Source organism: Lotus japonicus, chromosome 1 (assembly GCF_012489685.1).
Source record: "Lotus japonicus ecotype B-129 chromosome 1, LjGifu_v1.2".
NCBI lineage: Eukaryota > Viridiplantae > Streptophyta > Magnoliopsida > Fabales > Fabaceae > Lotus > Lotus japonicus.
Window position 1 is genome coordinate 85,369,098 of NC_080041.1, and position 138,394 is coordinate 85,507,491.

At 37.7% G+C, this 138,394-nt stretch overlaps 13 protein-coding genes and 4 long non-coding RNA genes across 20 annotated transcripts; 10 read left to right on the plus strand and 7 right to left on the minus strand.

Annotated features, from left to right (window-relative positions):
- Positions 1-15,034: 15,034 nt before the first annotated feature.
- LOC130725810 (transcription termination factor MTEF1, chloroplastic) lies at positions 15,035-18,701 on the minus strand. Of its 2 annotated transcripts, none has more exons than XM_057576999.1 (3): positions 17,740-18,701; positions 16,477-16,775; positions 15,035-16,135 (listed from the first exon to the last, which is right to left on the minus strand). In XM_057576999.1, exons 1-2 carry the CDS (start codon positions 18,651-18,653, stop codon positions 16,610-16,612), a joined length of 1,080 nt encoding a protein of 359 aa, XP_057432982.1. In that variant the 5' UTR covers positions 18,654-18,701; the 3' UTR covers positions 15,035-16,135; positions 16,477-16,609. The 2 variants fall into 2 exon arrangements, with proteins under 2 accessions (XP_057432982.1, XP_057432988.1); XM_057577005.1 differs by having other exon boundaries at positions 16,477-16,756; positions 17,740-18,698.
- Positions 18,702-21,086: 2,385 nt separating this feature from the next.
- Positions 21,087-22,337, plus strand: LOC130725834 (protein ENHANCED DISEASE RESISTANCE 2-like). Its single transcript, XM_057577026.1, has one exon. The coding sequence runs from the start codon at positions 21,324-21,326 to the stop codon at positions 22,164-22,166; it is 843 nt and encodes a 280-aa protein (XP_057433009.1). The 5' UTR covers positions 21,087-21,323; the 3' UTR covers positions 22,167-22,337.
- Positions 22,338-24,623: 2,286 nt separating this feature from the next.
- LOC130749700 (lariat debranching enzyme) lies at positions 24,624-33,093 on the minus strand. The gene is made up of 12 exons (XM_057603083.1): positions 32,737-33,093; positions 32,486-32,607; positions 30,857-31,050; positions 30,465-30,647; positions 30,252-30,370; positions 29,964-30,106; positions 29,425-29,544; positions 28,979-29,040; positions 27,309-27,575; positions 26,340-26,519; positions 26,094-26,259; positions 24,624-25,228 (listed from the first exon to the last, which is right to left on the minus strand). The coding sequence occupies exons 1-12, from the start codon at positions 33,015-33,017 to the stop codon at positions 24,813-24,815; spliced, it is 2,253 nt and encodes a 750-aa protein (XP_057459066.1). The 5' UTR covers positions 33,018-33,093; the 3' UTR covers positions 24,624-24,812.
- Positions 33,094-37,566: 4,473 nt separating this feature from the next.
- On the plus strand, positions 37,567-38,811 carry LOC130749708 (uncharacterized). Its single transcript, XM_057603090.1, has one exon. It carries the CDS (start codon positions 37,567-37,569, stop codon positions 38,809-38,811), a length of 1,245 nt encoding a protein of 414 aa, XP_057459073.1.
- Positions 38,812-43,975: 5,164 nt separating this feature from the next.
- On the plus strand, positions 43,976-46,470 carry LOC130749749 (uncharacterized). Its single transcript, XM_057603125.1, has 3 exons — positions 43,976-45,241; positions 45,514-45,708; positions 45,892-46,470. Exons 1-3 carry the CDS (start codon positions 43,976-43,978, stop codon positions 46,468-46,470), a joined length of 2,040 nt encoding a protein of 679 aa, XP_057459108.1.
- Positions 46,471-51,537: 5,067 nt separating this feature from the next.
- LOC130725866 (protein TIC 55, chloroplastic) lies at positions 51,538-54,265 on the plus strand. The gene is made up of 3 exons (XM_057577058.1): positions 51,538-52,040; positions 52,839-52,941; positions 53,030-54,265. Exons 1-3 carry the CDS (start codon positions 51,622-51,624, stop codon positions 54,146-54,148), a joined length of 1,641 nt encoding a protein of 546 aa, XP_057433041.1. The 5' UTR covers positions 51,538-51,621; the 3' UTR covers positions 54,149-54,265.
- Positions 54,266-54,503: 238 nt separating this feature from the next.
- LOC130725876 (uncharacterized) lies at positions 54,504-56,525 on the minus strand. The gene is made up of 3 exons (XM_057577066.1): positions 56,192-56,525; positions 54,925-55,074; positions 54,504-54,814 (listed from the first exon to the last, which is right to left on the minus strand). The coding sequence occupies exons 1-3, from the start codon at positions 56,414-56,416 to the stop codon at positions 54,737-54,739; spliced, it is 453 nt and encodes a 150-aa protein (XP_057433049.1). The 5' UTR covers positions 56,417-56,525; the 3' UTR covers positions 54,504-54,736.
- Positions 56,526-57,163: 638 nt separating this feature from the next.
- LOC130732154 (uncharacterized) lies at positions 57,164-59,229 on the plus strand. 3 transcript variants are annotated; one of them, XR_009016953.1, is made up of 4 exons: positions 57,194-57,680; positions 57,866-57,911; positions 58,616-58,982; positions 59,106-59,229. It is a non-coding gene; the product is annotated as an uncharacterized LOC130732154 (long non-coding RNA). The 3 variants fall into 3 exon arrangements; XR_009016951.1 differs by having other exon boundaries at positions 57,164-57,680; positions 58,616-59,154; XR_009016952.1 differs by having other exon boundaries at positions 57,171-57,653; positions 58,616-59,154.
- A 9,088-nt stretch (positions 59,230-68,317) lies between these two features.
- On the minus strand, positions 68,318-72,440 carry LOC130725898 (uncharacterized). Its single transcript, XM_057577088.1, has 5 exons — positions 72,220-72,440; positions 70,333-72,091; positions 69,564-70,237; positions 69,177-69,465; positions 68,318-69,089 (listed from the first exon to the last, which is right to left on the minus strand). The coding sequence occupies exons 1-5, from the start codon at positions 72,423-72,425 to the stop codon at positions 68,550-68,552; spliced, it is 3,468 nt and encodes a 1,155-aa protein (XP_057433071.1). The 5' UTR covers positions 72,426-72,440; the 3' UTR covers positions 68,318-68,549.
- Positions 72,441-73,683: 1,243 nt separating this feature from the next.
- LOC130725907 (probable steroid-binding protein 3) lies at positions 73,684-74,307 on the plus strand. Its single transcript, XM_057577096.1, has one exon. It carries the CDS (start codon positions 73,766-73,768, stop codon positions 74,066-74,068), a length of 303 nt encoding a protein of 100 aa, XP_057433079.1. The 5' UTR covers positions 73,684-73,765; the 3' UTR covers positions 74,069-74,307.
- Positions 74,308-77,634: 3,327 nt separating this feature from the next.
- LOC130725923 (probable folate-biopterin transporter 2) lies at positions 77,635-81,030 on the plus strand. Its single transcript, XM_057577120.1, has 5 exons — positions 77,635-78,423; positions 79,295-79,554; positions 79,639-79,734; positions 79,824-79,994; positions 80,306-81,030. The coding sequence occupies exons 1-5, from the start codon at positions 78,048-78,050 to the stop codon at positions 80,903-80,905; spliced, it is 1,503 nt and encodes a 500-aa protein (XP_057433103.1). The 5' UTR covers positions 77,635-78,047; the 3' UTR covers positions 80,906-81,030.
- A 4,578-nt stretch (positions 81,031-85,608) lies between these two features.
- LOC130749767 (glutamate receptor 2.1-like) lies at positions 85,609-89,693 on the minus strand. Its single transcript, XM_057603144.1, has 2 exons — positions 89,379-89,693; positions 85,609-86,003 (listed from the first exon to the last, which is right to left on the minus strand). Exons 1-2 carry the CDS (start codon positions 89,653-89,655, stop codon positions 85,609-85,611), a joined length of 672 nt encoding a protein of 223 aa, XP_057459127.1. The 5' UTR covers positions 89,656-89,693.
- A 2,351-nt stretch (positions 89,694-92,044) lies between these two features.
- On the minus strand, positions 92,045-98,663 carry LOC130725933 (uncharacterized). Its single transcript, XM_057577130.1, has 4 exons — positions 97,223-98,663; positions 96,379-96,955; positions 95,238-96,280; positions 92,045-93,380 (listed from the first exon to the last, which is right to left on the minus strand). The coding sequence occupies exons 1-4, from the start codon at positions 98,646-98,648 to the stop codon at positions 92,074-92,076; spliced, it is 4,353 nt and encodes a 1,450-aa protein (XP_057433113.1). The 5' UTR covers positions 98,649-98,663; the 3' UTR covers positions 92,045-92,073.
- A 14,478-nt stretch (positions 98,664-113,141) lies between these two features.
- Positions 113,142-116,081, plus strand: LOC130725941 (uncharacterized). The gene is made up of 3 exons (XR_009014651.1): positions 113,142-113,891; positions 115,502-115,517; positions 115,667-116,081. It is a non-coding gene; the product is annotated as an uncharacterized LOC130725941 (long non-coding RNA).
- A 1,075-nt stretch (positions 116,082-117,156) lies between these two features.
- LOC130732155 (uncharacterized) lies at positions 117,157-119,118 on the minus strand. The gene is made up of 2 exons (XR_009016954.1): positions 118,833-119,118; positions 117,157-117,495 (listed from the first exon to the last, which is right to left on the minus strand). It is a non-coding gene; the product is annotated as an uncharacterized LOC130732155 (long non-coding RNA).
- Positions 119,119-125,229: 6,111 nt separating this feature from the next.
- On the plus strand, positions 125,230-125,824 carry LOC130725976 (uncharacterized). Its single transcript, XR_009014663.1, has 3 exons — positions 125,230-125,339; positions 125,554-125,658; positions 125,776-125,824. It is a non-coding gene; the product is annotated as an uncharacterized LOC130725976 (long non-coding RNA).
- Positions 125,825-127,281: 1,457 nt separating this feature from the next.
- On the plus strand, positions 127,282-132,514 carry LOC130749774 (uncharacterized). Its single transcript, XM_057603149.1, has 3 exons — positions 127,282-127,392; positions 127,482-129,608; positions 132,498-132,514. Exons 2-3 carry the CDS (start codon positions 128,654-128,656, stop codon positions 132,512-132,514), a joined length of 972 nt encoding a protein of 323 aa, XP_057459132.1. The 5' UTR covers positions 127,282-127,392; positions 127,482-128,653.
- The last annotated feature ends 5,880 nt before the right edge of the window (positions 132,515-138,394 follow it).

The following is a 138,394-nucleotide window of genomic DNA, read 5'->3' on the forward strand; positions in this document are numbered from 1 at the left end:
TTATTGAACACGTTGAACCTCATTGATCATCTAAGATGTGAGACTAACTGTTTGGAAGTAATTCATACCTATAGGTAAGCATAAATCTTTGCGTATTATCTTGCAAAACAGGGGTGTAATAGACAAACTAATCTTTGGGTGGTCCGTGGTCGTGAATTCTAAAAGTTATTATTTTGCCCATAAAAGTTATTATTTTAATTGAAATGATGTGAAAAAAGAATTAACAAGTATTTTAATATATATAATCTAATATATATCTCTTTTTTTAAATCTGTCGACGTTGTCCTTGTAGGATAACTCAAGTGGTAGGAGTCGAGGGATATATGTGTTGGGTGGGAGAAGTACATGGATCGATTCATAGCGGATGCAATTTATCTTTCCGATGTAGAAAAAAAAAATTGTCAACGTTAAATTATTTATTATTTTTTAAGGAATTTAGAAGGGCTAGCCGCAAAAAAACTTTCCTTTTTTATGAGGATAATATCAAAGACAGAGAGTGGCAATCTCATAGTTTCCAAGTAGCAATTTCCATTTTCTCTCCTTCCTAAATCCTTCCTCCTAAGCACCAACAATTAAGGGTTCTGTACTACGCAGTACTCTCTCTTCTTTCTCTGTACTCTTGCGTCACCCAACACAAAAAACAACACCACCATTATTGAAATGAAGCAAGCGTGCGTGGAAACGTGAAACAAGCAAACAAACACATCAAACACCAATTTTCCAACCAATTCATGTGCACCACCACCACCAATTCCTGGACCTCCGGATCCGACTAAGGATCCACCGCCCATTGGATCTTCGACACAATCCACGACTGACCCTCTACCTCGTCGACTTAGGAACAGAAACCAACGGCTGGGCCTTTCCTCCTGGCGACGTCTTCCACCAACACTCTTATCAGCATCACCCAACTCGGGGGAACCCCATTTGCACTAACACACTTTGTAGAAATGGCCACCACCATGTTATATGCTTTTGACATATTCGGCTTGAGTTTCATCATATCATTACGGCCAATAATTTTTTTCTTCACATAGTAAAGACATTCAAACGCGATAAGCATGTTATCCGCGACCAAACAACCATGGACAAAGGCATTTTGCATGTTATAAATAATTTCAAGCAAAGATCAACTTTAAATTATTAGCATTTTTTCTTTTCAGATTTTCTAGAGAAGTTTGTTTATAAGTCACACATTCTCTGGCGACCCTTGATTTAAGGGAAATATATTTTTCAAATCTCAAATTTAGAAATAGGTGAGATTGGTAATAGGGAGCTATGACCTAACCTACATCACACAAAGATTAGGCTGGACAAAAATTGTAAGTAGACAAGGTATGATCTTTTTAAAATAGTTAAAAAAGTTAGACTCTTACCATTCAAAAAATATTATAAGTCTAAGAGGCTAACATATTTAAATAAATGCGATTAATACCCTATTTGAGAATCTCCTCCCTTCTTCCACTTCGTCTTGAAGAGTAACTATGACTAATTTAGTCACGTTTATTGCTATTGTTGTTACATTAAAAATTTGTTATAATATTCTGATATTATATACTTATTTATATTTTTGTATATTTAGTTGACTAATATAATTATTCAAAGATTTAAGTTTATTTAGAGTAGATTTATGACATATTTAAATACGTTAATACAAAATATAATTTTAAATAGGATTAAAGACTCGAACATGATTGCCTACGAAGGAGGACACTTGTCTTACACAAAAAAAACCCCTAAAAGCCCAACATAATTTAACTTACTTCTATCTCTACCTAATAGCTTATAATATTGTTAGTCTTTTTTTTTTCATTTGACCACTAGCCTCCACGGGGAAAGAGGCCCCACGTAACTAATCTGACTCGGGATATTGTTAGTCTATTTATAAGAAGATTTCTTATATTAGAGATGTGTTCACTTTTCATCAGATTGTGTGTTCAATTCTCGCCTACTGGTATTAGAGTTGGGTTGGTAGGTAATTTGTAAGTATTTTGATAAGCGACATGTGGTCTCGGAGACATGCTCTGACTCTTAATGGTGATTGAAGTCACCGAAACTTTCATTTATTGAATAAAGGAAGGAATTTAAAATTGAAAAAACTTACAATCAAGTTCGTTAAGTTATTTTTTATCAAGTTCTTCTACATTCAAATTCTTCAAATAATAACATAAGATAGCCTTGATATGGTAACTCATTCATTTGTCTCATTTTTTCCACCTTAGTAAGTTGTTTTATGTGTCGTCTCTAATTCAACATAGTTTTTAACTTCAAATTGTGTCCTTTTATATTTCTAAATTCAATACAAATAATAAATAGTTAAACACTAAATTCATGTATTTTTTCACATTCTCATCTTTATTTTATTTTATTTTTCTTTAGGCTGTAATTGAAGAATTTTATCATTTTTGATTTTATTTTATGTTAACACATTTGAATGCCATCATTATAATATTTTTTCATACAAAAAAGTTATAATATTTCTTTTACTATGACTAACACATAGTCAATGCTTTAACAAACATGAAATTATCATGAAAATACAAATTATATTTTATTGAGCAACCAATATATCATGAGTGCACAAAATATAATGACAAAAATATATTAATAAACATAAAGCATTGCTCTATGTAAAATTTGTAAACTTTGTTCTATGTTTTTTTTTATAAGCAATTTTTGTTCTATGTAAACGGTATAATTTCTGAAATGTTAATTTTGTGGTCATAAATCAATCCAAAATTACTATTTATTTCCTTTATAATATAACATTAAGCATTGCTCTATGTAAAAGGTGTAATTTTTGTTCTATATAAATGTGTAATTTCTGAACTGTTAATTTTTTCTGCTCGTATCTCTTTATATAGATATATTAGCATCCCTTGGTGAAGCGAAATATCTCTTAATAACCCTTATAGTTGTTAACGATCGAAAACTCATCACAACCATTGCGTTGGTTCATTGGTAGTCGGTGCTAGCAACACGTACAGGTTTGGTCAGGGTTGCGTGTTCGAATCCTACGGATGCGACTTTTTGCCATGGCTGAAAAATCTCAGGACCCTTCTATATGGATCATGCCACAAAATGTATATAATTGTAATTTTCTTTGATGATCAATATAGTTTTTCCCTTTCTAATTGATAGTTTTGCCCCTTCTAAGCATCGTAATTTGAACTGATGTATATACACTTTTTTACGAAATTGATAGTCTTGACCCTTCTGCATTTTTCTGATAAGCCTCTGGCCCTTTCTACATTGACATTGTAATTTGAACTCCTGCAAATAGATGAGGTATAGTACGTAGAGTAGAGAGATTGCAATGTGAGAATCTAGAGAGAGGGGGAGCGTAACCGCTTAGAGAGAGAATATAACTGAATTTCACGTTTGTTATTTCACTGCGCCAATTGTTATTTCACTTTTGGGGCTAGGTCTAGCGTCCCTAACCGTCCTTAATGGGCCAGTTGGGCCTCTCGGGGGAGGCCCAACTCCCTAGCTTGTGCGTCTCCCTGAGGCAAGTATCCCTAGGCGAGGGACCCAGGGGTCTCGCCCAATCCACTAATGATGTTCATCTGAATTTTCTCACTGCCAATTCAAAGTTTTTATTTTTATCCTCTATACTTTACATTAACCATTGTTTTATATTAAAGTTGTAATTCTTAATTTGTTAATTTTGTTGTCTTTAATCAATTTTTTGGTTTCACTGCATTAGTATTGTTCTCTTTCAAATTCAAAGGTTCTATTTTTTTCCTTTCTACATTACATTGTTCTATAATTTTTATTCTGTATAAAAGGTTTAATTTTTTAATTTATTTTTGTGGTCTTAATCATATTTTTAATGTGTATTGTGTAATCTGATTGTTTCTGAGTCTCAATTCTTGAATTGTTCTTCATGTTTCTGCATATTTCTTATTTTTAGCTATTTGCAAACTGCAGCCTACTAAAGAGGGTCAAAAGTTCCTTCTTTCTGCACGGGGTTGAAAAATTAAAATGGCTGAAGAAACAAAGAAACTGGGTTGGTCTGATATCTGCAGATATCTTCTTGAGAGTATTTGGAGGAGGTTGAACATGGTGGATAAAGCTATAGCCTCATTAGTTTGCAAGCACTGCATTGGTATTCAACCACCACAAAGAATGTTCATGCTTGAACTCCTCATGATCCCTGCTTAATCACAAGTGAAAAACAGACACGCAAGTATCGACTCTACAATCTTCTAGCTGAGAGGAGGTTTGAAATTGAGGGCTTACCCATAAATTCTCACATTCTTGGTTCCCAAGGGAGTTGGTTGGTTGTTATGTCTCATGAACACCTTTTCGTCTTTAACATTTTCTCCCAAGTCCGTCGCAATCTGCCTCCTCGGAGTTCCAATGAGAAACTCAAAGCTTCCCCTCTACTATTCTCCATCAAACTCTGCCAGAAGAAGCTAAATCCTTTCTACCTTGCTGGAATTACATTTTGCAAGAGCTTGGTCTGGTGCAATATTAAGCATGGAAGATGGAATGGGTTCAAATATGTGGCAATGTGGCAATATAGTGGAAAAGTTAGAACTCAAGAAGCATTATATTCTTCCCCTTTCTACCATTGAGTTGGTTGCTGAAGTAGCAGATTTTAGATCTCAGAAAAAGTACAACCCTATTTAATTGATTCCAACGGAATTTTCTTGGTTGTCAAGAGGTTTGTTCGTCCAAATAGTCATCGAACGGTTGGATTTCAAGTTTTGAAGGTTGAAAATGAGCTTGTACAGCACTGTGAAAAATTAGAGGATCATCAAGCTCTTTTCTTGAGTGAGGTGTGCAGTGAGTTAGTTTGCTCTCCATTTATTCCAGCTGATATGAAGGAGATGACAACAACAACACAGATTATCACCTAGGCTTTTTCAAGGAGGGAAGGATGATAAGAGCAAACATGGCTGAAAAATCTCAAGACCCTCCTATTTGGATCATGCCATGGAATGCATATGATTGTAATTGTCCTTGCTGCGCAATTTAGTTTTCCATTTCTAAGCTTTCAAATTGATTTTTTTGCCCCTTCTAATCATCTGAATTTTTGCTTATTGTCATATGATTCTGCAGTTAGCTTACGAAATAGATAGTCTTGATTCTACTGATTTTTTTGATGGGCCTATTGCTCTTTCTATATTGACTTTGTAAATTGAATTGCTACAAATATATTGATGATTGGTTTCAAGTTTAAATTCACTCGAATCATTTGAATTATTGTTTTATTATATCATATGAAAGCAGCCGTGGGATTTTTGTTGAGTTGTTGGCCTTACTAGGGAGAGGCTATTATTGGAATTACTTGTATGTTTAATTAGTTAAAGGGAGTGGTTAGAGAATGAGTGAGGAGAGTCTGTAAATAACTAAATATGAGAAAAAGGGAATATAGGTAGGGCATCTCTATCCTAATCAAGGTCTTGTGTAGAAGTAGTTTCTCCAATTCCAAATATGCATCCTTAAGTAGCAGTGTGATTTTTGTTGAGTTGTTGGCCTTACTAAGGAGGAGGCTGTTATTGGAATTAACTAGTTCATAGTTGTTATTGGGCTGTGAGATTTTTGTTGAGTTGTTGGCCTTCATGCTTCCAACAATGGGACCTAGTGAGATTTTGTCCTTTAACTATCATAAGTGGAAACCACATTATAAAGTGCTAACTTGACCCATCCGAAGTTATCTCCAGATGCGCATGACGTCTGTGGTGTCTATTGTATGCAATTATGTTTTGTGTACTAGTTTGGATATGTTTCCATTCATAGCTCAACTGTGGAGGCACTAATCAATTAATGAACTGAAAAGTGGGAAATCAACAAAGTACTTTTATAATTTTAATTAAGTCAAAAATTAAGTTAGTTTTTTAAAACTATTTCTGCTTCTTTTGTCGAATGTATGATGAGTTTACCAACAATGTGCTTATCAATATATTGCTTTGCTTATAAAAAAAACCAACAATGTGTTTTATTGGAAAACCAGTCATTTCTGCCTCGTAAGGATGTGAGCAAACATTCGAATTCTAAAAAAGACATCTGTTTGGTGTGATAGCTACCTTGTTGTGAACAGATGCATTTAGGCAAAGACAAAAAATGTACGCCTGATTGTCAAATAGCATGTTTGTATTTGTTTTTCTGTAAGAATTAATTTTCGCATCTAGAAGTAATTTATAACTGCTTCATTTCAGAATTGATTTAATGATCTTTAAACATGAACTAGTAAAGTGGATGGGTAGGAATGTCAAAATTACTCATGATCATTGATACCTACACATAAAAATTGATGGTGGCAAAATTACCCGCACCAACAAATATTCATATAGATTTCTTTAATTGATATTTTCTCCACTCATTTATTAATGGATCTGGTACTTATATGATATATCAGTTTCTATGGATACCTGATATATAATATTTTCATAAATATATATTAATTTCATTTTTAATATGCATGTAAATTAAACAAACATGCATATAAATTAAACAATGAGGAATTTCATTACGTTTTTGTTTCAACTTAATATTTTTTGGTTACATGTTTCAACTTAATATGATAACATTGTTATAATTTAAAATAATTTATATCTTAAATTTACATTTAATTAAGTTTTTTATTTTAATAAATACTCATGAATATTTATTCAATAACTATTCAGGGATATTCTATAATCTGTTAAAAATTTAATTAATAAATGTTCAAATGAGTATGGAATAGGTATGAGTATGAAATTTTATTTACAGACTGATAATAAATAGTACTATTTATGCAAGAGTAGGTATGAGTCTGTGGAAGCCTGGGGGTTCAATGGATGTAATTGATATGGAGAATAATTACTTCGTTGTTCGCTTCTCACAGACATCTAATTTTAACAAGGTGTTTGAAGATAGACCCTGGGTGATTTCAGGCCACTATCTGGTGATCCAAAGGTGGCGACCGAGGTTCTTTCCTTTTGAAGAAGAGATGAAAAGGGTAGCAATGTGGATTATGGTGCCTATGCTCCCCTTTGAATACTATGACCACTGTTTCCTGTGGCGCATAGGAAGGAAGGTGGGTAGGATTCTGAAAGTGGATGAGAACACACTCAAAGGGCTTTCTTGGGAGGGAATCTGGGGCGCTGCGAAGACGGAAAGAGGAAAGTTTGCAAGATTGTGTATTGAAGTGGATCTGCGGAAGGTTCTGGTGGCGCAATTCAAGCTACGCCGGAGAAAGTACCGAGTGGAGTACGAGGGGCTGCATCTTGTATGCTTCTCTTGTGGGCGTTATGGGCATAGGAAGGAGCAGTGTGGCTCGCCAGCGATGGAGGAACACCAGAAGGAGAAAGTGCAGGAGACAAGAGCACCTCAAGGGAAACAGGGGAATTCTGCCGCGCCGGAGGAAACTTTTGGGCCTTGGATGCTGGTGCAACGGGGTACTCGAAGGTGGGCGAACAACTCTGGAACAGGACAAATAAGGGACCCCATTGGACAAAATAAAGGATCCCGATTTGGTGCGCTGGCAGCAGAAATTGAGGAAGGTACGGAAGGTACGAATGTGGCATCTACCTCGACGCACGTGGAGAATATTCTCGAAGGTAATCATGAGCAAATCATTCCTTTGGATAAGAGGTCCCTTGCGGCACGTGACTCATCTTTGAGGAAAGTCAAGAATGCTGCACGTGGGAAGAATGAGAAAGGAGAGGCTAGCCTAGCAAGCAAGGAAAGGCCCAAAGTTTTTGTGGCCCAGACTACTCAGCCTATTAGAGATGGTTACACGGAAAAATCCATAATGGAGACGGGCTTGAAAGTTGTACCTGACCCAAATAATTGGGTTAATGGGGGAGGTCTCTCTCAGTCTTTTAACTCATCCCCAATTTCCCCATCCAAAATCCCTTCCTCTCTTGCTTGGGAAAATGATGGGAGCGGTGGTGATGGGGACAGTGTGGAGGTACACAACCGACGCCCTCCAGAAGGTCGTAGTGCAAGCAGCGGGGCTGATGATGTTCCGACAGGGATCTCTTCTCCGACGCAGGGGGACATGCAGATGCATGATAGCACAAATGATGCTAGGAACCATGCCATGGGATCCCCTTTGGGGGTGGGTGGCATTTTCAATGATCTTTAGGGGTGGTTCTACCCTCAGGTTTCTCTTAACCTCTTTATAAGTTTCTCTATGTGTATAAACCTTCTAGCTTGGAATGCCCGTGGGACAGGAGGCAAAACCTTCCCTGCTCTTATAAAGGATTTGAAAGCGAAGCATAGTTTGGACATTCTTGTCCTTGTGGAAACGAGAATTAGTGGAGTACGAGCATCCAGAGTGCTACAGAATCTGGGCTTCCCTTGTTTTGAATGTGTGCCAGCAGAGGGATTTTCGGGTTGTATATGGGTGCTGTGGTAGGATGCGAACTTCTCTTTAGAGGTCGTAACTAAGAACAAACAATTTATGCATCTTAAGGTTCAGCCCAAGAACGGCTCACAGTATTGGTGGCTAACTTGTGTCTATGGGAGCCCTATGCTGCTGAATCGTATGGAACTTTAGAATTCTCTGGCCCAAATTGCTGGGAGCATGCGTGATCCATGGTTAGCAATTGGGGACTTCAATGCCTATGCATCACCTATGGAGAAAAATGGAGGTGCAACTCCTAATGTAAGATCCATGTATGAATTTGTTGGATGTATCCAGGCCTGTAACCTTATTGACTTAGGTTTCAAGGGGACCCCCTTTACTTGGAAAGCTCGGGGAATCAAAGAAAGGCTTGATAGAGCTCTTTGTAATGAGGATTGGAGGACACTGTTCAATGAGGCTTCTGTCATCCACCTCCCCAATATGAAATCAGACCATAAACCTCTTCTACTGAAGGGAAACCCAGGAGGGCCTCTGGTTCGAACGAATAGACCTTTCATGTTTATGGCAAATTGGCTCACTGATCCTTCCTTCCTGAGTGTGGTAAAGGAGGCATGGGAAGATAATGTTGATTGGGATGAGGTAGTTTCCGAGTTCCAGAACAAAGCGAAAGAATGGAATTACACACACTTTGGTAATATTTTCCACAAGAAACGTAGATTGATGGCAAGATTGGAAGGGGTTAATTCCCAACTCTCAATGAATGCAAATGTTTACCAGAAAAAACTGCAAAAGACCCTCTGGAAAGATTACCAAAACATCCTAGCTCAAGAGGAACTGGTCTGGTTTCAAAAAGCTAGGTGTAAGTGGTTCCAATTTGGAGATAAGAACACTAGATTTTACCATATAGTGACGGTGATTCGAAGGAAAATGAACAAAATTGGGGCTTTACAAGATGAACATGGGAACCTAGTCACTGACCCCTTGGAGCTTAGCATAATGGCTCGAGAGTTCTTCAGAAATTTATATCAAGTTTCGAGCCCAGTAGTGCCTTTCAGTACTTCTAGTACTCCCCCCCCCCCTCTCGGAAGGCCAGAGGAGAAGCTTTCTTAGGCTTTGCTCAAAGGAGGAAATTAAGCATGCTATATTTCAAATGGGTCCTTTCAAATCACCGGGTAAGGATGGGCTGCACCCTGTGTTTTACCAACGTCATTGGGACACTATTGGAGACTCTCTGTGTGCCCGTGTGCAAGATATCTGGATACACCCTTAAAAAGTTCAGTCTTTAAATGAGACTCTTCTTGTGTTAATTCCCAAAATCGACAACCCTGTTTCCATGAAGAACTTCAAACCAACTAGCCTTTGTAACGTGAGTTACAAGGTAACCACGAAGATGATTGCAAACAGGCTCCAAAATCTAATTGAACCTAGTCAATGCAGCTTTATTCCAGGACGTCATAGTTCAGATCACATTGTGATTGCGCAGGAAATCTTTCACACAATGAGAATTATGAAAGGAAGGAAAGGTTTCATGGCAATCAAAGTTGACCTTGAGAAGGCGTATGACCGCTTAAGCTGGGATTTTCTGCTTGAAACTCTGAAGCTCCTAGGGGTACCAGAGGCTATGTGCTCTCTTATCCTTAACTGTGTGTCTCGGTGCTCTTTTCAAGTCCTGTTTAATGGGGAAAAAATAAAGAGTTTCATCCCTTCTAGGGGATTACGACAGGGTGACCCCCTATCCCCGTATTTATTCGTCATTTGCATGGAGCGCCTTTCTCATATGATCCGTGATAAATTGGATAGTTCTGAATGGAAGCCAATTAAACTTACAAAGACAGGACCGCATATCTCCCATTTATTCTTCGCAGATGATCTATTGCATTTTGGAGAAGCTTCCCATGCTCAAATGACGGTGATGCAAGAATGTCTTGATGCCTTCTGTGCTTCTTCTGGGAAAAAAGTCAGCGAGGAAAAAACTAGGTTTCTGGTTTCGAAGAACACCCTAAGACGGCTTTCGCTTGATCTTCAACTTGCCTCAGGGTTCACTCTCACCTCTGACCTAGGGAAATATCTAGGAGTGCCTCTGATACATAAGAGGGTCACTAGAGAAACCTATAGCCACCTCTTGGATCGATGCCAACAAAGGCTAAGCTCTTGGAGAGCTAACTGTCTTTCTCTAGCGGGTAGGACCACCCTTGTAAAAGTTGTAGTTGCAGCATTACCCACCTATACGATGCAAACTACTCTCCTCCGCAAGACCTTGTGCAATGATATGGAAAAGCTACGGCGAAAATTTATCTGGGGAAATGGCGATGGAGGCCAGGGATATCACTCAATAGCCTTGGACAAATTCTGCCAGCCTAAGTTAGAAGGAGGGATGAGGATAAAAAATATGCACGAGTTTAACCAAGCATTCTTGATGAAATTGGGATGGGGTTTAATTGATAAGCCGGATGCATTATGGGTTCAGGTTCTGCGGAATAAGTACAAATGTGGGCTCAAGCTCTCCCCAAGGTTCAAAAATCTGCAAATTGCTCACAAGTGTGGCAGAGTGTGTGTAAAGTCTGGGAGAAATTTCATAGGGGTTGTAAATGGAATATTAGAGATGGTTCGCTAGCGCGGTTTTGGAAGGATTACTGGCTTCCTTCGGGAACGATCCTTAGTGACCATGTTCTCACGGAACCCCCAACTGAGGAAGGGGACCTTTCGGCTATGTTTTTCCTGGACAGCAATGGGCAATGGAATAGAGGTAAACTCCAGAGGTATCTCCCTATAAACCTAGTGGCAGAGGTAATTGGTGTTCTCCCTCCTAATCCCCTCTTGGGTCCTGATGTGATGGCGTGGGCAGCAAATGTTGATGGACAATTCACCACTAAATCGGCCTACCTTATGCAATTGGAAGACCAGGGAACCACCAATGAGCTCTGGAATTACGTGTGGAAATGGAAAGGACCATACCGAGTTCAATGTTTCATGTGGCAGGTGCTGAATAAGGGTCTAAAAACTAATGAGAATAGGATGAACCACCACATAGCCCTTTCGGACACTTGCCCCCTTTGCCTCTTGAACAGTGAAACAGATCTGCATCTTCTTAGAGATTGTCCCCAGGTGCGTTCAACCTGGGAAAGGCTTGTGCCCTCTTCTGCCCAGGGTAGGTTCTTTAGTTGCGACTTGAAACAATGGTCTATATGGAATCTAAGCATGATAGATATGCGAGTGCATGGGACACATTGGCCAGCTTTCTTTGGGCACTTTATCCACTTGATCTAGGGTGAAAGAAACAATTTTGTTTTCAAAAACATGGTATTCTCGAGTGAGAAGGTTGCGTACTTGGCAGGCTCGAGAGCTAGAGAAGGGGATGGTATGAGCATAACGCAGGATATTTCTAGTACTACTACGACTAAACTCATAAGGTGGCTGCCCCCCAGATGGGTGGCTCAAATGCAATGTGGATGGCTCTGTGGTCAATGTAGGAAGGGATGCTGCTTGTGGAGGCGTTTACAGGGACCAGCTAGGAAGATGGAGAGGGGGCTTCATGAAGGACCTAGGATCAATCCCAACCCTGATGGCAGAGCTCTGGGGCATCCTAATCGCGCTCCAAATGGCTTGGGAGAAGAAGTGGCAACCTATATGGATTGAGAGTGATTCCCTAATTGCAGTAGGAGCAGTTAACCAATCGTGCTTGCCACACCACTTGTGCGCAGCTCTGATTCACTTGATCCAGAACCTGATGAACCGCGATTGGACTGTGAAAGTGACTCACGTCAAGAGGGAGGGGAACCAAGTGGCAGATGTGCTTGCGGGTCTAGCACATGGCAAAGGCAATGACACTATGTTCCTTACGGAGCCACCTGGGGAGTGTGCCTCAAGTCTATTTTCGGATTTATGTGGTATTGGGTTCCAAAGGGGTTTTGGTAGGTAGTTTGGGTGTTAAGTCCTCCATATAACCAAAAAGAGTAGTAAGTATACTTACCCGTACACATTAACATGTCTATGGATGAGAGATGCACTAACTTTGCACTCTTGTAGAAGTACACGAGTTAATCTAAACACGACAAAAAACGGCTTAACACCATTGAAGAGGGAAAAAAAAACTATCCTTATCATAAAATTTCTTTTTTTAAGATTTTAAACGAATGAACCCTTGGACAGTCGACGCTCGAAAAATGGACTTGACATATATTTACCACCATGATTATGATACTAATAGCTGTCACATATGTCTTGATTAGTGAAAATGAAGAAACGTCAGAAATCCATAAATAATGCTGAAGAGTGAAGAGGATAATTATCGATTATTTCAAATGCTTTAGGTAAAATAAAATACATAATGACAAACTTTCCAAAATAATATAATTGTTCTCTGATTATTATATATTCTTATGAAAGGTCCTTTGATGTTTAAAAATAATCCAATTCTCTTCGTTTTCTAGTGCTGGTTGATTTGTCTATGACAGTAGGTGGAAGTGGAAGAGTGAGCTGCCACGTGGTATGCTGAGTCAAAAGTTTTGACTTTAATGATCATAATAATTTATTTTTGTCCAATCCTTCTTCAATTATTTAATTTCGTTGCTATCCTTGGACTTTGAAATGAAAGTGGTGCACATGGGTTGAGTTGGATGGATTTTGGTCAAAATAAAATCCGAACTGATCAAAATTGTCTGGGTTGGGTTGGGTTGGATTTCACGAATTTCTTCTTCGGACCCGATCCGAACCAACCCGACGAAGTTTGGATTGGGTTTGATGGATTTATTGGATCACTATATTAAAATAATAATATATATGAAATATTAAAAAATCTTACAAAAATTATTATAAATTCAGAAAAAGTTATAAAAAATACTAAATAGCATGAAAAAGACACAAAAAGTTATAGAAATAATACTACATAAATGACATATAGCCAAATATCATGAAAACATAAAACTTCATTACCAAATGACATGAAACAATCTAATATAAATAGTATCTAAAAAGTGAAAAACAACACTAAATGTCATGTCATGACACTTAGAACTTAGATTTCTCCAACATGTCAAATAACTATATATAAACATGTAACAAATAACTACAAACAAATACTCTAAGTTTAAATATGACAAATAACTACAAATACTTAAGTCTCAAAATTTCAAAAAGTCATCACTCCGACACTAGCACTCCAAGTATGAGTAAAATTATAAAAATTATTTTTATATGTATGGATTATGGGTTGGGTTGGATGGATTTGAACTGAATCCGAAATCCGATCCGAACTTGGTTGAGTTGTAGTAAAATCCATCCGACTAACCCGATTGCCCGATCCAACCCGCATTTTTTCCATTGGATCGGATTGGGTTGGGCGGGTTTATTGGATTTACCCGGCCCATGTTCACCCCTAATGAAACTACGAGAAACCCAAATAAAATTGAAAAAATGAATGAAAACATTTTATTTTGTTTTCAATTGAAGCTTTTCTCATTATCTGAACCGACTACATCAATCATACAATTTCGTACAACTTTGCAATTGTGTGGTTGAATTTCAGTATTTAAAACAAAGTTTGACTTAATATAGATATATTATAGTTATTTATGTTTGAATAATTCTATTTTAAAAACAAATCTGATAAATTAATCTATGTTTGGATTTTGTTGATTATAAACATTTTTAGATGTGTGTAATTACTAAAAAGGTAACAATTGTCAATTACCAATTGAGTTGGATTGAAGTGAACATGTGTGGCGGATAAGAGATAAGACAATGGAGATCATTTGTGTCACGGAGTAATTCAAACTGAGTTTAACCAACGGAAATATGACTCTTGAGTTGAGTTGAGAAGTTTAGGGGTGTATCTGATTTTGATGAATGTACTTTTAGAACTGCCAAACATGATGATACAATGTTTGATGTGAGGCATACTGAGTTTGGTCCACCCTATCAGGGATGAAACATAGCCTTAAATGTTAGTAAATTATTTGCATGAGTTGTCAGGGCCTGATCTATATGAGGTACCACTGCATGATACCATTGAAATTCACAACATTGTTATTCAATTAACCATGTTCTTGAATGGATGAATGATGAATCCACCACTGTACCCAGAACAAACAGCCGACAGCCAAGTCAAGTGTACTAGTTTTTTTTTGAAACTTATTAATACTAGTGTTAAAGATTATCAATGTGAGTTCAGATCAGTTTATATTTGCTCCCTGGTGTTTTTTGGTACAATTTTCTCTCTTGATTTTAAAAGCGGTTTCTTTAAACACAAACCTTACAAAATATAGGTGCCCACTAGGGTGGACAACTTTTATTTCGGTCCACCGGTGGACCACAATTAACTACCATTGAATCTTGGAATATAAGAATATTCTTTAGATCAATGGTCAAGATTAATTTTCACTTAAAAGGGTATAATTGTCCCTCAAAATGCCCAAACACAATCCTTCTTCATCGTTCCTCGTCAACTATGGAGGATTGGAGGTGGTGGTGTTGCGGCTGTTGTGGCCCGCAGCTGGACAAGGGGAGGTGGTCGTGACTCGCGGTGGCGCAGCCATGGGAGAGGAGCTCGTGTGGTTGTTGTGGGTTCGTGGTGGCGCAACCATTAGTTCAGATATAAGGCTAGCTTTTTCTTGCGTTTTTTGTTGGTCTGGTATGAACTGGATTTGGAATGGCTGATGTGTGCAAATTAATTAGGAAGGGCTCTGTTTCAGATTGTGCTTCTTCCTTGAAAGCTTTTCCTCTGTTCTGCTCTAATTTGTTTTATTTTCTTCCCTTATCTTTTGTCTTAGTTTGCTTATCTTTTGTCTAAGTTTGCTGTAATTTTAATTTCTTTGTTACTCTTTTCAGTCTTTTTGTAATTGGGTTCTGGAATCATTCCTTATAAAAAAAACAAGGTGGTTGATGCACAGAAGGCGTTTGAAGAGATTTAATTTCTTTCTTCCTTCTGTTGATTTTTAAGTTATAGAATTAGTAGGGGATGAATTTCAGATTCAGATTGCGGGGGAGGGTCAAGAGATTGGTTGTTGATGGAAAGAGAGAGAGAAATCAGAGAGGTCATTTTGGGATTTTTTAAATATGTTTTAATCCAGTGTAAATTACTAATATAAACCTTAGTCCACCGGTGGACCAATAATGAAAGTGTCCACTGTCCACCCTAGTGGGCACCCAAAATATATTGAAACCAATTGACATACCAGTATCAAGAAAACAAGGGTCCACCAAGTTGCCCTTGAATTATAAGTTATTTCTCACAAAAAACAAGAATATCTTAGGAAGTAATTGAACGCATATGATTAATAACTCCTTTTAAGCCCACTCTATTGTGATGCGTCTATCCCATCATATCACCAAAAGAAAATAAACATCTAAGCAAAACACAACAATATGAAAACATCAAAAACCTTTCATTCATCATGAAACTGATATAAAAATACTTCAAAAAATGACAAAGCCTGTCTATAATGATTCGGCAGCAAATGATGTTTGGCAAAGCATCACCATTATGCTTAACACAAATTATACCAGTATGAATATGAGTAACCAACAGAATGTCAGAATATCTCAAGTTGCACAATAAGATATCCAATTTTCATTATCATCTTCCATCTGACATGCCTATCAAAAAAAAAAAAAAATCTTCCATCTGACATTAATGGGCCATCTCCCCTAGCTTTTGGTAAAAAAACCTAGAAACAACACACACACACACACAAACTGGAAAAGTATTAAAAGGATCAGACCACAGGGGAAGAGTGTTAAACAAAGATTACATGCTTTAAGACTTCAAAATCTACTACGGCGTCTGTAAAAATAGGAGAGGTAGACTCGTAGACTTGAGATTCAGGTGGCAACATCCTAAAAAAAAGTAACACATATCATAAGTACTGCAAGAGAACTATAAATGCTTTGCAAAACTGAAGAAAAATTTCTTTAGATTTCTTTCTATCCTCAAAATCTCAAATGACACAAGGTACATCAAAATTGGACTAAGTGACTAACCAAGTATTAGATAGACGACAAGCTTATGTATGAGAGACTTGGAGGGAAAGAGTGTTCCCCTTAATTCAAGCATTTTAAGCTTTTCTATTTCAAAGGTTCTCAAGTAGTGCATAACCATGCAAACTATATATGCATATTGCCTTCTAAGTACGATTTAATCTTGATTAATGGGAAAACTAGCTTAAGAATGTACTTACTATATGTAGGCACAACGGCACAGCTTTCATGCACAGACCCAGTATAGTTGGAACACGCCATATAAGTCTCTCCCATCATTCACAAGTACAGGAGGATCATGAGGTCTTCATCTACAAACAATTTTTGAATGAATCATTGAGAGCTCTTGCACTTTATAATGTCACAGTCATGGGAGGTGACCTCTGAGGAAGAAATGAAGCAGGTCTGGGGTTGATTATGGCAAGGCGAGGCTCGGGTGGTGACAGTGACAGACTCGCCGGCACAGTTGGAGGACTGTGGCTGCAGGGAAAATGAGAAACTGGCAATTATGGGAAAGGGTTACATAGTGATTAATCTGAGCAAATTAGGATTGTTAGATATATAAATAAGACCAATGATTAATACTGAGGGTAACTGTGTAACATTTAGAGTGGTGAAAGTTACATATTTACCATATGAAGCAACCCCTAAACCGTATTGTGGGCACTTCATTTCTTTCAGCAACATCAGTTTATTACACCACTGAAACTCAAAACAACCTACACACATCTGTCCTAATTATTATCTCAGATTATATTCCATAGAATTAAAATAATCCAGGAAGAAACTAATCTTGCATATTTGCATCAACTTAATTGACTTGGTCTAGTTTCAATAGTGAGCTAAAACTTGAGTCAGTTTCAACATTATTTCACAGCTGCAGCAAAGAAACTCATACTTGATAAAATCAAAATAAAATAAAGTAACTGAGCATAGTCACATGAACAAACCTTGAAGTATAATTCAAGCACACAAAAAGGTAAGGGAAGATTCACAGATATGAAACTTAACTGTATTCTCACTAATAAGTGGACAATGGAGCTGAAATTGCAGATAGTTTTGGCTGAAATTTTCAAACTTAAGAAGACAAAACCAAATTCAGGACAATTGAAGTCTATGCATTAATGCACTTGCTCAATTACTTGTGGGATAGTCATAAATATCACAGACTGTAAACAATCCTGAGGAAAACTACTTAGCAATCTCTCCCTCCTCTCACATGGGAAGGGAGGGATTGCTGCTTGAAAGATCCATTAATCAGTAAATATCAGGGAGTCATGTTCATTTATTTTTTTACAAATGAAACCTAGTTTTATTGTATTTGAACACCTTTCTCTAACACAAACTTATCAGATGTGCACATATGTGTGTTAGCCTTTCCAATCTAGAAAAAAACAATGACATTTCCACCCCCAGCTAACAAAGACAACTCCCAGCTAACAAAAACAACAAACAACCACTACCTTTGTCTTCCCACAAGCCCGCGCAACCGCATTTCAAACAACCTATCTTCCAACCCGCCATCACTGACCTGCAACATTTGCTGCAAAGAGAGAGACACACCATGCCGAACCAACAACGCGTGGCGTGGCTTAATCCTCCCTTCCAAGCTAAAAGAGAAATACTGAGGAAACCTCTTAAGCTCAGCAACATCCCCATTCATCTCCTTCAAGAAAAACTCCACCTTCGGCGCCAAATTATTCACCACACTCAATGTCAACAAAGCAGGCGATCTAACAATCATATTCGAAACCTCCAAACGAGTGAACCCCAAACCTCTCAAGAACTCAACTTTAGGCAAAAGGGTATCCTCAACACTTGAAACCAGAAGCAAAGTCGTCTGGCAAGTAAGCGAATGCGGCCCAACAAACCCTAACTCCCTAAGAAAACAAAGCGAGGGTCTTAAACGCTCCTCCACGCTTGAAACCAGCAATCTGGGGCATCGTAAAATCGATTTCTGAACATCGGGGTAAGGGATTCGAACCTCATGGAGGAGGAAATCGAGGATGGGGTAGAGGTCCCTGTGAGGGTCGCGTGTGAGAAGCTGAGGAAGCATGTCGAGGATGCGACCCATGGCGGTGCGGGGAATACCCATTGAAGAGAGGCATCGTTCCACGGATTTGAGGGTGGTGAGGGGGCAAGTTCGGAGGGTGGGATTCTGTCGGAATGCTTTTTCTGGGTTGATGTTGAGTTTGTGGAGGTAGAGTGATTTTTCCCGGAAAATGAGGCCTCGGTCTGGGAGGGTGTTTGGTTGCTGAGAAAATTGGGCGATTGATGTTAATGGTTTGATTCTGAGATTGAAGGTAGGGTTTTGGAAGGGTTTTGGGATGGGGTTTTGAGAGAAGAGGAATTGGGGGTGAAGTTCTATTATCGACATGTCGTGGAAGAAGTCGACGAGGAAGATGGGGTTTTAGCCAACATATTCGGGAATTAAAACGGCAGTCGTTTAGACTCTAAAATAATAAGGTTAAATATGTTTTTTCATCCATGTAAAATATAGTTGAAATGAAATTGGCGGGGGGGATTGACTTGGAGCGGCCTTGGTGGCAATTTGTTCACGGTGAAGGTGACTGCGTTGCGAGAAGGCCTCTTGCTCGCTTGGAATCAAGGCTATAGAAATGTGGTTTGCGAAGTAGACGACTCCAATATGGTTTTAGTTCTGAAGAGTGCTGGTGCTTGGCGTTTCCATGAACAAACCTTACTGCTCCAGGGAATCTGGGACCTCCTTGATCGGGATTGGATTGTTAGACTGGCCTCGGTGCACTGTGATGGTAATGTTGTTGCAGATTGGATGACAAAGAAAGCGTCTTCAATGACTATCCTTGGAATCCAGCTAGTGGAGCACCCGTCGCCGGAGTTAGAACTTGTTGCTGCAAGACTCATTAGCTTTGCCTTAGTTTCTGTTTTTTATTTTGTTAATTTTTTGAAGCACCAAAAATAATCTCTATGAATAAAATTATCTACAATGTTATCAAAATATATGAAAACAGTGCTCTTCTTCTATACCTCTTTCGTCGTCCTTCTCCATTGGTTAGCGATGTTTAGTTTGTGGTTGTGGGGAGGAGACGTTCTTGTTGATGTTGAATGGTATGAAGAATCTAAGAAGGCCCTTTTGGAGATGCCCAAATTGAAATGTATGTGTTTTTGTATTTCAATTACGAAATAAGGATTTTACATTTTTACTCCATGTGTTGAAGTTTTCTAATTTAATTTGTTTAATTGATAAAAAGAAGGAACATGCATTTTTTTTTTCTCCAAAGGCCATAAGATCAGGGTTTTGATGAAGGAAGTGTTCAGCAGAGTTATTGTAGCACTAAACATGTTTAAGACATGAAGAAGAAGATGTTAAAGCTAATGTAAAGCTCAAAAGGAAAAGAATGAAGTGGATAATGTTAGGTTGTTTGTTTGTGATTTCTTTGATAGTAAATTGTGTGATGGTTGCTGTCAAAAGCCATGGAAGTGGGGATGTCATTTGTAAACTTGAAATCTTGTAGAGTTGTAGTCAAGAATAAGTTGTATGATGTGTTGAAGTGAACTTGTAGCTTGAATTATGCATGATGTATGTTCTTCGAATTGAACCAAGAAGTTTCTTTGCACTTTCTGTCTTTTGTTACATTTGAAGCATGTAGTTTCTTTCCAATTCACTTGAAATTCAAGCTAAAATTTGCAGGAGTAATAAAGAAGAGAAGTAAGGAGAGAGAAAACTTGAAGAAATTACATAAAATCACTAATCGCATGAGAGTAAGAGACAATTTTATCTGATCTTTCCTAGATTTATGCATTACTTCACTATGATATTTTTGAAGTTTCCCATTAAGAGTTGCAAACCTATGCAGGAGTGAGGTTCTGATCCACTTAAACATGGTTATAACAGTTTATGTAGTCCTTTTAATGATAGTTTGGTGTGGGATCTTTAGCCTCTTGGATTAAAGCGGTCCGGAAGGAAAATGTTTATTTTGTGGAACATCTTTTGTTAAATCTTAAATCCACCAAATTTTATATTTATCCATCGAAGAACAGATCAGATAAGTTGACCTATTTGCTCCTCAATTGCTTAAATTCAATGTTGTTAGGGCTTCAAAAGGAAATCCAGGTGATAGTTGGATTGAAGGAGTTTTATGGAATCACGAGTGAAAGACACTAGACATTTTTTTTTTCCCTAAATCCATTGATCATGATTGAGATTTTGAAGAAAAGATTCTAGCCATTCAAAATGCTTCATCTTTTAAGAGTAATACTATAGAGAGTGACTCTACTATTACGGTTGGATGAAGGACTTCCATCGGCCTTCACGTAACTCGCCCACTACAAGGCACTTGCTGCTCGACCCGCCCTCAGGGGCTCTCAACTCACCACAGCCACAACCATTTTGAGGAGGATGCCTCACCCTAAGCTTCTCATGATGTTTTTGCAAATGAAATCACACCCCAGGTAAGACCCAATGATTATGAAGGATCCACCTAGTCCACAAGACATTGTGTCTAGAGCATGAGGGATAAAAGTGTCTTCATCCCTGGCTTTGATCTTCATTTGCCAAGTCCAATACCTATAAGGAAGCAAATTCTTTTGCATATTGTCTTGAAACAAAGTGTGTAACAACTAAAATGATCTTTGAGTGGTTGTGGATTCTGCCTTAATAATGACCTTATATTTTTTTCTACTAAAAATAATGCCCTTATATATGTGTGTATTGCAAATTGGAATGTGTCGACATAAAATTAATGAATTACATTTTTCAGGGAATTAAGAATTTCTAGCTGTAAAAAAGTTTCCTTTTTATGAGGATGATATGAAAGACAAAGAGTGGCATTCTGGTAGTTTCCAGGTAGCAATTTCCATTTACTCTCCTTCCTAAATCCTTCCTCCCTAAACACCAACAATACATAAAAAGGGTTCAGAGTACCACCCACTAGTACTCTCTTCTCTTTCTCTCTGTACTTAATGGTGTGTCACGAAAACCAACACAACCATTATTGAAATGAAACACAAACAAGCGTGCGTCCAAACGTGAAAACAAACAAACACACACCAATTTTCCAACCAACCCATGTGTTCCACCACCGCCAATTCCCGATCCTCCGGATCCACCACCGCCCACTGGCTCTCCGACGCAATCCACGGCGGCCCCCTCCGCCTCGTCGACTTAGAAACCGGCACCAACGGCTGGGCCTCCCCTCCCGGCGACGTCTTCCACCTCCGCTCCGGCAACTACCTAACAAAGAAGCACAAATCCCCCGCCGGCGACTACCTCCTTTCCCCTGCCGGCATGGACTGGCTCAAATCCCCGTCCAAGCTCGACAACGTCCTCGGCCGCGCCGACAACCGCGTCACCCAGGCGCTGCGTCGGGCACAGTCGAGAGGTGAATCAATGAAGAGCTTCGTCTTCGCGGTGAACCTCCAGGTCCCTGGAAAAGAGCATCACAGCGCGGTGTTCTACTTCGCGACGGAGGAACCGGTCCATCCCGGTTCTCTTTTGGGACGGTTCATCGACGGCGACGACGCGTTTCGGAACCAGCGGTTCAAGCTGGTGAACCGGATCGTGAAGGGGCCGTGGATCGTGAAGAAAGCGGTGGGGAACTACGGCGCGTGCTTGCTCGGGAAGGCGCTGACGTGTCACTACCACCGTGGGCCGAACTACTTCGAGATTGATGTCGACATTGGGAGCAGCGCCATCGCGAATGCTATCCTGCGCCTGGCGTTGGGGTATGTCACCACCGTGACTATTGATATGGGGTTTGTTGTGGAGGCGCAGACGGAGGAGGAGCTGCCGGAGAAGTTGATCGGAGCTGTTAGGGTTTGCCAGATGGAGATGAACTCCGCCACTATCGTCGATGCTCCCAAGATTGGATTCGCCAAGGTCAATCATGTTAGTGCCAGCGATGAAAATTAATTAATAAATAAATAATTATTTTAGTTTATTTATTGACAAAAAAATGTTAGGTTCTTAGAATCTGCTTCACTCACACCTTTCTGGGTTTGTGTGTAATTTTAGGATCTTGTTTTTTAGGGTTGGTAAATTGAGAGGAATAAATATTCATCTGAAATTGGGTTCTATTGCAAATATTTTTCTTTCTGTAATGAAAAATCTTTTATAAGATTAGTTTCTTGTAGCCAAGCACGTCTAGATTAACTTACATTATAGTTATTCTAGCTTAATTTGAGGTCTCAGATTCGAGTCTATGTGAATGCTCTCTAGTTACAGGGTCAGGCATCCGTGACATGCCCATAGAACAATAGAGGTTTACTTCTATGTAATGTGAATACCCTCTAGAGTATCATTAGGGTGCTAGCGACATGCTATGAAGATCAGAAGAGACCTACTCCTACATACTAGCTATGAATGTCCTCTAGATTGTCGGGCAAAATGCTAGTGACATGCTTAGGGGACAAGCAACGTATGATTTCTGGATAGGAGCGCTAGAAGATTTTGCTAAGAGTTGTCCACTAACACTGAGATTTTAGGTAGGAGCGCTAGGAGATTTTCATGAAGAAGATTGTCCACGAATTGAGATTTTACTAAACGTAGAGAATTTGAACTCTCGACTTATGAAGATGTGAGAGTTAATCCCAACAATTAGAATCCAAGTTGGCAAACTTGTTTTTTAGTAATACATTGTGCATCTTTGCTTTACTTTACTTTAGAGCTATATTTTATGAGGACGATTGGGTCGGTGAATCTTTGGTTGGTGGGGTGAGGTAAAGGGGAAGTGAATGGAATCGCACTCATTGTTGGAAAGCACTTCTGAAATGAAGACCGCATACCGTGTTGGAAATTCGTGGTTTTATTGAGCGTGTGATATTGACCCTTTCGATATTTGCAGCTTCAAGTTGTTATCATTGAATGCTTTCAGTAGCATTGGCTAATAAAGTTTGTTTTTGTCTTTGAAATTTGTTGCATCAAAGTTTGATTAAAGAAAATGGCTTGTAATTATGAAGACAAATCCTGTGTAGCGGTATGGTTTGATTTTTTTCTGTGCTAAGAGCATGTATGGCATCCTTTATTGCGGTTGCGTGAAGAATCTAGTAATGGACGATGACATTGAGAGGTGTTGGGATTATAATGGGACAGCGACCATTTTTACTATGTAATTCTTCCCCTTTGTCTTTTTGTTCACAAATAGTACAACTTCAAAAGCATTTTTTATTTAAAATTTATGATAATAATGAGTCTGGCATGTTGAGCTCATAGCAGAAGATTATTGATAAAATAATGTATGGTGAGTTCTAGTTATATATCTTTAAATAGTACTTTGATGCGTGTATCATGTGCTCGTGTTTCCAATTGAATGCAAAGCATGATCCTGACTAATAATGGCGGTTTGCCATTTTTAATTGTCCTGAATGTACTTAATCAGATCTTATGAAAAAGTAACGACACCACTTGTGAGAAAGTCACCAAATTGTGTTTGGATAATTATATCTTCACACCTCACTTTTGAGGTGTGGAAAGGTGGAAGAAGAGAGAGATAGGAAAAAATGAGAGAGAAAGTAAAGATGTTATATGATTGATAAAGAAGAGATAAATAAATATAATGGAGGTGGAAAAGAAGTGGAGATGTGTGTATATATCATACTCCCTCCGTTCTCTATTATAAGTCACATTTTTTGAAAAAAATTTGTTACAAAAATATAAGTCACTTTCTAATATCTAGGAAGCATTAAATAATTTTTTCCAAGTTCACCTTCATATTTAATATGAAAGAGATGATAAACTTTATAAGTATTAACTTGGAGAGAGAAAATCATAGGAAAGTAAATAAGGATAATCTATGAAAGTAAATCATTTTTTTTTACAAATTTATTACTAATAACTACTTTTCTTAATCTAAGAGAATTAGTTATTTGTGACTTATATATAGGAACGGAGAGAGTAACTCAATTGTGTTTAGATAAAGGCTAGTTTTTTCTTTTATATACATAAATTTATGTTCACACTTACACAGTTACACTTAGTAGAGAAGTGAAAAATAGATATAACAAAGAGATATATAATAGCTCACTATCACACACCTCACCAACTATGAACACAACTCTTTTTGTTCTTTCAGTTATCGTTCATTATCTCTTTATCATAATCGTGCATTTAGGTTTGTTTTAAATAACTTATTTGAGTTAATCTAATAACACTTATGCAAACACTTTAGAGAACTTATTTTCACAAGCTGTTCGGATTAACTTAAAAATAAACACATAAATCTACATATAACATATTTTAAGCTTGTTTCAACGAGCTTTTCAAATTAAAATACGACCATTAATGCTTAATACCAAAACTAATTATTCCATTCTTTTGTTCCAAGTTAACGAAAAGAAATTATAAATACTATATATTATAGTTTTCTTTATTATGTCATAAAATGTCAATACAATATTAGTCAAGCTAGACCAAAAATAGATTAGAGGACAGTAAAGAATTGAGGAAGAGGTAGAACCGTAGAATTAGAACAAGACACAAAAAATTACATCATGATAAGCTGATTTAGGATATGTTTTACATAGTGCTTGGAGAACCTTGGTTGCTACACCATTTCCTTTCTCATGCATTAGTTGTTCCACAAGATCGTCTTATTTCACCCTCATTATCTGTCTTTACTCCAACACTGGTGAGCTTCAGGAATGACAAGCCCCAATTTTCAAAGAAAAGGTCTTGATCATTTGCAAAATCTTCCACTATTTTCCTTGTGCTATTATTATTCAACAGAACAGAATCAGACTGGAAAAGACCTTTGTGAGCTAGAAGATTTCTGTAGTACTGGTTGTCAAAGGCCATAGATGTTTCAGGATCGTTGTTCACAGTTGCAGAAGGTTGTGCACCTACAGGACACTGTTTCATGAGCTGATTAGCATAGCTACTATCAAGGGTTTGGTCAATGGGTCTAAGCTTTCCCTTTGAGTCTTCTTGGAAACGATCTCTGAATGTGTTGCAATGAGCCGTTCCTATGGTATGAGCTCCTACAGAAAATAACAAATGTTACGATAAGAATGCAAGAAGAGGACCTTATCACTCACTGCCTCCCATGATTTTTGTCAAACAACACAGATAATTTTGTCATATCAGCATTTCTTTCAACTGTTCTTCGTACCATATAGCATTGCTAGAGCTCTGTATAGCTTAACTATCAGCAAGAGTGTAGTTCTAGTATGATATTAAAGCATATAGTGAGTTCACAATCAGCTACAGTTTGAGATATATTTGCTAAATACCTTTCCTTTGGATATCCAAAATCTAGAAAGACAAACTGGCCAACAGTGTTTTATAGCATGTTTGGATTAGATTCTCTTTCCTCAAAACAAATTATGGCACCCAGAAGCTAGTGACAAAAAGTTTCTCTTCATAATTGACAGTGGCTTCAAAATCAATTGTAGAAGGATTTCCAAACATGAACTTAATAACAGTGTGAATCAGATGGGGAAGTTAACAGTGTGAATCGCCCTAGTTTTCAGTATGATCCTTTCTCATAATGTTGTTTGGTTCAACCTTGGCAGAACTATTAGTTTAGCCTCTTGAATCATTCAAAACATGACCTATAATCCAAGTTTGGAAATCCTTCTACAATTGATTCTAAAGTCAAAATCAATTCTGGGGTCAGCAGCTTCTGGATGTCAGAATTGATTTTGAGAAAAGAGAAATTGATTCAAACATGTAACTAATGCAAGTCCTAGTATACTGTAAAATGTAAATGATATATATCTCAACTCAGTGTATTAAGAGGCTTAAAGTTAAAGGAGTTCAGTGTTAAAAAGAAGCAAACCAATAGTTATGATCATTTCCCTTGAAAAGTTGCAACTATTTTTACTTTGGACAAAGAACATGCACCTGAAAGGACTACAAGATCAAGTAAAGATAATCCTTTGTTGGAAAAGAGCTTCATCATCTCATCCATTGTGAAACTGGTGTCAACAATGTTTGGTCTCACATTTGAAGCCACTGAAACCATCCCATCTCTCCTACCTGTTGGAATCTGAATCCTTGGTCCGCCAGCCTGTTCTCAAGTCAAGTGCTTTTCAGTTAATAACCACACCAAAAGAGATGTCAATGTCAGAAATGCAATGGAGAGCTTACAATTTCAACTGCATCTCTAGCAGCTAGAGCAATTATGTCTGCACAAGAAACAACTCCTGGACAGAACATCTCAAGGACTCTTTTTGCTAATTCTATCGCTGAAAATCCTCCAACAGTTCTGTTTCCTGGATCACTTTGTTCTGTGTTATTCCCTTGCAGCATCAAAGACGCATCACATCCCTGCATATTAAATTATTGATCACATCAAGGTGACAAAAAACTATAAGCCATGATCAGTGAAAAAATCGGCTGAGTGATAGCATGTTTGGATCTGCTTTTATCTCCTTAGAATCAATTCAGACAATCAAAACCAACTCACAAAAGCTTCTTCCCATAATTGATTTTGAATTTGGAATTAATTTTTGAAGAATTTCTAAACATGCACTACGCAATGCTGATTCTTTACTACAGCATGCAGCCTCTAAGATCATCTCAATTTGAATTTCCCATCACAATGATTTTGTAACTGTTGAATGTCTAGTTTTGTGCCTCAGCCAAAAACAACTAGATGAGTTCGTCAAGAAAGGATATAAAACAAATTAAGCAAAAAATGCCAAGGAGGAAGAAGAAAAAGCGATGTCAAGATTCATAGCATGTTTGAATCAACTTAGAGTATTTTTTTTCAGAATCAATTTTAGTTCCAAGAAGCTACTCACATAAGCTTCTTCCCATAATTGATTTTGGCTATAGAATCAATTATACAAAGATTTCCAAACATGCTATAAATCCAAAAAAGGATGCAGGATAAAATGTTGGTAGCTGAATTTAGTTCTTAACAAGCAGATTTCTTGAAGCACTATGGTATGTTTGGACCAGCTTTTGTTTCCTCAGAATCAATTCTTAAGCTAAAAAACTACTCACAGAAACTTCTCTTCATAACTGATTATGTCCTCAAAATCATTTGTATAAGGATTTCCAAACATGCATAGTGTGTGTATGGTAAAGAACCATCATCAGTTGATGACTAACCTCCACAAAGCAATCATGGAAAACCAAGCGGAGGAGCTTCCCAGGAATGGAAGGATCAGTAGAGGAGGAAGAGCTAACTGCATTTCTTATGATAAACTCTGCTGTTGGGCATGAAGCTGCATAGAAGTTGAAAGAGAGGCTACTAGCTGCAAAAGAGACAGCAAAAGAAAGGATAAGAAGAGAAGAGACTAGTAAGGAAAGGATCAATGATCTTGTCTCCATTGAAACCAAGGCTGTAATCCTTTTGTGGCTCAACACAACACAGTGTTTTCAGTGCTCAGATCTTTTTCTTGATAAAGAATTAAAGATACATATCATAACAGAGATACAGCACATGTAGCAAGGAAATAGTCCTTATTTAAAACTACATTTATGTGGTTGGGTGAAGTCAGTGCTCAGTTAGGTAGATGCCAGGTTTTTTCTCAAGTCTCCATTACTGCATCATTTGTATCATCAAGCATTTAAAGATGCTTGTTGGTAATTCTGTAGTGTGTTTCGATAATAGAAACAATTACTTCAGTGGGATGGTGTACTGCTACTGAACATTCATTACCCATAGTCAATGATAAAGGCCTTAAATTGGACCAACTACTATGCTAAGTAAAATCCAATTATATTGTGACATTTCAATAAGAGATATACATATCAGTTTTTTAATGGCTTTATTACTGTCATGACATGTTCTAACTGGAAGGCAGAAAAAAGGTTCAAGAACAGAATATTTTATACCCAGATTATTATCTATGGTATAATTTGCAGAACCATGCTATAATCTACTCCTGACTCATAAGCTTTGCTGTTTTTTTTCTCTGGAAAATTCTCTTGTTCTTATGTTTGTTCAGAGTTTATTGTAATGTACTTACACTGTTCAGGTGTGGCCTGCCTGCTGGATCATGTGTATAAAATGGTAGCTGATGCAAAAAACAGGCCAGCCTTTTTAAACACAGGTAGTTAATTCTATATAATTTATTATTAATTTTAAGTCAACACAAAATTCTATCTCTTCATGTTTTTTAAATCCAAGACTCAATTCTTGTTGCATCTAACAATTCTACATCCAAATAGACACGCTTAATGAAACAAAATTTCCTTCGCACCTATTTTCCACATCCAAAAAACTTATACGTTACATAAAAATGAAAGCTTATATCCGTTACATAAGAAATAGTGAAATACAAAACTTAACAGAAGTTAGTTCATCCTTCATATTTTCCCCTAATTTTGTTTCTAGTTTTCAAAATAGTTATTGATCCATGCCATTATTATGCACACACGCATTCTTAAAAGGGACATCAGTGAAGAACTAATGCAAAGCAGAGTGAGTCTGGCATGAACGGTAGTAAAGAATTAATGCAATAAATAGTAGCAAATCCCATAACATGGAAGGCATTTGGTTTGTCAGCAATAATAGATCTTGCTATATTTTTTTTGGTCAATGGTCAATGTCAATTCATAGATCTTGCTGTATAAGTGATGCTTTTGGTGCCTTGAACTGAGATCAGACACAGGTGGTATTCGATGGGGTGCCAGTGTGCCACTATGTAACAACTGGGTAGTCCCAAGAATTTTTTTTTTGAATGGTTAGCTAATAATATTCATGCAACTTAAAACCATATTTTTGCATAAAATGTAGCAGCAGATGGCAATCCAGCAGGTTAATGGCAATCCACATCTTCATCATCATCATCCACATCATCAATGGGAATGTCCTTGTTATCATAAGCAACGGGACCTGGAAATGTATGCAAAATATTTAGTGACAAGGTAAAATATAGAGCCTAAAGTTCCGGTACAAGATAATGTCACAAACACAATTTTAGCAATGCAATAACAGCTGTAAATAGCACCAATGCAGTTTAAAGTGGACTCACCTAAACTTTTTCATATTAAATATAGTGTTTCTTAAGTAGAGTTAATAAACTCTGGGCTGTTCATCCCATAATTTAGAGATATTTGAAGAAACAAGTAATAAACATTGTTGACTATAAGTTCACTCAAGTGCCAAAATGATTTTGATTTATTTATCTTAGGTATCATTCCCCACTCTCCTCTATTACTTGTGATAAAAAATGGATCAGTTTCCTTCAATGACCCAATTAAAACGGTTAAAAGTTACCTCTTTGAATTGAAGGAGAAGGATAAGGTGACAAGTTCTTTTCTTCAGGATTCCTATCAAGAAGATAAGGAAGCTCTAGAAGCTGCAGAAGAGATTCTGTCTGAGGATTCCGAGGACTCGCTGCAAAAAATAAATAAAATAGCCACTTTAACATTTACATTTGAAACCATAGAAAACAAGGCAGAATGGCGCAAGGAAACCATGGCAAACATCATCAAAGGAGAATGACATTTACTTAGAAGAATAAACTTTTTATTACAATTCATTTGAGGGGTGATTGCCTATAGGGTGTATTAACTGTGTCATTGTGACCCATAATATCAAATTGAAATATACGACAGTTGATGCTGATTAACCATCAAACTATCTTAGACATGCATGCATTGGAGCATCACATAAGATATGCATGGATAAGATAAGACAGGTGCAGCTCGCAAATTTTCCCAAACACTTGAATGATCATGATTATGAATATCTTTAACCAAGCACAAACTGAACAATTTAGAATGTAAAATTTGTAATGGGAAATGAAGAAATACCGGTAAAAGCACCATCAGAACTGGATTGAGAAGGATCATCATAGCATGGAGCTGTTTTAACGAATTCAAAAGGTTTGCACCCCCTCTCTCGTAGCCTGCTTCTAACCCATTCACGACAATCTTCCATCTCAAGATTTACAGCTCTGTCAGAAAGTGATACAGCATTATATTTTGCATCAATTTTCTTTTTGTTGGTGAAGGAAAAAAGAAGATTGTAAAACAAAAGAAGATTTTAATTTATATGAGGAATCAAATCCTAAATGCTAGTATCACATGCGCATTACACACCTAAAATCTGCACCTTTGGTGGTCAGAGGAAAAATAGAGTTGAACCTCCGTGTTATCGCTAACCATTCTTCATCATACTGAATCTCATAAGGCCCTGGCTCCGATTCAATTTCCACGATCTAAAGACATAGAACATGTCATTATTGTAGTCACTAACTCAAACAGTGGATTAACACGGGAGATTAACCCCAGACTGAAAAATTGGCATTTTACCTGTAAGAAATCACGCCCTGGAATACATTTATCAAGTGCTAGGAATTTTGTCAGTGGACCTCCTTCCCCGTGTTGAACAAGAGCGGAAAACTTGCAGTGTAAGTGAGCTGAAAACCAATAATGCGGTTTCAATCTTTCTAGAAGTAGGGCAGCAGGTTTGCTCCCAAGTCTTTTTTCTTCTATCTGGTAAATCATCAGCTAAAGAAATGAGACATTCTGTTGTTACAGGAAGTGTACTTAAAAACTAAAAATAGTACATCTTGTCAAATACTCCAGGACTCCATCTCTATGAATACTCCACAAATAATCATGCATAATGAGGCTCTACACTTCCCTCTATTAGTTTCACACCTAATGATTTCATTTACAAACAAAAAAATAATAAATCTTACCTCCTGCTTAAAATAACTCTTCTTCCGAACAAGCTCCTCCCAATCCCCATAATCAGTGATTCTCACCGGCCAATCATGTGAGAGAAAAATGTCAATGGGTTCCTGAACTTGGTTAAGTTTTTGAACGTCATATTCACGAACATGATACACAGACCTGATGGTGCTCTGATCATATGGAGGCCTCTCAAAGTGTCCTGCTCAGAGAAACACCAAACATCATATCGTAAGGGCGTGTTAGGGTAAACAACTTAATTAAGCGCTTATGGCAAACAATAACCGCATAAGCACTTATTCATAAGCTAATTTGAGAAACTAATAGAAATAAGCTGAAAATAGATTCTGGACAAGTATAAGCTCAAAATAGGTACAGTGTTGTTAAATAGCGGTTATAGCGCCGCTATGCCGCTATAACGTAGCGGAAATTTGCCGTGCCGCAATCGCGACGCCGCGACGTAGCGGCAAACGCGATAAACGCAATAGCGCCGCAAAACTGAATAGCGCCGCGACGGGCAAAGCGAAAATAGCGGTGGAAGAGAAGATCACGTGTGATTTTAGGACTTTTTTTCAAAAAGGCACCGCTTGGGAGGTGGGAATCAGCCACCGACTGAATTAATTGTACCCAATTAATGGAAGAAAAGTTTTATAACTTAAAATCTTCACTCTATAAGAGCCTCAAAACCTTTCAAGTTTTCCCTTCTCTCTTCCTCCTTCTACATCAAGCTTCTGGCCCTCATCTCTGGCAACCCCAATAGCTTTTCTGATGACTTTTCCGGTGAGTTTCTGGCTCCCATCTCTTCACTCTGCCATGCTCTGTTTTTTTGTTTTTTATTTTATTTCTTTCTTTTTCTTTTACGTACTCTTCCGTTTTTTGTTTTTAGCCTCTGTTTACTTTTTTCATACCCTGTTTTCTTTACTTTTCTTTTTCCCTTCCTTCTTTCTGCACATTTTCAGACTCCCTTTTTCTTTTTTTTTCACACTCTGTTTTCTGTTTTTTTCCGTCCTGTTTTGTTTCTAATATCTGTTCTTCCTTTTTCTCCTCTCCCATCATGATCTGTTCTGTTTTTCTTCTTCCACTGTGAATGTGAACCTATGTTTCTAATATTTGTTCTTTCTTCACATCATCTTTTGTTTATTTTTGCCATTACATACAATGTTTTTTTATTTTCTGTTTTTTTCCCCCTGTTTTGTTTCTAAAATTTGTTCTATTATGATCATTTTATGCATTTCATTAGATGTCTTAATTTTATTTATTTTTTGCAACTGTTTTTTACTAGCACAAACAGCACAACAAGCTGTTTTTCTATAATTTTTTTTACTTATTTTAACCGCTATGCGGATACCGCTATTTGCCCGCGACGCTATCCGCTAAATGAAATAGCAGATTTTGGCCTCGCCGCGATATTCCGCGATCACGATTTGACAACACTGAATAGGTATAGGTTGGTCATAAGCTATTTGCATAAGCTCTGTCAAACACTTGCATAAACGCATTCTATAAGATAAGCTAAAATAAGGTCTTCCAAATGGGGCATAATTTTAGGTCAAATCACCCCATTCAGATTCATAGTTCATACTTGATGAAGCTACCACTTCAATAACCCCATTATTCATGATAAGCAAATAAACAACCTAAATTATAGTGACGACCATTGAAAATTCCAGACAATCCACCGATTCGGATATTCCCAAACCTAACCACCCCAGCAGCGCCCAAGTAGTAGATATTAGGCGCAACCCATCCTCCATAATACCTACAAATACAATGACCACAAAAATCCAAGCCTAAGTGTATGTATAGTTTCACAATTTGCACATAATTCAAGCAATTCATCATAGAACCAAGCATGCTATGAATCAAAATGCAACAGATAGATACTCACAGTTCCCAGAGGTAATTGGAAGCTTCGTGGTTACCACCGATGAAGATGGTGGGATAAGGTGCAACCTCTAACCCAGAGTAGTACTTCCAGAAGGATTTCATTTCGCGGTATTTGGGAAGCACGTTGAGGGACTTCAAATCATTCTCGTTCCTCACGGCTTGAAAATCGCCGCAACAGAGGAGGAGGTCGATTTTGGTGTTCTGGGTTTTCTCCATGTGTTGGAGGGTTTTGTATACCTTGTCTAGATCGCCATGCATACAACCCTCCACTGCTATCTTCATCGTTTCCTTCTTCTCACTTCGCGAGGTTTATCAAAACCCTAAGCACAAAGAGAAAGAAATACAGAATAGAGAAATTGAGAAGAAAATATATATATATGCATAGAGAAAATAGTGACAAATATATAGTAAATTTTGTAGATTGAGTTTTTTTTTTAAGCTGTAGATTGAGTAAGTGGTTTCTCTCTTGTTTTATGTAAAAAAAAAAATAACTACTATATAAAGCAAGACATAGCACAACAACATAATCACAATGGAAGAGGGAAACTTCCAAATACATAAAACATAACTACTACTAGTGTTTTTTACCCGCGCGTTGCACGGGGAATACATCTATTATATTTGATAGATCAATTAATACCTTGATCATTAAAAATATAATAAACAACTGATGAAATAGAAGAGTATGAAATGATGAGCAAAGTGGACAAAAAGTCTTAAATTAAAACCCTTGTTGCATAGATTGAACTTCGTACAATTGAATAACTAATAAAAAAATTGGTTAACCAAATCTCAAATTATGCAAAACATATTAGGGAATGTGGTTTAATGATGGCTAATAAACAATAGCTGATTTAATCTACAATGAAAAAAAGAGAAAAGATTATTTATGTACGTGATTATGCGAGTTCATTTTTTACACAATAAAATAAACTAAGTTTGACCCATATCAACATGAAGTCGTTTCACATTCTTCATGAGCCTAAAGACAATAACACAAATTATAGATATGAAGAATCACCAATAAAGCATTCAAAACACATTTTAATCTTAGAAAAAAAAAGAATGTACCGCGAAATTTGTTATTGTATTTGATACATTAATTAATACTTAATGAAGATACTTTCTTGTTAAAATATATTTCTTCCCGTAGGAGAATTTAACTCCTATAATAATTTGTACAAAAAAATTAAAGTGGACTATATTATTATGTAGTAAAAAATTAACATCAAACTATATTATATTATGTTTTTCTTGTAACAAAAAAAAATTCCGATGAAATCTTATTAACATTTATTTTTATGTAGAAGTATTTTCATGTAAAATATTCTTCCTATATATAAAAGTTTTTAGGCTCTTTCTAATACATTTAGATCCAGCTTCTCCTTACTCTCAGGATGCCTGAAAGTCTTTTCTCAAGTCTATCTGGTGGGTAATATCGACGAAGATGATGACACCCACCATACCTTGCTTGCTTCAAGATCGATCTCTTGTATCATCCTCCTGCCGAAGACTTTAAGAGTAAACCTTGCCATTCCAACTTTCATCGATCGAGTTTCAGTTGCTTTTTCTGTTGATCCAGGTGAGAAAGCTTACTAAGGCAACCTCTGCTTTTGTCTATCTCCCAATATAAGAAGCATGTTGCTTTGCTCTTATAGTAGTACTAATGGGCGTACTTTAGAACAAATTTCTAGCGAAGGTCTTGACAGTTTGGAACTGAAAGGTTTGGTTCATTAATAATATCTAGTAGTTTCATCATGTTATTCTGCTTTTGAGCTTGTTGTACTTACAGGAGCATTTCTGCGATAAAAAAATTCAGAATAGTAAAGCAGTCGTAGTATGCTCCCTTTACTTGCTCTTGTGCTCAAGTGATAGCTGAGTGCATACTGTTTGCATCTGAATTATATATAAAAGACTCATAAAAACAACTACTTAATTCTCCATTACAAAGAATACACATTACATCAGAACCTAATTATTATTTGTCAGTGACATAAGTGTCGAAAATAATAGTAATGGAAATTTCGAATGGTGTGGATAAGGGTTAAAATTCCAATCTCATAAGAAAGAAAAATCTCCATTTACATCAAAATTTCTCTCTGATTTCTCTACCTCACTATCACCACCGTTTTTCTTATAAATTATCCACAAACACACTCACAAATTCCACATAGTACCTAACATCATATGCAAATTTTGTTTTCACTGCAACCAGAGTCTGTTCTCTGGCATAAAAAAGCACTTCATAAAGTAAGAAGGTATCACATTTTGAATTTAAATCATTAAAATATTTATTTATAATTAAAAAATCAAATGAAACTTGCTTCCAAATCAGCAGCAATCCTAGGTGTGGAAATTTCGAATGGTGTGGATAAGGGTTAAAAGTCCAATCTCATAAGAAAGAAAAATCTCCATTTACATCAAAATCTCTCTCAGATTTCTCTACCTCACTATCACCACCGTTTTTCTTATAAATTATCCACAAACACACTCACAAATTCCACATAGTACCTAACATCATATGCAAATTTTGTTTTCACTGCAACCAGAGTCTGTTCTCTGGCATAAAAAAGCACTTCATAAAGTAAGAAGGTATCACATTTTGAATTTAAATCATTAAAATATTTATTTCTAATTAAAAAATCAAATGAAACTTGCTTCCAAATCAGCAGCAATCCTAGGTGCTATTCCTGATTGTTGTCCAACTTTAACATGAATTAATATGAACTCATGCTAATTCAAATGAAACTTGCTTCCAAATCAGCAGCTTCCAGCTGTATCTGCATTCTAAGTAACAGAAAATCAAGAACTCATGAAGTGAGATTGATAGACATGTTAGAGTAGGATAGACTAAAGACCACCAAACATAATAGCAATATGTGCAACATCAATCTAGCTATGATAGTGCAAAGATAACAATCAAATTTGCAGACAGATATGAAAGTCAAAGAATGAATTGAAGCCACTTTTTGGCTATGGCCTTCCAGTGGTTTCCATAACCAATCAGATCTATTTGTAAGGGGAAACTAATCACATGCTACTAAAGAAGATGAATGGAAGAAAACCCCTCTAGAAATTTTAGACCCATTATATTTGTTGAACGGCTAAAACAACTCTTTGCTTTATGTAGCACTGTTGTTGAAAGTACAATAACCAAATCAAAAACAATTGCTGATACTAAATCGTAATGTGATAATTACACACTCATGCAAGCAAGACTTCCAATCACACTAAAGTTTGATTAATTGAACCATAGTAGAACAATGATTAATTATAAAATCTAATATTGCCTTCGAAAAGTGACTTTTAATATATGTAATGATGATAGATAGATGTAGAATTGATGAACTAAGTCAGTAAAACTATATATGCATCACAGTAGTGCAACACCAAACACACATCTCTATCTCTTATCTGGTGAATATATACATATAATGGACTGAGAAAAACCTCCATGAGTACTGGTCTCACATGTTTCGTGGCTTACTTGAAATGAGAGCAAGATAAGATCTTGAGTCATCAATCATGTTTCATCTTCAACTAGTTGAGAATCAGAGAGTGTAGTCAGAAAGAGGTATGCACCTCATTGTCGTTCTGTACCTACGGATAAATTCATGTCAAATGTTTTCAGGGAAGCCAAGGAAATCAATTTATTGTTAGAACATTGGTTTAGGCGTTTAGCATATTAGAAAGGATAGCACCAGTTTTAAAAGTCTAACCTCAATAGTATAGCTTGAGCGAACAAAGATAAGCAGTAAAATCTCATCCATGATATGTAGTTCTGTAGTTGTAACGGCAAGCACCAACAATAATAATTAATTTCCTCGGTGCAAGAAGCAGGCAAAAAGAAAAAATTACCAAATAAAAAAGTTGCAAGAAAAAAAATCTACAACTTCTCCTTTCTCTCCTCTCAATTCTTTCGCTCCCTCAATCCACTTCACTGACAATGATTAGGTTAATCAAAACATACACAGATCAATGTTTCACCTCCTATAACATAGGACACAAATTTTAGATGCAAATTAAGAAAAACAAATAAAATAGAATCACATACAAAGGAGAATCAGAAAACATAAAAAACAAATCAAAATATTGCGAAATTCCATATAGAATATAAAATGGACTCACCATCCATGGCTTCCAAAGAATCTCTTTTGGTGGAATATCTATAAAAAAACCTGAAGAAAAGAATTTGAAATTAGCATGGCAAGTGATGAACGAAATTGACCTTGAAGTCAAACATGAGTGAATGAAATTAATCTGGGAGCGACACGCCACTAACTTGGCCTGTGAGAGCGACACGTCATGCTAGAAGTTGTTCTTTTCTAATATATATTGATATTGATTATAGAGTTATTGGGCGAGTCAAAGCATCCACTATCATATTAAGCTCTCGAGGAATATGGTTAATCGTAATACTATATCTCAATTAAGCATACTTGGAGGCCATTAACTCATTTAACCTTAATCTATAATTGTGGACATCATTGGTATTAGTTAGGACCACCACAACTTCAATGCAATCTCATACATATTTTACTTCTTTGTGGGGCTAAAAATGAGGGTTTTGAGGTCCGCTAGGGTTTTTGACCAAATAACCTAGTTTTCTGCGCCGCAATTCCTCAGTTTCAGGTTTGGACCTTTCACGGTGACAGCTTTGTTTCTTTGCAAGGGGATCGACGCCATGATCTTTTTAATGCTCCTGTTTTAGAATCTTCTTGAATTACGTAATCTGCTGCTGCGGGTTGTTATTTTTGATAGCTACCCGCTTGGCACTGGTTTATTTTCCATCTCTGCAATTTTTGCACTGGATTTCCTTGCTTCTGCAACTATGGCCGATATGGCACTTGATGATCTGATACCGGAGTTCGAACTAGAGGGTGATGAGACCGTTGCCCTGGATATTGGTGAGGCGGAGGTTGACCCGAATCTGGGGGTTGACGTATGGCTTGTGGGTCGGATCCTGTCACCAAACAAGGTGGAGCCTCGCGTTTTTCGTAGCGTTATGCGACGCTTCTGGGAGTCGCGAAATTGCCTGGACATCTGCCATGTTGGCATGAATCTGTTCTCTATCAAATTTGGCTCAACACGAGATAGGGACCTAGTACTACGGGGAGGTCCGTGGTTCTTCAGTAGACAATTGATTGCGTTGAGCATCTTCGACACCGCTGTTAATCCAGCAGCTATCCCAATCACTCGAGTCCCTTTTTGGGTCCAAGCTCATGGCCTGCCTTACACTCTACGTACCGAGAAGATGGCACGTTCCCTTGGTGAATCTCTTGGTGGTTTTCTGGACTGGGACAAGTATGAGGGCAACAGATATGGTGTCAGCTTGCATATCCGTGCTTGGATCAACATTGGTTCACCCCTGCGTCGGGGTCAGATGGTTACGGCGAAAGGCAAGGCTCCTGTGAAAGTAGCCTTCAAGTACGAGAAACTAACCAATTTTTGTTACCGCTGTGGGAAAATAGATCACGTCCTCAGAGATTGTGAGTTACTTGAGGATGGCGGGGCAACCAAATATGGTAACTGGCTGCGGGCGGAGGGTGAAGGCGAGCATCGTTATGGGGGCCGGCGTGAGGATGCAGGCTATGAAGGTGATGAGTATCAGTTTGATAAGAATGAGGGAGAGGCACAGCATGAGAATTCTGCTAAGAATGATGAGGACAATAATTTGAATTTGAGCCAAGGTGGGATACCAAGTGGCGGTGATGGAAACAAAAAGAATAATTCAAGGGAGATGCGTGCCAGGGAGGAGGTTCACGAGGGACCAAAGTCAGCAAGGATACAAAGCACAAGTGAAGGAAAGCAACCAGAATATGTGTTTGGAAGTACTAATTATGGGACAAAAACAAAAGAGCAAAAAAACAAAAATAGAGGTGTTGTTATCCGTGATGGAACAGGTCAAGATGCAAGAAAGAGCAATAGCTACACTCCAATGAAGAGGGCTAGTGTGTCTTCTTCCACTCTAGGGCCAATGAGCACGGGGTACACACCCCCTTTGAAGAAACAAACTACAGATGATGGATTGGGATTGGCGGAGGCTGCGGATGAGCAGTCCCGCCCACCTCAATGAAGATCCTAGCGTGGAACTGTCGTGGGTTTGGGAACCTACAGACAGAACGGGTTTTAAAAAAACTCATCCACTCAAAAGATCCTGTTGAATCTGATAAAATATTTCTTGTATCTTATTCATTGATAAACTTGTACAATATATATAGATGTTAAAAGATATCAAAACTATATCTATCTAAATCTAAAAGATATAATCTAAAAGATACTAATCTATAATAGAAACTTATATTTGAACCATATCTCTATTTCTAAACTAAATCTTAATAATAATATTCAACACTCCCCCTCAAGCTGGAGCATAAATATCTAATGCATCCAGCTTGTTACATATGTATTGTATCCTAGGACCTCGTAAAGACTTAGTTAACATATCTGCAAGTTGATCCCTAGATTGAACATAGGAAGTCTTGATGACACCTGAGAGGATCTTCTCTCTGATAAAATGGCAGTCAACCTCTATATGTTTGGTCCTCTCATGAAAAATTGGATTCGAGGAAAGATACAAAGCTGATTGGTTATCACAAGCAAGCTCCATAGGACCTAACTCACAAAACTTTAACTCCTGAAGCAAGTGCTTTAACCAGAGCAATTCGCACGTAGCGTTAGCCATAGCATGATACTCTGCTTCTGTACTAGACCTTGCTACTACTGTTTGTTTCTTGCTTTTCCAGGAAATTAGATTTCCTCCAATAAGAACACAATAACCTGTAGTGGATCTTCTATCACTAACATCCCCTGCCCAGTCTGCATCAGCATATGCAAGGACATCAGTATGACCCTTGTCTGTATAGACAAGCCCCTTTCCAGGTGATCCTTTAATGTATTTTAGGATCCGAATGACTGCATTCCAATGACTATCACATGGTGAATTAAGAAACTGACTCACAACTCTAACTGGGAAGGCAATGTCAGGTCTAGTCATTGTAAGATAATTCAACTTCCCAACTAACCTTCTATATCTCCCTGGATCAGGATATGGCTCCCCCTGATTAGGAAGAAGCTTCACATTGGGGTCCATAGGTGTGTCAACAGGTTTACAATCAAGCATTCCAGTTTCCTCTAGAATATCAAGAACATATTTCCTTTGAGAAATAGCAATACCTACCTTTGATTGTGCCACCTCAATCCCAAGAAAGTATCGTAACTGACCAAGATCTTTAGTTTGAAAGTTCTTGAACAAGTGTTGTTTCAGCTCCTTAATACCCTTTTGATCATCACCTGTAATGACAATATCGTCCACATACACCACAAGATAAATTGATTGATTGGATGATGAGCGTTTAAGAAACACAGAATGATCGGCTTCACAACGAATCATGCCAAACTCTTGAATGACTTTGCTAAACTTCCCAAACCAAGCTCGAGGTGACTGCTTCAAACCATATAGAGATTTCTTCAACCGGCAAACCTTACCTAACTCCCCCTGAGCAACAAACCCAGGTGGTTGCTCCATATAAATCTCCTCCTCCAAATCACCATGTAAGAAAGCATTCTTAATATCAAGTTGATACAACGGCCAATGGCGAATGGCAGCAATGGCTATAAATAAACGAACAGATGCCATCTTAGCAACGGGAGAGAAAGTATCACCATAATCCAGACCATAGATCTGAGTGTACCCTTTAGCAACAAGTCGGGCTTTAAGCGGTCCACTTGTCCATCAGGGCCAACCTTAATGGTAAAGACCCATCGACATCCAACTGTAGATTTACCATGAGGAAGTGGAAGAAGTGTCCACGTATGATTGGCCTCCAAGGCAGTCATCTCATCAGTCATAGCTTGTCTCCATCCAGGATGAGAAAGTGCTTCTTGAACAGTTTTAGGTACAGTAACAGAAGATAAGGCAGAAACAAAGGAACAATAGGAAGGTGATATTCTGTGATAACTGAGAAAGTTATAAATAGGATGAGGATTAAGGGTGGAACGATTACCTTTACGAAGAGCAATAGGTTGATCATCAAGAGAATTAGGGAGGACCGCAGCAGGAGGAGATGTTGGAGTTGGAGCTGAATCACAAGTCTCAACTGTAGAAGAAGGCCCTGATGTGTTTGATCGTCGTCGCTCATAGTAATACCAAAACGTCGTGAGTCAATGAGTGGCACAGGTAATACCGGGGAATGAATAACAGGGTCAATAAAGTCCGGCGAAGCCACGTCGGATGCTGAGTCAAAGAATGGTTTATCCTCAAAGAATGTAACATCCGCACTCACATAGAAGCGGTGTGTAGTGGGTGAGTAACACCGGTATCCCTTCTGACAGCGAGAGTACCCAAGAAATATACATTTAATAGCTCGTGCAGTCATCTTGTCACATCCAGGGGAAAGATTATGAACAAAGCAGGTAGAGCCAAACACCCGGGGAGGAACAGCATAAAGAGTGGCTTGAGGATGCAAAATACTGTGAGGGGCCTTATTACCAAGAACAACAGATGGCATGCGATTGATTAAATAACATGCTGTAAGAATAGCATCACTCCAAAACTTCAATGGTACTTTAGCAGTTATTAATAAAGTTTGAGCTGTGTCTACCAAATGACGATGCTTACGTTCAGCCACACCATTTTGTTGTGGTGTATGAGGGCAACTGGACTGATGAATGATGCCATGAGATGCCATGAATGAAGTAAACTGCGCAGAAAAATATTCTTTTGCATTATCGCTGCGTAAAGCTCGAAGAGTCTTGCCAAATTGATTCTTAATCTCAAAACAAAAGGTTTTAAAAACTTCAAATAACTCAGAACGATCTTTCATTAAAAATAACCAAGTACATCTTGAAAAGTCATCAATAAAGGTAACATAATACTTAAATCCTAAAACTGACGTAAAACGACTTGGACCCCATACATCAGAATGAACGAGGTCAAACGGTGATACTGCAGGACGACTAATACTAGATGGAAAGGATGCCCTAACATGTTTTCCAAGTTGACATGACTCACACTCCAATGTCTTCAAATGAGAAAGCTTCGGAACCATTTGCTTCAACCTTTCAAGACTTGGGTGACCCAACCGACGATGTAAAAGATCAGGAGACTCAAAGACTGCGCATAGTGTTGATAGATGAGGTTGCATGTAATAGAGACCACGTGATTCATATCCAACTCCAATCGTCTTCCCTGTACTCCGGTCCTGTATAAGAAAAGAATCAGAAACAAAGGTTATCGAACAATTCAAACTACGAGTAAGTCGACTTATGGAAATTAAATTAAAAGGGGAACCGGGTACAAATAAGACTGAATCTAAGGACAAAGAGGAAAGGGGTGAAGCTTGACCAATGCCCATGAATTGTGCTTTAGATCCATCAGCAAGAGTAACACTATGAGGTGCTTTAGGAGGTGTCAAATTATTGAAAAAGGAAGGATTACCAGCCATATGATCAGAAGCACCGGAATCTAAAATCCACGATCCTGCAGATTGAGAGAAACAAAGGGTAGAATTACCAGCATGCGCTACGGTGGTTGAGGAAGAGGATTGTTGAGTTGCCTTAAGTTGAAGAAATTCCTTGTATTCACTAGGAGAAAGACGATGTTCCTCAGATTCGAGCTTTTGTTCAGTAGCATGTACCGAAGATTGAGCAACAGTGGCAGTTTTGTTAGGAAACTCAACTATGTGGTAGCAACGATCCTGAGTGTGGCCGTCCCTATCGCAATAGGAACAATGAAGATTGCCTCTTCCTCTACCACGACCTCCATCTCTACCTCCATCTCTGCTTCCACGACCTCGACCTCGACCTCGACCAAAGGAGTTAGAGGCCAAAACAGATGACTCAGAAGATGTGTGAGAATCAATCTCTGGTGGCGGAACCCTAATCAAACGACCAATAAGCTCGGCAACAGTAGGGATACTAGGATTTGTCAAAGTTTGATTCCGAATAGATTCATAGTCTTTATGGAGGCCATGGAGAACAAGTACCATGAGCAGATTATCAATTTTCTTTTTCATTTCCTTTACATCATCCTTTTTCCAACATCAGTTTGACTTCATCACAAAGAGATTGAGCCTTCTTCAGATAGGATGGCAGATCAGTATCTGTCATATGAAGAGATGATATACCTCGAGCTGTCTCATAAAGCCTCTGAACATCATTAGCATAAAAGGTTTCAGCTGTCTTCCAGATGTCGTAACAAGTTTTGTAAGTGCGAAAGTGAAGCATCAAACTCGGTTCAATCGACTTCCATAACAAGGATACAAGCTGAGCATCAACTTTCTTCCAATCGTCTCTTTTAGTAGCATCAATGTCAGAAACCTTGGTAGAAAGATGGTCAGATAATCCCTGACCAACAAACCAAATGTCAACAGCATCACGCCAACTCAAATAGTTCTTCCCATCAAGCTTTTCCGAGGTAATTTTAGGAGATCCGGAAAAAGCATAAGACACCAAACTCTTCTTCTCTTCAGCCATGAGGAAAAGAGGAATAAAATACCAAAAAGACAAAGCACCAATAAACAAAATTGGGCAAACGATGAGAGACGTCAAAGAGGACGTCTAAACAAGGTCAAAACAGAGCACCTAAACCAAACCAAACCAAACAGGTGCAAAATAGAGCACCTAAAATAAACCAAACCTGACTAACGATGAGAGACGGCACAAAGAACGTCCAAACAGGGTCAAAACAGAAGACCCACAAACCAAAAGTGGCCAAAACGGAAAGAGGAAGGCCGACCGGTCACAACCGTGGCAGAACGGCGCCGGAAAACTGGCTGTAAGGCCGCGCGTGGATCCCACGCGCCGGTGAACCTGCGGAAGTGTGGCGGCGCGTGAAGGCGCGTGGAGGTCTGTTTGGCGGCGGTACTCCGGCAGATGGTGGATCGGCGGCCTCTGGCTTGATTCCGGGTGGCTGTGTCGTCACTTGACAAGCTTGAAAAATATGGGTCAGCAGCACTTGCGGCTGTAACCCAGAACCAGAAAAAAAAGAACGCTCAAGGGAAAACTAGGGCTCTAGATACCATGTTGAATCTGATAAAATATTTCTTGTATCTTATTCATTGATAAACTTGTACAATATATATAGATGTTAAAAGATATCAAAACTATATCTATCTAAATCTAAAAGATATAATCTAAAAGATACTAATCTATAATAGAAACTTATATTTGAACCATATCTCTATTTCTAAACTAAATCTTAATAATAATATTCAACAGATCCCGATGTGGTTTTTCTTATGGAAACCAAGTTATACGCAGCCGAGGCTCTTCGTCATAGAGGTATTTGTGGGTTACAAAACATCTTTCCAGTTCAGTGTGCAGGGAGAGGGAGATCTAGAGCAGGAGGTCTTTGTTTGTGGTGGCGTAGTGATATTCAACTTGAGGTTCTTAATGCATCTTTGAATCACATTTTGTGCAATATTCTGCATCCAGAGGAGCAAAATCATATGCTCATGGTGGGTTTATATGGCTTCCCGGAGGAGCGTCGTAAGATCGACACATGGAACCTTATAAAAGGTTTAATGCCGAGCAGCTCCATGGCTTGTCTTGTTATTGGTGATTTTAATGACGTCCTTTCCCCCTTTGACAAATTGGGTGGGGACCCGCCTGACCTAAGTCACATTCAGTGGGTTAATCAAGTGTGTAGTGACTGTGGGTTGAGGGAGGTTGATTTCTCCGGGAAACGCTTTACTTGGTCTAATAATAGAACAACTCTAGGGACGATTGAGGAGCGCCTTGATTTGGCTCTTGTTAATGATGAGTGGAACGCTTTATGGCCAGCAACCTCTTTAGTGCACTTTCAGAGGCACCAGTCAGATCATAGTCCGATTCTTCTGACCTGTGGTGCTCGCAGAGGTCGGAAAGAGCTGAAGAGGACTCGACTTTTCAGATTTGAAGAAATGTGGCTTCAGGAAGGGAATGAGTGTGCGGAAGTGGTAGCAGAGACTTGGTGTAACGGAGGTCCTGATCTCCTTTCCAGACTTTCTGAGGTTAGTAGTGCTCTTGACGGTTGGGGGAAAGCTAAATTTGGGGATTTACCGAGGAAAATTTCAGATCAGCAAGCCTGGTTACAAGAGCTTCAGCGGAAAACACAAACTGAACAAGTGATTATGGCGTCTCATGAGGCGGCAAAGGAACTAGACTCTTTGTTAGAACAAGAAGAGATTTGGTGGAGCCAGAGATCGCGGGCAACTTGGCTCAAACACGGGGATAAAAATTCAAAGTTTTTCCATCATAAAGCATCCCAACGGAGGAAGAGGAATATGATCGAGTTGATTAGAGATGATAGAGGCAGAAAATACGAAGAGGACAAAGATATATCGAGTGTCCTAATGGACTATTTTACTAACCTTTTTGCCACTTCAAACCCTTCGGGGGTGGAGGAGGCCACTTCTCTTGTTGCAGGTCGCATCTCACCCTCCCATTTGGAAACTCTTTCAGAGCCTTTTACAAAGGAGGAGGTTGAACAAGCCCTATTTCAGATGCACCCGACAAAGCACCAGGTTTGGATGGCCTCCCAGCGCTTTTCTATCAAAAATTTTGGCATGTTATAGGGGAGGAGGTAGATGATTTTTGCCTGCAAATTCTTAGAGGTGACGTATCACCAGGTATCATTAACCATACTTTATTGGTTCTTATCCCTAAGATTAAAAAGTCTGAGCATGCCACGCATTTTAGGCCAATCAGCTTATGCAATGTTATATTTAAAGTTGTAACCAAGACAATTGCAAATAGACTGAAGTTGATTTTATCAGACTTAATTTGTGAAAACCAGAGTGCCTTTGTTCCAGGGCGTTTGATAACCGATAATGCTTTGATAGCATATGAGTGCTTTCATTTTATGAAGAAGAAAATCACTGGCCGCAATGGCATTATGGCGCTTAAATTGGACATGTCCAAAGCGTATGACCGTATTGAATGGTCCTTTTTGGAGTCGGTTCTTAAGAGTATGGGTTTTCCAGCAGCGTGGGTAAGTTTAATTATGAATTGTGTGACATCATTGTCCTTTTCTATTATGCTGAATGGGAACCCTCAGCCTAGCTTCACCCCGCAGAGGGGGCTAAGGCAAGGGGATCCTCTGTCCCCATACTTGTTTATTTTATGTTGAGAGGTTTTCTCAGCCATGATTGAAAAATCTATTATGTCCTCTCAGCTTAGTGGCATTAAAATTAGTAGGCGTGCTCCTGTTATTTCACACTTGCTCTTTGCAGATGATAGTGTGATGTTTGCACGTGCGAGGGTGGAAGAGGCCCAGTGTTTGAAGCAGATCCTTGCTACCTATGAACGAGTTTCTGGCCAGATGATCAACCTTGATAAGTCTATGCTTTCCGTGAGCCGAAATGTGCATGATAATTGTTTCCATGAGCTTAAGCAGCTGTTGAATGTTAAGGCGGTTGAAGGTTATGACAAGTATTTGGGTTTACCAACTATCATCGGTAAGTCTAAAACCCAAATATTTAATTTTGTCAAGGAAAGAGTTTGGAAAAAGCTTAAAGGGTGGAAGGAAAAGTTTCTTTCAAGAGCTGGGAGGGAAATTTTAACTAAACCTGTGGCACAAGCAATTCCTTCTTATGTTATGTCTTGCTTTGTCTTGCCTGATGGTATTTGTGCATATATTGACCGCATGATTTCCAAGTTTTTCTGGGGCGGCGATCCAGCTCGCCAAAGCTTACATTGGACCAAGTGGGAAAATCTTTGTAAAGGAAAAATGGAAGGTGGCCTTGGCTTTTGAGATTTCAAATCTTTTAATTTGGCCTTAGTGGGCAAGAATTGGTGGCGAATTTATACACATCCGGATTGTTTGATGGCTTGTGTCTTCAAGGCGGTATATTTTAATAGTGGTGACATTCGTGGGGCTAAGAAAGGCTACCGTCCAAGCTTTGCATGGACAAGCATTATGAAGACTAGTTGGATTTTTGAACGGGGAGGTATGTGGCGCATTGGTGATGGAACACAGGTCAATATTTGGACTGATAAATGGGAGCCGAATGGAGCACCCCTCGGTTATAGACAGGATCTTGTTAACGAGATGGCTCTATCAAAAGTTGCATCGTTGATTGATCATGAGAGGCACCGTTGGCGGAGGGACTTGGTAGAGTTTGTCTTTAGTCCAAGCACAGCGGAGCTTATCCTATCCATTCCTTTGAGCTTAAATGGGGGCCGTGATATTTTATTTTGGCCAGAAGCCTCCAATGGACATTACACATCCAAGGCTGGGTATGTTTTTCTGAGAAAGTTAGCAAGCATTGAGGCTCCTTCCTCGTCCACGGCGGTTGGATTTAGTCCCGGGTTCTGGAAAGGTTTTTGGGCTACCTCTGCATTGCCTAGATGCAAGGAGAAATGCTGGAGAGCTGTCTCGGGTTACTTGCCTCTGAGAGATAGGCTGTTCCGGCGACACGTTGATGTTGATCCAGGTTGTTGTTTGTGCTCGGGTGAGAACGAGACCGCGGAGCATCTTTTCATGCTTTGCCCAGCAGCGAAGCAGGTCTGGTACGCGTCATCCTTGTCTCTTCGAGTCGACAGCTTCATTGCTTTTGCAGATTTCTGGACGTGGGTGGTCGAGCAAGGCGATTCCGAATTCATTTCCACTGTCCAGACGATTATTTATGCAATATGGGAGGCCAGAAATCAGGTGCAGTTCCAACAGCGCACTTTCTCTGTCACCGGTGTCCTCCGTCGCGTTGCTGCCATGAATAGTGCGTCTCAAGAGAGCGACGGTGGTCCACGGACGGGTTCCAGACCAGCACGGTGGAAGAGGCCACAACCAGGTACCATAAAGTGCAATTTTGATGCTTCTTTCCGAGGGGGTGGCACCGCGGGCCTTGGCATGGTTGCTCGCAACTCAGAGGGCGAGGCAATGGCTGCAGCATGCTCTTTTCCTGCCCCTATTAGCTCCCCTCTTTTGGCGGAAGCTATGGCTATGCGATGGACGATGCAGTTAGCAATTGACTTGGGTTTTCGTCGGATTGTCTTAGAGATGGATTGCTTGAATCTCTTTAACGCTTGGAGGACGATTGAGGAGGATCGATCTTATTTGAGTATTCTTATTAGAGATTGTCGTTTATTAATTTCAGCTTTTGAGTTTGTTTCTCTCTGTTTTGTCCGTCGCACGGGTAATGTCGTTGCTGACTTTTTGGCTCGGAACGCGGACACTTATGCCAATATGGTTTGGGTGGAAGAGGTTCCTTTAGCCGCCCTCCCGTTGCTTGATGCTGATGTAATAAACCTTGAGCCAGATGGCGTTTAATATATTTCATGTTTACTTTCAAAAAAAAAATACTTCTTTGTGCCCAAGGTTCCAAGCATGATGAAGACATCCAAACATATCCATATCGCAGACACTGGCAGAAGAGGCGGTTAATTTCCTCTAATGTTACCACATCTCTCCTTTTATTTGGCTGAAAAATGAATGAAAAGAGAGAAAGTCACTTTTTTTATAATGAAAAAAAAAACATTTTTATCCCTCCATATATAATATTACTAAAAATGTTTTCCGATGTATCAAAAAATAATATTACTAAAAATAAAAATAAGGGCATAATGTGAAAATAAAAAAGTTAGAGCACATCTATCAAACTTTCTTCGCATGAGAGGAGAGACCACATAAAGTTCTAGAGACAACCCTCTGACATTTTTCTCAACAGTGTCGTTGAACAACCATGCTAGGTGGAAAACCACTCCTCTCACCTATTTCTCTCTTTTACCAAAGTTCACTCTAATAAACAATGTGTAGAAGTTTCATTGGTCTACCGTTAGAAAGTACAAAAACAAAAATGATGTGTTATTGTCTCATTTAATACTTTTAATAGTAAGCACTCTAAAAATGGTTCCTACTAGGGTGGGCTAATTTCATTTTGGTCCACCGGTGGACCAGAGGATAATTTTGACATTTCCTCTTCCCTTTTACCCTTTTCCTCTTCCTGCTCTCTTTCCCTTTCCCTTTTCGGTTTTTCCTCTTCCCCCACCTCTTCCTAACCAGCCACCGGTCCACCGCCAACCCCAGCCATCTCTGTCCACTTCTTCCTAATCGTTCCTTTCTTCATTCAGATAGGAAATGGACTGAAGTGGATGACCAAAACACACCCCTCCAAATCTTCATCCAATCGTTGCACCTCCAACAACTCCGTCACGAATCCGTCACCGGCGATCAAACCCTCGCCGACTTGAAACGCTCTGTTTCCGGAATCACACCACCTATCCTCCTTCTACTTAACCCTCCATGGCAAACCCCTCCCTTAACCCTCCGAATTGCTCCTCTTTCCAACCTCGTCCTCTGACCCCGCCTCCGCGGCGGTGTCGCAAACGACGCCGCAATGGGCGCCGAGTCCCGCGACGGCTACCTGAACATATATGCGGAGAGGGTAGGTTTTGATGGGGTTATGGGGATAGCCGGTGGGGGTGGTTTTATGGGTTTTGGGGGTGGGGGTTTGTTGCTTCCTCTTCTGAGTTGCCATTTTTGGACATGCATCTGTGTTGATTCACTTCTGGTTAATAGTTTGTTATGTAGAACATTTTTCCTACTGGATTTTCTTTGACTGATTCAATGATTTCCTACTGGTGAGGGCTTGTCGTTGAGGTAAGGAAAGGCTGAGGGTTCGTTGTTGTAGTGGTTTATTGGTGGGATTGTGGGAAGAGGGGTGGGAGATGGATCTGGGGAAGAAAGAAGAAAAAGATGAAGTTCTGGGGGTTGATTATGGAAGCCACCGTCATTTTCCAAGGGAGAAGACTTACAGTGTTTGTGTTGTTGGGGCTGGATTCTTGACTTCTGGGGTTGGCTGAGGTTCCTAACTTCTGCTACTCTGCATCTGGTTCTTAACTTCTGCATCAGGGTCGGAGCTCGCGAGGGAGGGGGCGGGGGTATGCTCCGGCGGAAGGTGGTGGTTGTGGCGGAGGAGGTTGCAGAACCAGTAAAAATGGAGAAGAAGAAGGGAGGGGTGTATTTCCACTTTTGCCCTTTTATCATCCATCAAATCCTAGCCATTCAAATAAAGAATATTCCAAGATTCTTAAATCAAACGGTGTGTAGGCCTGGTCCACCGGTGGACTAAAATAAAACTTGCCCACCCTAGTAGGAACCTCTAAAAATTATAAATTATGGTTAGAAAAGGTGTGTAACTAGAACTTTTGTATATGTAGAAAGTTTGGTTTGACTTGGAATAAATATCTAAAGATATGGTTATCTCATAGGATTGTGTTATCAAAATATATTTGATTAAGTGGTGCTATTATAAGATTGTGTTGTGTTGTTTTAATGATTAATTTTCACTATTCTTGTGGTAGTGAAGATTCAATACTCCTTTCCTCACAACACATTCAGGATGTGTTTGAATTGATGGTGGAGAATGAAATGAAACTGTATGTGTTAAAATACTTTTATGTTCTTTTTATTTAGTTTTCTTAAATGATGATGAAATTGAATCGAAGATGATTGAATCCATTTCATTATTTCCCATCAGTTTTTTTATCTCTAATTTAGATGGAAGAGAAAGGAATACATCTACTCATGATTGAATCCATTTAATCTCATTTCATTATTTCCCATCAGTTTTTTTATCTCTAATTTAGATGGAAGAGAAAGGAATACATCTACTCATAACTACTTCATTTTCATACCTCTCGCGTGTGACTAATTTATTTTTTAAAAGTTAACACATATTTTGAAAGTTCATGCAAATATGTTGACTTAAAAAAAACTATCATGTGTTTAGGGAGTATATTGTTAGTACTTCTAACAAATCTTTCATTTTATAGTATTGGCTATCATGATGAAATTTTGTAGAATTTTATTTTTGAAAATATTAAATTATATGGAAAGTAAACTATAAGGAGATTTTTTGTTTTTATTTTTATTTTTAATTGTTTCTATCATTTAACAAAAAAATGTTTTGTTTACACTCTGGTATCTACACTTTGTATAGAGAAATAAGAAGAGAAAAAGGGAATTAAGAGAATAGTAGATGATGTGATAGGTAGAGGTATTCATAACTGATCCAATCCAAACAAAACCACAAAATCGATCCAAATAAACTAAAATCCAATCGAACCGAAAACCGAAAGAAACTGAATTTTTTTATTGGGTCGAATTGGATTTCATATTTGATTTCCTAACCGAACATTTACAAATATATACAATTTTATTTGTACCTTTATTATATTATTCATACTTACATGTTTACATTTTTATATGTTTATATATTTATGATATGACACGTGCATATTTATAAAAATATACTTGATTAATAAGAGTTTCAAGTAATTATTTAAATAAATATGCATCAAAGTGAATAAACATAATTATAATTTTTTAAAAAATATTGACTATATGATAATTTATGAATGTCGAATTTATGCTATAAATTATACATTGTTGTATTGATTATTTTATTATTATACATTCTTAAGATTTATACACTATAATATCAAAGGAAAAAAAAGTAAAAAAAAAATGGAAAATCCAATCCAAACTGCTATACATTAGATCGGATCGGTTCGTATTTGAATTCTAATATAAATTCATTGGATGATAAAATAAAAAATCTATGAAATTGGATCGGATGATTTTTTTCCTTCAAAACTGAACTAATCTAATCCACAAACACCCCTAATAATAGAAAAAGATGAGAGATATACGAAAAAATAAGTGAAAATAAGATAAAAAAGGAATAAAGCGTAACATATGACACCTAATCTCTCATTGTCCAACAACAAATGGCAAAGTTCTTACCTTAAACGTGATCAGCAATGTAACATGTGGCTAAGAATTGCACACGAATCGTGCAAGCTACAACTATAGTAGTAACACACACCTGAAGTTGTCTTTCTTCCATGTGGCTACTACCAACCATTTCCTTCACTTTCCTTCCCAACCAAACCAACACTAGCCATGGCATTGATCAACCAATTCATCTTCCCCACTCAAACATGCTTCCCTTTGCATGTTTCAGCTTCACAATCCAAGCAAGTACTGCTTTGGTCTCTTACCTCAAACCCCTTCAAACCAGTTTTGCCATCATCAAGAAGGAAAAACACCAAGTGGGGTGCCACTGCAGACATCAAAACCGCACCTTTACTTGATGGGGAAGAAGATCACAAGGTTCTTGTTGGTCCTTCTAGCGAGGAGGAGCGAAGAGGTGACAGGGTTGTTGCAGATTATGACTGGACAGAGGAATGGTACCCTCTGTACCTCACTAAGAATGTTCCTGAAGATGCGCCTCTTGGTCTCAAAGTGTTTGATAAGGACCTTGTGTTGTTTAGAGATGGGAATGGCGAGTTTCGTTGTTATGAAGATCGATGCCCCCACAGGTGAGTGACGCACTGCACCTTTTTTCCTTGGTTTCTGCTGCACATGATGATTGTTGTTTTAGCTAGGTTGAATTTGCTTTCAAGTGCCATCTGGGGTCAGTGGATCACATCTCATAAGGAGGAATTCATAATTAATTTTGCTAAAGCTGCATGCAATTTGATTAAGTGGCGTTGAAGAGTTTTTCCTGAGTTGATTTGAACTTATCTTGACATAAGTACTTAGTTAACCTTATAAAGATGACACTTTTTGAGTTTATTTCAATACACTTTTGAATATAAGCTTATGCTGAAATGTGTACTGATATAAGCTCTGCTGTCATAAATACTTATAGAGCAAGCATTTAATTTACCAAAATTTTCACTATAGATAGGTCCACCATCACTCAATTAGTGCAGATTTTTAGCTTCACCTTATATACTTAGTGTTTTTGTAAATCAGGACAAGATATGGTAAAGCGGGATGCACACCCGAGGTTGCTGTTAGTCTTTCTGGTTGATGTAGAAATATGATCCTCTGATCCTGTGTTGGCCTTAAAAACAGCCAAACAGGTTATATGCTTGATAGTTAGGATATGGATGTTAATCCTGAATTTAATTTGAAAGGTGCCAAGTGTGACTAATTATACGGACTTAATTTCACTAATAATGCATTCATGTGAAGTGACCTTGCAATCTGAGTTGGCATGTGAGTTAATATTATATGCCAGATGAGATGAAGAGGCCTACAAACTTGGCAGTCTGTGAAATTCTGATTCCATATTTGTCAAATTGCTGGATCTTAACTTCTGTATGATTCAGGTTAGCAAAACTATCTGAAGGCCAGTTAATTGATGGAAGGATCGAATGCCTATACCATGGATGGCAATTTGAAGGCGAGGGAAAATGTGTGAAGATACCTCAGGTTGGCTATCCATCTGAAGTTATCCACAGCTATATCAAACCCCCATAGTTGCTTCCAAGCATAATAATTGTTTTTCTGTTTTTAACAGCTTCCAGCTGATGCCAAAATTCCTAAGTCAGCCTGTGTTAAAACATATGAGGCGAGGGACTCTCAAGGTGTTATTTGGGTATGGATGTCTCTAAAGACACCTCCAAATGTCAGTAAGATACCCTGGTTTGAGAACTTCGCGAGGCCAGGGTTTCAAGATGTCTCAACAACTCATGAACTCCCATATGATCATTCTATTCTTCTGGAAAACCTGATGGATCCTGCACATGTCCCAATCTCACATGATAGAACGGACTGGACTGCAAAAAGAGAGGATGCACAGCCACTGTCTTTTGAGGTGGCTGAACGAACCGATAGAGGGTTTGCAGGTTGGTGGGGCAGAGAGAAAGATGGCTCCAGGCCTAATTTCTTACGGTTCGGGGCTCCTTGTGTTCTGCAAAACAACAGAGAAATTGTTGATAAAAATGGTGAGACAAACTACTTCAGCGGTCTGTTCCTATGTAGACCAACTGGGCAAGGGAAATCCATGCTGATAGTGAGGTTCGGAACAACGAAAAGAACTCCAGTCGCAAAACTGTTTCCTGAATGGTACTTCCATCAGAATGCAAGCAAGGTGTTTGAGCAAGACATGGGATTTCTATCATCCCAGAATGAAATTCTCTTGAAAGAGAAGCTTCCGACAAAGGAACTATATCTGAATCTAAAATCATCAGACACATGGGTTGCTGAATACAGAAAGTGGATGGACAAAGTGGGACATGGGATGCCTTATCACTTTGGTCACAGCACTATTTCCTTGCCCAAAGAGCCTGCTGTGGTTGAACATGCACCTGCTGGACTGGTTGCAGGACTATCAGCTTCATCTCCTGCCAAAGGGGGTATTGGAACAATGCATGCCCCAAATTTAGCCAACAGATATTTCAGGCATGTAATACATTGCAAAGGATGTAGAACAGTCGTCAAAGCTTTCCAAGCTTGGAAAAATGCCCTTACAGCTGTGGCAGTTGCATCAGCAGCATTGGCAATTCTAGTATCTGGGAGACAATGGAAAGCCCTTCTGTTGGTTTCGGCATCCCTGTGCTCTGTTGGAGTCTATGCTTGTTCAACTGCTATTGCAATGAATACTACAAACTTTATTAGGACACATAGGAGATTGTGAGCAACAACCTGTTAAAAGATTATATAACATTTAGTCTCATCTTATCTGATATATATACCAAGCAAGGAAATGGAGGAAAACACCCTCCAATCTGGATTTGGATTTCCTGCAGTTAAACTTTCCTAAAGTCATTGCGGTCATAGTTTAGTAGTCAATAAATTAAATTCGGATGACTGAGATATAAAATGACACTCATACACATAGAATTGATCTCTATCAACATTGAACAGTTACATAGCCATGATCAACATTGAATGGTTATTCAGTGACTTTAGGGATTTTTGAGAGCATTTAATCCAACGGTCACGTTATAGGTAAATTAGTATACTCTGTTTGTCACTATACCTCAACAGAATGGTCGTTTCAAAACTGCTCCTCCATATTTTATTTGGCAAAAGAATGGAACTTGTACATTTTATACATGTATAAAAAAAGAATACAAATGGATCTGTTCGAGTAACATGTCAGCATTTGTAAGAAAAACGAGTAACTAGACAGTATTGTTCAATATAGAACTAAAATGAGGTATAATACAACTTCAATTCTCACGATTTGAATGCTATGTTCCACCCTTTCAGCAAAGTTTTCCTACTCGGATGTAGGAGGTTCTTCCAACCACTTTGCACGAAAGCCTGTTCCTTGACAATTCGAGCAGCAAGTTGATCCCTGAATAACAACAAATTCACTAGAGAATAAGTATAAGGAAGCACAATGCTTGGTGGGGGGCAACAGTATAAGTGAAGTGAATTCAGATTAATCTTTCAAAATAAATGTACCTTTCCAGTGCAAATAATACAGCTAGTGTTTCTGGATGGGACTTCGCAAAGCATGTTGTCTCCAATAATAAAAAAACCAGTACCCGCGCACCATTTGCATTCAATATGCCCTTTTGAGTTGCAAGATGAACACACGATCGGCGTTGGTTGCTGCAAAAGCATCATAAATATCGAAGAAATCATGAACAAGCACAGTATGTATCGAATTTAGAGTCAAACTACTATGTGAATTACTCAACTACAGACCATCGTGAGGTAAGAGATAAATCTTAAACTTGGTATATGGCTTCATTTGTTTGCCAGTTACCACAATACACAATAGAGTAGTAAAAGCAAATGTTCATTGCTGCTATAGTCCCCAATTCTTCCTATAGCAACTACCTTCCATTAATAGTTTTCTTCTATTTTATACATTAAAAAAAAGTATATTGTGTAATGAAGGCAGTAAACACTAAGCAGCAAGCAGTGTGATGCATCTTCATTAATAATTTTCTTTGACGGTACATGTTTTGAAACTCGTTCGAAAATTAAAGTGAAACCAAAATCATGAACAGATACAACTTCTCTTAACTTTAGCTTCTGCCCGATATATTTTTGTGTTTTTCGAATGAGTTTCCAAACATCCATGTCTGAATACCGTTGGCACCAATATAAACGGGCGTTAGCACTACTTCCTTCATGTTTCACTCAATTGTTATCCAAATACAATATCAGTAATCATGGTGATAAAAACAGTGTCCTGCTATACAAGTGTTGCCCAGCACAAATGATATCAAATATAAGTTGCAATTGTTTTTAAAAAGGATTCAAACTTCAAGGTCATAGAAGATGCAACCTAAACAGTACAGCTATAAATCATAATACAACACTACACTATGATTAATAACCATGACTAGTTAAAACTTCCTATACAAAGTAGTCAAACACATCAAATCCAAAAAGGGACCTTCAGATAATAACTGGTAATGCCTAAACAACCAATATACATCACACTGCTCATTGCCTAATAATGAACTTGCCGTGTATAAATGAACGGATATGAGAGTCAATCAAATTTCTGAAAAAATAACAATATCTATACCAATTCTGAAAATTGAAAACCCTAAAGCCTCATATAATTGGGTTAGCTGAAAATTGGGGGTTAGAGCAATTGGGTTCCAACAAGACAAAAGCTGAAATTCAGAGAATATATAAAAATATGATTTCTATCATCATGAGCTGTGGTGGGGAAGAAAAGGTGAAAGAGGAAGAGAGAGTTCATTGAAACCTGAGAGATTAACCAGGCTCGTTCGATTCGCTTGGCGAAATTGGAGGAGGAATCAACCATTGAAACCCGGATGCGTAAGCGAGAGTTTCTGCTGAAACTGGAACTTGCGGTTCCGTCCACATTCAGCGCAATACGAATTGGTGATAGGAAGACACTTTTGCTCACTATTGCTTTGGAAATGAGCACAGATCCAGAACCTGAACTACAAGGTACACAACTAGCCATGTTCTGTGTTCAAAACTAGAACTTTTCTCCTTGAATGAGGCAACGAAAACGATGAATAATGGTGCTTGGCGTCAAAAGGGAACGCTTTGTTCTTCCATTACAAGATTACACGATACTATAGTTAATAAAACTCAATTACAATAATAAATTAATAATTGTTGTGATATAATGATTCTAAAAAATAAAAAATTGTTGTGATATTATTTTTTAAGAAATCACAATAATTGTGCACTTGGACTTTGAAGAATCCAAAACAAAATTTGATATAGGCTAAAAAGCATTTTTGGCCCCTGATGTTTCAAGTTTGTGCAAATTCTGCCCCTACTCTATTTTTGTCGATGTTTCTACCCCTCATGTTTTCAAACAGTGCATCGTCTACCCCTCATATTTTCAAACAGTGCATCGTCTACCCCTGACGGAGGGGTAGACGGTGCACTGTTTGAAAACATGAGGGGTAGAAACATCGACAAAAATAGATAGGGGCAGAATTTACACAAACTTGAAACATCAGGGGTCAAAAATGCTTTTTAGCCTTTGATATATATTCCAAATCCACCCTGTTATCTAATAATTTTGAGACCTCACTCTGGAAAGTGAGGCACTCAAAATACACACCTTCCTCCACAAATTTCCACGTCATCTTTTCTTTTAAAATACTCATTCTCTCTCTTCAGTTGTTCCTCCGTGTTTCTCACGCGCTGGTTACTGTGCTTCAGGTTTGTTATCCACGTTTTACGTTCTCCACTTGCAAATTGGAACCTCTCTCTCCAAATCCGTTTCTTCCTCACGCAATCCTCTAATCGCAAATCAGATATTATGGATTTGAAGTTGAATCTAAATTTTGCATCTTGGGCGAAAATTTGGGGATTTACTCCTCCTCAAACCAAGAACTCCTCTCACCTCAATAACTCCTCCGTCATCAATTCCTCTTTACGTTTCCTCCAATTTCCGGATGGAACGCAGAAATTTCAATACGTGTTTCAATTTTTTAGTTTTTCTTATTTGATTCTTACTTCTTCTTTCATACTTCTTGATTTCAAATTTTAGGGATGTGAAATCCCTCAATAGCTCCTCCCTCATCAATCCCTCTTTAGGTTTCCGATAAAAAATTTGGAAATTTTGGAATGCTCTCAGATCGGAAATCTACTTTTGCAGCCCGCGAAATTTCGGAGTCCTCTTCTTCAATGCCATGCTAGAGGTCCGGAGTTTGTCAAATTTCAGGGTTTCCTCCTTCAATGTGAGATTTTGAATGCTTAATTTTAAGGTGCATTAAAGATCAAATTATATGTTTTCTCTTGTCTTTATAAATTGTTGTTCTATGAACCCGTAAATTCAAACATGCCATGATATATTTGGTATTTTTCATTTTGATATGATATGTTTGTCTCCGATCTTTATATGATTTCAAAATTTTGTTGTGATTTCCAGTTTTCTGATTATGTTTTACAGGATATTGTCAAGTACGTAAGTTCTCCATAAGGATCGGTTACAACTGGTAAGAAATTTTCTATGTATGTTAAGATATTTTTGTTATTCATCTTCCACAAGTGGTTTAATTTTTTCCAATTCCATTTTACATACAGAGCTTGATTTTGGATTTTATATTTTTGTTCATCCTCTTTTCGAAGAAAAGATATTGTATCTCAAGTCTGCTACTATAGTTCATTTTTAAAATTCTTATCCACTGATAGTTTTTCTTTGGTGGTCTCAGTTCTCAGATGACATTACAAAGGTAGTTTAATGATTATTGACAGTAATGTTAACCAAGAAACTTTGAACAAAAACTAAGGAGCTTCCTAGGCTATGCCTTTGTAAAATATGCTTCATAGGCTATGCCTTTGAAATTTATGAGGTACTGCATTTGGGGTGCTCAATTGGTTTTATTTTTCTATTTATGCCTATGTTGCTTATTGTATGTAGTTAGATTTTGATGCATTTGTGATGTGGAATCCGGATTTTGAATAGTTTCTTTTATTAGTTTTTTGAATAGTGCGTGGTTTTAATAGTTGTATTGGTGGTTATTGAACTTGAATAGAAACTTATGGTTGATTTTAGGTTTGATGATTGCATTTGAAACATTTGTTCGTACTCAAATGTCTTTGTATAAAATCAATTTAGAGGTGTTTAGCTTTAATTTATAGTTTTTGTTGAGTCATTTACAATATGTCATTTGATTTGTTTTCATGTATTGTATATCAGGTGAAGATCGGAGAGTTGGGTTTGACAGCAATTGTGGGGAAGAACCACTCTGCATATTCAGGTCTTGGGATACTAAAATTTATGCCACATGAGTTATATGAAGAGGCCTGCCTACACAGAAATTGTGGAATACTCATTTGGAATGTGTGTTGGAGATGGTGAAACTATAGATTCCCGTGAGTGTGACAGTGTTGTCAATATATACAAGAAGATGTCTTCAGAAGTGAGACCTCAGGCCTTGAACGGGTCCTTCATTGAGAAGTGCCTTGCTCAACCAGGGGCCTAGACCTCTGCCACTGAGTTGCTCGAAGACCCTTACATGTCCTTTACTGTGATGAAAACAATGATTCTGGATAATACTTTATGTGTAATTTTCTTCTCTTTTATAAAGAAAATTGATTGAACTATTTTTTAGTTGATAAGTCAGTTTCATCAAGGCATACTTGACGACATATTAGTGATTTAATTTAATTTTGTTTTTTCTTTGTAGGCGTGAACATGGAGATGAGTTTATATTTGTAAAATCAACATAATTGTAATTCAATTGTATCACTTAGTATTTTGTACATTGTTTTTATAGTTTGGAAATAATATTAAAAGAATACTCATATAAGAGATAATCTACTTAAACAGACATTGCTACATTGCATAAGATATTCTATTAGACTTTAAATCAAGACCGACTAATTAATGTATTTTAGTTTCAATTTTGAGATTCAAATTGTCATCGCATGTTCTCTGTATTGAAACTCGGCTGAATATGAACTCTTGAAAAGAAAATACATAGAGGTATATATTCTGAGCGCAGGCCCGTGAGAGGCACATTGTCCATCTGATCATATGCTTCAATGTTATATTGTTCAAACATACTTCTTCCAATTCATATATTGCTCAAACATACTTTTTTTTTTTGAAAAATAAAGGAGTGTATTAATATCCACAAAATAATTGCTCAAACATACTTCTTCCAATTTATAACTTAATAATTGCCAGCATAATTGTGTTACAAGGTGGTTCAAATTTGTATATTTTTTAGTATCTATCTTTCACGTATGACCATCTTTTTTTTAATAATTATAATTATAATAAATATTTCTTTATTTTTGCATATATGAATTAACTTTCCAAAAAACTTAATATAAAAATTAAATTTATTAATCTAATGTCAATAAACTTATTAGTCTAAAATTTAAAATGTTATCCTACTAAATTTCAATTTGAATATAGAGTTCAATTTTTTTTGAATATATACTAAAATATTTAAAACACTTCTTAAACTCACCCGTGCATTGCACGGGCTACTTACTAGTCTAAATTTAACAGTTAACATGAATAATTGAATTTGCGCGTTCCGTTTGAAATTTCCTTAATCGGGATTGGGACACATACCAAGTCTGATCCTCAATTTTTTGGTCCCCTTTTTATTTTTGTCAATAGTGAAAGTTTCATTCATTGAAAAGGGCCAAGCCCATTACAAGGCTACAGAAGCCAAACAAATTCAGCCTTTTCTACAGAGCCCAAACAATTTTCCAAGCAACACAAGGGCCTGGTAGCTGAAATACACATAGTAAGCCTACAAGAAAGTTCATTACACTTAAGGACATGACTCCTTTATACATCTAAACACAGTTAGCTAAAGGAGATTAAATAAAACAACTTGCAAGCCCACAACCACCAAGCCCATCACCAACGAGCCCAAAACTCAGCCCAATGAAAGAAATCCAGACAAACCCTAAATTCTTGGGAACAGAGGTGTTGGAGGCGACGCCGGAGGTAGAACGACGCTAGCTCCACCGATCAACTCAGAACTTGATCTCCAGCAAACAGAGCGAAGATTTGATATTACAACTTATATGTCGCTTCTTCAAAACCTTGTCGGCTCTGCCGTCAGCATCTCTGCTACAAGGCCATCAACTACAGTGGTGCACCGCACCTCAGAACAAGCAAGAGACCAGATCTGGGAAGAAGGAGCGATGAGACCATGGAAGTACTGACGAAGACAATGGTGGCCACGACTGGTGGTTGATGGTTGGAGGTGGAGGCCGCAGGTGTGAGGGGCCGCAGAGCATAACCATCAAACAGTGAAAGGAAATGGCAGAGGAGAAGACGGTGATAGAGGCAGAGGAGGTTGCGAGATGAGGGTGGTGGCGGCACAGTGGAGATGGCATGGCGGCGACACGGTGGGCGGAAAGAACAGAGTGGCCACAAAAGGGGAAAAGTAAACTGAAAACCAGAGAAAACCCACTAATTGGGTAGCAAATTCACCTACTGTGGAAGACAACCCACCTATTGTGGGAGAAAACAGCCTACCTAGTGCAGGAAAGATCTCCATGACGAAGGAGGAAGAACCCCCAAATGGGGAGGAGTTCCCAATAGGGGTGGCGGCTGGTTGCTGTGGTTTGTCTTCAAACCCTAGCAGAGTGGCTAAAACATACATAAGCTTTAGTATCCGACCATTGTAGAAAAAACACAAGAGCTTAAAAAACAGACTTAAGAGCAAAGATCCAAATATGACACTAGAAGCTTGTATTGAGCAAAAAAACTAAAAATAGACACCAACTAGCTTGAGAAGACAAAGATGATTTGGCCCATTGAGGTTGGAAACCACTTCGGTATATTCGTGGTTCGAGGTGACAGGTGATAGCACTGAGGTCAAAATTTTGGATCTAAGACACCCAACCTGACTATTGTCTGTCTTATTGAATGGACCATTTATTCGAGGTCTTTTGAGTGAAATGCATTGTGTCTCATTAGGTGTGATTGTTTGACACGTTACTTGCCACATGTGTCCTCTTGTAGATTATCTACTCGTTTCGATTATGCTAGGTTCTTAAATGTTCCGCTTGTCCATATGTGTGTTGAGACATAAAGTAAAAATGAGAATTTTGTGTTAGAATGTTGCTAGTACCTCTACTTGATTGGTCATTACCCAAGCGACTTTGATCTTTTTCCTTGTTCGTGTACAATTGGGTTTAAGGTAATATAAGGAATCTCGCGCCCAAGGTATGTGACCTCATAAGGGTTCCACAGAAAGATGAGGAAGCGCGCAACCGATGGATGTGATTTTAGAAGGGTTTCGTATGATAGGATCGAGCACGCAACAGAGGGATGAGACATCATAATTCTATAGAAAGATGCGAAAGCATGCGATAAAGGGAACGAGACCTCAGGAGAGTTATATATAATATGAGAAAACACATGAACGAAGTATTAGACTTCAGAAGGATTCTATAAATGATGAGAAATTGCGCGATCGAGTGATGAAGCCTCAAAAGAGCTCCACAAAAGACAATGAAACACACGATTGAGGGATGAGACCTTGAAAGACGCGCCATAATAGGAGGAAGTGCGTGACCGAGAGATAAAACCTCATAAATTTTAATCAATTCATTTACACGGTAATGTAAAATTATGTCAAAAAAAGATAATGTAAAACAACTTTCTAAATGTGACAAAATAACAATAACTAGTGCTTTTTTACTCGCGCGTTGCACGGGGAATATATTTATTGTATTTGATACATCGATTCATATTTTAAATTATAAATATTTAAGATGCTAAGAATGTAAGAATAATCATAATAAAGATGTAGATATTTAAAGAGCACAAATTTTGAAAAACACAGAAGTTAATAAACCAAAAGCTTTAATTTTTGCATATGTGAGGTATAACTGAATTTTGTTTGTGAAGATGTATACTCGGGTTGCATAAAGGGTAATGCTTTTGTGTTTTAGATATATAACAATACATAAATATATAATTATTTTTTAAATTATTAAAAATACACTTAAGTTATAGAAAATGATTTTTTTTAACTCGTACAAATTTTTATTTTCATGCAAAATGTTTCTCCCCGTGAGATCTCGTAACTCTAATTTGTTAGCACTAATAAATTCATGTCATAATTTTATAGTACATATGTATTAATATTTTGTATTCCTCTTACTTTTCTTATTATCAAATTATTATAGTTATATACTTATATAAATATACACTCTTAAAATTTTGAAAATAATACTAAAGTTAATTATATTAAATTTATTCTATTAAAATAATATCAATTAATTAGTTTAGAATATAATGATTGTATAAAAAAAGTATAATGATACTTTTTATATAAAACAAAATCTCACGTAGATAGCATTATAGTACTTTAAAATTAAAACATACAATTGAAAATTATACGCAAATACAAACAACAACCACTTTTAGGTTTCAGAGCAGACTTAAATGCAAATCATCTTACTCAATGGATTCTCATTTATCAGAGAAACAAAATCTTATAAATTTCATAAATCAATATAGAAGGGGAAATTCTAGTGTTTTTTTACCCGCGCATTGCACGGGGAATATGTCTATCGTATTTGATACATCAATCAATTATTTGATTATTTAAAATATATTAAACAACATATGAAATAGAAGGGTCTCAAATGCTAAGCAAAGTGGACCAAAAGACTTGTCATCTAAGCCTGATTGAGATCAAGATGAAATCGTTTCACATTCTTCATGAACATGAAAGAAATGACACAAATAATAGATATCAGGAATCACCAATAAAGCAAACGATAAACACATATTATGGAAAAAAAAGGATGTGATAGTAACACTAATCAGGATTGTAAAAGATAAATCATAAAGTATGACATCATTTTGTGTTTATACCAAGTCATCCAAGTTTGAGTCAATATTGCAAGGTACCTACAAAATTTATGAAATATATCGGAATTTTTTTTTGGTTTGTTTGCTATGTCCTGTTTTCTTTCCGGCACTTTCTAGGTTTTCCTATCTTTCTGTCTTTGGGTTTCTTCTGTTTGGTTTTTGTCTAGCTCGATCTTTGGGTGTACTTTCGGGTTTTTTCCGCCGGTGTTGGTTGGTTTGTATTTCCTGCTTAAGAGTTTGCTCTCAAGCCTTTTGATATTATATATATATATATATATATATATATATTTATCTTTCAAAAAAAAAGTTTGACTTTTTTATTAGTAGTTTGTCAACACTACTTTAGTTGCATATAATAATAAAATGTGTAAGAAATATATATTGATTCGTCTACTTGAAATTTGTCTTCTAAAGGAGAAGAGCCGAAATATATAGGGAGTTTATGATCTTTTATAGTATATCAAGTAACAATTTTGTGTCTAAGGGTGACGACTGTCCTATTACCACAACGTGATTCCACCCTTAGTACATTCATTAAAAAATTATTCTTTTTTTGAAAATGGAAGAAATAGCACGCGATTCTTTTTCAAAAAATTCAACGTGTCAATACATTAGATAACAACTGTGATTCTGTTACATATTTAATTTTTAAAAAAAAGTGATTATTAAACAATAGATGAAATAGAAGAGTCTGAAATGCTAAGGAAAGTGGACAAAAAAGAATCACCAATAAAGTGGATGATAAATACATATTAATCATGAAAAAAAAAAAGAACGTGATAGTAGCACAAATCTGAATTGTGAAAGATAAATCATAAAGTATGACCTCATTTTTTTTATTTCAAGTCATCCATGTTTGAGCCAATATTGCAGGGTGCCTACAAAATTTAAGATATATATCAGACTTTGTACATACTTGTTTTAATCAATAAATAATTATTTCATTGTAAGGGAAAATAGAACGAACCTTAAACCGACAATAATATTTTTGCATCAGATGTTCATCAACTTATAAGATGTCATAGACATCATGTTAACAATGAAATAAAGTTAGGTCACTTAGAAGTCAGTTTGTATTAAAAAAACTATTAAGATAAAAAATTAAACTAACCACTCATATGTTCTCAAAAACTTCTTGGTAGACAACATTGCGCTTGGAGTTTGAAACTACCCCTTGTTTATCCCCTGGTGTTTTTTACCCGTGCGTTGCACGACAAATTGATTGTTGGAGTTGACATTAATAAAAAATATAACAAAATGTGATGAGTATAGAGAAATACGTGTGGTATAGAGTAAATTATATAAGTTGTTTGTATGAGAGCTGTGATAGTAGAGAAAGAATGACGTAGATTCTCTCCCATCGTTGGGTTAAATAGAGAATAAGAGAGGGAATTAGTTTGCCATGAATCGACATTTAAATAAAAATAAAAATATCAAAATATAAAAACAATGATAGGCTTAATAAATTAATAAGATTACTCCCTCCCAATAACCAAAAAAATTAATAAGATTACAATTGGAAAGCTAAAAAAATTGATCAAACTTTGTTCTATGTCTACTCAAAATGAGAAGATTGAAAAAATACATTGGACCCACAAAATCTGCCCCTTTATCTCTCATCCCTTGCCAATCAAACACACTAACTCTTATCTCTCTCTCCTCTATTTCTCTCTTCTCTTTCACTACCATATCAAACAAAGCATTAGAGAACCTAGTTGAATAGTTTAGCAAGGCTATAACAAAATGGCATAGGAGTTCTTGGAAAATAATTTTAAAATTTCTTTAAATTATTTTTCAAATCTTATCCAATATAGCTTTTGTTTGAAAGTAACATATCCACTTCATTAGCATTCTTTGTGTGCAACTCATCTCTCTCTGTCTCTCTATTCTCCTGCCTACAACTCATTTCCTTCTTCTAGCTTCTCATACCTTATTTCAAGTAGTGCCTTGATTTCTTTAAGGCATTTGATTCAAATTAGCCTAATTGAACCAACCAAAACACATAAAGAATAAAATTAAAAACAGACACATAAGTAGCTTCAAACCAATACATTAATCTTATGAATCAAATGCTAGACATAAAGAACTTTTAACTAAAAGGATTCATTCTCCTACCTCAGAAATTAAAAGCATTAAGCCACATGCTTTTCCTTCCCAAACTCTATCTCGAGCCTTTAATGTACTTCAACAATTCTTCTCTAATTTTTTTTTGAAATCTCCTGCATTCTTCATTCCTTAGCATAGTCTGAGAAAACAAATCATAATATGTCTTAGATCAAGAAAATCATTTCAACCTACAATATTATATCAAGAAACTGATTTTGGAGCAACACGCGTAGGTAGATTGGCGGAACCATCACCTATAACCCGAGTCAAAATAAGATTAGACATAAACAAAACTATGCAAAGAAGGAATTTGAAGAGGAAAAGGGAGAATGCTCACCACTTTTTCCGGCCAGCTCTCCAATTGAGTCATGGAACGTGACAAAGAGGGGAGTCGAAGCCATCATTATAAATTTAGTAAGGAGTAGTAGTAAATCTTCTTTCAAAATATAATTTATTTAAATCTTAGATAATTAGGGAAAATATTTTAAAATTCAGGTTTCAAGATAAAATAGCACAACATAAGAGAGGCTATCTAACAAAATGACAATAAAAACAAAACAAAATCTTTAAAAAATATTTAATAAAAATACGATAAAAATTCGGATTTTTTTTAGAGTATTAATTAATTTAAGATAAAAATAAACAACCTAAATCCTAATTGATTTATACTCTAAAAATAACTCTAAAATAGAATAAAATATTTCCTGTAGAATCACATACAAAGGAGAATCAAAAAACATAAAAAACAAATCAAAATATTGCAAAATTCCATATAGAATATAAAATGGACTCAACATCCATGGCTTCCAAAGAATCTCTTTTGGTGGAATATCTATAAAAAAAACCTGAAGAAAAGAATTTGAAATTAGCATGGCAAGTGATGAACGAAATTGACCTTGAAGTCAGACATGAGTGAATGAAAGTTAAAGGTAAGGTAAAATAAAATTGAAAAAAACCATAACATATTATGCAAGCAAATGAAGAAAATAATTTGAAACCTCCATCTGCAACCTTCCCAATCAGTCCAAGGGCAGCAAATCGGAGGGATGCGATTGCAAGTCGATGGCAAAGTGGTTCCGTTGAGAGATGAGACGATTTTGTGGGGGTGGTTCCGTTCAGTTGAGAGATGAGATGAAAATTGCATGGAGGGGATGAATTCCATGGAGGAGATAGTGGAGGTAGGCAGGGTTTTAAGAGGGTTTTTGCTGATGGGATGTATTATTGATTTAAATCACTTATCACAGATTTTATATTAAGATAAAATCATGAAATAAACAACATAAATCCTAATCAAATCTAAAATTAAAAAATGTACCAAATAAATATAGGTAAAAACTATCAAAATCTAGCAAATCACAATAAAAACTCATAAAATCATGAATTAATTAAAAATCCGAAAATTCAATAAAAATACCATAAAAAAATAAATAATAATATAAATTAAGATAAAATACAGAAATAAACAACATAAATCCTAATCAAATCTAAAATTTAAAAATGTACTAAATAAAAATAGATAAAAACTATCAAAATCTAGCAAATCACAATAAAAACTCATAAAATCCGGAAATAATTAAAAATCCGAAAATTCAATAAAAATACCATAAAAATTAATTAATACTCTAAAAATAAATCAAAAATAAATTAAGATAAAATCAAGAAATAAAAAACCAAAATCCTAATCAAATCTAAAATTTAAAAATGTATTTTTTTATTAAGGAGAAATAAGGTAGGCTTAATTGTAGTTTTCCTCCCTCATGTTTCACCGTTGTGCGAAGTTCCTCCCCCATGTTTAAAAGGAGCAGATTCGCTCCCTCATGTTTCAAAATGTGCAGATTCGATCCTTCCGTTAGTTTGCCGTCTGAAAGCTAACGGCAGATGCTGACCTGGCTTTCATTAATTGACGTGTCTCTGTCACATGTCCACCAGGATGCCACTAAGCTGCCACTAAGCTCATTTATGCTTGAGAAAAAAAAATCACGTGACAAACACGTGACTTCCCTAAATTACATCACCATCTTCTTCTTCCTCTTAACATCTGCCCTAGATTCAGAAGGGAGCAGGAGCACGACGGCAAGGAGAGACAAGAGGAAGACGAACGAAGGCCATAAGAGAGAAGAGGAAGACGAAGGCTAGCAGAGGAACACGAAGGCTAGCAGAGGAACACGAAGGCCAGAAGTGAGAAGAGGAACACGAAGGGAATTCGAAAATCCATAAGAGATTGAAGGAGAACGAAGAAGCATGACAAGAGTTAACGATGGGAGCCAATCTTCGACAAGCACTTACAGTGATGCCACTGTTCGTAGAACTCTCTACTGTGACTGTGGGGTGTTGTCACCGTTAAGGACTTCATGGACAGAGGAAAATTTGGGTCGAAGGTTCTATGGGTGTGGACAATACCAGGTACTTTCTGAAACAAACTTTCAATTAAAATGTAATTTTCTTACATCAAAAAACTAATATTTGTTCTGGGCAAAATTGCAGGGTAGGGTAAGGAGGTGTGGGTTCTTCAAATGGCATGATCCTCCTGTAAATACACGCCAGAACTTGATGATTTCTGGATTGCTGAGTCAGATTGAAGTCTTGAAGAAGAAGGAGATGTTTTTAATTAGGTGTTTAGGGTTGTGTGTTATTGTGATTGTACTGTTGATCATTGTTATTGGTATCATGGTTATCAAAGCATGATTTTTTAGGTAGTATTTGTGGGGGTATGTAGTTTGAGGTTTGGTATGTTATTGTCATCATGTCTGGCAGCCTTGTTTTTTTGTAACTTGAATATGAATGCAATGAAAATTACTCAGTTCTATCCTATTTTCTTTGATTCCTATGTTACATATTGAATGAATTCCTATTAATTTGTAAACATCATATGCAAATAGCCTAACTGACCATCATCATCCATAAACAACATTCAGAATAACTGAATACTAAACATCATCCATAACAGAACATCATCCATAACAGAAAATAGCATAGTCAAGTTACACACAACTTGAAAGCAAGTGACATAGTCAAGTTACACACAACTTGAAAGCATTAACATACTCGAGTAACACAAACTAACACAAAATAACAGTAATAAGGTTCTGCCCAGAACAAGATAACATAACACTTTGGCAGCAGCCTAACAAAAAAATCTTATTATGCATTGTTGCTTTGCTTAACATCATCCTAAAACAACAAGCTTCTGCTTCTTCCCAGGCCTTCCAGTTCCCTGAGAACCACTTGCTACCCCTGGAGCATGAGTTGTTATTGAGCTGGCTGTCTGTGAGCACTGTGTCAGTATATATGGTGCTTGAACTGGCTGCTGAGGTTGAATTGGTTGATGATTTTGAACTGGTTGTGCAGCTTGGGAGGCTTCACCTTGAGGTTGTCTCCTTCTACTTGCCCTTGGAGGTCTCCTTCTAGTTGGAGCAGCTTCATGTGCATTGGTATCAACAGCAACGCCATTTCCTTCACTAGCAGCTCCAATCCCACTTGCTCTTGTAGTTCTCTTTGTAGTAGTCACCCCTGGTTGTTGTGCACCAGTTTCAACAGCAGCATCATTCCCTTGTTGATTAGCTCCACTCCCACTTGCTCTTCTAGTTCTCCTTCTAGTAGTCAACAATTGTTCTTGTTCACCAGTTTCAACAACACCATCATTTCTTGCTTGAGCAGATCCACTCCCACTTGCCCTTTGTTCAGGATGAAGTATCTGGGAATTATCCTGAAAGGGAAACAACCTCAACCTAATCAGTAATGCATATGACAGAATATAATCAATTGTACTAAACAAAATTAATCATTATCTCACCTTGTTCCCTCCCACTGGTATAGCCCTGTCAGCAGCTTGCTTACCAGTACAAGTCCTTTTGTTATGCCCTGGTTCACCACACCTCCTACACTGAATTGTGGTCTGGTACCTCCTCAGCATATTGGGGTCTCTGGGCTCATCATTTGTTTTCCTCCTCTGCTTTTTGGGCCTCCCAGGTGCCCTTCTCATGAAAGGTGGATCAAGTGGAGGATATCGACTAATAGGCCACAACTTGGGCCCATTAGATGGCAGGATAATGTGATCATAAGTAGCCAAGAAGTTTTGTTTGCTACAAATGTGAGTGTAAACATCATTCACATGTGAAAGGTAATAAACATTTTTTTTTAAATCAAATGAAACAAGTGGAGGATAGTGTTGAAATAATACCTATAACAAGGGTGAACATATTCTTCAGGTGCCACATGGTTGTGCCACATACAAGTTATTGCATGGCAGCATGGAATTCCACTTAGGTCCCATCTCCTACAAGAACAAGTCTTTGTAGCTAAATTCACAGAATGCTTGTCTGTTTGACTCCTACTAACCTCAAACAAAGTGTAACCACCATCTCCATTCCACATAGGTATCCAGTTATCAGCCTTCTGCTTGTTCACCTCTAGCTTTTGTTGGATCATAGGGCAAATTGCACCCCTGTACTTTAACATCAGTTCTCTTTGCTTCACTATCCTGTTAGTGATATAATATTTGAGGCCTTCAATTAGAGTAATAATTGGCTTATCTCTCCATTCTAATATTGCCCTATTGAAGGCCTCACACATATTATTCACCTGCAGATCGCACACTGTATTAGTACTAAAAGCTGACCTACTCCACATCTTGGCTAGTACCTCCATCATATCCTTCCATGCTTCCTCATTTAATGTCTTCATATGATCCATAGCCCTTTCAAACTCTGGACCAGTACTTGCTCTAGCCGCTGCCCAAAGTGCCCCTTTCATTTCTTGACCGGGGTATTTTTTCCTCCAATTCCCATATAAATGCTTTACACAAAGTCTATGCTCCACATTTGGATCCAGCTCTTGTAAAGTGGGTACCAATCCCTGTTAATAACATGAATGTGATGGAGATGCCAGTTAGTTGATAAAAAATGAAAGACCATATAAAAGACAAAAAAATGATAATTAGAGTGTGGTACCTTTTGTTGATCAGAAATAAAAGCCCAGGCATTTGGACTCACACTACTCAAGTCATCAACTAGCAGGTGCACAAACCAAGCCCATGAATCCTTTGTCTCTGCCTCTACAACTGCAAATGCTATGGGAATCATTTGATTATTCCCATCCTTCCCAACAGCTGCCAATAACTGCCCACCATATAATCCCTTTAAAAAGCACCCATCCAAGCCTATTAAGGGTCTACAACAGGTTGCAAAGGCTCTCTTACAGGCAGCAAAACAAATGTAAATTCTCTCAAACACTGGATTACCAGCTCCCACAACACTCTTGATCTTGACTGTACTACCTGGATTGCTTCTTAGGAGTTCTTCACCAAAACTCCTAAGATGTCTATACTGCTCAAGCACTGCTCCTTGTATCATCTCTAATGCAGTTACTTTAGCTCTGTAAGCTTGAAATCTAGACAACACAACCCCCCACCTTATCTTTGCCTCCTCTACCAAAGCACCTACCTTCAAGGAAGGTGTGTGTCTTAGCATAGACACAAACTTCTTTGCTATCCACTTGGTCTTAGCTTGCCTATTCTTGCTGGTCCTTACACATGTATGCTCATCATATAATGTGACAATCTGAAAGTATGTGTTCTGCTTGTACTTAGATGCCCTAAGATAGAATACACATTCCTCAGTACATTTAACTACAACCCTTTTTGGATCATTTTTTTCCAAATAAACATTCTTCTTATTCTGCAAGGCATAATCCTTCACTGCATTCTTAAGAAGAGCAGCAGAACTAAATATCTGACCTACCTCAAACCTGACTTCAGAATCATCTTCCTTTTGCTTGAACTTAGGAAACTTGGGTCTCTCCTCAGTATCTGAATCACTTCCAGGTGGAGTATCTAGGTCTGAAGAGTCTCCATACTCATCTTCAAAACTATCATAGTTGGTAGAATTGGGGTTTTGTGAACCAAGCAAACTAGTTACAGCTTCAACATCTCCAGTTGGCAAAACAGTAGTCCACTCCCATCTCTCATCAAAGTCTGAGTCATCAAGGCTCACATCATCAGATTCTTCTTCCCCACTCAGTGCTTCATAATCATCATCCAAGCTATCATCATCTGATATGTGCTCCCCAGTCAGGCTAACAATATTTTGTTGTACCCCCTGTTCACTCACAACCTCAGACACAGTCCTCTGTTCACTCACACCCCCATGCACCACAACCTCCTCTCTCACACCCTCAGGCAGCACTCTCTTTTCACTCACACCCTCGTGCACCACACTCTCTTCACTCACAACTTCAGACACCGCCCTTACCTCACTCACCCCCCTTGCAAGACTGTCAATCTCAGCCTCTGCCTCCCTTGCTACACTCACAAAAGCAGACTCTGTTTCAGAGTCAATGTCCTCCACAAATATCTGTGTCCCTTTCTGCAATTCACCAGTTTGTACTCCAGTTTCCTCCAAGTGCTCAACATAAAACTCAACTTCAGAGAAACCCTTGACATCACTCAGAAATTGATGAACATCTCCATCATCCCTAAGTGGTCTGCGGCCATCAAACAACCCTAAAGTAGGAGCCCTATACCACAAACACTTATATGAAGCATACCCTAAATGTGCTGTCACTATCTTGTCTACTTCTATTGAATTTATTTGATCTGGATCCCAACCTGGCAATATTTCAGACTCCCCTTCAACATACGCACATGTAGGCTCAAACACAAAATGACCTTTATGCCAAATAATCAATGTCAATTTACTCACAACAGTAGGCCTGCAACCAACACAGTTAAGATTTCAACAACCCCCATTAAATTCCATTCAATTTACAATGAATGTACACTACCTAAAAGTAAACATTGAACAAAAAATAAGAGGAAAAAAGGGCAGAAATGTTGGTACCTAAATCGGAAATGGTTTGGAATATCGTCGGCTCCAAACAACTGCCACCCTTCGAGGACGGGCTCCTTTCCTTCTCCCTCGACAGGTTCTTGAACGACAGGCTCTTTTCCCTTCCCCTCACGTGTGCTTTGTTCACCGACAGGCTCCTTTCCCTTGTCGTTGCCTCGTCGTCGCCCTCTACCTCCACGCCTGGGACCACCAGCCATTGAAGGGAATCTCAACGAAGAACCGTGCGATTGAGCAGTTTGGGCGAAGAGATCAATGGACTTTAGAGATTGAGGGGAAAAATGGAGGAGGGAAATCGCACAAAGAGGGTTTCTAATTTTGGTGAAGGCTTATGAAGTCTGATTTGGGGATTTAGGTTTAGCATATTTTCATTTATATTTATTTTTCGTGTTTTTCTTTTAAAAAATAGGGGTGGTATGCAAGGGGGGGTGTGAAAAGGAAGCCAGGTCAGCATCTGCCGTTAGCTTTCAGACGGCAAACTAACGGAAGGATCGAATCTGCACATTTTGAAATATGAGGGAGCGAATCTGCTCCTTTTAAACATGGGGGAGGAACTTCGCACAACGGTGAAACATGAGGGAGGAAAACTGCAATTAAGCCAATAAGGTAAGGAAAAATCAGGGCACATGTGGCAAGTGGGGCCAAGGAGAAATAGCTTACATGTAAAATATTAGGTGAGAATTAATCTGGAAGCGACACGTCATTAACTTGGCATGTGAGAGCGACACGTCATGCTAGAAGTTGTTCTTTTATAATATATATATAAAATTTAAAAATGTTCTAAATAAATATAGATAAAAACTATCAAAATCTAGCAAATCACAATAAAAACTCATAAAATCCGAAATTAATTAAAAATCCGAAAATTCAATAAAAATACCATAAAAAATAATTAATACTCTAAAAATAAATAATAATATAAATTAAGATAAAATACAAAAATAAACAACATAAACCCTAATCAAATCTAAAATTTAAAAATGTACTAAATAAAAATAGATAAAAACTATCAAAATCTAGCAAATCACAATAAAAACTCATAAAATCCGGAATTAATTAAAAATCCGAAAATTCAATAAAAATACCATAAAAATTAATTAATACTCTAAAAATAAATCAAAAAAAAATTAAGATAAAATCAAGAAATAAAAAACCTAAATCCTAATCAAATCTAAAATTTAAAAATGTATTTTTTTATTAAAGAGAAATAAGGTAAGTAAAAATCAGGGCACATGTGGCAAGTGGGGCCAAGGAGAAAGAGCTTACATGTAAAATATTATGTGAGAATTAATCTGGGAGCGACACGTCACTAATTTGGCCTGTGAGAGCGACACGTCATGCTAGAAGTTGTTCTTTTCTAATATATATAGATAATGTAAAAAATAAAGAAGAATGGTAGGTGAGAGAGTGGGAGTGGGAAAGTGAGGTAAATGGCAAAATAAAAGTTGAAGATAAAGCCAATGAGATCGAAAGGTGAAAGAGATCAGAGTGAATATCTTTGTTAGCGATTGTGTGTGGCTGTGGAGAGAAGAAGACAACGATGGAGATGACCGCACAGCAACTGAGCCAATACAACGGCACGGACCCATCGAAGCCAATCTACGTCTCGGTGAAGGGCCGCGTGTTCGATGTCACCACCGGAAAATCCTTCTACGGCCCCGGTGGCGCTTACGCGATGTTCGCCGGAAGAGACGCCAGCAGAGCCCTAGCGAAGATGAGCAAGAACGAGGAAGATATCTCCCCCAACCTCGATGGCCTCTCCGACAAAGAGATCGGCGTTCTCAATGACTGGGAGAACAAGTTCGTAGCTAAGTACCCTGTTGTTGCTCGCCTTGTTTCTTAATCAATTGCAATTCACAACCATCATCATCATGATCATCATGTGTTTCTGTTAATTTCTGTTGCTGAATCACTGAATCATCATCCTCATCCCCATAACCCTAATAAATAAAACTATGTTGTAAAAGGGGATTTATGACCTTAATCTAAGTATTGTGTGTAAAAATTTATAAACATGATCAATTAGCGCAGAAATGTTGTTTCGTGCTGAGTTTGAGAAATTTTAAGGACCTGTTTGTGTCATTAGTTTGATTGTTGCTGCTACCTGATCCTGTTGTCAAATAGCGGTTATAGTGGCGCTATAGCGTAGTGCTCTGAGGGTTTACTGCTACTCTGTTATTTGCCGCTTTCAGGGCTTTTCAGCTATTAACCGCGATCCGCAATTAACAACACTGACCTGATTTATATTATATGATTGGAACTTTAATCTAATCCATAAGAGAGTTTAGTTCACTTTGAAGTGATCCAAACACATAACTAAACACATCAGTGTCCAGCTTTCATTCTGCAATTTATTAATCACGGTTAATTCAGAAATCTTATGTTTAAAATGACTGATTGATCTGCTTGTTGTTACTGATTTTGATTGATGCCATTCTATTGAGTTTGAGTTTGGGAGAATCAACAGAATTGAATCTCATTGATCTGAGTTCTTCACACATTGTGCATGACTATTATGGGATTGGTTTCTGCTTTCTCAAAATCAATTATGAAACTCAGAAGCTATCCACGAGAATTGGTTATGGTTTTAGAATCTCACCGGGATAAGATTTCGAAACACGCCGGGATAAAATTTCGAAACATGCACTAGGTAGATTTTGGTTAGGAAAGTAGCAAGTTGGTAGTGAGACTTAACATGTATGAGTTTTAGAAGAACAAACCATCAACTACCACAGGAAAAGTAATACATTTCATGCTCGGAGCTTGATAACTTCCATAGATACACTACCATTATCTGCTCCATTAAAGAACATGCTTGGGTTGGATTTGGCAAAAGAAGAATTTACTCTACAGATTGTCTTGAAACAATAAAACTGTGAACCATTGCATTATATATGTATGTGTGCGCGCTAGTACATTTGGAAATACAAGCAATCAACATTTTTCTGTCATCTCCTTATTTCCTCAGATCAATAGTTTTGTGGATGATCCTTACCGACGTTCTGATTCAATGCACGGTTTAGGTTGTGCAACCCTCTAAGCGAATTCAGCTTTAGTATTTATACTGGAGTAATTGCTTTAGGGCAATGTTTATGCCACGACACAACTTAACCATTTTTTATGTCAATATGAAGCTCCTTTTTATTTCATAAAGTCAAATACGATCTTGTAGCATCATTTAAAGTGCCACGATGCCACCATGTGCATTGTGGTATTTCAGTAATTAATTACTCCAACAAGTCTTATTTATGAATCATATTCTATAAGATTTTGGTAAAGGAACCTAATATGCATCATTTTTAGGTGGTGTAGTTTTACACCACCTACTATGACTGAGTATAGCAGGTCAACACATTATTTTTTTTAAGAAAAAATATCATTAAAAATTTGTCATATATTAAATTTCTTTAAAAAAAAGATGTGTTGACCTGTTATAGCAGGTTAAAAAAAGTGGTCTAAAATTAGACCACTTTAAAAGTGGTCAACATTAGGGGTCACCTCTATACAAACCACTTCAGAAATTTTGTGAAGCATTAAATTAATTTATTCTCAATCTTTAATTAATTATTTTTAATTATCCAATCCTCCTCAATATTTTTTTTCACTTTTTAATTAATGCTGACAAAGTGACAAACCAATATTTCTAGTAGTTTGTTGAACTACTTACTATTCATAAAAATCAATTACAACTTGAAAATAAATGATCAAGACCAAGATACAAACTAGTGAGATGTAGAAAAATATATTCCGGGGAGAATTTAATCGTATATCAACGAGTTTTAAAATAAGCGCAATTTTGAAATGTTGAGACAACTCTTAAATTTGAGACTACTAACTAGTTTTGTGTGAATTAGGTTATAATGGAATTATAAACAAGTAGGGATGGCAACGGGTAGGATCGGGCACGAGTTTTACAATTACCAAATCCAAACCCAAATTCCTGAACCCAAACCCAAACCCAAACACAAACCCTTATGGGCGATAAAATGAAATACATGCCCAAATCCATTGGGTTTCGGATTTACCCGAAACCCAAACTCAAACTCATTAGTTACGTAGCAACTCAATCCAGAACTTACTTTCATATAAAAAAAAAAGTGAAATTCATATAAAGAAAAGAAAAAAAAACAAATACTATTCATCATCCTCATCCATCACTAAAGTGAGACAACAATAGTTTAAAGTTTATTTTCTCAAACATACAAAAGTACAATTAATCATCAAACACTAAGAACAAAGTTTATAAATATATATATGTATGAGGGTTTTTTGTAATTTTATGTTTCGGGTATCTTTGGGTTCGGGTTTGGGCGGGTATGGGCACGGATTTAACTAATACCAAATCCAAACCCATAAATGGCTACAGTAACGGGCAAAACCCAAACCCAAACCCAAATCCAGTCAACTCGGATTTTGTCCGTCAAATCGGATCGGGTTCGGGCGGGTACCCATGGGTTTGGGCAAAATTGCCATCCCTATAAACAAGGGACCTATAAACAATGAGTGATTGTCATTCCCTCTTGTAAAGTGATTAATGAGTAATTGGTTTGAGAGATGAACTTCTAATTCATTTTAAGTAAAGTTTTGAGTATATACATGTTTAATTCCTCTTAAGTAAAATCTTGAGTATATGGAAAAAATTTCACAGAAAAAGCTAGCCTCATCATTATATAGATGTTCTTAGCTCATATGCAATTTTTGAAAACATGGAAAATTTACCTCTACTAGTGGGTAAAAACATGTTACGGATAAAATATACTGTTAGCGCATATAAATTAAATCTTTTTTAACACTTAATGTTACATTATCGATAAATTCTTTTCACAAACTGAATTTTATCATAATTGATTTTGATCAAACTTTTGTTAACAGCTAAAAGTAATGTAATTTATATTTGAAAATGAGTTGCATGATAGAATCGATTTTGGATGTCAAAGAAGTAAACATCTTGAGATCGCTCAAGATCCACGGTTGCTACTCAAACAAAATTCTAGAAAGAGGAAACAGATAACCAAACATGCTCTATATACTTGGTACGCAGATTTTGATTCACATTGATATCCACGTGATGTTTCCTGATTGGATATATTCGGTTGTTTATTTGACCGGCGGTGTAATTTATCCATAACTCTCCTTCCTACTCCAAAACTTTAGCTGTCAACCTCGTTTCTGGCACAGCCATTAATTTAAGGATAGTGGGAACAAGATCTTGTTCACGGTCCCATCCATATGTGCACCCTATGGCGTAATTATCCTTCTTTAAAACATATAAATATATTGTCTTTTTCTTAAATAAAAAGAAGCTAAACATGATCTTTTACACTGCTTTAACAGCACGTAAAAAAAAAGTACTGTAATAACAGAAAAAACAATGGGAAAAAAGATATTTTTCATTTAATTGGGTAGACCTTGGAAAAATCAAAATACTCATTCGTCATGTGAAAAGGTTAGGGGCGTTGAATTTGATTTACCCTTTATAGTGACCATGTTGATTGTTGCTCTAACTTTCTATATGCAGCCGCAGTGATAGCTAGATTCCTTGTAGGTTTATATGATCAGACTCAAAATCATCATCTGCATCACCTTCCATAGTTGATCACCAACTACAACAATGTCCAAGTCAACGTTATTCCTTCTCAAAACCCCCCCTTCTTTTTGTGGGGTATAGTTATAGATAGAACATTGAAATCATAAGGAACTGAGTCCAAATCTGAAAGCTTCCTATGTTTAAGCTAGAGTTTTTTAGGTAGGATTTACTTTCAGCTAATTGCTGAATTTGGTCCTACTCTTTGCTGCTTCAGTCTTCATCACAAGATTGAGTGATGCAGGAAGATGAGGAAAATCTGAAGGATTCCTCTGATGGAGTTGTGGAGCAAAAATATGAAACCAGAAAGGGGGGTTGTGGAGGGTGTCTCTGCATTCCCCTGCACTGGTTCAGAATGCTTTCAAGGGAAACGCATTGGAGCTTTGTGCTTGGGGTGATACTTGTTTATGGTGTGAGTCAGGGACTTGGTGGAGCTTTTTCTGGCGTTGCCACCAAATATTACATGAAAGATGTTCAAAAAGTGCAGCCATCAGAAGCACAAGTTTATGGAGGAATCACATACATTCCTTGGATTGTTAAGCCTCTCTGGGGGCTTCTCACTGATGTTCTCCCAATTTTTGGATATCGCCGGCGTCCTTATTTCGTTTTTGCTGGTATGTGCCTGCAGCTTCTGTAGCTTTTTCTTTTGATCTGCCAAGTTGAATTACATTACAAATTCAACTCAATTTGCATTTTATGTGGGACTTTTAAATTATTTGTTCAGTTGGTGAATTGGTGGTAAACTGGTGATCATGATAATTACATTGCAATCTTAATTGTTGAAGTTTTAGTCAACAACCATTTATTGCATGTTCGGATCAACATCTCTTTGATCAGAATCAATTCTGGTACTCAGAAACTACTCATAAAAGCTTCTCCCAAGAATTGATTTTAGCTTTAAAATCAAATGTAGAAAGATTTCCAATTATGCACTTACTTCTGTTCTGTTGCTTTTGATTTTTACATTTTGGCATAACAAAATGTATATCTGAAAGCTGGAAAGTATGAGATTATCGCTTAATTGGGTTACTATCTTTGAACTTCCTAAGACATCTTCGAACATTGGTCAATGGTCTTTGACTCGGTGCTTATTTGGATACATGTTAGATTTTCAAGTCAGAAGGATAGTTGATTCTGGGAGAAGCTACTCCTAAAAGCTTTTGTGGGAGCAGAATTAATTCAGGAGAATTTGAAGTTTTGAACGTGAGTCGAAACATGCTATCAATGTGCTTGATATATGGAGCTAAAAGTTTACTTTTACTACTACAAAAAAATGTATAAAACATGAGAACAACTAAGCGTTTCAAACAATTTTAGATGTTTTAAAAATTATATTTTCACTATATCAGTTTCTTATTTTTAATTAACATTGTCCTTCCTTACCAATGTATGCTACATGAAAGGATTCCTTAAGGGCTGTTGGAGAGTTTCAGAGTTTGCTTCATTAACATGTGGCCTAACTTTTGGCCCCTTTGGTTGTGACAGGTTTCTTGGGAGTGTTTGGCATGCTTATGTTATCTTTGCACGAGAATCTGCATCTTGCGTTGGCCCTTCTATCATTAACGGCTGGGAGTGCCGGTGTCGCTATAGCTGACGTTACCATTGATGCCTGCGTGGCACAGAATAGTATCTCTCATCCTTCACTAGCTGCTGACATGCAAAGTTTATGTGCCTTCAGTAGTTCAGTTGGAGCATTATTAGGATTCTTCTTTAGTGGTATCTTTGTCCACCTTATAGGACCTATGGTTAGCCTCATTTTCATAAAAAAATTCAATTTTTTTCTTGTCTTTTATGCACTTTGTAATGCTAATAGGAGAGCTTTTCCTCAGGGGGTGTTTGGTTTGATGACAATCCCAGCCGGACTTGTAATTTTGGTTGGTTTTCTGCTTGATGAGCCCCATATACCTAACTTTGCTTACAAACAGGTATAATTAACTTGTGTCATTCATTTCCATGATCCTGACTAATACTTGCGTAATCTGATATTCCATGTTATGTACCTATCTATGTCTAGGTGAACCAAAAGTTTCTGGATGCGACCAAGGCTATGTGGACGACATTGAAGAGCGAAGATGTTTGGAGGCCTTGTTTATACATGTATTTATCCCTTGCATTGAGTTTGAATATTCTTGAAGGAATGTTCTATTGGTATACAGACTCAAAAGCTGGACCATCTTTCTCTCAGGTATTTGGATAGGAATACTGATTGATTATCATATTTTAAAGGGGGATTTATAGCATGTTTGCAAATTATTCTGCAATTAATTTTAAAGCCAGGATCAGTTATAGGGAGAAGTTTCTGCGAGTAGATTCTATTGATTGGGAGGAAAATTAAGCTGATCTAAACATGCTATTTGTGTAACGTGGCTGTGGAGTCTTGTGATCCCTTCCTCTTAGGGAAAAGATGGTGAAGAATGCTAGTGAGAAAGTAGCCTTTTCCCCCCTTTTTCTTTCATAAGCAATCAGTAACCCTTCTAGTTCTTCTCTCTTACGCAGGAGACTGTTGGTTTTATATTTTCGATTGGTTCGGTTGGCTCGCTTTTTGGCGCAATACTATACCATTATGCTTTAAAGGATTATGCATTCAGAGACTTGCTCTTCTGGACTCAATTACTATACAGTTTGTCAGGCATGCTAGATTTGATTATGGTTGTGCGATTGAACCTTAAGTTCGGCGTACCAGATTATGTCTTTGTTGTGGTCGTTGAAAGTGTAGCTCAAATGACTATTAGGCTCAAGTGGATGCCATTGCTTGTGCTCAGTTCAAAGCTTTGTCCCTCAGGTATTGAAGGCACTTTCTTTGCACTACTAATGTCAATTGATAATATTGGACTTCTCTCAGCATCATGGGGAGGAGGCTTTTTGCTCCATATACTAAAGATTTCACGAACGCAGTTTGATAATCTTTGGTTCGCTATTTTGATACGGAATATTCTGAGAATCACTCCACTTTGCCTGCTGTTTTTGGTGCCTAGAGCTGATCCAAACTCTTCTATTCTTACAAGCGAATGCTTGAGTTCACAAGTGTGTATTGAGACTTCAGAAACTCAGAATATTGAATTGGTTTCCCTTGTAAACAATGTTGATGGTAGCTAGATTTTTCAATTTTAAATACACAAAAAGTAACTAGCCAATGTTGATGGCAAGAAATTGAGGAAAGTTTCAAAGGCCTCTGAACTCTGATGTACTATTGTTGAGTTTACATTCTTCTTTTTCAGTCATGTTTCATATTACTCCCTCCGGTCCTATTTATAAGCAACAAAAAAAAAAATTCACATAGTTTAAGAAATGTAGTTAAACTAGATAAAATGCATTAAATTTGTCTTGAATCAAAATAAACTTCCAAAATTACCCTTTGTTATTAGTGTTGGAAAGTGAGAAAGAGAGAGAATAATTAATGAGACACATTTTACAAGTTAGAATTAATAAGGGCATCATTGGAAAAAAATAATTAATATAGCTCAAACTTTCATTTGGTTCTTATAAAAAGGACCAAGATTTTTCTTCTCTTTCATGCTTATAAATAGGACCGGAAGGAGTATTCAAACTATAGAAGTCAAGTTTTTGCATAACTTCGATGACAGATACAAAGTTATAGTCAAATTGCCAACAAAGAAAAGAAAGGTATAAGAGAAGTTTGGTGCATTCACTAACTTCTCCTTTTCCCATCAGTTAGTATAAACTGATCATAAACATGCTTTACTATATTGACTCTTACTTAGTGCAGATTGGTAAGGGAAGGTGAAAAATAAGAATGGTGTAAACATGAAGATGAGGGAATATGTTGCGTGTATTTTGGGTTTGAACCTTTATAAAAAGAAAGCTCTTTTATTATTAAATATTAAGTGAGTTCAACACTTTGTAAATATGCATAAAAAAGTTGTTAATCCTAAGTATAATTCAATAAACACCTTTTCTCCATGCACTTTAAGTCTTTAACTGACTAAGCAAACTAGCTTTTTGATTCCTATGAATGTTTTGTTCAAATTTAATCCTTTAATTTTTAGTGGCTAAAAAACTTGAAAGTTTAAATTCATTCATCACTTTCGTTCCAGGGAGGCCCATGGATCGATTCCTGGCGGGTGCAATTTCTCTTTCCGATGTACCAACAAATTATCATTTTTAGCTCAAAATCTTCACAAACTAAATTGATTAACATCATTTTAAATTTTCCTTGCTCAAAAGTCAAAACATAGTGGTCAAGACATTATAATTCATTTAAATAATGAAAACGCCAAAAATTCCAAAATACATCATGCTGGAGCTGAGAACATCCACATCATGGTGGGGCTAACTCTTCCACCAGGGATTTTTCCGATCCACAAAGATTCAAACTCGAAATCTTGCTCAAGGGGAATCAAGCATGCACCACTTGAACCAACCACCCGTTAGTTTATAATTTTGTAACTGAAACATCTTATATTTTGTTACCCTCTGAAACTTGTTTTTTACTAAAAAAAAGTATAACCTAATGAGTGTCGAACATGGTTATTTAAAGTGATTGTTTGAACCTCGATGTTAAAATTTTGTTCCTTAGGAGCCACAACCAAGACCTTTACCCGTTTGGTGGACAGGATAGGATAGGATAGGACAGGATAATAATCATATCCTGTTGTTATCTGTTGTTTGTTGTGCCAGCAGGATAGGATAACACTATCCTGTCTCCTATCCTATCCTGTCAATCATGTGTAAAAGTTATCCTGAGGGGGGAGCTAGGATAGAACAGGATAGGATACCAGTTATATATTTTCTTTCAGTATCCTAACTCCAAATTAATTTATTTTAATATTATATTATTTATAATTTATAATAATATTAATTAATAAATATAAAAATATTAATTTAACTAAAATAAATAATAAATAAAATTATTATTCATAAATAGTAAAATAGACTACTCACTTACAAATATTGATTTATTAATAATAATAGACTAATTTAATATTTTCATTCATATTATTTAAAAATTATTTATCTACTTATATAATAATTTAAAAATAAAGTATTTTTGAAATAATAATATTTTTAATTTAGTTAATTTTTATTGTTTATCATGTGTCACAACTAAGTGGAAACCATTGATTACAAATATTGATTTTTAATAGTAATAGATTAATTTTCTATTTTCATCTCCTATTATTTAAAACTATTTATCTACTTATATAATAATTTATAATTTAAATATAAAGTGCTTTTGAAATAATAATATTCTTAATTTAGTTAACTTTTTTTGTTAATTATCACGTGTCACAACTAAGTGAAAACCAATTGATTAACTGCATAATTTTATTTAAAATATAGGCTATCTTCAAAACAATAAAATAAGCTAATTAATAAAATTTAAATTAATTTTATATATTTTAAAATATAGACTTATTCATGTAAATGTAAAGAAATTAAATTTAATAGAATGATCAATTCTAAATGTATTTTTTATTCAAATATAAAATCTGATACATTTTTCCTTATCATATCCTATCCTTATCATGTGCACCTCAAACACAGGATATGATAAGAGTTTATCCTGCTCTTATCCTATCCTGTTGCTATCATGTTCACATATCATATCCTATCCTGACCACCAAACGGGCCCTAAAAGTATATAGCATAATTAATTAAGAGAACATTTTCTATTTAAGAGGAAAAACTCAAATTTAATATCAATGTGTAATTGATTCAAGTGCTGCATATTGAACTATGAAAACTTCATTTTATAGTTTTATGTCTCTAATTTAATATCAATGTGTAGTTTTATGTCTCTAATTGTTTATGAAAACTTCATTTTTGGAATTATATTATGATTAATTTGTTAATCACTAGTGTGGTCAAATTTGTATGTTTAATCAATTCCAAATTGAATGGTTGTTATTCATTTACTCATAACTATGATTTTATAAATGATATGATAATATTGGTTTATGAGTAAATAGAATTTCATTATTATGAGACAGTTAAGGATCGCTCAAAGGTCGATTATTTGTGGATAGTACATTATTTATATGTGGATGATATGTTGACCTTTGACACTGATTTAAATGAGGTAGAAAAGACTAAGTCTTTCTATTCAAAATTTTTATATGAAAGATCTAGGGGAAGCAGATGTGATTTTAGGAATTAAAATCACCAGAGATGGTGAGAGTATTGGTTTATCCCAATCACACCATATTGAGAAAATGCTTATTGGAGGTGCAGTTTCTTGGGGTTAAAAGAAACAAACTTGCATTGCCTACTCCACCATGGTTGCAGGGTTTATTGCTCTTGCTGCATGTAGTAAAGAGACTGTATGACTAAGAAATTTATTGTATGAGATACTTATTTGGCCAAAACTAATTAGACAAGTATCCATACATTGTGATAGTCAGTGCACACTATCAAAAGCCTACAGCCAAGTATATAATGGAAAATCCAGACATATTGGTTTAAGACATAGCTATGTGAAGGATTTAATTTCAAATGGAGTAATCTCCATAGTGTTCGTAAGAATTGAGAAGAATCTTGCAGATCCTTTGACGAAAGGTCTGACAAAGAAAATGATGTTGAAGACATCATTGGGGATGAGTCTCAAGCCCATATCGAATTGATCACCAATAGTGGAAACTCAACTCACACTTAAGTAAAATTAAGTCTTGAGTTCAATGGTGAAAGTACACTATAAGAGTGATTGCAAGTACTTAATTATCGATACATCCCAAAGAGTAGAAGTACTTGGACCATAAGAATAAAGTGGTAGGATGAAGGTTTCTTCTTAATGGACATATAACATATATTTGTTGGAATGCATAATTATGGGTGCATTTCTGATATAGTCTACCTATATGAGAATGAAGTGGAGCCGCTTCATAGAGTTAAAGGGCTTGACTCTTAAATTCTCATGAAAAGGATATGTGACACAAGGCCTTATTGAAAGTGTCAAATTTAAATTCTTTTGATAATACCGAGATTTCATGTGTAAGTTATGCACACTTGTTCCATTGAATAGTTGGTTCAAAGCTTGTCTACCAATTTCTATTCGGGATAAGTGGAACCCATTTCTTACTAAGTAATGGTTCAAATCGTAAGATACCATTATCTGAAACCATGATATTTCCAGAAATATGGATTTAGTTATATTTTGTAAATGGTGGGGATTGTGAGAAATATTTCCAAAATATATAAACTTGGAAATATGTTTGTATTAATTGTTATATTTATTAATGTTCGAGTTAAGATCAATATGTTGATAGTGGTGTAGTGGTTGGGTAATTCTCCACTTACCTTTGTTTCCCTGGTTCGAATCTTGGTGGCTTCCTTCTTCCATTTATTATTTAGCCAAAAGGTGCAATGGACGGGATTCGAACCCACGAGGCGCGTCCTTTGTGTGAGGACGTGTTTGTCAGTTGAGCCATGGGAAGGTTGTGTCATTTAGTGAACATTAATAATATATAAGAATTTTCTGCAGTTGTTTCTCCAAGAGATATATCTCTTCACCAAGGGATGTTAATATCTCTATATAAAGAGATATTTGGGCAGAAAACTGAGATATAACATATGCACGAAATTGGTCTTCATTTTGGCCAATTTCTCTTCCATTTACTTTATACTAAATCATCCTCCACTTCACTAATGCATGAGTGAAGTGTGGGAATCATACTTCTGTAAACTATTATCAAAGATACGCTTGGTGTGTTAGTGCAAACCACATCAAGGAATTCAAAGTATCCTGAAGGGAATTCGCCGGTTTTCTCATTTGCATCCAATACATATTAATTGGTGGGGGCGAATTGAACCTAAAGGTTAGTGCTTATGCACGCTTTGAATCTTCAAGTGCTTCCGTCATCAACATCTTCATCAATCCAAGAGTTGCAGCATCTCCCCAACAGATTATTTCCCAACACTCTGATATAGGCTTGTTGCAGAGAAATGGTTAAGGAAGGGATGAGTCCTTCACCAAAGCTGTTGTCAACATAAATGGGCACCACTTGTTTCCAACCAAAAGCTTGAACCATGGAGGTTATGGCATTCACTTGAGCTAAATCATTGTGTGCAATTTGGAAAAAATAAGGACTTTTGAGCATTGATAAAGAGGGGCTTGTTGCTGAAAAGGTTATGATAGGCACGTGAGCTTTGTCTCCTAAATGGATCATGAAATTTGCCTCCATTGTTGTTACAGGACCAAGGATAGCTTGCACTTGCTCATTTTGTATGAGTTCCAAAGCTGTTTGATAAAATGTTATTTTCCATTAATAACATAACAAAAGAGAAAAATGTTGATGTTAGTGTAAAGTTTTTTTTACATAAACGTTCAATTGATTTCCGTCACGTCAGAAATTTATATTTATTTTCCAAAAAAAAGAAATTTATATTTATTTTAATTTTAATGTGGCATTGTTTGATAAAATAAAATGTAACAGTTTGATTGAGTGTTTGTGTTAAACTGTTTTATACTTTATAAATAATTTTATTTTCACTTTTGAAAATTTGTATGAAAATATGTAGTTAAAGTAAAAATGTTTAACTATTTGTTACACAAACATTTATAAGAATGATAAATCTAAAATAAATCAAAACTTTTGTATTTAATTACCTATAAAAAGTATAAAATATGTCAAATTTAATTAGTCAAATTGGTTTCTCAAAAGATACATCTTTTTTGAATTAGGATCTCCGGAGCAATAGCTCCCTCGTGCACAATTATATACCATTGATTTTTGTAATCAATGACTAGAATTTACATACATAAGAAATTACTATTAAATTAAAGAGCTTAGTTGATTTATTGACCGTAGAGAAAACATAAAATCTGAATTGATATTTTTCGTATGAGATTGTAATTGAGGGAAATTATAATAAACATATTCTTAATCAATACCTTATCCATCAAATGAAACCTTAAATATGTATTTCATCAGTCTAAAAAAATACTTGACACATTGACAAAATTGACAAACATATATATATATATATATATATATATATATATATATATTCTTATGATATTTTTCTAGTATAACAAAAAAGGTATTGCTCCAAAACTTTTGGATGCAAGTAGATTAAAATCTTGGGACACTTCCCTTTTTTCACCACAAAAAATATACATAGTAAAATATAATAAGAATATATATATATATATTAATTCATTTGTAGTAACTCTTTATATTGATATTTTTTGTATATTAATATCAATATTTATTTAAATAATACAAACAATGACTGAAAATTGAAAAATAAAGAAAATAAGTTTTGTCAAAGAAAGGAGGGGACCTTATCGACTTGTGGAGCTGGGCAACAAAAAAAAAGGGTGGTCCTATAAAAGATAAAATCACTTTAATTTATTTTTTTATCACGTAAGGAGACTTTTTTATATATAAAAAGGAGAGTAGTTTTTTCTTCTTTCTAATTAAGTGATATTTAAATATATTTCTTTTTCGCCATTTTCATTTATATCTATTCACATATATCAAATTTAATTTATAATTCTTGAATTTCATGAAGACACTAATTATCTTTCTCATATTGTAATATATATGGTATGAGTTTTAAATTTAAATCAAATCAATATTAGTTATCTTTCTAAATAGTTATTTAGTTACTTATTTATTCAACACTAATTGTATTTTTAACAATCAATAATATATTTATAAACATCATTATTTAAATTTTACAATTAGATTAATATTTAAATTTTCAGAATTAAAAACTTTTAAAATTTGTATTTCAATATATTTCTTATATTCCATAAAAATACTCATGCAATATTATTATTTAATATCATATATGCCTTTTTTTAGGGAACACACAACTTATATATTAAGCAGATAAAGCTGCATCAGCAAAGAGAGCCTGAGTTAGGATTCCACCACTCAGCAGATTGAAAAGTAATAGCATTAGAAGCTAGACACAAGGTAACTGTTTAACAAGGTAAAATTGTAAAATGACATCAAAGGGTCATACTTGTATAAATATTTTTATATTTAAAATTAATTTATTTACCCATCAATATAGATATGATATTAATATAAAATAATTATCATTTTTGAAATTTTAATTTATTTAAAATTATTTATCATCTTAAAAATAGTATTATTTTAAAATTTATTTTCATTATTCATATTTTTTTATTATATAGGATATTATAATTAAATTTATATTTATATTTAAAAAGTAAACTTATGTTTCTTTAAATTATTAATTAAAATATTTAAAATGAGTGCAACAACGACAACTGTAGAGGAGATGAGTCTGATAAAAAGGGTATTAATTTACTGTTTTGTAAAATATAAAAAATGTGTGCTAATGAAATTTTAATAATGCGATGAGTGATAAAAATAAGAATAAATTTAATAAGTTAAAAGCTACTTCAAATAACTTATTAAATATGCTATAAGCTACTGAAATAATTATCTACCACAAACCTTTAAAATAATTTTTACGCCAATTAAATAAGTTTTAGCCTAATAAAAAAATCTTTCCAAAGAGAGCTGATTCGTAAATTAGCCTAATTACCCCTCATTTTTTATGATGTTTAAAGTTTGATTTGATCAAGATCCTTATTTTATTGTAAAAAAGAAAAGCCAAAGCTTACATGCGAGATTGAGCACGAATCCTAAGCAATTGGAGGTTCTCGTCCTTCTCTTGGGGTTCATATCATTTGAAAACTTTCTCAGTTTAATATCACATATTTTAACTATGAACAAAAGTACAAAATGGGGACCTCTAGGATCCCGTTCGGTTGAAAATGTCATTACTTTCGACTTCAATAGGGATCTCTTCTTGTCGTGTAAACATTAGGGGTTGCTAGTTTGGTTTGGTTTTGTTTGTAGGTTTTTATAGGTTTTTTAGAGGGTTTTGTTGTAGTGGTTAAGTTTTTGCCAGGTTTTATTAGCTTGGGTACTGGACTCAATGTTGAGAAGAATTGTTTCTAACGATATATATATATATATATATATATATATATATATATATATAATATTTCATTTTAAAAGAAGTACAAGAGTGAATGAAAATAATGGAGCCGACATGCAGCTAAGAAGTAAGAACAATAATTTGGACTCACATATCTCTTCCTTCTACCATTTTGCAACTAAAGAAAGGTGGTTGGGACTCGGGAGTGATAAGTGGACAACTGGACATTGATGGCTCAATGGGAAACTTCTGGGGTGCTGCTAAAATCTTGTTAAGCTCGTCACAATACTGTTTTTCAATTTTTTTTCTACATATTTTTTTTATTAAATGTTTTAATTCGGCTACTATAAAACTCAAAGTTTGTCCACTAATTTCAGGAAAATGTTAGTCTGACACATGATTTTCAGGGACATTCAACGGACACACAATATAATTTAGTAGTAGTTTTTAACAACCTCTAAAAACCATAGCTAATGTTTGAATTATGTCATCCGCATCATATAGACACGCGCGTACTAAATTTCAATGTGATATAAATTTAATAACCAGAAGATGAAAAATTCAAGGTTTGAAGAGTGCTTTGTTGTCATAATGCAGTAAAATTTGGGATGAAGAAGCACATACCCTTATGCATGCAAATGAAAATTACAGAAACAGTAGTACATTATAGAGATCAGAGGGTAGGTACCTTGTGCAGCAGCAGTAACAACGTCTCCATGAGAATCCCTGAAGCTGAATTGGATCCTAGTGTTGTAATGAGGATGAGAAAGATAGAAATCTGAAAGGGACATGTTGATGCAACTCAACCCCATCTTCCCAACCATTCCAGTAAGATCAATAACACCTCCCACTTTCACCATCACTGTCTCGTTTCTTTGTGCCATGCCCATGATCATGAAACTTAGAGACCAAGAATAAAAGATTATCAGAGAGTAAACAAATTTAATAAAATTATTCTTAACCATCTTGGAACATGAAGCTCTAGCTAGCTAGGTAGCTAAAAGCAATACTTGATATTCATGTTCGATCGAAAGTATCTCAAATGAATATTGGAGGATCTTTATATATATATACAATCGTAGATCGATGTTGTGTTGTAGCTTTGAAAAGTATGCACACGCAAACCCATGCACACGTTAAAATATTGTTAATTTTTCTAGTTTGTGGACTAAAATATGAATATTCATCTCTTCACACCTTACTTTTGAGGTGTGTAGAGGTGGAGGAAGAGAGATAAAAAGAAAAGAGAAAAAGTAAAAATGTGATAGATGATTTGATTGATAGAGAAAAGATAAATAGATGAATAATTAGACCTTGCACACCTATTCTTTAGGTGTGAAGAGGTCGAAGAAGAGAGATAGGAAGAAATGAGAGAAAAAATAAAGATGTGATAGGTGATTGGAGATAAATGAGAGAGAAATAGATAGGAAATGAAGGTGAAAGAGAGGTGAAGGTGTGTATAGATAGAAAATGAAGGTGAAAAATGAGTGGAGATGTATGTATATATCATAACTCATTATGTATATCGGTACGGAAAAATGACATGACACAACTGTTCACTTGAGAGATATAGAAAGAGAATAAAGATAACTAAACGATGTGATAAGTGATAAGATAGAAAAAATGTAAGAGATAAGAAGAAAAAACGAGTAGATATAAAATGGAAGAGAAAGTGTAGCGTAATTATCATTATTAATCTGTATGAGAAATATCTTGGATTATTTTTTAAAATATTGAAATAAAAATAATTTTTTAACATAATTGTTTTAATCTGAAAATGTAAAATATTGAAAATTTTAAGGTGTAAATAGAGAGCATCTCCAACACATGTTTGACTTCTTAACCTTGTTATGAATTGCAAGACTTGCATTTTTATTGATTTTATTCACCTAAGAACTAGATATTAGGTTTTTAACCCATCAATGGATAACGATGTGGAGCTCTTGGTTCTTAATTAAGAATCAAGTTCTTGCACAAGGTGTTTTGCTTTATTGAGTTCTTAAATTAAAAATTAATTTTTCTATAGTAGTTAAATTTAAATTTAAATTACGTGGAAATAATGCTAAGAAAATATAAATATATGCGGTATTGTAGGACTAGTGGAATAGTTCTAAGAACTCATGGTTTGAGTGAAATATGCATAAGTTCCTTAAAAGTTTCTTAATTAGATCATATCCTGTATAACACTCTGGGCATACAAAAATGTAAGAGCTCAAATTTAAGATGCTAGGGATGAAGATACTCTAAAAGAAATGTCATAGATACGTTCTCTAATTAACACATTTTCTTATGAGTGATAGACACTTAGAAATACATTTTTGGAGTGACATTCAATAGACATACGCACTAAGAAAACATCCGCTAAATTATGCGATAGTTAAAAATTATCACTATTGTGTATATCTGTTAAATATCGATCAAAATTACATTTCTATCTAACATTTATGACTTCTTATTAATTGATATTCACGTATGATACATGAAATTGTATGTGCCACTTCTAATGGGTCACAACTCACAACTAATCTATATCTATATATATATATGTAAAGCTCACATACCTTTACATTAAATACATTAAAAAATAAAAAAAATTAAAAATTAAAAACTGAAAAAAAATTATTATAAAAAGCTATTCAACTACTTATATTAAACAACAACAATCATAGACTTAAAATTGACTTGAGCTTTGCATTTGATAAAAATTTAAAAAATTAAAATAAAAAACAAAATAATATTTATTAATAAATAATTTAGATAAAATACTTTTAAAATAAAAAGTTTTCTATCAATATATATCTATCTATATTGTACTTGGGGCTCTTATTTCCCAAATTAATTATTTATATATATATATATATATATATTTGGTTTTTCCAAATAAATAAATATCTATCTTCTATATACATATGTAAAGCACACTTGAAAAAATAGCATTAAACAAATAAAAAAATAGTAAGTTGCTTTTGAATTAAAAATATTAAATAAATAAATTGAAAACTAAAATAAAAACTACATCCACTTTATTATTCATTATATTAATTATTAATTGTTAAACTTTTCAATTTCACATATTTAAAAGTAAATATTAAAATTTAAAAAATTTCAATTTATCTTATTTAAAATGAAATATTTAAATTATTTAAATTTTATTTATTCATTACAAATTGAGGTGAATTTTTAAAAACTAATAATAATTGAAATTGGCTACCTTTACATTAATGACAATAATAGATTGTTCATAATAATCAGTTTATATTCTTTACTAACTAGAAATTAAACCCGTGCGTTGCACGGGTATGTTTTTAAGTTTTGTTGTTCATTATTTTTTTAAAAGGTTAAAAAGCTGTTAAATTGATGAAAATGTAGAATATATAGATATATCAACTGTAATTACATTGAGGAAGTTCATTAAAAACTTCATTGTACACAACATTTTTTGTATATTGTGCATATGTGTCGTCTTGCTCAACAATAAGTATCTTCAATCCCTTTGGTGATGTTACTCTTGACACCGCAACGTATAGTTGACCGTGACTAAATACAGGTCTTGGCAAATATAATCCCACATAGTTCAATGACTGACCTTGACTTTTGTTGATTGTCATTGCGTAACAAACTTTTATTGGAAATTGTTTTCTTCTCAAGATAAAAGGCCACTTGGAATCATTTTTCGTCAGAACTATCCGTGGTATAAGCACTTTTGCACCAATGTTGCTTCCCGTTAGTATTTTTGCCTCTATTACCCGGTCTCCTAGGCGTAAAATAATTAGTCTTGTTCCATTGCACAATCCTAGGGCTGGATTGATGTTCCTGAGTAGCATAATTGGCATTCCTTTTTTGAGGTCCAAACAATGGTTTGGATATCCGTTGAAACTTAAAGTATTCAAGAACTCCACCGGGTACATGATCTCTTGTTCAACTATGTTATCAGTTGCTTTGTCTATCTGATCTGAGCTCCTGTATTGTTTTACTGTCCCTTCAATCATGTGAATGATATAATTATTGATGTCATCAACTGTATCATTCAAAGGAGTGAGGATTGCTCTTTCTCTGAGATAGTCTTCATTTTTTAACTGTTTCTGCAAATTTGGATATGTGCTGTCAACAATTTGTTTAATTGAATCACCTGTTGGCTTTAGTAGATACTGGCTTGGTATTTTTGTCCATGTTGGAATATCTTCACCTTCTCTACAAATTGTTGTTATTTTTCCATCACCAATCTGCAATATCCATTTGTTGAATTCATATGCCAATGAACTAAGTCGGGAAGATGATGAACTATCACTAACTCTCATACTTTTGGACAGCATAAAGATCTTGCAGTGGTCCCATAAGTAAGACCTGTTAATACATGATTGGACTATGTCTTGTCTTTGGCCTTTTGGTATTACAGGTAGTATTTGTCTGAAATCTCCCCCAAGAAGGGTTGTCTTTCCTCCAAATGGCTTGAGTGTTTTGTCAGGGTTCTTGTAACCAACAATGTCTTTCAATGTTCTATCAAGGGCTTCAAATGCCAATCTCTTAGTCATTGGTGCTTCATCCCAAATAATCAGATCTGTCTGATTTATTAATTGAGCAAGGTGAGTATTTTGCTTTATTGAGCATGTACTCTCTTCAAAAAGATCCAATGGTATTTGAAATCTACTATGAGCTGTTCTACCTCCTGGTAGTAATAGTGATGCAATCCCTGGAATTAAGATAAAGAGGGGTGAGGGAGTTATATTTTTATAAGAATTAAATTTATTTTTTGCATAATAGTTTTTTATGTGTGTTCATTTTTTTCAATGTTTATAAGAATTAACATAAATTAATAGTGCAATAGTTCATTATGCGAAAACAATTTATAGATAATAAATTTAATTTTTGGTTCAACCACTGATTCTCTCTTTGAAGTATCATGTTTGAAACAGGTGTGTTAAAGGTTAAAATTCTTTTGAAGAATACGTCTTATAGCGAAGTAATTATTTTTTAATAATATTAATTTTAAATTGGTATAATTAACTATGATTTTTTTTTTAAATTTGGAATAGTTATGAAGTTTTATTTTTTAACAAATCATTAAAGAAAAGAAAGTATTTGTAAAATGCATAATAATCCTTTAAAAAATACATAATAGATTATATTCAAATATTTTAAATCATCTAATTTTAATTTTTTTTAAAATTTTCCCGTTTGTTCTTTTAATTTATCAAAAAAAACTGGGATCATCAAGGTCAAAAAAGTAACAAATTGGATCATCAGATTCTTCCACTGAGTAATTATACTTGTAACTTTTGAACTATGTATTTAAAATATCAAGGGCTTTTATGTATGATTTAAATTCACTTTATATAAATTTCTATTTGTGAACTTTCCTGGTAATCAAGGTGGGGTCTTGTTAATAAAGTGAATTAAATATTTTTTAATGATATTAAGTTTAAATTGCCATAATTTTTTAAGATTTTTTTTTGAAATTTGAAATAGTCATGATGTGTTAGTTTTTATCAAATCTTTTTTTACGGTTAGAAATCTTTAAAGAAAAGTATGTATTTAAAAAACATATAATTGATTATATTTTAATATTTTAAATAATCTAATTCATAATTTTGTTTATATTTAAAACACAAAAGTAAAAGATCAACAGAAGGGGAAAATCACGTGAATGGGGCTCAAAGTGAGAAACATGAAATTTATGGTCTATCAAAATTGTGGCTGTAAAAGGGGGAAATCAAGAAGAAAATTGAGCTCCTCTCTCCCAATTCGTGGTCGATCTCAACAGACATGGCGGCGTACTTTGATTTGTATTGTCTCTCCCTAACCCTAATCAATCCTTCATCTAATCATGGCCACCGATACCCACCATGGCAGGAGTGTGAGGGAAGGTTTACAGTTAAGGGGAAGGAAACTGATGTCATTTTGTGGTCTCTTTCTCAGGTACCCGAGCGATGCAGATAAGCATCTGTTGGCAAGAAAGACCGGTCTATCCCGAAATCAGGTTTGTCCCTCTCCACTCTCAGCTTTCCACAATTCACCACACTTTTACATTGTATCTAAGAGGGAATCTTTACTCTGTTAATTTTAATGTAATTATAGTACATGATGAACGAACGGACCACATAAGAAAATGAAAGATAATCTGTTAAGGGAATGGAAGAAAAGGGGTCAGTTGTAGGTTCAGATAAAATTTGCATGGTTTTGGGTTTTTGTTGATTTCTCTGGTTTCATACTGACATTTGTGGTGGCGTGGTGAGAGATGCTGTGGGACAGTGTGTCTTGGCTTCAACAGTAACCTGGGCGAGTTCATGTTCGACGACACCGCCGAGGTAACTTATCTCACCAATATTGCTAAGTATTTTTTCCGGTCTATCTCTGCATTCTAAGGAGTAGTTTCTTACAGTCTATCTCTGCATATTATATCTTGTTTTGTATAAAGTATTTTTTGTGTTGGGTATTTTTTATGTTGCTGATTTGTCTTATATAGATTAAGAATTTATGATATATTTGAATGATTCAATTGAATGAATATTATGTTTAGAAAAGAATAAGGTATTAAGTAGTTAATTACCTGATGAAGCAACAGCAAGCACAATTTTCTTTGCAGCCCTGAGCCTTGCAATGATTGTCCTATAGAGAAAGGTTTTTCCGGTACCTCCATGGCCGTAAACAAAGTAGAGTCCTCCTGTATTACTTGTCACAGCATCTATAACATGATTGTATATTTCTCTTTGCTGCTCATTTAGTAATGGGTGGCATCTTTCATGCTCCTCTTCTAATTCCTGAATATTGTAATTAAGCTCTTCTCGAATAAGTCTATTATCCAAGGCTTCTATTGCTGATTTTTCTGGTAATGGCATTCCATCATAATCAATTAGCTGCTTTCCATTCTTGATCAAAAGTTTCTCAATTTCAATCAAGCAGTATGTCTGAATTTGTTGTTCGGTTAGCTGCAAACCGAAGTGATGAAATAATCGCCTTTTGTTGTAGAGTATGTCCTCAGACAACAATTGCCAATTCTTCTCCCAGAATTCTTTGACATTTGTCACTTCTGCAAAAAGGAGCAGAGTGACAAATAAGTCCCGCAGTTGGAAACCTGTTGCCCAATGCCCTGATTCAGCCAATGCTTCATTCAATTCCTTATCATCATCCAAGAGACCTAGAGCATTACATGCTTGTTTGAAAGATGCATGCGTCACGCCACCTACCGTCTTGATTTCTTCGTAGTTTTGTGGCCCCCGAACTATATTTAATAGAATTCTCAAGTAATATCTTTCACCTGATGTTGGGTGTGCATAATAAATTCTGCCAATTGTTGTTCCGACCTTCCTTATTTTCCATATTTTGTTTTGTTTATCCCAAACAAATTTGGTGGGGAATTCCAAATATGTTAACTTTCTTGCATCGGGGTGGATTGAATTCATTCTCATCCATTCCGTGAACATGGTGTCTTCAATTCCTTCTCTTGTAATGACATTTGACAATCGGTCTGAATCTCTTAAAGTGATCGAGTTCTCACCGGGCAAATGGAAGCTTAATCTGGTAACTCCCACAGTTCTGTAGTGTATATCAAAATCAAAAATTCTCCAGCATGCCTCACATGCGGAGACATACCTGCATATGATATTTTCAAGTGTTTTAAATAATTTTTTTTAATCAAAATTGACATTGATAATTAGTATAAATTTAAAGACTTAAACAGATGAATATACCTGCAATCCAAGTATGTTTTGATCTCATTAACTTCTGTTATCTTGAGTGGTGTTTGTGTGTTTTGGGGAGACACATTATCTTCTATCAGCACAGTTGCTCTATCAGGGCCTTTGTGGATATATTTAAAAAGATACTTTATGGCTCTTGACTTGTTGCACCATTCCACATTTATGTGTGCTTGAAATCTGAGTAACAAATCTCGGTTATAAGGAACGACATAGCGGTTGTCTAACCTGATGTCTCCTTTTTGGACATGTCTTCCATCTTCCCTTCTTCTATAGGTAGGAAATCCATCCTTATCAATCGTTGTTTCAGGGCTGTACCTTTTTGGATAATTTTTGCTGCAAAAACCATCAACCATGCAAGGTGAATTTTTGTTTGCTTCTCCACATGGTCCATGCACCATTAACTGTGTGACAGCATTAAAACCCTCTGGATCTTGTGTTTCAGATGGTAATTCTGCTGTTATTATCTTATCTATGTCTTGTGCTGTTGGGTACTTATTTTTCTGATGAAGCCATAGAAGAATATGAGCATGAGGAAGTCCTCTCTTTTGGAACTCTACGGTGTATAATGCTGAAAAAGAAAATATTAGATTAAAATAGAATGTCTATTTTTTGTGTTATACACACACATATATGTATATATATTTACAAAGAAGTGTAATTTTTTTTAAACATGTATATTTAATGACAATGATATTCATATATATATATATATTATATATATATATTATTTAAATTACAAAATATTGTTTTAACTAAGAATTTTAAATACTTAATAGGGATAAAAGGTATATGTAGTGTAGTTGATGAAGTTAAGTTTTAAAGTAAGGATCTTTACCTGATATTATTTTGCCAAAATGTTGTCCTTGCACTACGTGTTTCATGAGTTGATCAAGTTTGAGCTTGAAAACTCTAGTGATGATGTCTGGTCTGGATTCAGGAAGTTGTCCCGGAATTTTATCAAGCATATATTGTATCTCAGGCCATTTTGGATTAGCAGTAAATGTCATAAAAATATCTGGATTCCCAAAATGTCTGCATATGGCCATAGCATCTTGATAGTTTTGGACCATATATCGTGGCCCGCCTGTAAAAGATGAGGGCAATACCATTCTTTTACCAGTAGCAGCCGCTATGGTATCTCCACGAACAACTGCATCACATACATTCTTGTACAATTCAGTGCGTAGCTTTGTTTGATTTTTTCTTACCCATCGCAACCGATCTTCTTCTATAGCTGTGAAAGCATCAACAATATATTGTTGAAATAATCTTCCTGCAGAGATGAGGGTCTTTCCTTCCAAGCTTCTTTGTTGTATTCGATATGCATAATATTCTCTTATTGTCACATTCTCTCGCTTTCTTCCATTCTTTTGAGAATATGGAATTTCCAAGTGAAATCCATCCTCACCATAGGGAAATAACAATGGGTACTGCATGGCCATGAAAGAAGGATGTAATTCAGTTATCCTTTGGAACCCCATAGTTTTGTGTTCTATTATTACATCTCTTTTTCCATTAGAATTTCCAAAATCTCCAACTATAAGAGCAGCAATTTCTGATGAAGTTGGTTTGCTATATTGTCTTGATTCTGTTGATCTAGTACCAAGTAACTTGATACGGACATTTGCTGTTCCAGGTGCAGATAATCGATCTCTTGCCATCCTGAAAAGTTGGGCAATGGGATTTTCTCTGTCAAGCATTTCCTTTAGATCTTCAACTATGGTTGCATCAAGTTCTTCTGCCTTTGCTCCCTTTTTGAAGGAGCGCATTCTATTTTGGATTTCATTTTCTGTATCATGGATATAAAGCTGGCAGAATTTTGGGGTTTCTCCTTCTTCAGGTATGAGCCCTCCAATTTTATGATAATTTTGCCCACTAATTTTGTATACATATGGACCTGGTCGTATATTGACCGTATGATCTATTTTAGCACCCATGGATGTGAATGCAAACATAGAATTAAATGCTCGAATTTTTTCCCTGAATTTCGCTGAGCGGCGACCACCTTCATAGCTTAGAAGTGTTTGCAAAATCTCTGGTGGTTCTAAAAGTAGTGGTAGTTGAACTTTTCCTCGTTGGCAACAAATAGAGAATTTTGGCTTTTTTGGTCGATGTGGTTTATCCACTCTTTCCTCATACCACATAAAGCTTCCACAATCTTCGCATGTGATATTTGGACATCCTATATCCATATAAACTGATCCGTAACCTGCAAATTTCAAGTATATTAGTAATAGTGGTTTCAAATGTGTTGCTTTCATTGGTATTGAAATAAGGTATTTGTTCTGGGAATGAACATTGAGGAAAGGTATAGTACCTAAGGGTAGAGAGATTGTGCTAGAGAGAGAGAGTAAGAGAGAGAATGCTGAATTTTATGTGTTACTTCATCAAATGAGCCAAAAGTCCCTTACAATTGATAACTACCTCCTATTTATAGAGCTTGGGTACTACCTATTGGGCCAATTGGGCCTCCGAGATCAAGGCCCATCTGAAGGCCAGGGCCCCGCCTCAGGGCGGGATACATGCTGGGCGTTGCCCCTCTAGGGGCTCGCCCAGTCCACTAGTCCACAAGACACCGAGCTCGAGGTACGAGAGCTAAGGGTGTCTTTTAAATGCTGTTACATGTCTTATTGTACACCGGAATCTACACTGCCAACATGGCTTGAGAAAAGAGAAGTTAACTATATCGCCAACATGGCGTGAGCAAAAGGAAACTAGCATTTTCAGTTACCCAGTCCACCGACTTGACGAGCAAACCAAGCTGGCAAGTCCACAAGTCCGCAAGCGGCGAGAACGACTACTTTGTATTGGTGATAAGTTGGAGCAGGTGTATGATCGCTCGCCGGCGGGAAAGGTGGCAGGCATGGGTCATGTGCCGATCATTCAATCATTGACTGGCGGTGACCCCGGCGAGCGACTGAACTTCGTTGTTGGTGTCAATCGTCAGGCGATGGCGTTTGATCCTTATAGTGGCGAGGCTTTTCGCGCTTTCCCTTATTTTAAAACCCTTTCAAATTTCTATCTGCCTCACGTGGCTGCCCCACGTGATGTGTTGGTTACATCAATTTCCCTCTTTCTCCGGAACCGTCACTTCACCTTTCATAACCGTCCCATCGTGCGCAGTAACTCCCCTTTGCACGCGACCCACCTCCCCAAAACCATCATGACTTCCAACCTTCCACACGCGTCCAACACGCGTCACCCTTCTAGCTTCTCCCCTTCTCCTATAAAAACCCTTCTTCCCCACTGTCATCCCTTTCCGAGACCCCTCTTCACTTCCCTAATCGCTTACCAAACTCCTTCTGCCCACTTCCGCTCCGGAGCCGTCGCTTATCACCCTTTCCGCTACCCACTCTTCACATCCTACTCCGGTGAGTCCCACTGTCCTTATCTTTACATCGCACACATACTGATCTTTTCCTTTCTTTCACTTCACTGTCTTCTAAAAATGGCTTCAAACCCTACCTCCCCTAATCACTCTTCTTCCTCCTCCGAAAGCGACCCTGACTCCACCGCTGCCGGCGGCCTCCGTTTAGAGGTTCCGGAGATCCCAGCTCACCAACTAAAAACCTACGCCACTCTGCCCCTTCCAGTCCAAGTAGCCCCCAAACACGAGGCTATAGATCAACCTTCCATCTTCCAAGATAGCGATCCCATTGTGCAATTCGTGAACTCCCTGGGTGGCTTGTCCAATGACGATGAGTTTAACGCCAAACTCAGGATCTGGGTTTGCAGTCCCGGGGATCGCCCCTGGCTTCACAAGCCAGACGGCGACGTAAAGAGATCCCATTTTTTCTTTGCGTACGAGTACATGTTTAGCGAGCTTGGAATCAGGCTTCCTTTCTCGCCCTTTGTCCAAACCGTCCTCCGCGACATCAACGCGGCTCCCTGTCAACTCCACCCTAACGCCTGGGCCTTCATTCGATGTTTTGAAATCCTAAGCGCCGCTGTCGGCATCGCCCCATCCCCCACCAGTTTCTTCTACCTTTACGACGTCGACCCCAAGTCCATCAAAAACAAAGGATGGATTTCCTTGAAGGCCCGAGCCGGCCGGAAGTGTTTGCATCCCCACAAAAGTAACGCGAAGTCCTCCTTCGCACGAAAGTACTTCCGTGTGGCGGTTCATCCCGCCTACCCAGAGGCATTCACCCTCAGAGACGGGACCGCCCTCTTTCCTCTTTACTGGACAGAGAAGCCCAACGGGATCACCGATCCTTCAGAGGATTCCTTGTCCGCCAACGATAAAGCCTTTCTTAATCTCCTTGCCCCACTTCCCATCCTTGACTGCACAACAGTCCTTGAGGGCGCTGACCTCTCAAGAACTCCCAAATACTTAGGTTGCCCATAGCTCACTTTTATTATTGACATTTCCTTTCTCGACTCCTATGTTATCACTGATCGTTTTTTTTTTATTGTTACAGAAGATATGAATTTCACGAACGCCGAGCTCCTGAAGGCCCGCGAGAGGAGAATGGCTCGCTTTTCCCCAAAATTCAACACTGAGGGCGACGCGAAAAAACGGGGCGGTGCTGAGAACCAAGCCGAGAGCACCAAAGCTCCCAAGAGGAGAAGATTGACCAAAGCCTCCTCCGACGCCGGCACATCCAACCCTGGCGCTCAGCCCACCACTGCTGCTGCGCCTAAAGGCAAAAATGTCGCTGAAGCCTCTGTCGCCGCAGCTACCGAGCCAACCGCCGTACCAGCTTCTTCTCCTGCCTCCTCCGGTGCGACCGCTGCTGTTGCCGCTGAGTCCTCTATTGGCGCAACAGCCGCCTCCGCCGGCGTTAACGCCACAAAAGCTGCTGCGTCTTCCGACACTCCTATTGGAGATAAGGAAAAAGAAAATGAAACCCCAAAGTCTCCCCCTCGCCAAGATGCACCTCCTAGCCCGCCCTCAACACATGATGCAGGCTCCATGCCTTCCCCACCTCATCAAGGGGAAAAATCCTGTCCTGGCGCTGCCACTACCTCTGAAGCAGCTCAAATTGAACAAGCCCCTGCTCCCGAGGTCGGTTCTTCAAGCTATTATAATATGCTCCCCAACGCCATTGAACCCTCAAAATTCTTTCTTGCTGGTCTCAACCGTGACGTTATAGAAAAAGAAGTTTTGAGTCGGGGCCTGAATGACACCAAGGAGGAGACTCTTGCTTGCCTCCTACGCGCTGGGTGCATCTTTGCTCACACGTTTGAGAAGTTCAATGCCGCCAACGTTGAAGCTGAGCGGTTGAAGGCCGAAAGTGCTAAGCATCAAGAAGCCGCCGCTGCTTGGGAAAAGCGTTTCGACAAACTGGCGACGCAGGCAGGAAAAGACAAAGTCTATGCCGACAAGATGATTGGCACGGCGGGGATTAAAATCGGCGAGCTGGAGGATCAGCTGGCGCTGATGAAGGAAGAAGCAGATGAGCTTGATGCAAGCCTTCAAGCTTGCAAGAAGGAAAAAGAGCAAGCTGAGAAGGACTTGATCGCCCGAGGCGAGGCACTGATTGCTAAGGAGTCAGAGCTTGCCATACTGTGCGCTGAGCTGGAGATAGTGAAAAAGGCGTTGGCGGAGCAAGAGAAAAAGTCTGCGGAGTCCTTGGCCTTGGCGAAATCTGACATGGAGGCGGTGATGCAGGCTACGTCCGAGGAAATCAAGAAAGCGACCGAAACTCATGCCGAGGCCCTCGCCACGAAAGATGCTGAGATTGCTTCCCAACTAGCAAAGATCAAAAGTCTAGAGGACGAGCTGGCGACGGAGAAGGCCAAAGCCATTGAGGCGAGGGAACAAGCCGCTGACATCGCCCTTGACAACCGCGAGCGCGGTTTCTACCTCGCCAAAGATCAGGCCCAACATTTGTACCCGAACTTTGACTTTAGCGCCATGGGAGTAATGAAAGAGATAACCGCCGCAGGACTGGTTGGTCCCGACGATCCTCCCCTGATTGACCAAAACCTCTGGACAGCGACTGAAGAAGAAGAGGAAGAAGAAGAACAGGAGAAAGAAAACAATGAATAATGTAATTTTTAACATTACCTTTATCTTTTACTGTCACCTTGTAGTGTACTTTTCCGCCATTCGTCTATGTTTAAGGAACCCTTCGCCATAGCTTTTTATATCGCCGTTGGATATTTTGTAAGTCATATTGGAACGCTTTCGCCGTGCACTACTCGCCTTCCCTCCTATTCATTCGCCGACCTTATATCTTGCGCTATTTTTCACGCGTCATATGATTGAATTACGCCTAACGATTTCGTGCCTTAATTTTAACTAGGACTTGTTGCTTGGTATTCCACCACCAAGACTTTAGACGTTTTTTCCCTAATAGGAAGAAACGGCCTCCATTCTCGAGGACTTCGCCCGGGGCTTTGCCCGCTCGGGGCTTACAATGCTTGGATCCCAATGGCCATTTGGGGGTCCCAAGACTTTTGCCTAGTTAACGGCGCTCGTCGTATTCTGGCGAGACTTACCCAGCACATCGTTTACGGGACCGGCGATCACGTCAGACTTTCCGGAGGGTGATTCCCAGGCGTCAAAGGCCATTTGTGGAATCGCCACAACCTTCAGGGTTCCAGCAAGCCCCTTTGGGGATCAAGCTTGTCCCACTTAGTGATCGCCGTAATTCTTTATGTCGATCGGCAATTCCGATCGTCAGGGAATCCCTGGAATTTTTTGGACACGAATTTCGTGAACTTTTGCCTAGTTAACGGCGCTCGTCGTATTCTGGCGAGACTTACCCAGCACATCGTTTACGGGACCGGCGATCACGTCAGACTTTCCGGAGGGTGATTCCCAGGCGTCAAAGGCCATTTGTGGAATCGCCACAACCTTCAGGGTTCCAGCAAGCCCCTTTGGGGATCAAGCTTGTCCCACTTAGTGATCGCCGTAATTCTTTATGTCGATCGGCAATTCCGATCGTCAGGGAATCCCTGGAATTTTTTGGACACGAATTTCGTGAATTTTCGTTTTATTTTATTGATTTGTCGTTGCAGTTCATTGGAGAATTTGAGAACACTTCGGAAAATCTTAAAGATATCTGGCTCCGGCGATTCCGCCTTGTTCACTTTCTCGCCTGCGATCAACTATAAAAGTAGCGCAAGCTCAAACCATTGAACGATCGAGGTAACCGCCTCCCATCAAGCTCCTCTAAGTGATAGGCCCCATTACCAAGAACTTTAATAATGCGGTAGGGCCCTTCCCAGTTGGGAGTAAGCTTGTTCCCCGGGGCTCCCGATCGCCACTTGAGGACCAGGTCGCCAACCTGCATATCTCGGACGCGAACCCTGCTGTTGAACTTTGCCGCCACGCGCTGCTTCATTGCTGTTTCCCGAATGTGCGCCTCGTCGCGCGTTTCCGACAAAAGGTCCAGCTCCACCGCCATGTTGGCCTGATTTTCCTCTTCAAAACCTGGTCGAGTCCGCCATGTAAAGTTGTCAATCTCCACCGGCAACATTGCATCTACCCCGTAGGTCATTCTAAAGGGGGTTTCCCTTGTAGTAGATTGCTCGGTGGTGTTGTACGACCACAGCACCGCCGGAAGTTCATCCAACCAAGCTCCCTTAGCCTCCGCGAGTCGTCGTCTTAGTCCTCGTAGGATTACCCTGTTTGCAGATTCCACCTGCCCGTTCGTCTGCGGATGCTCAACAGAGGCGAACCTCATCTGTATGCCCATTTCCTTGCAGAACTCTCTTGTTTGACAGCTTGAAAACTGGGTCCCATTGTCAGATACGATCGCCCTTGGGATCCCGAACCTGCAAACAATACGCTTCCAGTAGAAATTGACTATCTTTGCAGAAGTAATCTTGGCCAAGGGTTCCGCCTCAATCCATTTAGTGAAGTAGTCCACCGCCACCAATATAAACTTCATTTGTGCCCTGGCGGTCGGGAAAGGTCCTACTAAGTCCACACCCCACATGGCGAAAGGCCACGGGGCGCTCATCGTTACCAACTCTTTTGGCGGTGCCTTAGACAAATCCGCGAACACTTGACACTCCTTGCACTGCTTCACGAAGTCCATACAATCTTTCCTGAGGGTGGGCCAGTAAAAACCCGCCCTCAACACTTTGCAAGCCAAAGACCTTCCCCCGATGCGGCTCGCGCACACTCCTTCATGTACTTCAGACATTATCGCTTCGTACTTCTCTGGCGGTACACATTTCAACAATGGCGTCGAGAAACCACGGCGATACAAGTGTCCGTCAATGAGAGTATAGTGACTCGCCTCCCGCTGCTGCTCCTTCGTGCATTGCTCCACTTCTGCCGAGTCCCCCGCCAAGATAGATATTATGGGATCCATCCATGTTCTCCCTCTGTTCACGCAGGCCATGAGCTCGCCTTCGATGCTTGGGTACGCCAGCGTTTCCTGAATCACACTTTTGTTATTGCCGGGCTTCCGCGTGCTTGCCAGTTTGGCTAGCGCGTCCGCCCGCTGATTTTCTGCCCGAGGAACGTACTCCACCACGACCTCTTGAAAGAGTGTCATCAAATACCGTACCCGCTCAAGGTACTTGATGAGATTAGGATCTTTGACCTGGAAAGTTCCCTTCACTTGATTTTCCACCAATTGTGAGTCCGTTCTTATCAACAAACTCCTGATCTTCACTTCCCGCGCCAACTTCAATCCGGCGATGAGAGCTTCATATTCTGCTTGGTTGTTCGTTGCTTTGAACTCAAATTTCAGAGACTGCTCCAACACTAGTTCCCCTGGCCCTTCTAACGTTACTCCCGCGCCGCTGCCACTACTATTGGAGGATCCATCCACGAAGAGAGTCCACTGAGTGTCCACTCTTTCAAACCGATCTGGAGTCAACTCGACCACAAAGTCAGCTAGTGACTGCGCACCAACCGTGCCCCGCTTATCGTATTGCAAACCATACTCTGACAATTCAACCGACCAGGCGACCAATCTACCTGATAAATCCGGTTTTTGTAATACTTGTCTCAAGGGCAAATCCGTCCGCACCTTTACGGGAAAACTCTGAAAATAAGGTCTCAACCGCCGGGCGGTGACGAGGACCGCCAGCGCCGCCTTCTCAATTTTCTGATATCTGACCTCCGCGCCCTGGAGTGTGTGACTAACAAAATAAACAATTCGATGCTCGCCATCTATCTCCTGCAACATCACAGAACTCAGAGCACTATCGCTCACAGCAAAATACAAATGCAGCGGGTGTCCCTGCATTGGTTTCGACAAGATTGGCGGTGACGATAGGAGTTCCTTGAGGCGAACAAAAGCCTCCTCACACTCCGCCGTCCACTCGAATGCGACATTCTTACGAAGACACTTGAAAAAAGGAAAAGATCTGTCACCGGACTTGGGAAGAAACCGAGATAAAGCTGCTATTCGCCCCGTCAAACGTTGGACCTCTTTCACATTGGAAGGGCTTTTCATCTGCTGAATCGCCTTGCATTTTTCTGGGTTTATCTCGATTCCTCTGGATGTGATCATGAATCCCAAAAACTTGCCCCCCTGAACACCAAAAGAGCACTTCTCCGGATTGAGGCGCATACTGTGCTTCCTTATTTCGCCAAATGCTTCTTCCAGATCTTGATGATGGTCTAAACCTCGTACTGATTTAACAATCATGTCATCAACGTAAACCTCCATGTTTCTTCCCACCTGCCCAGCAAAAACCCTATCCATCAATCTTTGGTAGGTAGCCCCAGCGTTCTTTAGTCCAAACGGCATGGTGCGATAGCAATAATTGACTCTGGCAGTCATAAAAGCCGTTTTGTCCTCGTCTGCCGGGTGCATGCGGATTTGATGATAGCCAGAGTAAGCATCCATCAAGCTAAGCAGTTCGTTGCCCGAGGCACCATCAACAAGGCTATCGATGCTGGGAAGGGGATACGAATCTTTTGGACATGCTTTGTTTAAGTCTGTGTAATCTACACACATTCGCCATTTCCCGTTCGCCTTCTTCACCATTACGACGTTCGCCAACCACGTCGGATACTTCACATCCCTGATGAACTCTGCCGCCAGCAACTTGTCGACCTCCTGTTGCACCGCCTTCCCTTTGTCGCCACCCAAGCGCCTCCTAAGTTGTGAAACTGGCTTGACACTTGGATTCAATGCTAATCGATGGCATATGAAGTTTGGATCAATTCCAGGCATGTCTTTGCAGCTCCAAGCAAACAAGTCTAAGTTCTCCCCAAGCAGTTTTGTCAGGCGCGTCTCCTGCTCTTCCGTCAGTCTGGTCCCAATCTTCAAAGTGCGATCGCCAAACTTTAGCGCCTTCGTTTCCTCAATTGGCGTGGGCCTATTTACTCGCCCCTCGCCCCGGGGATCAAGATTTTCATCCGAAGCTTCGATTTCATAACATCTATGACCAACCAACGCACTCTTCTTGCCGTACAAGTTAAGGCAACTATTGTAACACTCCCTCGCCATCTTCTGGTCCACCTTCAGCTTTCCCACCTTTCCACTGCTTAGCGGATACTTGACCGCTAAGTGGGCTGTCGAAATTACAGCACAAAGGCGATTCAATGTATTTCGCCCAATGATGACATTGTAGGATGCTACCACCTGGAGAACCAGATACCTTACCTTCAAAACCCTAGCACACTCGTCTTCCCCAAATATTGTGTCTAGATCAATGTATCCCCGCACCATTACTTGCTCCCCCGCGAAACCTACCAAGGTTCCCGCGTATGGAGTTAGATCATTGTCAGTTAGTCCCAACTTGTCAAATGCATCACCATAGATAATATCAGCCGAACTACCCTGATCCAGGAGTACCCTTCTAACGTTGAAACTGTTCATCCTTAACTGCACCACAATCGGGTCGTCCTTATGAGGCTTTATCCCCTCAAAGTCCGCCATCGAGATTGTTATGTCAGGGTGTACGAATCCAAAAGCGACCTCATGAACGGAATTAACGGCACGAACATGGCGCTTACGCGCCGCATGAGTGTCGCCACCGCCGCCAAATCCCCCGGCGATGGTGTTGATGGTCCCGACGGGCGGTCCTGAGTGTTGAGCGAACGTGTCATCAGCCCCTTTTGTGGCGATAGCCGCTGATTCTTGCTTTTTCTTGCCCTTAGTGTCCGCTCGCTCCTCCTCCCGCTTGTGCGCTTTGTTTTGATCGCCACCATTGCGCCACTGGCCTTGACGATTTCCTTGATATCCCGCCCGAATCAACTTATCAATCTCCCGCTGCAAAGTCCAACAGTCATCCGTATTATGCCCGGCGGACCGGTGGAACTCGCACCACTTCTTGGGATTGGCGTCCCGTGGCTGATACTTTGGGGCCTCCGGCTCATCCACTAGATTTGCGTCGCTTGCCCCTCGGAGCATATCCGATGCATCTGTGTTCATCACCATATCAGTTTCCTCCCGCTGGCGATGAGACTTAGATTGCCAAGGCCGACGTTGTTCATAATCATCGCGCCGTGGATACAACTGTTCCTTGGTCGGTTTGAATACCGACTTTCCCTTACCTGGCCTCTGCTGTTTGCCATCCCCCTTATCTTCGCCGCTCCTATCTTTTTTCACGCGCTTGGGCGACGTGTCGCCCTTTTCCAACTTCGCGCGCTTTCTTTTGAAAGCGTCGTCCTCCTCGTCGAGAATATAAGTGCTGGCACGAGCACGCATCTCTCCCATCGAGCGCGCCGGCTTACGTGTCAATTTGCTGTTCAACCCTCCCGGCAGCAAACCGTTTTTAAATGCTAAAGCACAAGCTCGAGGCTCCTCGTCCTCTACCTTTACCGACGCCGCGCTATACCTTGCCATGTACTCTTTCAGTGACTCCCCTTCCTGCTGGCGAATATTGTATAGGTCATTGATCGTCACCGGCTGATTCTTATTTGCCGAGAATTGCACTAGAAACTTGGATGAGAAGTCTCTGAAATTTGAAATCGATCCACGCGGCAAAGTTGTGAACCACGCCATTGCCGTCGATTTGAACGTCGATGGAAACATCCTGCACTTCACCGCATCTAACGCCGCAATTATCACCATTTTCGTATTAAAGTACAGTAGATGATCTTTCGGATCGGAATCTCCGCTGTAAGAATCCAGAACTAACGTTTTCATGTTATCCGGAATCGCCACACTCTCGACATCTTCCGAGAACGGACGGAACTCAGCCACGGAATCTGCTTCTCTGCTTCCATCATCTCGCTGCTCGCGACGGTAGAAATCTAACTGAGCCTGTAGATGCTCATTCCGCTGCTGGATGTTGCCAATGCTGCGCATCAAATGGCGCCATTGCTCCTGCGTCACCACCGGTTGTTGTTCCGGAGCAGGTGAATTCCCTGGTGAGTGCTCCCGAGATCCCACCTGTGAAGGCGATGGAGGAGGTGGTGGTGATGGAGGAGGAGAGGGCGACTGTACTCCTGCCGTTCGCACCGGAGAATCCAGGTCCACACGATGAGGCCGCCGAGGCGGCGAAATCCGCTGTCGCATTGGTGAATGATGTTGCCTCCTGCGTCGAGTCTCCATCTAAACCAGAAACGATGCAAACTCGATCGGAAAACCAACACTAGTCACAGAATCAAAATCGGAAAACCAGAGAGTTGCCTAATCACAATCAGAGGTAACTTCATGCACAATCAATCCACGTGAATGGGAGTAGAAAGTTTACGGTCCCCACAGACGGCGCCAAATGTTCTGGGAATGAACATTGAGGAAAGGTATAGTACCTAAGGGTAGAGAGATTGTGCTAGAGAGAGAGAGTAAGAGAGAGAATGCTGAATTTTATGTGTTACTTCATCAAATGAGCCAAAAGTCCCTTACAATTGATAACTACCTCCTATTTATAGAGCTTGGGTACTACCTATTGGGCCAATTGGGCCTCCGAGATCAAGGCCCATCTGAAGGCCAGGGCCCCGCCTCAGGGCGGGATACATGCTGGGCGTTGCCCCTCTAGGGGCTCGCCCAGTCCAGTATTGTACTAACCATTTTGGTTTGGGACTAAATTTGAGGTTTGGGCCTTTTTCTTATTTGTCCTTTTATTTTGAGCTTTTTTTGATCTGGGTCGTGCATTGGATGTGCTTGCTTCTGCAAAGATTAAAGTAATTAGTGGGAAAGATGTTATGTTAGGTTTCTTTGCCACATTTGTATGCACTTAGGAAGGGGCAAGCAGCAGAACCTGGAAAACAATTCACTTTACATTATATTTAAATTTTTTTGAGGAAAGGAAACAGAAGGCATCAATTTATATACAGGGATGAGAAAAATTATTTTTCTGAAAGGAACTAAAAGCCTTTAAGGTCAAGTAATGCATCACCTTACAATAGTGGCATAGAATTGCACTCCTAAAGTGAGCATTTTCAAGTCTAAGAAAGATTACAGTCAGATCTAGAGTAGTCAACTGGGGCAGAAATACTTAAAAATGGGAATGTGGAATAACCAAAATTTTATAACATTGGTAAATATATCTAAGATAAGAGTCGTTCAAGAGTTATATCAACAACTATTGATGAAGAATACATTTAGTAAAAGAAAGAAAAATACCACGTATTCATTCAAAGACAGAAGCAGGTGATCAGAAAGAAGCAGCAAAATTACCCCACTAAACATCCCAAACAGCTACATAAACATTAGTGCTTGTCATCCGTAGGAATGTCTTTAGGAGGAACGTTTGTCTCCTTTATTTTCATTTTTTTTTATAATTACATTTAGGATGTGGAACTGTTGACATGTTATTTTTAAACATATATTTAACATTGAAAACAATTTTTTTTGGACTAACCGTTTTGTTGTATCTGTGTTGACGTGCTCGATCTATGGTGCTTTCTTTTCCTTTCGAATGTATTTTGGTAAATTCCTCTTTGCATTGATGCTGTTGATAGATTGATTGTATCTGTTTAAAAATTCAGCAAAATAATTAGTAATTCTTATCTCAAATGATAATATTTATATTTAAATAATTTTGTTTTCAGAGCATGATAATAAAAATAATACCTAAGTTTGCAGTTGTCTTTTCACAATTAAGAGTGAGGCCGAAAAAGTTTTGCACTCTCCCATTAGGTAAAGATATTCTTTGTGATCGCATTTCAATGTTGGCTGGAAAATCATGGAGTATGCTCTTGCCCCTTTCTGCAACTTTGTTGGTGAAATGTTTAAATTTGTATTGGAGTTAGTATCATGATATTTTTTCGTTTTTTTATAATTTGGTATGAATAAGACTGTGTTTTTTTGTCAATTGACATGTAAATAGTTGGAAAGAAAGACATAATTTACAGAAACTTAAACAAACTTGAAACAACAAAATAAATAGGTATTTTTCTTCACCATTGTACAATAGAGCTGACCTGTACTCTTACTTGGTTGCTGAGCTTTGAACTTCATGTGGGATCAAGATTTTGAGTAGTGTATGAAACTAATAATGATTTAAAAGACACCAATAAACAAATGAGTTGAAAGGTAGAATGGTCTTAATGATAATTTTTGACGAAAATAAATATTAATAATATGAAGAACTGACTTACCTGTAGCATATATGTTATAGCTGTGGAAGAAGATTTTGCCAAGAGTTTCATATGATTTCTAGAGGCTTTCTTGTCTTGTGTATACGTTGTGAGATCTTTATTTTATAGGGGCTCTATTCTGATAGGTTATGAATATGAATTTATATGAATTAATTTTGATAATAATTAGAAGAAACTGTTATGAATGTGAAAGAACATTAGAGGCTTTCTTGTCTTGACTATATGTTGTGAGATTTTTTTTATAGGGATCTATTCTGATAGATTATGACTATGAATGAGTGAATTGATTTTGGTAATAATTAGAAGAAACCGTTATGAAAATGAAAGAACATTTTGTCATTATTTTTAATTCTCATTTTTTTTATTATGTTTAGGCTAAACAATAATTAGTAACAACTTTATTAGTAATGAGTATGTCAAAGTTTTTTTAACGTTTTAGTGTTATTAATTAATATATCATTGATTGAGTGCTTATTGTATTTGAATGCGTTTTAATGCTATATTTTTCTGGAGTAACTTTAGTTTAAAAACCTTTGGATATGAGAATTTTATTCAGAATTTAGTAGAAGGGAAAGTTTTTTTTTAATATTTATTACCCAACCACATTATTGGTGCATAACTATGTTGGTTTCCAATTTATAATTTTATTTTTTAATCTCTCATGTTGTTTTTTTACTCTAATCAACAACAGTATTATGTGATCTATTGTGAGATATACAAATGAACTTAATGTTGAATTGGGGGGATTTAAGTTAACTTAATATGTGTGTTTGGTGAATTTTTACAGCTGCTTTTGTTTCGAAGCTGAATATTTCATTTCTATTTCCTGATTTTCTGATAGATCATCTTTTATGTGAGCGGTTTTCTGGGAATTTGAGATTAATAATGGATCAAAGCAATCTGTAATATTAAGCTCAAGTGATTTTGATTGAATAATGTGGATTATTAAGTTTGATTCTTTGATTTTGTATTAAGTTTAAAACTGGACATTGTGTATTCTACATGTTGGATTTATAAGTTTGAGAGAGAATATATGTATAGTAATGAGTTCTGAAGGAGTAATAAGTAGCTTTGAGTGGGAAAAATATTGTAAGAGAGTGACAATATTTAAAACTCACTTGAATATTTCATAAAATACATGAAACTTGATAATGAGAATTCCTTAGTGTGTTTGGTTTAAGAATTTGTTTTGTCTGAGTTTCATAAAATTTATTATGTAACAACATTGAGGTAGTTCACGTAGATGGACTCCTATGTCACACCTACATCTTAAAGGTGTGTGATCAACTTTAGGTAGTGCTTGATCCAGGAACCAAATGCTTTACATTGTATTATTTATGTATTGAGGATTTAATTTTGTAAGTAGGGTTTTCGATTCGGAGTCACTTAATTGTTATTTTGGTATTTAGGGAGTTCATTCAAACTTTAGTTTATTTCATTTCAGCTTAGAATTGGATTAGTTATTAGGTTTGGATTCACTTGGTCTATAAGTAGGCCTTTAGTGTATACGTTTATAGCCTGTTGATGATTCATAGATATACAGATTTGAGTTTTCCATTAAGAGATTTAGGTTTGTAATTTGGTTTTTCAATTTAAAATCATTTTATTGTTATTATCATATTTAGGATTCAATCTAATTTTAGAGCATCTCATTTCAGCCTAGATTGAGATTAGTTAGTTTTTTATTTATTAGGGGATTGAGATTAATTAGTTTTTTATTTGGACTTATTGGGTCTTTATTTGTGAAGTTGCAGAGATTCAATGCAGATCTTCTAAGCGATTGGGAATATGCTCCAAGTTGGACTTTGCAGCGTTCACTTCAGGTTGGACTTTGTTTTCTTATTTTCATTGCGCATGTGTGTCATTTATATTCTGATTTAAGTGTTATAAAAGAAGCATGAAAATTAGTAATAAGAGAAATCGTTTATTTCGTTAAACATAAACATAAAATTCTAGTACAATGATTTTATCGAAGAAATGCTTTAAAAGAAACACCTTAAAGTATTAGGTAAACTATTTTCTTCAAGAATCTAAATCTTCAAAATTCTCTTCTTCTTTTTCTGGATAACTTGGTTTTTTCTTCAAGAATCTAAATCTTCAAAACTCTCTTCTTCTTTTTCTGGATAACTTGGTTTTTTCCCTTCCCGCTGCAACCTGAATTAAATGTTGTTAAAGAAGTTAGTATTCAATATATATTTGTTAAAATTCATTAGGAAATTCTCTAATTTTACCTCAATTTTCTTCTCTTTTGTGGTGAATCTGACATGTTAATATCTGGAGATCCAATTGAGGAGTCGTTGATTTCCAATATGGTCTCTGTTACTTTGTCTGGTAAGTTAACTTCAGTTGCTTCCTTCTCAGCCTCTTTCTCAACTTCAGTTGCTTCCTTCTCAATCTGATAGAATTTTTTGGAATTATTTTACAATTTAATTGACATTGTTTAATTGTTAATTATTAGATTAAATACAAAGTAATTTTAATCACCTTCACCACTGCTTTCAAAAGTTTATTTGCTGTGAAACTTTGCCTTCCATGACTCTCAAAGTAGGTACTCATCTTTATTTGAAAAACATGTGAAGAGCCTATGGTTTTCAGGAGTTGTGGAGGTAGGTCCAAATCCCTCTTATCTCCCTATATTGTACAATCATAGATGGATAAAGATTAGAATCATAATTTTAACATAATAAGCATTTTACGTGTCTTCATTATGATTGAAAAATGGGCAAAATTAGTTTGTTCCTGACCTGTTCAAAGGCTGATAAAAGATCATGTAATTTCACATGTGCTATTTGTTCAGCAATGTCATCAAATACAACAAATATAGTTGAATTGGTAGCATCTCTGACATCAAGCTCTAATCGAAACCTAATATAAATAATATAGAACATTAATAATTTAATTTTCATTTCATTGAATATATTATATTAGAAGTATTGGTTACCTTGTTGTTGGATAGTCAACATTCTTGTGGCAGGAATCACAACTGAACTTTGTTGATGTGTTAGAGACCTTTCTTTTGCAATGAGGGCAGGAAACATAAAACCACCCGTTTTTCAGCAAGATGTCATTTATAGTTGCAGCACAACAATAGGTACCATTCTACATTTTAAATAATTAAAAGTTTCAATGATACACTCATTTCCTTTAGGAATATATTAAAGAATAACAATACTTAAATAAACTTATCTACCATATCACTCTTTGAGGTTGCAATTTCCAGAATTTCAGATATAGTCTTCTTTTTATCCATATCAAGCATTGGAGACTTTGTAATACCAGAAGTTGCAACTTTTTGGAATTCATCTGAATCTCTGTATTTATTGTATAATATATAATTGAATATATGCCACTAAATATAAATTTTAGTGTTAAATGCATGTTAAATATCACAAATTTCTTACTTGAATGATTGTATGAGCTCATTTGCTTCTGGTATGTCTATATTGACATAAATTTTTGTAGACCTTGATGTAGAAATAGAAATTTCCCCTGTATGCAAATTCATAACTTTGTTTAAACTTAACATATCTTAAACTTGAATTCATTTACATATTTCCAAATATGGTAATATAATATACCTCGAAATTCCTTGACTCTTGTTGATGTCAAAATGACAACTTTCGGTTCAGAAGCATTAGATTCACTCTCTTTCATTTTTTGCTGAAATAGTGGAACATAGTCATCCCATATTGTGACTCTGACATTTTTTCCCCTGGAAAAAAGAAAAAGTAAAATAGGTTGGAAAATAATTTTCCCCTATTGAGTATATTTTTAAGTTCATAATAGTTGTAGTTGTGACACTCAAAAGAGATTTTTTAAAGAAGGGCTTTTTTGTACCTCATATCTTTTAAATGAAGAGTCACAATATCAACTTGGCCTTGAGGAGTTGTTTTTTCTTCAATTGAACTTATATTGGTGATAACTCCAATAACATCTACCAATGAGGAGAATGATACAATTATTTTATTTGAATCAAATATGCTTACTTAATATTAAATAAAATAACTTGGTAAAAAAATTTCAAAAACTTACCTGTTAGAACATCTTTGTCATATTGATTTGGCAAATCTTCAAAGTTCACAAATTCAAAAATGTGGTGGGGAATTATGCTATCACCATTTTCAATTTCCTTCACTATAGTTGTATAATCAAATTGTAACATCAAAGGATTTTTCTCAACCACAGAAAATTTTTCTTTATTCTTTGTGACCATAAAATTTGTGATTGTGTATATTTTCCCTTCTTTTAAAATATTCTTGAATCTGGGTGCAAAATTTCTCCCTATAGTAGCATGTATGTAGTTACTCTGGAAAAAGTGTAACAATAAGAAATCAAGAGTAAGAATTAGAAATCAAGAGAAGTTTGTTTAATGATTATAAAAAGCTATTAGACAATATAAGTATCAAACATTTTCATCAATTAGAACCATATCAGTGCTAATTAAGTCCTTGTTTCTGTATATATTGAGAGTGTCCCATATTCGTGAAACTCTCACTTTAATTTTCCAATCACTTGCAGTGGAGGATAGATCACTAAGGAATGTATGTTCTTTGTTGTTGTTGATGATCTTTCTCCTGAAACAAAGAAATAATAAGAAATGAGTAATATGTAATAAGGACAATTTTTTTTTGTTGCTAATGTGATGAAAAAATGACATACTTGTTGAAATAGCTTGTGACAGTTGCCATTCTTTTCTTGTAGGATGTTGAAGTCTAAGGTATGTATGATTCGAGTGTGTTTGAGTTGTTTATATAGAGATATGCAATAGTGCATGATTTAGTGTAATTCAATTATTTCAAATTAATGTAGGTAGATGAATAGGCTCTTTGTATTGCCAAGTTTTATCAGTTTTATCAGTTTTTGCAGGGTGGTTCATTGCTTTGAAATGGGAGGTAATGGATTTGTGCAGAATTTATGAAATTGAGAGACAGTATTAATTTCAATTAACATTGTTATTGAAAAAGTGTGCTCAAAAACATTGTACACGTGATGTATATAGTATATAGAAGATTTCTTTGAGCAGCTGAAGGAAATTCCGTTGGAATAATTTCTTTAATGTCACTATGTAGTATTGTTGTCAGTTTCACATTTGTCATTTTCATTAAGTGCTGTGTAGTCAGTTTTATATTTGTCAGTTTCAGGTTGTTGTGTAACTTTCCTTGGTTACTTGTCAGCCTCATTGAGAAGCATCTGTCATCTTTGTAATTGAAGTTGGATTTGATGAAACACATACGTGTGCAAAGTGTATTGAAATCTCTATTGACCACATTGGAAACTTAAATTCTGCAGTACAGTGAATACTGACTAAAAAATGATTTCATTTAACATAAGTAACTGAAAATGGAAATTAAAATAGATTGTTAATGTGTTTAATGCAGTTTTTCAAGTGTTTAATACCTATAGCTCAAGTGAGCTTTACATATATATATAGATTGTTGATAATAATTATAAATCTTATTATTTATTAATCATAAGTTGATAAATTTAAAACAAAAATAACAAATAAAATTTATTACTATTTTTTACTTATAAAAAAATATTTATTGATAAATAATGTCGAAGAAATAGTTGAAAATTAAAAAAAAATGTCTCTATAAGATATAATTATTACTATATCGAATGTATATATTATTTGAAAAAAAATCTTTAAATACAATTTTTGATCTATTATATAGAAGTAAAAATAACTTGGGAAGCATGACAGAGAAAAATAATGACAGCAAAAGTTGAATAAACTTAAATTTACTAAATAATATTTTACGATACTAAAATTATAACTTATTATAATTTTTAAGTTAAAATTATTTCATTGTTGATAAAAGTGTATAAAAAAATATGTTATTATAACTTATATTAAAACCATATTACTTGATTTGAAATATTTCAAATTCACTTGAGGATTTTTCAAATTATTAAATTCGTTTTTAGAGATTATTTATGATTAAAAAATAGAATAAAACCTGGGGACAATATTTCCCCTAATTGAGTATCAATGTTTACAACCAGATATATATGATAAATCAGCAATTGAAACCATAATAATAAACCTAAAAACACAGAACCCAAATCAATAGAATAGGTTAAAACCAAAGTTTTTAAAATTAATTCAATGCTAATACAAAAGAAATTTAATTACACTATAATAATTTTTATATTATATCAAAAAAAGTGTAAATAAACCCGTGCAACGCACGGGTATTATTTCTAGTCTATCTATATATATTAGTAAAGCTCACTTGAGCTAAGTATTAAATACAAATATAAGAGAGTCTACATTAGTAAGAAATTGTGTTTTAATGAGAGAAGCAACAGCTTTTGAAACTGAATAAAAATCAACCCACTACTGCAAACACACATTAAATATATTAAATAATATAATTATTGATTGACCGGGCAGTTTCTATGGATGGGCAAAATGTGTTTGCCTACATGTGTTAGAAGGCATAAACTGGATACTGACTAAAAAGGAAGCTGAGAGATAAACTATAAATGAACAATGTGTTAAACGAAAAATTAATATCAAATTTTCAGTTTCACATTTCCTTGAAAACCCCACGAGCTTGCTTTCCACCAATTCATTTTCAGTTACACATTGCCTTGAAGACTCCACGAGCTTGCCTTCCACCTATTCATATTGAAATTTTTTCAGTTACACATTACCTTGAAGAAAGACCTATTCACCTTGCAGTTTTTCCCTGAAAACAAATTAAACTCATGACTATATATTCATTTTTCATATGATTAGTCACTATCATTATGATGTAAAAGTAAAACCAAACTTAATAAAAATAAATGTGAGACAATTGATTCAGGGAGGGCGGAACTGAGAAAATTAAAGTTTTAGGGCTCTTAGAATATTGCTCTCCACAATCAGTATTCTATTCATTACTCCATAACGCATCAACAACTCACCACTCAAGATATCACGCAACTGCTGCAGAGAATAGACTCAAAACAAACCATTTTCTAACAATTTCTATAACTGACAGCTTTTGTAACTGATTATATAGAAACTAAATAAAATTGTCAGTCTAAAAGTTATCCAGCCACCAACATTAAATAAATATATAAATAAAAATTCATTACATTAAACCATGCATTTATTTTGTATCTCTATATAAACAAATGACTCACACACTCAAGTTATAGATAACTTAGACTCCATCAGCCTGTGAGAAAATGACAGCGGTCACTAGCTATTTTAAAACTATTTTTTGTATTACTCATTGTTTCTTTCTTTGTGTCAGGAGAAAGATCATTAACGACAACAAAGAACTTACATTCTTCAGTGATCTATCCTCCATTGCAGATGACTAGAAAATAAAAGTGTGAGTTTCTTGGATATATGACACTCTGAATATACATAGTAAAAAAGAATTAACTATCACTAATATGGTTCTAAATCTAATTGACAAGAAAGCTTCAATTTTTTATTGTCTTTTAACATTTTACTATCACTAAACTTACTTCTCTTGAATTTCTCTATAGGGACAGTCATTGCAAGGCTCAGTGCTTGATGTGGCTTCATCAGGTAAATAACTACTCTGTAGTATATCTTATGCTTTTCTATATGAACATCTCATAAAACAAAAATCAATCTACATACTATAAAAAGAGAAATTCCCTTCCTACACAAGGTTCCTCAAATTTTACTAACACAAACATATAAATCAGAAACCAAAAACATGTTAAGCTGAAACACTCACATTCACTCCCTCCTATTCTCCTAGCTCGATACCACCACAGAATGAGCCCAGATAGTATACTTATAATTATTGAATTAGAATCATAAAATACAGTTTGAAATACACACTTTTAAAATAGAAAAGTTAAAAAGAACTCCTTCACTTCAATAGCAAGTTCTACACTTAAGGTTTAAATTACAATTTTTAGGGAAGGTTTAAATGGTTGTTTTGATACTATTATTTTACTTAATGACAATAAGAACCAACAAACAAGATATAATTCAATCGTGGAAGAAAAGGTAAACAGAGAATAGCCCACAAAGAACAAAAGACAGTGAGAAAAATACCTCCACAAATCAATGACATGGAGGTGAGAATATGGTAACACCACTACTTTAGTATACAATTATCAACTTCACGAGCCTCGCCAGAAGTCCCGCGGCGGTGGTTGTTTGTCCTGTGCACAAGTTTGACAAAAAAACCAAATTGGGTGGGACTGGGGCAGTAGTGTGGGTCGCACGTCCAACAAAAGCTGTCGGAGGCATGGTCGGTGGTTTCGTGGTCGTAAGGGAAGGAGGAGGAGGAGAAGAGGAAAGGCTAGGTGTGGTGGCTAGGGTTTTTGTTTGGGCAGAAGATGAGGAGACCAAAAATGGGATCACTCTCCCTTTACTCCTTTTTTTTAATTCAATGTGGACCTGTAAGCTTATTTTTTACTCCTATTTGTGTGGCTTCCCTTTTAAAAAAAAAATTTAGCCATACTATTAATTTATCACGGATTCATATTTTAAAATTCTTAATTTTTTTCTTCTATTTATAAAACCAAAACGTAATTTAAAAATATTTACTTTTATTATTGATCATAAATATTTGAATTATTCTTACACAAAAATATTTGACAAATATTTAGCTTTTTTTTTATTAATGATCATTTAACTTAAAATCCATTTTTACAAACTAAATAATCACAACATATTAATATATATTAAATTTATTGAATATTTACAATCATCACAAAAAATTTGTACTCTGATCTTCTTTATTTTTAAAAAAATTCCAGGGATTGTATCACTACAGTAGAACAACTCATCATATTCGATTTCGAATACCATTAAAACTTTTTGAAGATAGTACGAGCTCAATCAAGTAAAATATTTAGCTTGCTCGATTAGTGATTTAAATAGATTTGATTATTTGGGATGAGACACCTATGACTAAAAGGTTGGCATTTGAAACCATCGATAGGACACTAAAAGCCATCAACCATTCTTGGAAGAGATTTCAGACAAATACTCTTAGTACTAGAAATTAAACTCGTGCGTTGCACGTGTTTGTTTTAAGTTGTAGTTTTAAATTTGTGATATCTTTATGTTATCTAAAAGTATGATTGGTGACACTTGATCATCTGCTCAGCTTAATTCAACAAATAGATATTGCAAATTGGTGAGGAAAAATATCAACAATTAGTAGAGTAAGAGAAGACATTGTTCATGAACAAAAACACCATGCCCTATTCTACTAAAGAATACATATGATTCACTTAAACAAATTATTGAGAGCACATGTCCAAATTTACAAAACCATTATTGAGAGCAATATTCACTCCTTTGAATCACTCACGTGATTGAAGGGCCAGCAAAATAATAATTGAAAGATAGATAATGCAATTGATAATAACTGAACAAGAGTTCATGTACCCAGTGGAGTTCTTGAATTCTTTAAATTTCAATGATACGCAAACCATTGTTGCACCTCAAAGTAGGAATGTCAATTATATATGCTACTCAAGAACATCAATCCAACCCTAGGAATGTGAAATGGAAGCCAATAACAGAGTCGTAAATACTTCAGAAAACAACACTGTTACAGAAGTGCTTATACCACGAATTAGTTTTACTGCAACATTACCAAAGGGATTGAAAATAGTTATTGTTGAGTAAGATGATACATATGCATAATATACTAAAATAGATATATCAATGAACCTTTTAATGAATTTCCTCAATGTAATTACATATGATATAAATATATTTCAAATCCTCTTTCATTTGATAGCTTTCTTACATTTATATAAATTAAAATATCACAAATTTAAAATTACAACTTAAAACAAACCCGTGCGTTGCACGGGTTTAATTTCTAGTCTATATATATATGTAAAGCTCACTTGAGCTATAAGTATTAAATGCATTAATGATTAAACAATGAAGTTAAACAATTTTCTATTTAACTTTCAATATACATCCACTTATTATTAATTATGAATTAGTAATGATTAAACTTTTCAATTTCTCATATTTTAAATTAAATATTAATATTATTTAAATTTTAATTATTCATTACAAATGAGGGAAATTTTAAAGTAATAATAATAATTGAAATTGACTAACTTTACATTAATAACAATATTAGATAGTTAATATTAATCTTTTATACTTCTATTGTACCAAAAAAAAATCTTTTATACTTCTTTCTAATTGTAAAGCTTTCTAATTTGTTATATATTAAAATTAAAATTAAAACTAAAATTAATTTAATAATAATTATTCATCATAAGTTGAGGATTTTTTAAAAAACAATAAATAAAACTTATTACTATTTTTTACACTACCTACTAAAATGTAAAAGTTACTTTGAACCTTTGAATTAAAATTTTCCTTTGTATTAAATAAATTAAATTCAAACATTAAAAATGAATAAAATTGCCTAAGTCATTAGCTATTCAACTACCTACTAAAATGTACAACTCAATTGAAATTTTGGTATAAATACACCAAAAAAAAAAACCTTTGTATTATATACATTTAAACTAAACTAAAAACTTATCAATAAAATTTTCAAATCTATTAGTTGTTCAACTACCAACTAATTTTCGTGTTTGTTGTATAAGGAAGAATAGAACATGAAAAATGACTCCTGAAACATAACACTTTAGTTCTCTAAAAAATGGTGAAAAAATAAACAAACCTAGACACTCAAATAAACAAAAACTACACTTTTATTTGAGGTAAGAAAGTTGATACGAGTTAATATAATAATTTAATAAAATATTTAATTAGATATAAAATATTTCAAAAAAATATATTAGTCACAATCATTTATTTTTTAATTTAATTATCATAAAAAATTTAATTAAATAATTAAGCAGTAAAATTTTCCTACGTTTGTATTATTATAAAGGAAGCAATAAACAAATTTCTCTGTAATTAATATATTATTAATAAAATTAAATATTTTCAAAAGTAATTCAACTACCTAAATTGAATAATAATATTCATTCTTTTAGAAAATGGAAATATATTAGATAAAAAGATATCTTGAGAACACCCTCTCTCAAGTGAGGTAAACAGAAACGGAAATGAACATATATAACAAAGAAATTGAAATGAAAAGAAACAGAGCAGTCTAAAAAACATAAGAAAGCAAGCTGCCTAGAAGCTACAAAACATACAAAACCTACACCAGGAAAGCAGGAAACAAAAGTAGCTTGAAAAGAACATAAAAAAGCCACCAAGGACAAGGTGCACAAGCCAAGAGAACATAGCAAAGGAGAGCACGGAGAGACAGCCGTGAGATAGGAGTAAAGAGAATCTCCTCCAAGCAGCTGTAAACATAAAAATTGACTTGAATTTTGCATAAGGGAAAAATAACAAAAAATTAATCTTGATTAATGACAAAATAATGTTATCAATAAATAATTTAGATAAAATAGTTTAAATTTAAAAATAACGCTATAAGGTATTTACCATGAACTATAATGTATGTGTGTTTTATTTGAAGAAATAATCTCAATATAATTTTATGATCTTAATATATATTAGTAAAAACGATTTTGAGCAAGCTTAGTAGAAAAAAGTGATGACCAAAGTTGAATAAATATAAATTTATTACATAATACTTAATCTATTTAATTTATATCTTATTATAGTTGAACAAATGAAATTACTTTATTTTTCTAGATTTTAACATGTGTAAACCTGTTTGAGAAATTGTGATTGCCCTTCCCAAAAAATGACTTTATCAGTAAAAAGTATACAAAATGGTAAAACAACTTTTTTGATGGTATTAAAAACTTATTGCTTATTTTATTTTTCAAATGGATTGTATTATGTTTCACATTATTAAATAAATAAATAATTAATTTTATAAAATGATCTAATGCTGATTATTAAATATTAGTAATTAAATTTAAGTAATATTAATTATTTACAAAGAGAACTCCAATACTATTGAAAAGTCTTTTTTTTGTTTGAAATTATTGAAATATTGAACACAATTATTATTTTTATTTTAAAATAATAACTATTTTAATATTTATGTAGTAATTTAAACTACAATCATTATTATATAATGTTAAAAAAACCCGTGCAACGCACGGGTATAATACCTAGTATATATGTAAAGCTTACTTGAGCTATAAGTATTAAATGTATTAAACAATAAAGTTGAATAAATTAAATTCTATTTTCTATTCAACTTGCCAATCATTTTGTTTTTTGACTTTACACATGAAAAAGTAAAGTAACTTTTGAAAAAATATTACTTTTGAAAAAATACATATAGCCTCTACAATTGAAAAATAATAATAATAATCACACGTCAATCTTTTTTTTTGACGTTAATTACACATGTCAATTTTCATCATATAGCTTTGAGAGCTAATCTTAATCGCATGATATGATTTGATGAATGATAATTTTATAACACTGTAAATGATAACATTCTCATTGTTATTGAAAGTGCAAATTCAATTCCCTTCAACTAATGGAAGTTTGTCATTTTTTTCACCAATTCTTTTTTCCAAATTCAATTAATACTATCGGTTAATAATATGGATTAGTCTAATTTATTATGAACACATTACTCACTCATCCTCTCTCCAAAGTTAGTGAAACCTTCCATATTCTTCGACACTTAATCTTCAAGTATAAATACACATCATCTTCTTTAATTGATGAGATATGGGTGCTACATGTATTGCTTTTGTCATTTGTTTTCATATCTTGCTTCCAAACTTGCTATGATAAGGTACTATTTGGGTTTTTAATTGGCCGTAACTACTAACATAACCTTAATTTGTATTAAATTATGTAATAAAAAATTTATTTTTATTAAATATATACGATAAATATAAAGATTGAAAACCGAAGGAAATTAACTAGAGACTATTTAGCTACCTACATTAAATAATAAAATAATAAAATAAATTTTGAATTTTTTTACATTATTCCTTTATTTCAGAAAAAAAAAATCATCAACAGTAAAAAAACTACATTAAAACATGTGGAAGTACTATATATTAAATGATAAAATACAAAATATGTTAAATAATTAAGACAAAATAGTCTTTAAATAAAATGTGTCGCTATATAGGTATTTAATTTTAACTATAATATGTGTGTATTTGTTGAAAAAATTATTGAAATATAAAGTGGGAGGCATGATGCCTTATGGATTGTAGCACAGTGTAATTACCTATATGAGGAGTTGTTCTCATGATTTATTTTTTCAATAAAGTTTTGTTTCAGAAAACTTTATTAGTAGGAATTACTTGAGAAAGAATAACAAAGTAAAATAATTATGATCAAAGTTGAATAAATTTAAATTTACTAAATATTTTTGCACTAATAAAATCATGTTTTATATAATTTTAAAAGTTAAAATTATTTTATTATTGATATAAAGTATAAGAAAATGACATTATTACTTATTTATGATATTAAAAACTTACTAATTGATTTAAAAATTATTAAAATGAATAAACCTTAAAAGTATTTCAGTGCTAATTATTAAATATCAATTATTTAATTAGAGTAAAAAAAAAACTATGTAAATCCAGAGAACTCTAATTATATTCAATGAAATGTCTCACTTCCATTATTATTAATTTAATATATTTTATAATAAAAAATATTTAATATTTATATATTTATTAAAACTATAATAAATATATATATAATTTCAAAAAAAATTGTAAATTAAATTGTGCAACGCACGGGTATTATTTCTAGTTTAAAAGTATAACATAAGAAAACATTCTCTATTTAATAGCAAAAGCTCAAATTTTATGTCAATGTGCAATTTGTTTTTTTAAAAGAATGTCAATATGCAATTGAATCAAGTAATACATGTTTAATTATTTTTAAGCAACGTCGAGTAAGAGTTTTTATGTATGGAAAAATTTACTTGGACAGGTAGCTCCATGACTGTAGGATAATTGTGTTGCTATGCACAAAAGCGCAAATTTAATATTTGATTATTGTTTTAAAAATTAAAACCCATTTCACTAGAAATCGATTCCGTTTTATTTACATACAAAAATCACAAAACTATTTGGCCGAAATAATATTAAAGGTAAAAAGCATATATATATATATATGTCTGCTTTAGCACTTATTGAATTCATGCAATCCAGAAGATTGGAGTGGAATATTTGATTCTCTTGTTTATGAGATTAAAAAAAAACTTTGCTTGGGCAATGATTTCCATAGTCCTGTAGGAGTAGAAACAGTAAGAGCTGCCACATGGTCTTGTTCTTTCATTTTCATTTACTTTTTGACTTGACCAATTCAAATTCCATTCTGTTATCATATATAAGCATAAAATAAAAAGAACAAGTCAGTTCAAAAAAAAAAACCAAGTCCCTTTAATATATCATCATCATCATAGAGCTAGACAAAAAAAATCTTAGATTATTCACATACATCTTTCTCAGTTATTTCTTTCATACTCACGTACTTTGTTTGAAAGGGCAAGAAGTGGCAAGTTGCGTTCTTGCGAAAGGTGGTGTCTCAGGCAAATGTCTTTCGCACCGTTCCCTCGCGAACGACACGTTCACCTGAAGCCGGGCATATCTGGTAGTTACATTCAAATCAGTTATCTTGTTTCATTCAAATTAGTTCTTTGTTTTAGGTTCATTCGATATCTATGCAATTTTACTCACACGGTATTTGCATTTCTCTCTCTGTTCTCTCTCTATCTCTGCATTTGTTTGTGATTCTCATTGTTGATTTGTGTATTGGTGATTGGATTTACTTCTATGCATGATATCTCCGTGGTGCCAATTGGGAGGAGCTCCAATTGATCAATTTCTTGCTTGTTATGGTATGTGAGTCGTGATTGGTTTCTGAATCTTCCAAGGATTTCTGGAAATTGATCAATTTCTTGCTTATTGTGGTATGTGATTGGTGTATATAGGATTTTGCGTACTTATATAGATTAAGTTTTCAATTAACAGATAGTTTCAGAACGACTTAAACATGACCATTTGCGATTTCATTTGCTGAGCTTCAGGGTGATGAGGAACATGCATTCAGAGATGAAGACTGTTCCGGGAATGGACATTCAAGAGAGGTATAGTACCCAGAGGTAGAGGGATTGTGCTAAGAGAGAATCAGAATGAGAGAGAGTGTGCTGAATTTCGAGTGTTATTTCATCCAATGAGCCAAAAGTCCCCTACACTTGATAACTACCTCCTATTTATAGAGCTTGGGTACTACCTATTGGGCCAATTGGGCCTCCGAGGTCAAGGCCCATCTGAAGGCCAGGGCCCCGCCTCAGGGCGGGATACATGCTGGGCGTTGCCCCTCTAGGGGCTCGCCCAGTCCACTAGTCCACAAGACACCGAGCTCGAGGTACGAGAGCTAAGGGTGTCTTTTAAATGCTTTTACATATGTCTTACAGTACACCAGAATCTGCACTGCCAACATGGCTTGAGAAAAGAGAAGTAAACTATATCGCCAACATGGCGTGAGCAAAAGGAAACTTGCATTTTCAGTTACCCAGTCCACTGACTTGACGAGCAACCCGAGCTGGCAAGTCCACTAGTCCACAAGCGGCGAGAACGATTACTTCGTATTGGCGATAAGTTGGAGCAGGTGTATGATCGTTCGCCGGCGGAAAAGGTGGCAGGCATGGGTCATGTGCTGATCATTCAATCACCGACTGGCGGTAACCCCGGCGAGCGACTGAACTTTGTTGTTGGTGTCACCTGCCAGGCGATGGTGTTTGATCTTTATAATGGCGAGACTTTTCGCGCTTTCCCACAAACAATAACAATTGGGTTTGACAGCCAAAAGATGAAGGGCGAGCGCCCTTGGTCCGCAAGTCCACAAGCTCGAAGCAGGAGAGCGAAGTGTGTCTCCAAACTGTGACCGTCAATCTCTGTCCCCTTGTGATTCCCCTAGCAAGTCGCCCGTTGCCACTTTCCACTTGGTACGGCGTTCCTCGGCTGGCGGTTTCGACCAACGCGCAGGAACTATTCCCAAGTTTCTAGTTGCAATAGCTTCCCCGCCTAGAAGATCACCTAGCCACGCTACTTGGCGGGATCAACAAAGGATGTATAAAGCGTGTAGGTCGCCGACATGGCGCAAATGAAACACAAACCGCCAATAGCGCAAGGAAATACGCAAATACATGAATCTCCGATTGACGCGGGACCTAGAAAGATGGTGTACAAACGCCTACAAGATTAAGGAGTCGTGGTGGCCCGCCTTATATGACGTATCTCGCTGAATAGAAGCTGGCTCGCCTGATGACATGGTCTCCCGCCAATCTCCCCCGCATCCGCCCCTCGTAGCATCTTCATGGATCAAGTTGCTTCCTGGGCGAGCCCCCTAATATGGCGAAGGGACTCAACCAGTCCACAAGACACCGAGCTCGAAGCATGAGAGCACAATGTGTCTTCAAGCTGAAGTCGCCGCCGCATCGTCCCTAGGAGAAGATCCGCCCAGCACGCATGCTCCTTCACTCGCCATAGTCTACAAGTCCACCAGACTCTGTGTCCAAGTCATGAGGAGTAGGAGTGTCCTCACTTGCCGCATCGCCATCACCATCTTGCTTTAGCCTTATAAGAAATTAGTTTGACTTGCTCGCCACTCTCAGCGTAAGGCCGCCACCATTTTGCGGTAGGTCGCTACCCTCATTTTTGGCGGTAGGTCGCAACCCTCTTGCGGTAGGTCGCGACCCTCTTGCGGTAGGTCGCCACCATTTTGCGGTAGGTCGCTACCCTCATTTTTGGCGGTAGGTCGCGACCCTTTAGCGGTAGGTCGCCATCCTCTTGCGGTAGGTCGCGACCCTTAGCGTGAGGTCGCCACCCTTTTGGCGACTTTTGTGTGTCTAAAAACTGAGTCTTACAGGTCGCCACCCATAGCGTTTGGTCGCCACCCTTTGGCATGAGGTCACCACCCTAGCGGTAGGTCGCCACCCTTGGTGTGATCGTCCCATTTCGGGACTCAAAGTGCTTTGGGTTCCAATGGCCAGTTGGATTACCAAAGCGGTGCTCAGTAGAATGGGCAATTTGTACCCCACACATCGCCAATGAATCCGGTGGTTACGTGGGCTTTTCCGGGGCTAATTTAGTTCATCGTGAAACTTGTTTCACTTTGTAACTAAATCGCGCCATCAGGAGCTTGTCCCACCCAATAACAAACCGCTTATGGAAGAGTCTTCCAAGTTTCATAAAACTTTAATGGTGTGCCTCAATTCACCCACTCCTTCTCTTTGATCCGATTTGCTCCTCTCTGTCTGAATCAAAACCAGTGAAGACAATATAACTTCTAATATCAACTTCAAAATAAGAAAATTAGGAAATACAACTGTTCTAGGAATGGACATTGAAGAGAGGCATAGTACCTAGAGGTAGAGGGATTGTGCCAAGAGAGAGTGAGAATGAGAGAGAGTGCTGAATTTCAAGTGTTATTTCATCAAATGAGCCAAAAAAGTCCCCTCCAATTGATAACTACCTCCTATTTATAGAGCTTGGGTACTACCTATTGGGCCAATTGGGCCTCCGAGGTCAAGGCCCAACTGAAGGCCAGGGCCCCGCCTCAGGGCGGGATACATGCTGGGCGTTGCCCCTCTAGGGGCTCGCCCAGTCCACTAGTCCACAAGACACCGAGCTCGAGGTACGAGAGCTAAGGGTGTCTTTTAAATGCTGTTTGTACACCGGAATCTACACTGCCAACATGGCTTGAGAAAAGAGAAGTTAACTATACCGCCAACATGGCGTGAGCAAAAGGAAACTAGCATTTTCAGTTACCCAGTCCACTGACTTGACGAGCAAACCAAGCTGGCAAGTCCACAAGTCCGCAAGCGGCGAGAACGACTACTTTGTATTGGTGACAAGTTGGAGCAGGTGTATGATCTCTCGCCGGCGGGAAAGGTGGCAGGCATGGGTCATGTGCCGATCATTCAATCATTGACTGGCGGTGACCCCGATGAGCGACCGAACTTCGTTGTTGGTGTCAATCGTCAGGCGATGGCGTTTGATCCTTATAGTGGCGAGGCTTTTCGCGCCTTCCCTTATTTTAAAACCCTTTCAAATTTCTATCTGCCTCACGTGGCTGCCCCACGTGATGTGTTGGTTACATCAATTTCCCTCTTTCTCCGGAACCGTCACTTCACCTTTCATAACCGTCCCATCGTGCGCAGTAACTCCCCTTTGCACGCGACCCACCTCCCCAAAACCACCATGACTTCCAACCTTCCACACGCGTCCAACACGCGTCACCCTTCCAGCTTCTCCCCTTCTCCTATAAAAACCCTTCTTCCCCACTGTCATCCCTTTCCAAGACCCCTCTTCACTTCCCTAATCGCTTACCAAACTCCTTCTGCCCACTTCCGCTCCGGAGCCGTCGCTTATCACCCTTTCCGCTACCCACTCTTCACATCCTACTCCGGTGAGTCCCACTGTCCTTATCTTTACATCGCACACATACTGATCTTTTCTTTTCTTTCACTTCACTGCCTTCTAAAAATGGCTTCAAACCCTACCTCCCCTAATCACTCTTCTTCCTCCTCCGAAAGCGACCCTGACTCCACCGCTGCCGGCGGCCTCCGTTTAGAGGTTCCGGAGATCCCAGCTCACCGACTACAAACCTACGCCACTCTGCCCCTTCCAGTCCAAGTAGCCCCCAAACACGAGGCTATAGATCAACCTTCCATCTTCCAAGATAGCGATCCCATTGTGCAATTCGTGAACTCCCTGGGTGGCTTGTCCAATGACGATGAGTTTAACGCCAAACTCAGGATCTGGGTTTGCAGTCCCGGGGATCGCCCCTGGCTTCACAAGCCAGACGGCGACGTAAAGAGATCCCATTTTTTCTTTGCGTACGAATACATGTTTAGCGAGCTTGGAATCAGGCTTCTTTTCTCGCCCTTTGTCCAAACTGTCCTCCGCGACATCAACGCGGCTCCCTGTCAACTCCACCCTAACGCCTGGGCCTTCATTCGATGTTTTGAAATCCTAAGCGCCGCTGTCGGCATCGCCCCATCCCCCACCAGTTTCTTCTACCTTTACGACGTCGACCCCAAGTCCATCAAAAACAAAGGATGGATTTCCTTGAAGGCCCGAGCCGGCCGGAAGTGTTTGCATCCCCACAAAAGTAACGCGAAGTCCTCTTTCGCACGAAAGTACTTCCGTGTGGCGGTTCATCCCGCCTACCCAGAAGCATTCACCCTCAGAGACGGGACCGCCCTCTTTCCCCTTTACTGGACAGAGAAGCCCAACGGGATCACCGATCCTTCAGAGGATTCCTTGTCCGCCAACGATAAAGCCTTTCTTAATCTCCTTGCCCCACTTCCCATCCTTGACTGCACAACAGTCCTTGAGGGTGCTGACCTCTCAAGAACTCCCAAATACTTAGGTTGCCCATAGCTCACTTTTATTACTGACATTTCCTTTCTCGACTCCTATGTTATCACTGATCGTTTTTTTTTTATTGTTACAGAAGATATGAATTTCACGAACGCCGAGCTCCTGAAGGCCCGCGAGAGGAGAATGGCTCGCTTTTCCCCAAAATTCAACACTGAGGGCGACGCGAAAAAACGGGGTGGTGCTGAGAACCAAGCCGAGAGCACCAAAGCTCCCAAGAGGAGAAGATTGACCAAAGCCTCCTCCAACGCCGGCACATCCAACCCTGGCGCTCAGCCCACCACTGCTGTTGCGCCTAAAGGCAAAAATGTCGCTGAAGCCTCTGTCGCCGCAGCTACCGAGCCAACCGCCGTACCAGCTTCTTCTCCTGCCTCCGCCGGTGCGACCGCTGCTGCTGCCGCTGAGTCCTCTATTGGCGCCACAGTCGCCTCCGCCGGCGTTAACGCCACAAAAGCTGCTGCATCTTCCGACACTCCTATTGGAGATAAGGAAAAAGAAAATGAAACCCCAAAGTCTCCTCCTCGCCAAGATGCGCCTCCTAGCCCGCCCTCAACACATGATGCGGGCTCCATGCCTTCCCCGCCTCATCAAGGGGAAAAATCCTGTCCTGGCGCTGCCACTACCTCTGAAGCAGCTCAAATTGAACAAGCCCCTGCTCCTGAGGTCGGTTCTTCAAGCTACTATAATATGCTCCCCAACGCCATTGAACCCTCAGAATTCTTACTTGCTGGTCTCAACCGTGACGTTATAGAAAAAGAAATTTTGAGTCAGGGCCTGAATGTCACCAAGGAGGAGACTCTTGCTTGCCTCCTACGCGCTGGGTGCATCTTTGCTCACACGTTTGAGAAGTTCAATGCCGCCAACGTTGAAGCTGAGCGGTTGAAGGCCGAAAGTGCTAAGCATCAAGAAGCCGCCGCTGCTTGGGAAAAACGTTTCGACAAACTGGCGACGCAGGCAGGAAAAGACAAAGTCTATGCCGACAAGATGATTGGCACGGCGGGGATTAAAATCGGCGAGCTGGAGGATCAGCTGGCGCTGATGAAGGAAGAAGCAGATGAGCTTGATGCAAGCCTTCAAGCTTGCAAGAAGGAAAAAGAGCAAGCTGAGAAGGACTTGATCGCCCGAGGCGAGGCGCTGATTGCTAAGGAGTCAGAGCTTGCCATACTGTGCGCTGAGCTGGAGTTAGTGAAAAAGGCGTTGGCAGAGCAAGAGAAAAAGTCTGCGGAGTCCTTGGCCTTGGCGAAATCTGACATGGAGGCGGTGATGCAGGCTACGTCCGAGGAGATCAAGAAAGCGACCGAAACTCATGCCGAGGCCCTCGCCACGAAAGATGCTGAAATTGCTTCCCAACTAGCAAAGATCAAAAGTCTAGAGGACGAGCTGGCGACGGAGAAGGCCAAAGCCATTGAGGCGAGGGAACAAGCCGCTGACATCGCCCTTGACAACCGCGAGCGCGGTTTCTACCTCGCCAAAGACCAGGCCCAACATTTGTACCCGAACTTTGACTTTAGCGCCAAGGGAGTAATGAAAGAGATAACCGCCGCAGGACTGGTTGGTCCCGACGATCCTCCCCTGATTGACCAAAACCTCTGGACAGCGACTGAAGAAGAAGAGGAAGAAGAAGAACAGGAGAAAGAAAACAATGAATAATGTAATTTTTAACATTACTTTTATCTTTTACTGTCACCTTGTAGTGTACTTTTCCGCCATTCGTCTATGTTTAAGCAACCTTTCGCCATAGCTTTTTATATCGCCGTTGGATATGTTGTAAGTCATATTGGAATGCTTTCGCCGTACACTACTCGCCTCGCCTTCCCTCCTATTCATTCGCCGACCTTATATCTTGCGCTATTTTTCACGCGTCATATGATTGAATTACGCCTAACGATTTCGTGCGTTAATTTTAACTAGGACTTGTTGCTTGGTATTCCACCACCAAGACTTTAGACGTTTTTTCCCTAATAGGAAGAAACGGCCTCCATTCTCGAGGACTTCGCCCGGGGCTTTGCCCGCTCGGGGCTTACAATGCTTGGATCCCAATGGCCATTTGGGGGTCCCAAGACTTTTGCCTAGTTAACGGCGCTCGTCGTATTCTGGCGAGACTTACCCAGCACATCGTTTACGGGACCGGCGATCACGTCAGACTTTCCGGAGGGTGATTCCCAGGCGTCAAAGGCCATTTGTGGAATCGCCACAACCTTCAGGGTTCCAGCAAGCCCCTTTGGGGATCAAGCTTGTCCCACTTAGTGATCGCCGTAATTCTTTATGTCGATCGGCAATTCCGATCGTCAGGGAATCCCTGGAATTTTTTGGACACGAATTTCGTGAATTTTCGTCTTATTTTATTGATTTGTCGTTGCAGTACACTGGACAATTTGAAAACACTTCGGAAAATCTTAAAGATATCTGGCTCCGGCGATTCCGACTTGTTCACTTTCTCGCCTGCAATCAACTATAAAAGTAGCGCAAGCTCAAACCATTGAACGATCGAGGTAACCGCCTCCCATCAAGCTCTTCTAAGTGATAGGCCCCATTACCAAGAACTTTAATAATGCGGTAGGGCCCTTCCCAGTTGGGAGTAAGCTTGTTCCCCGGGGCTCCCGATCGCCACTTGAGGACCAGGTCGCCAACCTGCATATCTCGGACGCGAACCCTGCTGTTGAACTTTGCCGCCACGCGCTGCTTCATCGCTGTTTCCCGAATGTGCGCCTCGTCGCGCGTTTCCGACAAAAGGTCCAGCTCCACCGCCATGTTGGCCTCATTTTCCTCTTCAAAACCTGGTCGAGTCCGCCATGTAAAGTTGTCAATCTCCACCGGCAACATGGCATCTACCCCATTGGTCATTCTAAAGGGGGTTTCCCTTGTAGTAGATTGCTCGGTGGTGTTGTACGACCACAGCACCGCCGGAAGTTCATCCAACCAAGCTCCCTTAGCCTCCGCGAGCCGTCGTCTTAGTCCTCGTAGGATTACCCTGTTTGCAGATTCCACCTGCCCGTTCGTCTGCGGATGCTCAACAGAGGCGAACCTCATCTGTATGCCCATTTCCTTGCAGAACTCCCTTGTTTGACTGCTTGAAAACTGGGTCCCATTGTCAGATACGATCGCCCTTGGGATCCCGAACCTGCAAACAATACGCTTCCAGTAGAAATTGACTATCTTTGCAGAAGTAATCTTGGCCAAGGGTTCAGCCTCAATCCACTTAGTGAAGTAGTCCACCGCCACCAATATAAACTTCATTTGTGCCCTGGCGGTCGGGAAAGGTCCAACTAAGTCCACACCCCACATGGCGAAAGGCCACGGGGCGCTCATCGTTACCAACTCCTTTGGCGGTGCCTTAGACAAATCCGCGAACACTTGACACTCCTTGCACTGCTTCACGAAGTCCATACAATCTTTCCTGAGGGTGGGCCAGTAAAAACCCGCCCTCAACACTTTGCAAGCCAAAGACCTTCCCCCGATGTGGCTCGCGCACACTCCTTCATGTACTTCAGACATTATCGCTTCGTACTTCTCTGGCGATACACATTTCAACAATGGCGTCGAGAAACCACGGCGATACAAGTGTCCGTCAATGAGAGTATAGTGACTCGCCTCCCGCTGCTGCTCCTTCGTGCATTGCTCCACTTCTGCCGGGTCCCCCGCCAAGATAGATATTATGGGATCCATCCATGTTCTCCCTCTGTTTACGCAGGACATGAGCTCGCCTTCGATGCTTGGGTACGCCAGCGTTTCCTGAATCACACTTTTGTTATTGCCGGGCTTCCGCGTGCTCGCCAGTTTGGCTAGCGCGTCCGCCCGCTGATTTTCTGCCCGAGGAACGTACTCCACCACGACCTCTTGAAAGAGTGTCATCAAATACCGTACCCGCTCAAGGTACTTGATCAGATTAGGATCTTTGACCTGGAAAGTTCCCTTCACTTGATTCTCCACCAATTGTGAGTCCGTTCTTATCAACAAACTCCTGATCTTCACTTCCCGTGCCAACTTCAATCCGGCGATGAGAGCTTCATATTCTGCTTGGTTGTTCGTTGCTTTGAACTCGAATTTCAGGGATTGCTCCAACACTAGTTCCCCCGGCCCTTCTAACGTTACTCCCGCGCCGCTGCCACTACTATTGGAGGATCCATCCACGAAGAGAGTCCACTGAGTGTCCACTCTTTCAAACCGATCTGGAGTCAACTCGACCACAAAGTCAGCTAGTGACTGCGCACCTACCGTGCCCCGCTTATCGTATTGCAAACCATACTCTGACAATTCAACCGACCAGGCGACCAATCTACCTGATAAATCCGGTTTTTGTAATACTTGCCTCAAGGGCAAATCCGTCCGCACCTTCACGGGAAAACTCTGAAAATAAGGTCTCAACCGCCGGGCGGTGACGAGGACCGCCAGCGCCGCCTTCTCAATTTTCTGATATCTGACCTCCGCGCCCTGGAGTGTGTGACTAACAAAATAAACAATTCGATGCTCGCCATCTATCTCCTGCAACATCACGGAACTCAGAGCACTATCGCTCACAGCAAAATACAAATGCAGCGGGTGTCCCTGTATTGGTTTCGACAAGATCGGCGGTGACGATAGGAGTTCCTTGAGGCGAACGAAAGCTTCCTCACACTCCGCCGTCCACTCGAATACGACATTCTTGCGAAGACACTTGAAAAAAGGAAAAGATCTGTCACCAGACTTGGGAAGAAACCGAGATAAAGCTGCTATTCGCCCCGTCAAACGTTGGACCTCTTTCACATTGGAAGGGCTTTTCATCTGCTGAATCGCCTTGCATTTTTCTGGGTTTATCTCGATTCCTCTGGATGTGATCATGAATCCCAAAAACTTGCCCCCCTGAACACCAAAAGAGCATTTCTCCGGATTGAGGCGCATACTGTGCTTCCTTATTTCGCCAAATGCTTCCTCCAGATCTTGATGATGGTCTAAACCTCGTACTGATTTAACAATCATGTCATCAACGTAAACCTCCATGTTTCTTCCCACCTGCCTAGCAAAAACCCTATCCATCAATCTTTGGTAGGTAGCCCCAGCGTTCTTTAATCCAAACGGCATGGTGCGATAGCAATAATTGACTCTGGCAGTCATAAAAGCCGTTTTGTCCTCGTCTGCCGGGTGCATGCGGATTTGATGATAGCCAGAATAAGCATCCATCAAGCTAAGCAGTTCGTTGCCCGAGGCACCATCAACAAGGCTATCGATGCTGGGAAGGGGATACGAATCTTTTGGACATGCTTTGTTTAAGTCTGTGTAATCTACACACATTTGCCATTTCCCGTTCGCCTTCTTCACCATTACGACGTTTGCCAACCACGTCGGATACTTCACTTCCCTGATGAACTCTGCCGCCAACAACTTGTCGACCTCCTGTTGCACCGCCTTTCCTTTGTCGCCACCCAAGCGCCTCCTAAGTTGTGAAACTGGCTTGACACTTGGATTCAATGCTAACCGATGGCATATGAAATTTGGATCAATTCCAGGCATGTCTTTGCAGCTCCAAGCAAACAAGTCTAAGTTCTCCCCAAGCAGTTTTGTCAGGCGCGTCTCCTGCTCTTCCGTCAGTCTGGTCCCAATCTTCAAAGTGCGATCGCCAAACTTTAGCGCCTTCGTTTCCTCAATTGGCGTGGGCCTATTTACTCGCCCCTCGCCCCGGGGATCAAGATTTTCATCCGAAGCTTCGATTTCATAACATCTATGACCAACCAACGCACTCTTCTTGCCATACAAGTTAAGGCAATTATTGTAACACTCCCTCGCCATCTTCTGGTCCACTTTCAGCTTTCCCACCTTTCCACTGCTTAGCGGATACTTGACCGCCAAGTGGGCTGTCGAAATTACAGCACAAAGGCGATTCAACGTATTTCGCCCAATGATGACATTGTAGGATGCTACCACCTGGAGAACCAGATACCTTACCTTCAAAACCCTAGCACACTCGTCTTCCCCAAATATTGTGTCTAGATCAATGTATCCCCGCACCATTACTTGCTCCCCCGCGAAACCTACCAAGGTTCCCGCGTATGGAGTTAGATCATTGTCAGTTAGTCCCAACTTGTCAAATGCATCACCATAGATAATATCAGCCGAACTACCCTGATCCAGGAGTACCCTTCTAATGTTGAAACTGTTCATCCTTAACTGCACCACAATCGGGTCGTCCTTATGAGGCTTTATCCCCTCAAAGTCCGCCATCGAGATTGTTATGTCAGGGTGTACGAATCCAAAAGCGACCTCATGAACGGAATTTACGGCACGAACATGGCCTTTACGCGCCGCGTGAGTGTCGCCACCGCCGCCAAATCCCCCGGCGATGGTGTTGATGGTCCCGACGGGCGGTCCTGAGTGTCGAGCGAACGTGTCATCAGCCCCTTTTGTGGCGATAGCCGCTGATTCTTGCTTTTTCTTGCCCTTAGTGTCCGCTCGCTCCTCCTCCCGCTTGTGCGCTTTGTTTTGATCGCCTCCATTGCGCCACTGGCCTTGACGATTTCCTTGATATCCCGCCCGAATCAACTTGTCAATCTCCCGCTGCAAAGTCCAACAGTCATCCGTATCATGCCCGGCGGACCGGTGGAACTCGCACCACTTCTTGGGATTGGCGTCCCGTGGCTGATACTTTGGGGCCTCCGGCTCATCCACTAGATTTGCGTCGCTTGCCCCTCGGAGCGTATCCGATACATCTGTGTTCATCACCATATCAGTTTCCTCACGCTGGCGATGAGACTTAGATTGCCAAGGCCGACGTTGTTCATAATCATCGCGCCGTGGATACAACTGTTCCTTGGTCGGTTTGAATACCGACTTCCCCTTACCCGGCCTCTGCTGTTTGCCTTCCCCCTTATCTTCGCCGCTCCTATCTTTTTTCACGCGCTTGGGCGACGTGTCGCCCTTTTCCAACTTCGCGCGCTTTCTTTTGAAAGCGTCGTCCTCCTCGTCGAGAATATAAGTGCTGGCACGAGCACGCATCTCTCCCATCGAGCGCGCCGGCTTACGTGTCAATTTGCTGTTCAACCCTCCCGGCAGCAAACCGTTTTTAAATGCTAAAGCACAAGCTCGAGGCTCCTCGTCCTCTACCTTTGCCGACGCCGCGCTATACCTTGCCATGTACTCTTTCAGTGACTCCCCTTCCTGCTGGCGAATATTGTATAGGTCATTGATTGTCACCGGCTGATTCTTATTTGACGAGAATTGCACTAGAAACTTGGATGAGAAGTCTCTGAAATTTGAAATCGATCCACGCGGCAAAGTTGTGAACCACGCCATCGCCGTCGATTTGAACGTCGATGGAAACATCCTGCACTTCACCGCATCTGACGCCGCAATTATCACCATCTTCGTATTAAAATACAGAAGATGATCTTTCGGATCGGAATCTCCGCTGTAAGAATCCAGAACTAACGTTTTCATGTTATCCGGAATCGCCACATTCTCAACATCTTCCGAGAACGGACGGAACTCAGCCACGGAGTCTGCTTCTCTGCTTCCATCATCTCGCTGCTCGCGACGGTAGAAATCTAACTGAGCCTGTAGATGCTCATTCCGCTGCTGGATGTTGCCAATACTGCGCATCAAATGGCGCCATTGCTCCTGTGTCACCGCCGGCTGTTGTTCCGGAGCAGGTGAATTCTCTGGTGAGCGCTCCAGAGATCCCACCTGTGAAGGCGATGGAGGAGGTGGTGGTGATGGAAGAGGAGAAGGAGACTGTACTCCTGTCGTTCGTACCGGAGAATCCAGGTCCACACGATGAGGCCGCCGAGGCGGCGAAATCCGCTGTCGCATTGGTGAATGATGCTGCCTCCTGCGTCGAGTCTCCATCCAAACCAGAAACGATGCAAACTCGATCGGAGAACCAACACTAGTCACAGAATTAAAATCAGAAAACTAGAGAATTGCCTAATCACAATCAGAGGTAACTTCATGCACAATCAATCCACGTGAATGGGAGGGGTTCATTCCCCACAGACGGCGCCAAATGTTCTAGGAATGGACATTGAAGAGAGGCATAGTACCTAGAGGTAGAGGGATTGTGCCAAGAGAGAGTGAGAATGAGAGAGAGTGCTGAATTTCAAGTGTTATTTCATCAAATGAGCCAAAAAAGTCCCCTCCAATTGATAACTACCTCCTATTTATAGAGCTTGGGTACTACCTATTGGGCCAATTGGGCCTCCGAGGTCAAGGTCCAACTGAAGGCCAGGGCCCCGCCTCAGGGCGGGATACATGCTGGGCGTTGCCCCTCTAGGGGCTCGCCCAGTCCAACAA

Coding starts and splice junctions, on each gene's coding strand:
- LOC130725810 (XM_057576999.1), bottom strand. CDS start 18,653: ATGTCGATAATAGAACTTCACCCCCAATTCCTCTTCTCTCAAAACCCC. Junction 16,776..17,739: donor GGGCTTGTGGGAAGACAAAG/GTAGTGGTTGTT, acceptor CATAATTGCCAG/TTTCTCATTTTCCCTGCAGC.
- LOC130725834 (XM_057577026.1), top strand. CDS start 21,324: ATGTGTTCCACCACCGCCAATTCCCGATCCTCCGGATCCACCACCGCC.
- LOC130749700 (XM_057603083.1), bottom strand. CDS start 33,017: ATGAAGATAGCAGTGGAGGGTTGTATGCATGGCGATCTAGACAAGGTA. Junction 30,107..30,251: donor ACCAAAGGTGCAGATTTTAG/GTGTGTAATGCG, acceptor ACTTTCTGACAG/AGCTGTAAATCTTGAGATGG. Junction 26,520..27,308: donor TCCATGATTGCTTTGTGGAG/GTTAGTCATCAA, acceptor TTTAATATGCAG/GGATGTGATGCGTCTTTGAT.
- LOC130749708 (XM_057603090.1), top strand. CDS start 37,567: ATGGCCGATATGGCACTTGATGATCTGATACCGGAGTTCGAACTAGAG.
- LOC130749749 (XM_057603125.1), top strand. CDS start 43,976: ATGGAAACCAAGTTATACGCAGCCGAGGCTCTTCGTCATAGAGGTATT. Junction 45,242..45,513: donor TGCACCCGACAAAGCACCAG/GTTTGGATGGCC, acceptor TGTGAAAACCAG/AGTGCCTTTGTTCCAGGGCG. Junction 45,709..45,891: donor TGGGTTTTCCAGCAGCGTGG/GTAAGTTTAATT, acceptor ATGTCCTCTCAG/CTTAGTGGCATTAAAATTAG.
- LOC130725866 (XM_057577058.1), top strand. CDS start 51,622: ATGGCATTGATCAACCAATTCATCTTCCCCACTCAAACATGCTTCCCT. Junction 52,041..52,838: donor GAAGATCGATGCCCCCACAG/GTGAGTGACGCA, acceptor TGTATGATTCAG/GTTAGCAAAACTATCTGAAG. Junction 52,942..53,029: donor AATGTGTGAAGATACCTCAG/GTTGGCTATCCA, acceptor TGTTTTTAACAG/CTTCCAGCTGATGCCAAAAT.
- LOC130725876 (XM_057577066.1), bottom strand. CDS start 56,416: ATGGCTAGTTGTGTACCTTGTAGTTCAGGTTCTGGATCTGTGCTCATT. Junction 55,075..56,191: donor GAGCCTGGTTAATCTCTCAG/GTTTCAATGAAC, acceptor ATGCTTTTGCAG/CAACCAACGCCGATCGTGTG. Junction 54,815..54,924: donor GTATTATTTGCACTGGAAAG/GTACATTTATTT, acceptor GTTGTTATTCAG/GGATCAACTTGCTGCTCGAA.
- LOC130725898 (XM_057577088.1), bottom strand. CDS start 72,425: ATGGCTGGTGGTCCCAGGCGTGGAGGTAGAGGGCGACGACGAGGCAAC. Junction 69,466..69,563: donor TATGTTCACCCTTGTTATAG/GTATTATTTCAA, acceptor TCACATTTGTAG/CAAACAAAACTTCTTGGCTA. Junction 69,090..69,176: donor TACCAGTGGGAGGGAACAAG/GTGAGATAATGA, acceptor TTTCCCTTTCAG/GATAATTCCCAGATACTTCA.
- LOC130725907 (XM_057577096.1), top strand. CDS start 73,766: ATGGAGATGACCGCACAGCAACTGAGCCAATACAACGGCACGGACCCA.
- LOC130725923 (XM_057577120.1), top strand. CDS start 78,048: ATGCAGGAAGATGAGGAAAATCTGAAGGATTCCTCTGATGGAGTTGTG. Junction 79,555..79,638: donor TCCACCTTATAGGACCTATG/GTTAGCCTCATT, acceptor GCTTTTCCTCAG/GGGGTGTTTGGTTTGATGAC. Junction 79,995..80,305: donor CTGGACCATCTTTCTCTCAG/GTATTTGGATAG, acceptor TCTCTTACGCAG/GAGACTGTTGGTTTTATATT.
- LOC130749767 (XM_057603144.1), bottom strand. CDS start 89,655: ATGGTTAAGAATAATTTTATTAAATTTGTTTACTCTCTGATAATCTTT. Junction 86,004..89,378: donor TGTTACTGCTGCTGCACAAG/GTACCTACCCTC, acceptor TTTATCAAACAG/CTTTGGAACTCATACAAAAT.
- LOC130725933 (XM_057577130.1), bottom strand. CDS start 98,648: ATGAAAGCAACACATTTGAAACCACTATTACTAATATACTTGAAATTT. Junction 96,956..97,222: donor TTTTGGCAAAATAATATCAG/GTAAAGATCCTT, acceptor TTTCTTTTTCAG/CATTATACACCGTAGAGTTC. Junction 93,381..95,237: donor GCTTGCTGTTGCTTCATCAG/GTAATTAACTAC, acceptor TCTTAATTCCAG/GGATTGCATCACTATTACTA.
- LOC130749774 (XM_057603149.1), top strand. CDS start 128,654: ATGGGTCATGTGCCGATCATTCAATCATTGACTGGCGGTGACCCCGAT.